The sequence below is a fragment of the Solanum lycopersicum genome, chromosome 8 (genome assembly GCF_036512215.1).
Source record: "Solanum lycopersicum chromosome 8, SLM_r2.1".
Classification (NCBI taxonomy): Eukaryota; Viridiplantae; Streptophyta; class Magnoliopsida; order Solanales; family Solanaceae; genus Solanum; species Solanum lycopersicum.
Genome location: NC_090807.1, coordinates 2,353,175 through 2,494,765, shown reverse-complemented (window position 1 = coordinate 2,494,765; position 141,591 = coordinate 2,353,175). Strand labels below are relative to the sequence as shown.

The 141,591-nt window shown below is 31.7% G+C and overlaps 17 protein-coding genes, 3 long non-coding RNA genes and 1 other non-coding gene across 26 annotated transcripts in view; 10 read left to right on the top strand and 11 right to left on the bottom strand.

Annotated features, from left to right (window-relative positions):
* Positions 1–4,427, top strand: part of LOC101260068 (calcineurin B-like protein 1) — a 4,991-nt gene extending 564 nt beyond the window's left edge. The window contains exons 2-9 of the mRNA XM_004244506.5: positions 795–943; positions 1,339–1,421; positions 2,263–2,322; positions 2,611–2,719; positions 2,823–2,875; positions 3,182–3,262; positions 3,677–3,789; positions 4,117–4,427. Of these exons, the coding sequence (XP_004244554.1) occupies positions 859–943; positions 1,339–1,421; positions 2,263–2,322; positions 2,611–2,719; positions 2,823–2,875; positions 3,182–3,262; positions 3,677–3,789; positions 4,117–4,180 (648 nt within the window). The 5' untranslated portion in view covers positions 795–858 and the 3' untranslated portion in view covers positions 4,181–4,427. The remainder of the gene's footprint in view (positions 1–794; positions 944–1,338; positions 1,422–2,262; positions 2,323–2,610; positions 2,720–2,822; positions 2,876–3,181; positions 3,263–3,676; positions 3,790–4,116) is intronic.
* A 1,085-nt stretch (positions 4,428–5,512) lies between these two features.
* LOC101259768 (peroxidase 41-like) lies at positions 5,513–6,742 on the top strand. Its single transcript, XM_004244505.5, has one exon. The coding sequence runs from the start codon at positions 5,622–5,624 to the stop codon at positions 6,579–6,581; it is 960 nt and encodes a 319-aa protein (XP_004244553.1). The 5' UTR covers positions 5,513–5,621; the 3' UTR covers positions 6,582–6,742.
* A 445-nt stretch (positions 6,743–7,187) lies between these two features.
* On the bottom strand, positions 7,188–9,793 carry LOC101259462 (large ribosomal subunit protein eL43). Its single transcript, XM_004244504.5, has 5 exons — positions 9,657–9,793; positions 8,271–8,310; positions 7,730–7,818; positions 7,505–7,587; positions 7,188–7,418 (listed from the first exon to the last, which is right to left on the bottom strand). Exons 1-5 carry the CDS (start codon positions 9,657–9,659, stop codon positions 7,355–7,357), a joined length of 279 nt encoding a protein of 92 aa, XP_004244552.1. The 5' UTR covers positions 9,660–9,793; the 3' UTR covers positions 7,188–7,354.
* Positions 9,794–10,958: 1,165 nt separating this feature from the next.
* Positions 10,959–17,035, bottom strand: LOC101259175 (beta-amylase 3, chloroplastic-like). The gene is made up of 4 exons (XM_004244503.5): positions 13,964–17,035; positions 12,927–13,137; positions 12,435–12,545; positions 10,959–12,019 (listed from the first exon to the last, which is right to left on the bottom strand). The coding sequence occupies exons 1-4, from the start codon at positions 14,479–14,481 to the stop codon at positions 11,231–11,233; spliced, it is 1,629 nt and encodes a 542-aa protein (XP_004244551.1). The 5' UTR covers positions 14,482–17,035; the 3' UTR covers positions 10,959–11,230.
* Positions 17,036–19,461: 2,426 nt separating this feature from the next.
* LOC101256019 (BOI-related E3 ubiquitin-protein ligase 1-like) lies at positions 19,462–21,598 on the bottom strand. Its single transcript, XM_004244657.5, has 3 exons — positions 20,668–21,598; positions 20,242–20,531; positions 19,462–20,148 (listed from the first exon to the last, which is right to left on the bottom strand). Exons 1-3 carry the CDS (start codon positions 20,855–20,857, stop codon positions 19,633–19,635), a joined length of 996 nt encoding a protein of 331 aa, XP_004244705.1. The 5' UTR covers positions 20,858–21,598; the 3' UTR covers positions 19,462–19,632.
* A 9,040-nt stretch (positions 21,599–30,638) lies between these two features.
* Positions 30,639–30,710, bottom strand: TRNAM-CAU (transfer RNA methionine (anticodon CAU)). Its single transcript has one exon. It is a non-coding gene; the product is annotated as a tRNA-Met (tRNA).
* An 890-nt stretch (positions 30,711–31,600) lies between these two features.
* LOC101258879 (regulator of nonsense transcripts 1 homolog) lies at positions 31,601–43,962 on the bottom strand. 2 transcript variants are annotated; one of them, XR_742579.4, is made up of 30 exons: positions 43,186–43,962; positions 41,122–41,373; positions 40,865–41,035; positions 40,666–40,716; positions 40,157–40,249; positions 39,908–40,003; positions 39,591–39,641; positions 39,293–39,411; positions 38,715–38,823; positions 38,431–38,553; positions 38,264–38,335; positions 37,751–37,822; positions 37,604–37,670; positions 37,289–37,431; positions 37,098–37,169; positions 36,880–37,008; positions 35,928–36,083; positions 35,585–35,698; positions 35,414–35,512; positions 35,261–35,338; positions 34,762–34,896; positions 34,454–34,528; positions 34,235–34,346; positions 33,598–33,968; positions 33,456–33,518; positions 33,306–33,377; positions 33,047–33,178; positions 32,689–32,808; positions 32,171–32,440; positions 31,601–32,085 (listed from the first exon to the last, which is right to left on the bottom strand). XR_742579.4 is itself a non-coding variant. In XM_004244502.5 (29 exons), exons 1-29 carry the CDS (start codon positions 43,690–43,692, stop codon positions 32,300–32,302), a joined length of 3,795 nt encoding a protein of 1,264 aa, XP_004244550.2. In that variant the 5' UTR covers positions 43,693–43,962; the 3' UTR covers positions 31,601–32,299. The 2 variants fall into 2 exon arrangements, 1 of the variants encoding a protein (XP_004244550.2); XM_004244502.5 differs by having other exon boundaries at positions 31,601–32,440.
* Positions 43,963–45,142: 1,180 nt separating this feature from the next.
* LOC101258283 (haloacid dehalogenase-like hydrolase domain-containing protein Sgpp) lies at positions 45,143–49,650 on the bottom strand. 2 transcript variants are annotated; one of them, XM_010326267.4, is made up of 6 exons: positions 49,514–49,650; positions 48,649–48,784; positions 47,855–47,972; positions 47,192–47,343; positions 46,337–46,598; positions 45,143–45,497 (listed from the first exon to the last, which is right to left on the bottom strand). In XM_010326267.4, the coding sequence occupies exons 2-6, from the start codon at positions 48,681–48,683 to the stop codon at positions 45,306–45,308; spliced, it is 759 nt and encodes a 252-aa protein (XP_010324569.1). In that variant the 5' UTR covers positions 48,684–48,784; positions 49,514–49,650; the 3' UTR covers positions 45,143–45,305. The 2 variants fall into 2 exon arrangements, with proteins under 2 accessions (XP_010324569.1, XP_004244548.1); XM_004244500.5 differs by having other exon boundaries at positions 47,855–47,969.
* Positions 47,890–49,892, bottom strand: LOC101258575 (uncharacterized). Of its 2 annotated transcripts, none has more exons than XM_069287763.1 (2): positions 49,514–49,892; positions 47,890–47,972 (listed from the first exon to the last, which is right to left on the bottom strand). In XM_069287763.1, the coding sequence occupies exon 1, from the start codon at positions 49,890–49,892 to the stop codon at positions 49,524–49,526; it is 369 nt and encodes a 122-aa protein (XP_069143864.1). In that variant the 3' UTR covers positions 47,890–47,972; positions 49,514–49,523. The 2 variants fall into 2 exon arrangements, with proteins under 2 accessions (XP_069143864.1, XP_069143863.1); XM_069287762.1 differs by having other exon boundaries at positions 47,890–47,969.
* Positions 49,893–53,795: 3,903 nt separating this feature from the next.
* LOC112941995 (expansin-like B1) lies at positions 53,796–57,682 on the top strand. The gene is made up of 5 exons (XM_069287956.1): positions 53,796–53,992; positions 54,566–54,672; positions 55,787–55,968; positions 56,510–56,642; positions 57,185–57,682. The coding sequence occupies exons 1-5, from the start codon at positions 53,863–53,865 to the stop codon at positions 57,383–57,385; spliced, it is 753 nt and encodes a 250-aa protein (XP_069144057.1). The 5' UTR covers positions 53,796–53,862; the 3' UTR covers positions 57,386–57,682.
* A 13,224-nt stretch (positions 57,683–70,906) lies between these two features.
* Positions 70,907–77,407, top strand: LOC101257984 (type I inositol polyphosphate 5-phosphatase 2-like). 2 transcript variants are annotated; one of them, XM_010326265.4, is made up of 11 exons: positions 70,907–72,181; positions 72,279–72,384; positions 72,581–72,667; positions 73,219–73,306; positions 73,417–73,521; positions 73,719–74,511; positions 75,201–75,391; positions 75,774–75,882; positions 76,048–76,196; positions 76,505–76,702; positions 76,798–77,407. In XM_010326265.4, exons 1-11 carry the CDS (start codon positions 72,152–72,154, stop codon positions 76,799–76,801), a joined length of 1,860 nt encoding a protein of 619 aa, XP_010324567.1. In that variant the 5' UTR covers positions 70,907–72,151; the 3' UTR covers positions 76,802–77,407. The 2 variants fall into 2 exon arrangements, with proteins under 2 accessions (XP_010324567.1, XP_010324566.1); XM_010326264.4 differs by having other exon boundaries at positions 70,987–72,181; positions 76,789–77,407.
* A 654-nt stretch (positions 77,408–78,061) lies between these two features.
* On the top strand, positions 78,062–84,002 carry LOC138337760 (uncharacterized). Its single transcript, XR_011211168.1, has 2 exons — positions 78,062–78,236; positions 79,826–84,002. It is a non-coding gene; the product is annotated as an uncharacterized lncRNA (long non-coding RNA).
* On the bottom strand, positions 79,670–85,289 carry LOC101257685 (protein NRT1/ PTR FAMILY 7.3). The gene is made up of 5 exons (XM_004244498.5): positions 84,952–85,289; positions 84,320–84,434; positions 82,085–82,302; positions 81,066–81,625; positions 79,670–80,928 (listed from the first exon to the last, which is right to left on the bottom strand). The coding sequence occupies exons 1-5, from the start codon at positions 84,982–84,984 to the stop codon at positions 80,052–80,054; spliced, it is 1,803 nt and encodes a 600-aa protein (XP_004244546.1). The 5' UTR covers positions 84,985–85,289; the 3' UTR covers positions 79,670–80,051.
* Positions 85,290–103,835: 18,546 nt separating this feature from the next.
* Positions 103,836–105,342, top strand: LOC109120939 (uncharacterized). The gene is made up of 2 exons (XR_002028353.3): positions 103,836–103,879; positions 104,876–105,342. It is a non-coding gene; the product is annotated as an uncharacterized lncRNA (long non-coding RNA).
* A 1,976-nt stretch (positions 105,343–107,318) lies between these two features.
* LOC104648627 (ent-kaurenoic acid oxidase 2-like) lies at positions 107,319–107,942 on the top strand. The gene is made up of 2 exons (XM_010326371.2): positions 107,319–107,819; positions 107,910–107,942. Exons 1-2 carry the CDS (start codon positions 107,319–107,321, stop codon positions 107,940–107,942), a joined length of 534 nt encoding a protein of 177 aa, XP_010324673.2.
* A 278-nt stretch (positions 107,943–108,220) lies between these two features.
* LOC104648607 (beta-amyrin 11-oxidase-like) lies at positions 108,221–109,922 on the top strand. The gene is made up of 6 exons (XM_069287976.1): positions 108,221–108,551; positions 108,720–108,812; positions 108,890–108,968; positions 109,085–109,191; positions 109,502–109,626; positions 109,725–109,922. Exons 1-6 carry the CDS (start codon positions 108,342–108,344, stop codon positions 109,825–109,827), a joined length of 717 nt encoding a protein of 238 aa, XP_069144077.1. The 5' UTR covers positions 108,221–108,341; the 3' UTR covers positions 109,828–109,922.
* A 410-nt stretch (positions 109,923–110,332) lies between these two features.
* Positions 110,333–112,585, bottom strand: ADH11A4A (glycine cleavage system H protein, mitochondrial). Of its 2 annotated transcripts, none has more exons than XM_004244497.5 (4): positions 112,353–112,585; positions 111,968–112,056; positions 111,262–111,455; positions 110,333–110,585 (listed from the first exon to the last, which is right to left on the bottom strand). In XM_004244497.5, the coding sequence occupies exons 1-4, from the start codon at positions 112,450–112,452 to the stop codon at positions 110,552–110,554; spliced, it is 417 nt and encodes a 138-aa protein (XP_004244545.1). In that variant the 5' UTR covers positions 112,453–112,585; the 3' UTR covers positions 110,333–110,551.
* A 980-nt stretch (positions 112,586–113,565) lies between these two features.
* LOC101256899 (uncharacterized) lies at positions 113,566–119,259 on the top strand. The gene is made up of 7 exons (XM_010326260.4): positions 113,566–113,850; positions 115,636–115,768; positions 116,755–116,837; positions 116,987–117,065; positions 117,167–117,276; positions 118,279–118,343; positions 118,725–119,259. Exons 1-7 carry the CDS (start codon positions 113,755–113,757, stop codon positions 118,816–118,818), a joined length of 660 nt encoding a protein of 219 aa, XP_010324562.1. The 5' UTR covers positions 113,566–113,754; the 3' UTR covers positions 118,819–119,259.
* A 4,267-nt stretch (positions 119,260–123,526) lies between these two features.
* LOC104648606 (uncharacterized) lies at positions 123,527–126,259 on the bottom strand. The gene is made up of 4 exons (XR_011211016.1): positions 125,883–126,259; positions 124,226–124,892; positions 123,934–124,135; positions 123,527–123,849 (listed from the first exon to the last, which is right to left on the bottom strand). It is a non-coding gene; the product is annotated as an uncharacterized lncRNA (long non-coding RNA).
* A 546-nt stretch (positions 126,260–126,805) lies between these two features.
* Positions 126,806–132,495, top strand: LOC101256609 (protein ABCI7, chloroplastic). Its single transcript, XM_004244494.5, has 3 exons — positions 126,806–128,071; positions 130,678–130,937; positions 131,977–132,495. Exons 1-3 carry the CDS (start codon positions 127,190–127,192, stop codon positions 132,290–132,292), a joined length of 1,458 nt encoding a protein of 485 aa, XP_004244542.1. The 5' UTR covers positions 126,806–127,189; the 3' UTR covers positions 132,293–132,495.
* Positions 132,496–132,883: 388 nt separating this feature from the next.
* On the bottom strand, positions 132,884–139,668 carry LOC101255118 (protein phosphatase 2C 29). Its single transcript, XM_004244654.5, has 4 exons — positions 137,486–139,668; positions 135,553–135,666; positions 134,840–135,104; positions 132,884–133,456 (listed from the first exon to the last, which is right to left on the bottom strand). Exons 1-4 carry the CDS (start codon positions 139,325–139,327, stop codon positions 133,332–133,334), a joined length of 2,346 nt encoding a protein of 781 aa, XP_004244702.1. The 5' UTR covers positions 139,328–139,668; the 3' UTR covers positions 132,884–133,331.
* Between the last annotated feature and the right edge of the window lie 1,923 nt (positions 139,669–141,591).

Sequence of the window (141,591 nt, the reverse complement as noted above, 5' to 3'; positions counted from 1 at the left end):
TCAAGAATCAATAATGTACTGTGCCTCTATTTGAAAATTAGTTGAAGTCAGCTCTTTGAATATTTATATTTATGTTCTTTACTACTGTATTTCCTTTATGTACTTGAGCTGAGCGTCTATCGGAAACATCCTCTCTACATTCGCGGTAGGGGTAAGGATGCATATATACCACCATCCTAGACCTCACTTGTAGGATTACTCTCAATATGTTGTTGTTGATGTTTTATATAGTCTATAGGACTCATTTGATTCTCATGGTCAAGAGGATTAAATACTTCTTAATGATTGTTAATCTACACTGGTCCTTATTGTTTATCCGGCTTTTGATCAAGGCAGGTTTTGAGAAGCTTACAGAAAGGAAGTTAAGGCTAGTAAACAATTAAGGAAATGAAAAAAAAAAGAACTAGGAGTATTGTCTGGTCTTTTGACTTTTAAATGCCAAAATCCTTTGCATGAATACTGTCATTTTGATCAAAGAAGTAACTTGTTAAGCCTCTCATCTTTTTTTCCCTATAGTATGAATCCTTTACTGTTTTGTGGTTGGAATTGTAGTTTGGTGAAAGCCTGACCGATGAGTTCCTATAATATCATTAAAGTTACTGCAATTAGCAAGAAACTTACATGGAGGATGTATGTTCATATTACCTATTTTTTGTTATGGGGAAATGAGTAATCCTTGCAGTTTTATGATTTTCCCTTGACAGTTGATATAATTATGGTACTGTATATTGTTATGTATATGTGAATTTCGATTTTGTATTGCAATTTAAGATGGTTTTGATGATATATTGTAGAGAAGCTGGTTGCTAGACACCATTCTAGTTGTGTGCTTCCTCCTTGGTCGCCGTTCTTAAGAAGATGGGCTGTTTTAGCTCTAAGGTGGCAAGAGGACATCAGTTTCCTGGTTATGAAGATCCTATATTCCTGGCATCCAAAACAGCATGTGAGTTATTGGTAACTGATCTTGGTCGGTTGAGGTCTTTTAGTGTGTACACTTTGATTTAGTCAAGTTGAACTTGCCGTGTGAATTTGGATTTTTTGAGATGAAAGAAATTAAGTAACTTTGAGGGAAGTTAAAGTAATGATCTTCAACTTCCTTGCTATCTTTTAAGTTGCTAAATCCATTTACGGAGTTCAAGTCTTGGTTATTATCTTTCAGTTTACTCTTACAATATGTTCGTTCTTTTATTGCTGCTTTTGTGTGCCTAATTTGGTTATACTATATTCTTACTTAACAATTTTAATCTCCACTTGTTCCCCTGAACCTCCCAATTCATATTTTTATGTAGTAGAGAGCCTTCCTCCTCTAGTCTTATTTGTTTGCCTTCTTTTATGCAGTTACTGTAAGTGAAGTTCAGGCCTTATTTGAGATGTTCAAGACGATTAGCAGTACAGTGATTGATGATGGGCTGATAAGTAAGGTAGTTTCTATTTAACTAGTGAAATTTGTTTCAATGAGGCTTATGATTTCCTGTTGCATGATGTCAGATGAATGTGTTCAAAGTAGACTATGTTTTCTCAATCTCTTACCATCAGCTGGTCAATAATAACGTTTTCCTCTTTTCCTGTCGAAAAAAGAAATCTTCCTCTCTCTCTCTCTTTTTGATCGGTCAAAAAGGAAATCTTCCTCTCCCTATTTTCCGAGTCGGTGGAAAAGAAAATCTTCCTTTCTTTTTTCTTTTGATCGGTGGAAAAGGAAACTATCCTCTCTTTTTTTGTTGATCGGTGGAAAAGGAAACTACCCTCTCTTTTTTTGTTGATCGGTGGAAAAGGAAATCTTCTCTTTTTTTTGATCGGTGGAAAAGGAAATCTTCTTCTCTTTTTTTTCTCTTGATCGGTGGAAAAGTGAATCTTCCTAATTAATCATGGATAATGTAATTTATTATAATGTTCCTACTTTTTTTTTTGATTGGTGGAAATGGAGATCTTCCTAATTAATCATCAAAGGTAGGGGTAAGGTTGCGTACACTCTACCCTCCCTAGACCTCATTTTGTCGGATTACATCGGATATGTTGTTGTAGTGGAATTTGTTATGAAGGGGCTTTGAAACATCCAAAACAGTGTTGGTTGTCTATTTGTGATTGTTTCTCTAATATGAGATGGAAAAGTTGTTCCCATGAGATATTTAATAGAGTTCATTTGTCACAGAGCGCACCTTATGTTCTTTCTTTAGTGTTAACATATTTGATTGAACCACATTACAGCCGATAATATGCCTCTTTTTTTGCTGATATATGAACAAATGCTTTATTGATGTGCAGGAAGAGTTTCAGTTGGCTTTATTCGAGAATAGAAAGAAAGAAGACCTTCTTGCAAATCGGGTATGGTATTTCATAATATTGATTTGATATTTTGATAGAATACTTTGCTTAGAATGGATGCTTAATATGTATTTCTCGAGTAAACATATCGTAGAGGTTCTTATGTAATATTTTGTTGAAGTCTTAAAGAACACCTATTAGTAGTTCGCCAAAATGTGGATATTTAACATATGAAGTTCACTGAGTTGGCAAGTATGCTAATTTATCTCTTTAGGTGAAAAACTACTAATTTTTATTGCCTTGATGCGTGTGGGATATTAATTTCCCCTAGGAAATTTTTACTTGCAGATTTTTGATCTCTTTGATCTGAAGCAAAGAGGAGTCGTCGATTTTGAGGATTTTGTTTTGGCAATGAATGTTTTCCACCCAAATGCCTCCCAGGAAGATAAGCTCACTTGTAAGTAAAAGAATAAGATATATATCTCGGTATTTTGTAATTTCCTTAGTTAAATGCATTGCATGCAGACAGTCGCATGAAACTCCATTTTGTGCTATTGCAGTTTCATTTAAGCTGTATGATCTGGATGGCTCGGGGTATATCGAACGACAAGAGGTGCGTTATTTTTATGTATACTTTGTTTCTTTTTCATGTTATGTGTTTCTTGTTATGTTTGTTTTCATGTAACTGGCATCTTGTGTGCTTCCTTTGTACTTCTCCTACTTGTGTTATTGTTCTTGTGATCACTTGATCAGCGGCAACTTGGTTTTGTATTCTTTCCAGACATTTACAACCATTCAGTTTTGACTCTCGTTATGTTTGTCCATTCGGAGTTTGCTTACATTATCTTAATTTTTTACGAGATATTAGCGAGTCATTCAAGATATTTACAGAGGCTTTAATTATTTGTGGTTTTGGCAGGTTAAACAAATGTTGATTGCACTTTTACGCGAGTCTGAGATGAAGTTGGCTGACGAAACCATTGAGATAATACTTGATAAGGTAATCTTACCACATCCATTTTTTCAAGGTCCGACTATTGTATTAGTTATTTCTTTTTGACAAGAGGCTCAAGATTATTGAAAGACTATAATAACTCACCCGCACCCGATGTTTACACTAATAAATGCAAGAAATATGTCTTTCATACACACATTTGATTAAGTGATACATGTTATCACTTTAACCGCTTAAATTAAATTGTCTGGTTTGATGTGAACATCGGGTGTTGGTACGTATTGGAGACCGATGTATATTGAGTTTGTTTTCAATATATAACTGAGAAATTGCATCATCAGTCTTTTAAGTTATTGACAACTTTGCATTAACACAACCTTTTTAGTTGCTGGTCATTTGCTGCCCTAACTATAGTCTCGACGAACTTCGAATAATTAGTGATTCTATTTCTATATGTAGACGTTTTCAGAGGCGGACTCGAATCAGGACGGAAAGATTGACAAATCGGAATGGCGAAGCTTTGTGGATCGAAATCCTTCATTACTAAAGATTATGACACTTCCATATCTAAGGTATAATACATACCCTTTGATCAGCGATACTCATTATAAACGACGAGTCAGTCAGGTCACATTCATCTGTTGTAGCTTATGTTACTCGGATTCTTCAAAAATGCCGCGAGCATGTGTCAGATCCTCCAGAAGTAATGCATTTTTTGAGGATTTGCCACAAATGCCAAACCATTTTTGGGAAGTTTGAGCAAACATAGGTTGTATTATCTTTTAGGTGACCTGATAGTGCGAAAGTTTCTTTACGGTCAGTGTATACGAGTTATACTCGTTAAAAGATAATACAAGGAGTATATCGGCTCTAACGAGATTTACGTTTATAATTTGCAGGGATGTTACAACTACTTTTCCAAGTTTTGTGTTTCATTCAGAAGTTGATGAAGGAGCTACTTGAGGAGTAGGGGAAAAGAAGGGTGTAGTTCAGAAATTTAATTAGTTCTTCTTCTCCATATATTTCATTTGTTTATTTTCCCAAATATATTTTAAATGTATCTAATTTTATATTTTATTGGGGAAAAATGCAAACAATATATATATATATATATAAATATATATATATCTAAAATTGGGTGAGGAGGTTTTGTTTAGCCCTCCCTTTTTGTAAATTGGTCCATAAATATATTTTTCTTAGATTCACTTGATTTACTGTTGTTTTGTTCTTTATAATAAGTTAATTTTACCCTTTGTAGAGAATTTTATGTTTTTCATAAAAGGTTTTCTGTTTTTTGATATACGCGTTGTACTCAGTTTTATATTCTCCTTTTTTGGTTTGTGTTTAGCCACGTTATGGAATTTGACTAATTTGAATTTGCTTGAAAAGTCTTATTTCAAAGATAAATCACTATAGAACTGAAACTCGAAAGTCGAGACGTTAGTTTAGAATGAGGATACAACTTTGTAATAGTAAGTTTTACATTAGGATAAGAAACTCGAAAATCGAGACGTTAGTTTAGGATGAGGATAATAATAGTAAGTTTTACATTAGGATAAAATGCGTTTAATCTAAGATGATTTGAAACTTCTAAATAAAAGTGTAGGTAAACTTACCACACAACTTTTGGTGGTTCATACTCTTCTAGTTAACCATGTGAGAAGAAAATCTCTTTGTTATATTACTAGCTTTTCGGATAAATTATTACAATTATAATCGGTAGTACAAGAAAAAAAATAATTATCCACATCTATTTACAATGTTATCTACTTAATTCTGTATAGCTAATACTATTAAAATAATGTGAACATCTATTTTACAATGTTATCTACATAATTCTGTATAGCTGATACTATTAAAATGATGTGAAATTCTCTATTTTATGCCAAATAAATCGTGAATTAAAATATATGACTTAGCAATAAAGTAAAGCGACATAGTTAGTTCTACCCCCTTATGTAAAGATTTTTTAGTTTCACTTGTGATCACCAATTTTTATCAAGTTATCAATTAATACTTATCATAGAAATTTTCTTGTGGTTATTAAATTAAACATTAATGCTTATTATAGAGATTTTTACCTATAATTTTACTTTGTTACAAATGAAATATATATTTAAATGATTGATCAACCGCATGTCATGGTCAATTGAAATTCTTCAATCACATAAAAAAAAAAAATTAAATTAAATAAAAATATAACCATTGTTTCCCTAAAACATCTCTTAACCATAAAAACTAATTATCATCCAAATTCTTCTTTCTCTACATTTGTTTTCTTCTTTCATTATCAAATGTGTTTAGCTTTGTTAATTTGACTCCAAAATAATATTATTTTGTGAGAAGAAACAGATCAATTTGATCTGTTTTCTTCTATTTTTTATTTTTTTTTAAAAAAAAAACAATGACTTGGCCATTGCTTTTTCTCTTGTTTTCATCTTTTGCTTGTTCTCATGCACAACTTACATTAGACTACTATGCTAAAACATGTCCACAATTTGATTCCATTGTGAGGGACATCTCTCAACAAAAACAAACGGAGTTCCCCGCCACGGCGGCCGCGACCCTCCGCGTATTTTTCCACGACTGTGCTGTCGATGGTTGTGATGCCTCCGTCCTTATAAAACCAACCGCGTTCAACAAATCCGAGCTCGACTACGACATCAACCATTCCCTCGCCGGGGACGCGTTTGACCTAATCACCCGTATCAAGACCGCAGTCGAGCTCGCTTGCCCGGGAGTCGTGTCGTGCGCGGACATATTAGCGACCGCCACCCGAAATCTCGTAGTTATCACCGGCGGGCCCCACTACAAAGTCCCGTTGGGCCGGAAGGACAGTCTAGTTTCCAACGTATCAAACGTGGAAGCACACTTGACGCGTGAGAACGCGACGGTTGACCTAATGATAAATAAATTCCAATCCATGGGGTTTAATGTCAAGGACATGGTTGTGTTGATTGGTGGTGGACATACAATTGGATTTGTTCATTGTAAAGAGTTTGCTCATAGGATTTTCCCAACTCCTGACCCTACAATGAACCCAGTATTAGTTGAAAGATTGAGCAAAATGTGTGCAAATTATACTAATAACAGTGACATGTCAGCCTTCCTAGATGTTTTAAGTCCTGGTAATTTTGACAATGTGTTGTTCAAGAATTTGATGAAGGGCATTGGGGTACTAGGTTCAGATCAATTATTATATAGTGACCCTAGGACAAAGCCATTTGTTGAACTATATGCTAATAATGCTATTGCATTTGCTAATGATTTTGCTCAAGCAATGGAGAAAGTAAGTGTATATCAAGTCAAGAGTGGTCAACAAGGGGAGGTGAGGAAGAGATGTGATTCTATTAATCATATTTGAAAGAAATTTGACATAAATTTATATTTTTATTAGATGGGAGTTTTTTTTGGATTTTTAAATGATCCAAGAACTAGTCTCTCCATCATGATGATGATTTATAGAATTTGTGTTTTTATTAATATGATGATGAAATGATAATATTGGACAAGAATTTCATAGTACTTTGTGATTATTTGATCAAATTGTTTTTGTTAGTTTGAAATTTTGCAAGTCATGTTGTTTAAATGTGATGTTCTACACAAACAAAACTCATTTTATCCCTAAAATTCACTATTCAAAGATCAAACCAACAACTCGTCTCAATTGTGTCAGTTGATAAGCCAAAACACCTCCATTTATGTGTCACATCAGCATCAAATGCCCACAAAATACAATGAGAACAAGCTGACCTAATTCTCTTTATAAGGACCTTATTTTAACCTTTTAATTACTAGAGCAAGATGCTACTATAGAGAACATATAATGCAACATAATAATGAGTAGAGAGGAAAAAAAATTGGCATTGAATGTAGCTTTTCATCTTCGTAGCAAGAGAGTATCGAAGAAGTGAACAACATATTGAACATATTCTGCGAACACAAAAATCATTGCAAGACGAGATGGAAATGATAGTAACTTCCTCAGAAAAGATCGATTTCCTCAACAATATCTAAATGACTTAATCGAGTGCGTTCACAAACATCAAAATGGTCTTAAAATTGAAAAACATATCTGATCTCAAAATTCCATAGACTCGTCATAAGCAGATAAACAAAAAGGGATTGATGAATACTCTAACTCTCAGTTTGCTCCCTCAATCTTCGGATTGTGCTCCTTACTGTCACGGCACTTGCAGTGCTATTGAAGAAAAAGATGAATCAGTTACTTGCACGAAAAAGAAGGGAAAATTGAGGACAAATATAGATGAGGGAATAAATTATTACTTCAATGTATAAGCACCGCCTGCTTTGACTTTGCCGCAATCTTTACAGCCCCAAATACCCACGGCTTTCCTCTTCACTGCGTACTGCTCATAATGACAAGTATATCTTCAGATCACATATATAAAAGGCAAACCAACTAGTACACGGAAAGACATCCCATAGATGGTTAAATACAATTGCATATAGCTGCTAATTTATCCAAAAGACCAAAAAAAGAGAACATACCTTTCCACAGAACTCGCAGAAGTACTTGCTATGCTGGCTAACCTCCATTTTCTTAATCTGCTTTCGCAGACTGGCACCATAACGGGTACCTAAACATATATGAGATAATTAGTAACATAGCTTTGTTGGACAAGAAAACATAACATACTCTATGCAACTGCAGAAAGAGAAAAAGGTAATCTACATACAAATAATCAAGTGTAAAATGAAAAGTATATATGTAGGAGTTCTAATCAAATAACCATTGGAACACAATGGGGAAATAAGATGGATGCAATCATTTGATATTCTTAACAAACCAGAACAGTTCAGCAATTTCCTATGCAAGCTCTTCCTATTTGCTCAAAGAAGTTGTCAAAAAATTATCTCATTAAATTTTTCAGCAAGTAACATGTTCTAGTTCCAATGTAATCAAGAATACATATAGAAGCAAGTTAATCAGCCATATTCAACACAGCTCTATCTGTGTACTTGTTTATACAAATATACCACATGGACAATGCAAAGGGGAACATAAAAAAAATAAGGAGCCATTACTTACCATATTTCCCAACTATTCCAGCCTTCTTGGTCCTCTTAGTCTGCAGGAGAAAAAAACAATATGTTTTTTTAATGATTCATCTGAAAAAAAGATGCATCTTCATCGTCCAAAGTCATCTATGATATAGGTCCACTGCAATGGTGGAATAAACAAGCACACCTCTACACAAAGATGTTGTCAATATCTTAATTGATCAATAACTCATAACATAATTCCTCATCTAGGAACACTCAACCTCTTAATCCCAATCCATCAACACCCACTCACTACCTTTCCTCGTAATGAAAATATTACAACCAGATGAGCTAAACAAATTAACATTTTAGTTTTCTAAACACACTTTCATTCAAATTGTTCATGAACAAAGCAATGTTACACCAAAGAGTGACATAGTGATCAATAAAGCATGGATATCAGCTGTCACAACACCAATCCAGCTAAAGCTTGAAAACCTTAGTGGATCACTAAATCTCTCAATCCAAAATCCATTAAAGTCACTACCTTTCCTCATAATAAAAGTATTACAACCAGATGAACCCACAAACGAATTAACATATTTAGTTTTCTAAAGACACTCTTCTTTTTCAAATTGTTCATGAACAATGTGTTGCACTAAAGGGTGCTATATAGTGATCAATAAAGCATGAAATATCAGCTGTCACAACTTCAATCCTGCTAAGCTTACAAAAACATAGCTTATTCTCTCAATCCAAATCCATAAAAAGCAATACCTTTCTTAGTCATGAAAACATTACAACTAAATGAGCCTAGAGAACACTATCTAAACCAACAACAACAAACCCAATGTACTCCCATCTGCAGGGTCTAGAGGTAGAGTGTACAGAAAACTCACCCTTGCCTAACTTGAGGGCTAGAGAGGCTGTTTTCGCTAGATACTCGGCTCACACTCAGCTCAAAGAACAACTAAAAAGGGCAGCCACAACAAACAAATAGAAACAGCGACAAGATAGCTAGAGAACACAATCAAATGCACAAATTAACATTTTAGTTTTCAAAAGACACTTTTTTGAAACAAATTGTTCGCCGAAAAGACCAATTCACTGCACCCAAAAGTATAAGCAAATAAAGCTGGAAAATAGACCAAATCAACTGTCAAAACTCCATAACTCGCTAGCTCAAAAACCTAATTCACCACTGCTATATCTTTTCATAGCTACATCTGAGACCAAAAAACAGCTCCACTTCCAAGGCAGCAGTATGATAGATCCTTTTGACACTTAACAATAACAAATAATCAATTTCAAACTTGACGAAAACAGAACCATTTTCTCACAAAATCAACAAAAATCAATCACCGAAAACACAAAATTATGAAGAAAAAACAAGAAGATTGAGCTGATATATGAATGAAGATTGAGAAGTTACCATTTTTGCTGAATCGGCTCTCGATGAAGGAAGGGCGTTAGTTAGCAAAGAAAACCCTAGATTTCATCGTTACGCTTTAATTTATACAAATTTGGATCGGGTTGGGTTGGGATGCGGCCCAATTGAATGTATTCAGGCTGACCCAAATTAACATCAGGCCTGACCTTATTTCTTCAAAATATTTATGGGCCAACACATATGAAACACTGAGAAAATCATCTAATTTTTGTTGAAAAGATCCTAAACGTCCAAAAAAAAAAAAAAAGTTAAGGATCATGGTGAGGCTATATGTACGGCTTCCCCAACTTATTCTAGAGAATTCCGTAAATTTTTTTTTAAAAAATCGATTGGAAGTCATTTCACCTTCATGGGCTAAACAAACATATGAAAAACTGAAAAATCGTCTTATTCATGTTAAGTGGCTCCAAAATTTCCAGAAATTCGTGAATTATGGTGAGGTTGTATGTACTGATCTCTCAACCCATTACAGAGGGTTCCGTAAAAAAAAATTTCAAATAAATCGACCAGAAGTCATATTAATAAAATGTTAATGGGGGCTAACACACGAAAAATTGAAATCTCCTAATTCTTGTTATACGGCTCTAAATGTCTGAAAATTTTGTAGATCATGGTGAGTCTATATGTACATGTCATTGAACTTTCAGAAAAAAATCATTTCCGTCATCAATTAAAAATTTGACTCACCTACGTCATTTGCGTTTGAGAAACGACTCATCCAATCCATACCATTATTTGTTAACTGTATTCTTGACTTCCTCGAGGGCAAGGTTCTTTTACGAAGAAGGGAATATTGTTGTGAACCATATTGGGCCAAAGGGTATGTTTGGCGGTACGATTGGAATGGGCCTAGACCAATAGTGGCGAAGTAGTCCAACATTGACTTAAGTGACTATGATTGAAATTCGAATTGATAAATAATAAACTTAAGAGATCGAGCAAAGTAAGTTATGCATATTGAAATTATTAGGTTTGGAACATGTGGAAAAGCACTAAAATTAATCAACCAATAGTACTCGAGTGTACACATCGAGTCCGGTGTATTAAAGCTTCTATTATGTGTAAAATTTGAGAAAGAATCAATAAAAAAAGTGTACTATACGTTATCTTATACTGTAAAATTTGAGAAAGAATCAATAAAAAAAGTGTACTATACGTTATCTTATACTACATTAGAAGGACTAGTATAGTTTATTTTAATATCCCAATAGAAGTAAAAAGAAATATGATTTATATATATATATATATATAATACTCAACAGTAGGAGATTTTTTTCTACAATATTAAAATGTGGAAAGGCAAAATTTATTATTATTTTGTACAAAGAAAAGAATATACTCATTTGAGTCGTATAGTTGCAGAAATAACAAATAGTTTTCAAACTATAATATAGATTTTAGCATTTATTCTCATCTTTATATGCTATATACTCTACAGGAGTTACTATATATTTTACGTGTTACATTTTATAATCGAGAAATCTCTGAACTTCAGTTGGTTGACATATGTTGCACTCTTATTACTGAACCAAATTCCCGAGGTCAAATGAACCTCACTACACAACTGCAACCTCTGTAGTTCTCTTAGCATGAGTCTGTTTGACAAATCTAACATACAAGTCTGTTCTACTCGAATCGCATTCTGGAAGCCTCGTGCTACCTCCTTCGGACATGTTCTTCACAAACTCAACGAGATTTCTCCAATTCTCGGGCTCGAACAACCTTTTGTTCAATCTCAAGTATGTAAATGCACTCAATCCATTTCCAGAGTCTGCTCTGCTTGTGCTTAAAACTTGTGCATATCCTCCTCCATCATACCTCTCTAACGCGTTTTCTCCAGCTAATTCTACTCCAACATTTCTAGTCGCGTTTTTCACTTGTCTAACCAAACCTTCTGGTGAACAATTCGCGCTGTGTGGCTGCTCCCCGTCCCTCATTTCCATACATGTAAAGTTAAAAACAACCCCACGTTTCGCGAACATACGTGCTATTGGTAGGTAACCATCTTTGTTCCTTGTGTTATAGTACCCTGCTGTTAACTCTGCTGCATGTGATCTTGTGTTGTAATGCCAATGAATTCCAGCTACTTTGCCTGATAATTTACAACCTGTTCCTTTGAATATGCCTTCTGCTGATGCTAGGATATTGTCACCATGTTCTAATAACTTTCTTGAATACCATTCTAGGAAAAATTGTCCATATTCACTATTCCATGTACCATCCTTTTTGAAAAAACCAGTTTCCTCTGGAAACTGGTTGTACTGACCAGAATCGTGGGGCCCACCTCGGCCCCACGATTCCTTTCCCATTGCATGTGCTGATGCTGCTAGTGAAGCCTTCATGTACTGTTTATAATATCAACAAAAGGAAAACGGTTAGTTTTTTTTCATGTTTCATTTCGTGGAAGTCTCTGTTCAACTGAATTCCCTTCGTCTGAAATTGTATATACGATAAAAATACAGTAAAAACGACTTTTTTTTGTGCTAGTTGAATCGATCACCTTGACATAAGAGAAGATTTTAGTGTAATGACAAAAAGTGGCTTCGACACCATTTAGGCTATGCTCTACTCAGACTCTTCAAAAATTTGTGTTAGATCTTTCAAAAATGCATAACTTTTGGAGAACCAGACATATGCCTATTGATACTTTTGAAGTGTCGGGACAACATAGGTTTTACTTATGTATGCATTTTTTAAATTCTTTTCGTTAGAATTCCAGGCTCCGCCGCTATTTGAAAGGAAAAACAAGTAAGGTTTTACCTTGTCATAGCATTGAAATTCACCAATACCAGGAAATCTCCAAGTACCATTGCTTTCTGGATAAGATGGATATCTTAGTTCACCACAAGGACCCATTCCCACTTGTATTTCCTGTGGAAAAAGAAAAATAAATAAAATTCAAATTCAAATTCAATTTTTTCTCTTTTATTTTAGTTAGGAAAATTGTGGTCCTCTTTAAAAAAAATAAATTACTGGTCCATTATTTTGTATTTGGTTTAACCAAACAAGTCTAGTGGCCATCACTTGATATTGAAGTCATATAGATTGATAATATAAAGAATATTTGTATCATTTGGCATAATTTAACATGTTATAACAAGTTATTAGGGTTTTGTTCGCTTGACACAAGACTCGAAACTGTGACCTGAGACACATTAATTGTCGTTTCAAGCGATATGAAAGTGTAAAATATTTTTCATATCGTCAGCGCATAGGACTTAAATTTTGTATTAGAAGAATTAAAAGACTTACCACTATAACATCACCTAAGTAATTCTTGAATTTTTCTCTAAAACTTCTCATGTAATCAGTGTAGACTTGAATTGGTGTTCTTCCTCTAAGTACTGGTAATTGATCACAACCTAAAGAAATGTACTCAGGATTTCTCCTGCCTGATCTATCTGTATACACAATATCTGGATTTTTGCTAATTTCTTCAAGTACCCATGGAGGTAGAGGGATGCTGCAAAAATCAATTCAAAAAATTTTAAGATTAATAATTAGTGGCGGAGCAACACAGATCGAAGGGTGGTCAGTTGAACACTCTTTCTCAATTTTTCTTACTAGTATATAGTGTATATTACTTGTTTCAAGTTTGACCTAATAGACTAAAGAGAGGTCAGTTGAATATCATTTGCCAGAAAAACTTGCTTGTATACAGAAAAGTATATTGTGTATACCAATCTTACTTTTTTTTTTTACATATATAGAAAAGTAATTGTGTATATTGGTCTTACTTTTTACATACGTAGTGTATATTGATCTTACTTTTTTTACATATATGTTAAATATTTTAACGAAATTTCTGACTTCATTACTACACTATCATAAAAAAAAAACTTCGAATAACTATCGTAGATTATATGAAAAGTATACATTTTGAGATTTGGGAGGATGTTTGGAATAGTAGGACAGGTATAATTCTATCAACAATTTCTAAAAGAAAACTAATTGTTGCATATTGGAAATAGAACATAAAAAAACAATAAATATTGGTAAAAGAGAATTTGAGAAATAATGATATATATAGAATATATTAGTTTCAAGAAAATACAAACCAAAAATTACTAAGTATTTGAACTCTAGAAAATCAAGAATCATTAGTTTTTTTTTTTTTTAAATTTCAATTCCACTATTACTATTCAAGAAGGTATATGGTCATTAATGACTCATTCAAGTAATAGATAAAGGGCTAATATAGTCAAATAGTACCTAGTATGATTAATTGATGCTATCAAATCATTTTTTCTGTATCAGAACGTCAAAACGATAGAAGAGATTAAAAGTACCTGCAGGAATCTCCAACGTTACCACCACATTGATGAAAAGACATGACAACTTGAAGCTTCAATCCATTTGCTTGAACCATCTTCACAAGTTCATCATATCCTTCCCAATTATACTTCAAAGGTCCATCTTTTTCAACCAAACCCCACCAACAATCAACCATTACCCCTTCAACTCCAGCACCTTTTAATGCCATCAAACTAGCATTCATAGCTCTTGGCTTGTTCATATTGCCACCAATTGATATAGTGTCAAGTGGTAACATCACAAAAACAGGCACTTTTGTACTACTACTATTGTTGCTATGAGTACCACTTGTAAGCATATGGAATTTCTCTTTTTCTTCCATATTGGGATTCAAGAATTGAACTTCTTGATTGTAACTTTTTGCTTTGAGATTGTATGATGGTGGATTGATTTTAGCAAAGCAAATCATGCTTGAGATGTCATCATGTGTTCTATAATTTTTTCTTTCTTTTTTATTGATAAAAGAAGTTGAAGAACAAGGTGTTAAAGCCATTTTTTTTGTGTGTGTGTTTTTGTTGTAAATTGAAGTTTGAAAAAAAAATAGAAGAGGTAGGGATTAATGAAGGTTTTGGATGTATATTTATAAAGGGGGATCAAATATATGATGTATGGATGAGGAAAGTTAAAAATTATTTTCAAGAAATTAAAAAGGGAGAAAAGCGTAAAAGTTCAAGACAGCTCAGCATATATTCCTTTTTTCAGGTAGAAAATTTTAATAAAATGACACATATAAAACACATTTATATTTTTAACTTTAGTCATGATTTTTTAAACCAAGTCAAGAAATATAAAATATGTTGTGGAAAAAAGATTGTCAATTAATATTTGAATTCCTTCGATTTTGGAGGTTATATCGCCGCTGATAAATATAGCGAGATTCATTCATCTTTGACGAAATGCTTAAGTTTAAGTATTTTATCTTTGATAGGCCTATTTACACAAATTCTACATAACTTGCAATTCTAGTGTATATATTGTGTTACACTCAAATCTATTTTTATGTCTGTTTTGACTAAATATGAGTGAATAGTTTTATCTATTCGTATTTTCGATTTCATATCATAAACTAATTTTTAAAATTTAAGAAATAGTTTTCTCCAACGGCATTTAAAATATTATATTTTCCCATGTTATAGATATTTTTACAGAATATTCTTAATTGGATAGAAAAAAAAATAAAAGGGAATAAGTGATTTTTTTTTTTAATTTTCAACTATAATTTTCTAGCCATGTTTGTGTGATAACCAATGGGTGGCTTGCTATTGCCACAATTGAGCAAACCCCACAAGAAATAAGCACATTCTTCTTGTCATGTACTTGAATAAAGTCTAGCTCTTCATTTACATTTGTGGATGAAAATAAATCTTGAATTTCCCCAATTTGTATAAATTCATAATTTTTAAAGATAAGTATGAAATATGAAGGGTTCTAAAAAGAAGTTGAGTTTGTGGGTATAATTAAAAGTCTTTGCTTTACTTTTCTTCAACTAACACTTTTTCCTTAAGAAATCATTACAAGTCACTCATATTGATCCAACTTTACACATTTGTTGTATGTGTTTTGCAAGTAATAACAAAATGTATCATTCATTTGAATGAGCTGGTTGAAAATAGATAAATAAATAATAAGTGATGAAAAATGTGATTAAATTGAAGTGCTGAAATTGATAATCAAATATCTAATTCGAGATTAAGAATCGAAAATACTCAGCTCACTTTCCATTTAAGCATCAACTTTTGTTATTTTTTTTTCATGTTTATGTGATAACAATGTAATCATACATATCACTTAAATTAAAGTAAGAATGCATATTGCTTAATCATAATTTAGGAGTAAACCTTATATATGAACCACATAATGCATATGCAAGATTTTGTGGTTAATTTGAATTGTCAAGCACAATGACTTATAAAGGAAAAATGATTTAAAAGTGTCTTACATGTTTTTCATTTAAAAAAAAAAGGGACAAATGAGTTTTATTTTTATTTTTAATATTAATAGAAGGAGGAAACTAATAACATCTTCGCAGTTGTTTGGACAACTATTGAAATTGTCTGAACAACTATTAAAGTTGTTTGGATAACAATTGAGATTGTCGCACAACTACGACAGTTGTTGGATTAAAGTGTAAAAATTAAAAAAATTGAGACTACTTAAAAAATACATCTTAACTTAATTTACACTATTTCTAACTTTTACCTAATTTTTAAAATTTGAAGGTTTCTTGCTTAATTGAATACCTTATTTGTCCCTTTTAATAGACCTTCCCGACTTATAACCTATTACATATCTCAAATTCAAAACCATTAGCTACACAAATTTCTTAAGGTTGGCAAAAATATGGATTTTTGCATACAACTTTTTGAAGGCTATAATGAAAAGAATGCTTTTCAAGCAACTAGAATTTTTGCACTAAATTGGACCAAGAAGTGGTTGAAAAGTTTGTAATAATTAAATGATATACTATCATTTAACTTTGAGTCTAAATTTTGAAATTTGATTGGCTGTGAGTGTTCACACGTGTTTGTTCCACTAACACTTTGCAATATATTTGGTATGATGACATTTTATTTTCATATTTGTTTGAAATTAGGCTGAATCAATTGGTAGCCCCTTAAATTTCGTGTTAATTTTTATTTAGATATTTTAATTACGCTTTATTTATTTTTGACATTTTATATTGTGTTTTGCTGTGTTATTTTGACACTTTTTGCTGTCTTGACATATTGTGTGTGATGCACCCATTTTGAACACGTGAGGAGTTATTTTTTGGATTTTTTTTGAATTTTTTTCCTTCTTCTTCTTCTTCACTTTTTAGCCCTACTACTTATTTTCACCTCCACATGAAAATTTATGATAAAAACCTTACAAAATATGAAAAAATAAAATAAAAAACTATCACACTAATTTTAAAAATGTTAATAAGAACAAATTTTTTAGAAATCATCACACTAAAATTTCTCAAAAAATTTAGAAAAATGTGATATATAATTTTCAAAATCAATAAAAAAAAACCATAAAATCTAATGAATTTTGTTAAAAAAAAAAAAAAATTGGAAGAAGAACAAAAAAAAAGTTATAGAGTTGGGGAGGAAAAAGGGACATAAGACAGATGGGGTGGGGTCGGGGTAGGGATAGGGGTGGGGTGATATAAGGTGGGATGAGATGATAGATAATAAGTAATTTTATTTATTTATTTTTGCTGAAAAATAGTTATTTTTTAATAATTTATTTGAAAATTATTATTTTTACATTCAAATGTCACATGTCAACTTTTAATTAGTCATCATGTCATGTCATTCGCAAGTGTGTTACATACACTTTATAATTTTAGCTGATTATCAAAAAGGTGTCAAAATGACATAGTAGATCCCTATTTGAGGTATTTAAAATGAACAAAGTCTACTTGCGGTGTCTAAGTGAAAATTGATGCCAATTTTAAGGAGCTCCTGATGGATTCAGCCTTGAAATTATAATGCAAAGTTTATAATGCTAATATTTATAAGCATCAATTATGTAGTGATTTATATTTTGTCTGTTCATTGCATTGAGAAGGGATATACAAATGACCGAGTTGATACAGTACGTGATATTTTACGAGAGAAATTAAAGATTAATTTTTTTGATTAACATCTTTTTAGTTAAACGCTTGAGTTTATAGCATCAAACTTATCTAATGCAATTTATATTTGTAATCTATTACATGTGAGCAAACTTTTATATCCAACTAGGCAATTATGCATAAAAAATCGTGATCGCGAATTTATGAGAGTTAAAAAAAGTATGTATAAATATACATTTGAATGGGTGTTGAAAAAAGGCTTGCACCTAGATTAGATTTTAGCTTGTTTTATTGAGATATAAGTAGTCTTTTGATTGTTGTGTTTAACAATAAGAAAAATATAATCAAGGCTAAGTATAAATAAGAGATAGTAATATTTTTTTTGTTCTAACACTAATGTTAAATCTTAATTTTGGTCCTTCTAATAAATGGCTTCATAACAACGAAAATATATTATGTTGAAACTATTTTCAGAATTATATTATTCTCAGTCTTCGGATAAAAAGTAACATTATAAGCTTACATAACAACGAAATGATAGAATATTAAATAACTTTTCAATATTTGTTTGATTGGGTGAAGAAGGTTTTGATTGCTATCAGAAGTTTAATGCTTGAGGACATCAATCGCGATTCCTTGTTTTTTTCCTTTCCTTTTAACCAAACAATAAAAATAAGCAAACGAATCAAAAAGAATATCGCGAAATAACTGAAAGTTAAATGTTTTATCAACCCATAATATAATAAGAATTTCAAGTTTTTTTTCCTTATTCGACTTCCATAATTAATTCATCCTATTGTTCTTTCTTATTTTCTGAAAATTGTAAAAATCTATTGGTTTTATTTTCTTAATTCTTCCATATATTAACTCTTGGGGTTATGAGACATAAAGAAATATCTATGATGGGACATATATGATATATCATTTGATTATAATCAAAATATTTAATTAGGAGAATAATGTATTTAATTTGAGATTTGGATAATGCATATATATATATATATATATATATATATATATATATATATATATATATATATATATCAAAAGCCAAGGGACCCCAAATGTCATCAATTAAGAAAACAAAATACAGTCAGATTTTTTTGTATTTTATGTTTTTTTTCTTTCATCAAAAGAAGTGACAAGAAAAATCCATTTAAGATGAAGTTAAATATCAAGTGGAATCATCAACATCCTTTCAAAATGTTTTAGTGGTTGTGAATCATTGCTTTTTTGAATTAACGGGTCTAAAATGAATAATTCGTAATTCAAATTTAAAAAAAACGATTCATAATTTGAATTTGAACAAATTAAAATGAAATGAAGTTATTAAATAAGTATGTCAAAATAAAATTGAGTTATCAAGTAAATAAGTTAATGACATTTTTTTCTTTTTTTCATTATCGCGAAATAAATAGAGAAAATAAAAAACCAAAAATCACTTTTGACCTTATAAGTATGAAAATAGTCATTATATATTTGGAAAAATGTGTAATTTTAAAATACTAACTATTTTTCAAAAAACATGACTGAAAAATGATCAATAAATGCTATTCTTACCGGATATAATTTAAAGATCAAACATGATTTTTCTTGAGTTTGAGTACTTATTTTGGTTTTCAAAAGAGAAAAACCTATTCAAAGAAGAGTAAAAATAAAATAAATGATTTCAAAGAAAGAAATACAACACTTTTTCTAATCCAATTTTTCTTTTTTCTTATTTCCTTTTACTCCACGATCATGAAATAAAAGGAAAAATTTCTCGAATAACCATTTATAACTTTTTTTGTTAAAAAAGATAACCATTGTCATGGCTAATGAGTTGTCTTCGTGGAATCTCAGTAACCTCTTTTTGCGATGTCTAAAACATGTCAGACCTGATCAACTTGAGGAACTTATTATGGAGATGAGTTTTGATTCACGAATCAAATATCTTTTTTTACATGATAAAGTTCAACGACCCAACATGATTGAGATTCTTTCATCTTACGAATGATAATGACGAGGATTTTACTCGGTGATGAAGATGCCACGAGTCGAGATGAGGAGTTGGGCCTAGAATTGGGCTTTCTATTTGGGCCACTAACAAAGAAAAACCTCAACACTTGAGGTTCTAATGGATCTACACAATGGGCAAGATTGGGCCACAACATCACATTCTATACAAAGACACAAATGCCTACAAGGCAATAGCACAACTGAAGCGAACCGTTTTCTACAACCCTTGCAACTCGGCCGGCCGGTCGACTCAACAACCCGGTCCGGATCAACGTAAACCGACTCAGCATCCTCCGCCTCTCCGCCGCCGCCGTCTCCCTCCACCGTACTCATTCCACCGCCGTTCACCATCGCCTGCTGTAGCTGAGCTTGCAGCGTCGCCGCCGTCACTTCCTGTTCCCAAGCCTTTACTTGCCACGCACGCGCCTCAGCGGTCAGCTGCGACGCACGCGCTTCCAGCTCAGTATTCCGCCTCCCTGCTTTCTCCACCTCCGTCTCCTTCTCTTTCAGCCTCCTCGCCGCTGATTCCTCCATTGCTCCGATCAGCGCATGATAGTGACGCTTCCTTTTCTCCTCTAACGTACGCCTCAATTGTTCTCCCTATTGCCATACATTTTCATTAATTTACTTATCGGATACTCCTCGAGAGCCTCGATGCAACAGTAAAATTAAAAAAAAAATTCAAATCATTACCTGGAGTTGGAGGAAATGATCAATTTCATGATGTTGTTGTTTGCTATGAGAGGCGAGAAAATCGTTTGATGATTGATGATGCAGAGATAGATGAGAAACAGAATGTTGTTGTTGATGCAATTGATCTCCGAAAGCTAATTGAAGCCCAGTAGATACAATATTTATCTGCGATGAATTGTTATTGTGAAATTGAGCAAGATTGATAAGTTGATGTTGAGATTCGATCGACATTAATGGATTCTCTGTTGCTAAGGTATGTTCTCTTCCTCTTTTCCGCGAATTCGCCTCAACTGCCATTGCAACAAACATAAAACAAAACAGAGATTGAATCAATCAAGTGAAAAGTGATTAAGGAAAGTTCAGATTAGTTAGATCAGTTGAAATGCGCGAAAAACAGAGTAATTTTTTATTTTTTATTTTTTTTACCTCTTGGATTGAACATTTGAGTAGGATTAAGAAATGATTCTTCACCAAAAACTCCACTTTGTTGTTGTTGTTGTTGTTGAGTTTGTAATTGTAGTAATGATGAATAATTGTTACCAATTTGGCTCTTTCCTTCTTGTACACTTCTATTTAGAAATAGAACATTTGATGGGTATTGAGCTTGAACTGCCATCTTTTTTGGTTCTTTCAAAAAAAAATGAATGAATTATTATCAAAAGAAGACGATTCGATTTACCCTCAACTTTGTGATTTTGAAGTGGTATATCCTCCTTATAAAAGTACCTCTCAAACTTGCAAAATTTATGAGAATTGCAATAGATAAGCGTGAATGGTGAGTCAAATATGCTCCCCAATCTCGCAAACTTTATAATTTAAAATTGATATGTCTCTTGTCGCAAAATGACTCACATGTATTCTTTGGAATTCGAAAAGTTTATAAGAATTTCAATAGAGAAGTGTGATTGGTGGAGGAAATGAGGATAGAAAGAGAAAGGAGAAAAGGTTGACAATAAAGGCTAGTACATAAACAACATGAAAGAGAAGAAGATGCCATAATAAACCATTTGAGAATTCTTCAATGACCCTTCAAAATTCAAAAATAATTTCGATTTCGTGTGTTACTGACCTTTAGAAATTTCTCGATTATTTTGAAAAAACAATATATATATATGTGTGTGAAAGAATGAGACACAAGAATGAATGAGAAGTAAGATAATTTGATTTTTGAGAGGGGATAGATAGAGCTTAAGTTGAAAAAAAATGAATCTTTACTTTATAACACCTTTTTTTAAAAAAAAAAAATAATTCAAAGGGAGAGAGATATATGATTTAAGGGAATCAGTCCAAAGAGAGAAAGAGAGGGGTAGCCCCATATTTTGATTTTTTCGTTTTTTTGTTTCGTTGAGTCAGATTCAGAATTTAAATTTAATTTTTTTTAGATTTATTGCGATTAGAATCTGTCTTTATATGAACATTTTTGCTAATAAAACGGTAAAATTTTATAGTCTTGACCTTTGATCATGTATATGTTTTAAAATTTTCTCTTAATATGCGTAAATAATTTTAAATTTTAAATTAAATATGCTTAGTGATATATGATAAGAACTTAAATTGTTTGTTTTGTTTTACCAATTGAGAGTTAAAATCTTTTAACTATTCTAACAATAGTAATTTAGAAATCAATCTTTTAATAATCAAAATATACTCTTGGTCAAATCTCACCATATCCCCACACTAGTTTATGGATGATGATGAAGGTTCACGTGGATCTAATGAATAAACATTTTGAACCTTTTTTAAAAATAAAAAGATAAAAAAATTCATCAATGGAATATTATCTTGATATTTTTTTAAACTTTGCAAGTCATATTATTGGCTTAACAAATTATGTTATCCATAATATGAGTTATAATAAAATAATTTAAAATTTCATAATTCTTAATCAGAAAGTTTTGAATTTGAGTTTCTATAAATTAAAAAATGTGCAAGTTTTACTCTCCAAACATAATCATGTTTTATATGAATTCATATTTAATCAAATCTAAATATAAAATACGGAAAAAATAATTAGTCACGTGGCAAACTGATAGCAAGACACTCCTCATAATCATCTCCCACAAGTGTTGCTGTAATATATACTCCCACCATTTCAATTGTTAAGATATTTCACAGTTTTTAAGAAAATAAATAAGACATAAATTAAGTATAATTTTTTATTTTTATCTTTATTAATTGTTGTCAAATTAATAATTAAATATTAATTGATAATTAATTACATTATTAACTAATGAAAGGTAAAATTGAATGAACATTATGAGATTTGTCTTGAAAATTGAACAATCAAGTTAATTTAAAAAATAAAAAATGTCTAAACAATTCAATTAATTTGAAATGAATGAAATATTGAGTATAGGATATTAAAAAGGAGTTTTAACTCAAATATTGTCATAATGGGAATCGATATAAAGTTTAAAAACTTCAAAAAAAAAATTAAATTTTATAGTCTTAAATTAAAGAGATATTAATACTTATTGTTAGTCGATTTTAAAAAGTTTTACCCTTCTAAGCTCTAATCGTAAATTGTTTATAGTCCTTATTGACGTAGACTTAACGTATAACAAATGTTTATAAATATTACTTATACACTAAATATCGACTAAATTAATAATAATAATAAGATAACATTTTCCTTATTGTGAATATTACTACCTTAATTGGGAGTGTATGACATATCAAACTTTTTATTACCTCGATAAGGAGCGTACTGTTTCTTAATCGAGTTTCTCAACATCAGATATATTTATTATAATCAACATTTTCTATATAATTTATGAGTTATTATATAAAAATAAATTTATCTGATGCACATCTAAAGAACAGTGATTTTAATTTTTTTTAAATCAAGTTTTTTGTATCAGATTAATTTAATATAATTTACATTATTTTCTATATAATTTGTGAGTAAGTACATAAAAACAAATTCATATGATGCGCATCTAAAGAATAGTGATTGTAGATTCTTTTTAATTGAGTTCCTCATATCAGATTTGTTTAGTATAATTTATATTTTCTATGTAATTTGTGAGTACTACATAAAAACGAATGTATCTCATGCACATCTAAACAATAGCAATTGCGATTTTTTTTTAATTGAGTTCCTCTCACCAGATTTGTTTAGTATAATTTACATTTTCTGTATAATTTATGAGTAACTACATGAAAACGAAACCGAACTTATCTAATGCACATCTAAAGAATAGTAACTGTCAGATTTTTTAAAATCGAGTTTCTCACATTAAATTTATTCAGTATAAATTACACTTTCTATTTAACTTGTGAGTTACTATACATACTTGATGCACATTTTAAAGAATAACGTAGCTTGGTAGCAGATTTTATCGGAAAAAGAATATTTTTTAACGGAAGTCTCATCTGGATGGCTGGTTCATTCGCTTACGAGAACTCAGATTGACAGGTGATGAGATAGCATACTGGTATGATTGATTTAAAGTCGACCACTAATAAATAGCATTTTTTCCACTATGTTCTATGAAAAATAGAAGTATATTATATATTAGGATGAAAATGATGTTTCTAGATTTTTGAAGATTCTCAACCAGGCCAAACAAATTGACAATTTAGACAATTAATTACTAACATTATAATTAACTTAAACTAAGAGTTCACACTTTAGATAATTTGAGGTGACCAAATCAATCTTTATTGATAATGTTTATAAAATTACCTTTAAATTTTGTCTAATTTTTAAACGTCAACTGCATGCACGTCAAAATTTTCCATCCATTTTAAAGTAAGTAGGGTCTATTCATATTTCATTTGTCATTTATATCATTGCAAAATCAATTAGTTCAAAACATGTTGGTTGTAATACTAATGTAGCACCTCAAAAAAATAAAAATATTATGTGGTCCTTCATTATATAATTTTTTTTAAAATAAATTATTTTTCACATAATATTCGATATTCATTTTATGATCCTTACAATCTATTGAATTTACACTATATAAGTCTTATTAAAGGAAGAAGTGTTGCCAACGAAATCGAGTGTTAACAATTCCCGATATATTTATGTAATTTTTATTTATTTATTATTATGAAAATTGATAATATTACTTCTTTTTTTTTGCGGTTTCAATACATGAATAAAGAAACTTGGGACACGTTTTCTAAATCGTCGATCTGATATCAAATGTAGCCTTAACGTCTAACTAAGATATTTTGTATTTTTAATATCCAAACTGATACCTCTAATTAAAAATAGAAAAAACACTGTCTATCCGATCGCAACCCTAACTAGTCTTCCCAACAACTAATTATCACTTTTGGACTTTGTATTATTTTGTTTAATTAGTTTCTTGACATATACCACCGTCCTCATTCCAACCTAACCATCTCCCCCAACAATTTACCCAAAGAACAAAAAAATTAACGACAGATAAATTTTATAATATAAAATTTTAAAAAATGATCGTTTATTTTAACTAGTGATGAATTTGTGATAGATTTTTTTTAAAAGTCTTTAGTTATGAACAATAATATTTATGACAAGAAAAATCTAATTTCATGTTAATTGTTACATGTGATTCTATTATTTCTTTTCAATTGATTTCAACAAAAGATAACTCATTTTCGAAACTTTGTAAGTATAAACTTAAAACTTATTAATTTTTACTCTTAATGAGAAGTTTTTACATCCACAAAAATATAACGATTCAAGATCATAATGAATTATAAAAGTTTTATAGTTACATAAATATTATAATATCTTTAATTAAGAGTTTAAGATCATATGTTTTAAAATTCTTATTTTCTTTTAATTTTGTATTTAATCTAATAAGTTCACATAAATTAAAATAGATTCAACGATAAGATTTAGGTAATGGTGCTTAAAGATTTTTAGTGGGAAGAAAAATAGAAAGTAGGCCAATTAATTAAACAAATTTTAGGTACAAAATCCATCAAATTAAGGAGAAAGCAATCAAAGAAAAATATGGCTATCTTTTGATTGAAAAATCAAAAGTATAGATGGAAATGGTGCAACAACCATTTTTTTAAAAATCTTAATCAATTATAATGATGAAAGTAGACGAAAAACATGTTTTTGTTTTTCTCGATTATTGTATTATTTGTTGTGACTATATTATTATCTTTTGTCAGCTTGATTATTATATTATTTGTCGCGATCGGTTACTGTGTTTCTTATTAATTTTAATATTTGTTTCTTCACTGTTGTATTTATTTTTCATACATGATTTTTAATGTTTTTCTTCACTACTCCATCGTCCTCATAAGGTGAAGATTAAATTTGCGTACACACAACCTTTTTTAAAATTTTATTTGTGAAATTACACTTATTTCTTGCTATTGCGTATGTTGTTGTTAAAAGCAATAGAAAAAAGTTAATTATGTTTAATTTAGCTAATTAATAGTTTCATGGATTTATGTGAGGTGTTTGACAAATTATAAGATAGTGGAATATTTATTGTTATTGATAAGCTCCACTTATTAACCAATCAATATTTCAAATGAATTATACCTAATCAAACAACACCTAGAATGACTTTGCTATATGTATTGTGGCAGGTGGATGGATGATCATACCAAAAATTATTACTTTTAATTTTTATCTTTAATCAGAGGTGTTAGAGTTTGAAATCAACAATTAGATTTATTTTTGAGTGAGATTTTACAATATAAATTGAATTAAATCATGTTAGAACCTCAATGCATATATGAGACAGTGATAAGTTTTACGATATCAACAACTTACCCCACCACTTATAAAAGATCGTTCTATCATAATTAAAAAAGAAACTACAATAATCTTAAATGAATATTTTATAATGATAAACCGAATCATTAACATTCTGTTTGGATCATTGTTACTCATTGTTTTATAATGTATTGTATTGTATTGTATTGTACTCTATTGTATGATAGATACAATGTTTGGATAGACTGTATTATTTGATGTTGTTTGATAACATTTTAATTGTTTTGTTTGATTGTATCGTAATGTATTGTAATTTATAAATTTACTAAAATATCCTAGAGCAGGAGGTTTGACTATAATTAAATAATATAAGATAAAGGGTAAAATAGTATTTTTAAAATATTATGTAAAGATATAATTAAAAAAAAGAAATTAAGTAACAATGGGAACACACCAAATCAGTTGTTATAGGGATTTTCATTGTTACGTAACAACGAAATTTAACAATACAATACAATACATTTTAAGTAACAATTAAAATAAACATTATAAGTATAATAACGATACTATACAATATAATGGGTAACAATGATCCAAACAGAATATAAGTATGTATATGCATAACATTAATTTGATTTACAAATGAACCCATGAAATAGAGGTACTAATAGAAATAATTTACTAAAATGTCAGGGAAAAAAAAGATGGGGGTGTTAAATAATTAATGAATCAAATTAATGCTACTATATGTACTTTTTCTACTGATAATTGAAGAATGCAAATTAATTAATAAATTTTATGGCAGTCACGAGAAGGAGTTACCAAAGCATAAATAAGACAATTATTTTTTTTCAAAACAAGGTTAGGTGGAAGAAACAAATGTGATTTCGATTCAATATAATATAATATAATATAATATAATATAATATAATATAATATAATATAATATAATATAATATAATATAATATAATATAATAATATGATATGATGTATCTCTAGATTATAAAAGACGAGTGGGATAAAAAAAGCAAAATTAAGCGCCATTATGTGTAATTTTGAAAAGTTATCATGTTACGATGACACCTAAATTAATTTTAAAAATGTACATTAAATTAGATACTAGTATATAATCATATTGAACTTGATAGTAAAATTTAAAACGATCCGCTATTCTTTTTGAATAGGAGTAAAAACACTAAAAAAGTAAAAGTTTAAATATATATATATATGTCAAAGGGAGTCGATCGATAGAATAAATGTTCATAGTGTGCTAAGAAAAGAAAAACATGCATCTACCATATAATGTGATTTCAAATATGTATATATTTAGTGCGATAAATTTGATTTTGAATGAATGTACATTTTTATTTATTTTTAATCAAAAATCTTGAATATGCAGACGAAATATAAAATATCTTTATTACAATATGTTTTATCTCGAATATCAAATTTTGTGACACGCTACATGCATTTGAATTTAGTCAAATATCATGTACCAATACAAGTACCCTCCACACCCACCCCACCCCCCACAAACCTCCACCCCACATATTCCATTTCAATTTATTTTTAAATTTCTTTAATTTGAAATGTCGTAAATTTGTGTAGATTTATATTAGTTGTCGATGAAATAGAATACAGAATTTTATTTATTTTTTGCTTAAGTGATTAATCTGAGGAGTCAATTCTCAATATAATGCATTCATAAAATGAATGAAGATCTGTTCTAACTTATTTTAGTCTTACAAGCGAATCAAGTCATTTTTAGATAAATAAAATATATAAAAAAAAATCACTCATAAAATTTATAATTATATTTCTTTTCGATCAATATACAAATAATTAAACGCGAAGTCCCCACCCCCCTCGCCCTCCCCCAAAGAGAGAAAAATTAGTCAGAAGAACTCCCCACAAATCCAGGCTTTAATTGCTGGTCCAGTTTTATGTATTGTCTATTTTCACATCATTTTTTAGGCCAGCAAGAGACTAATTATGTTGTGAACTTCAATAAATAACAAAGGAATAGTTACTAGTTTATAATTTTTTTTAAAAAAGTTGATAATTATTAGAAATATTATCAATTATTAGTAAATAATTATCCTTTGCTATTTCCACCGGAAACACATAATCAACACGAATTGATATTTGAAATTTTGAAGTTGATTGAACAAAGCTCAAACTCGAAAACAATAGCCTAAATAGATTCACCCCAAAGTCAATTTTCCTATAGATGCATATAGAAATTTCATATTAGGAATTAAATGCCAAAAAAAGTTCATCAAATCAACCAAAAATGATTTTATGGCTATAAAAAGAGTAACACATCTTAAATTAATTTATGATTAAACATTTTTAGTAAAATATCAAAATGTACTCATAATCAAGGGAATAAATTTAATTTTCTTGGTCATTGACATGGGGACCATCAAGAATGATAAAAGGTGATTGATTAAAGCTATAATAGAATTAAAGAGTGTGTATTGGCACTATATATAATGACCTAGCAAATAAATCTACTAGTAAGATCCACAAACTTTTTTAATGGTGCCAAAACAAAAAATAATTTCAATTTATTTTTTTTTTCACACGATATTCTATTTTTTTTATTGAGACTCTGACTAATCTGTATCCATGTCGCATACGACTCTTAAAATGAGAAAAGTTCTCTTATTTTTTTACACATGTAATTCAAACTCAAGGTCTATAAATTATCTGTCTCATCCCATTAGTAACATATATTTATATTTTAGTAATCCTCAACGAAGTTCATTGAGCTTACTAAATTCAACCAATATAGGTATTGGACAACTCAGCTCATCAAGTCTTGAATGGATCTGAAGACCACTACATCATAGCCTTAGATCATAAGATTTAGTCATGTGATTTATATATAATAGGGAAAATACCCAAGTACCCCCTCAACCTATACCGGAAATTCTAGAGACACACTTATACTATACTAAGGTCCTATTACCTCCTGAACTTATTTTATATGTAATTTTTTACCCCTTTTTAGCCTACGTGGCACTAGTTCAGAAAAAAAAAGTCAACCATCGTTGGGCCCACAAGATAGTGTCACATAAGAAAAAAAGGGGTACAAAATTATTAATAAAATAAGTTCAGGGGAATAATAAGACCTTAGTATAGTATAAGTGTGTCTCTGAGATTTCGGGCATAGGTTGAGGGGGTACTTGAGCATTATCCCTATATAATATAAAAACTTTTAATAAGGTTAAAAACAATAAATTTAAAGTTTAAATAAGATAGGCATGAAATGGTAGGGGTCTCAATTCAAATCCATCTTCAAAAATTCAAACAAACAAAAAAATCCCTCCCCCACCTCAACCAAACATAATTAATAAATGAGCTAGTCAATTTCATGATCTACCCACAACCTTTGTCCCCCACATCAACCCTAAAAATTTGGAGAGTGTCAAATCGACGAGTTGAATTGAAATTTGGTTAAATCAATAATTACTTGAATTAAAAAACCGATCATAATTTAACCAGCTCAATTATTTAAGATTTTGGTTAAAATGATCACACACTCTTAATTCGTGTATCAAAATTTCCTCAAGGCCTAATTTATGTTTTTGGTAAGCCTTTACTTCCGTTGACATACTTTTAGATGTGTTGATCAATCAGATGTTTATTAAATTGATCAAACGATCAGTAATACTTGAGTTAATCACAATTTAAGTGATATATTATGGTAACAAAAATATTCATTAATCGTGATTAAAAAGTAGGAACATATGTCATAGAATACATAACATTTATTCAGTAAATCATAAATTAGTTTAATGTAAATATTATAAATGCAGTTTAATAGTGCAGTAATAGTATTGTTCTTTACTCTTAAAAGTCTTAATAATGCTAAAAGGATATTTTTTCTCTTTTTGTCTTAAATTTTGTACTACCTACGTTGTGTATAAGTTATTATATATATATATATGTTCATGTCATATTGGACTAAGATGAGTTTAAATAATGCGATATGAACTGTGAGGACCCGTATAAGAACCCATCTTGTTTACGTAACGGTTGCACTTCCATATTGGCGTAATACATGTAAATTAGGATCTCAAGATGCGGTAATAGATGATGAAAATACGTATGATTGCACTTCCATATTGGCGTAACACATGCAAATTAGGATCTCAAGATGCGGTAATAGATGATGAAAATACGTATGATTGCACTTCCAAATTGGCGTAACACATGCAAATTAGGATATCAAGAGGCGGTAATAGATGATAAAAATACGTAACGATTGCACTTCTAAATTGGCGTAACACATGCAAATTAGGATCTCAAGAGGCGGTAATAGATGATGAAAATACGTAATGATTGCACTTCCAAATTGGCGTAACACATGCAAATTAGGATCTCAAGATGCGATAATAGATGATGAAAATACGTAACGATTGCACTTCCAAATTGGCATAACACATGTAAATTAGGATCTCAAGAGGCGGTAATAGATGATAAAAATACGTAACAACTGCACTTCCGAATTGGCGTAACACATGCGAATCAATTAAGACCTCAAGATGCGAAAACATATGATGAAAATACATTTTTGACAGAAAATATTGGTGTCTTGTTAAAGAATAGGCGGGTTTAGAATTTGAACTTTTCGTGAATCTAATAATAATTTATTTTTATTTTTTTTTAAAAAAAGGTGAGCAGATGGAAGCCTTAGCCTCTAAATTATCATATCAGAGCCAGGTTTCGATCCTGGGACCTGTGGGTTATGGGCCCACCACGCTTCCGCTGCGCCACTCTGATTTGTTGTATATCAATTACTAATTTTTATATAAAATATTGTCTTTCTTCTACTAACAGATCCAAAGAAAATTTAAATATGTTAAAATATATATATGGTTATTCGTGTATTAATTGTACAATATTATTTAATGCATGCATAACTTACTTTCAGATCAGCTAATGAAAAAGTCTAGTGTAACCATAATAGTATTTAGATGTAAACATATAATCAATATTGATATAGATATACACATCAAGTGTTACTCTGTGTCTCAATTTATATGACATAATTTGTAGATCTCAACATATAATCAATGTTGATATATAGATATTTATATATAGATATAGATATAGATATACACATTAACTTTTAATTTATCTCTCGATTTATATGACATAATTTGAAACTTTGGACTTCTAGCATTCATACATAACATAACATCTTGGAATATTTTTAGAAAAATTAGTTTGCATATCTTGGAAGTAAATTTATTTTTAAGTGTCTAAATTTGTACCTATCAACTAAGGCCAAATTTGAGTATTTGTCTATGTATTATGCCTTGCTATAAAACACTCAACCAATATGCCAAATCTAATCGTCATACAACACCTGATATCCAAAAAAGATAATGCACGGAGACTTTACTCCTACCTTTATTGAAAAACAATGTTTTCGACAAACACTCGGAATCAAAAGAATGTGGAACAGGCATTGTAAACAAAAACAGGACCAGGCATTACTACCAAGTATAGCTTAAACTATGTAACGAGAAAACACATCGCTAACGCAGCTTAAAAGCCACATGCACTTCAACAACTGCTTTTCTAACAACTCGAGAGGCAATCGATTAACACATGTTATTCAAAGTTAGAAATAGAAGGGACATAAGCAGAAAGAACACATGCAGTGCTTACGTACTCGTAAATTATTCCATCATTGACGAGCAAAATGCATCGCGTAAGACATCCACAAAAATGATACTGGGATTACAAGCAACCCAATTCAAATAAAAGACCAAAACCCTGCATGTTTATGTACCCAATAACGTATAAGTGATGCAATAACAAACACATCTATCATCATCATCCCTGCAATACTAATAACTAGAGAGTATAATTACATGTCAGGACGAGCTGAAAGGGTTAGCTGGATTTTGCCTGGACACTGTACAAAAGATATGATCGCAGCTTCAAACAATGATGTACTCCTTATAATTCGCGAGTAACAACCTCCGTGTCCTGAATAAAACCCACCCTTCTGGCTCAATACCACACCATGTAACCTTTCTCTCATGGAGAAACAGTATACCTTCTTTTCAAACAGTACGTAAAACTTCACGAAGATAACATGGGTTATTTGTTCTTTCTCAGCACCGGATGTCCTGTGCTTGGTTACCTTGACCAGAGAAGAAGACTTCCATCATGTCAGCCCTCTGACTCGACATTCAAGATTATTGGCAAGGAATATGTCACCAACTGACCTGAATTATTGACAAACTCTTTTACCTCATCATAAGGTCAGATAAGACGGTCACATGTTGACAGCACAAACCAAATTGCTGGATGCAAAACTATAACCCATCAATCATCATATAACAACCATGCCGTCTTCAACTATTGTACTGGAGTTTCTGATTTTGGAAGCCCTGGCCTTGTGGCCCTTGCTGCTGTTGAGGCTGAGAACTTTGCAAGTTCAATGGCTGTGTATTGTAGTGCGCAAATGGCTGGGAATAAATTGGATTGAGTAAACTCTGGAAAGAAAGGAAACAAATTCAAGCGACATTCCAAGGAAAAACTAAAACATCCAAGTCACAACGAGACTTGGTGAAATGAACAAATAGCAAGAAGAGAATATTTTGCAATAAGCGAAGTCCGCCGAACTATATCCTGGTGAAGAATCACCTTCTCAATCTGGTGGATTTCGCCTGATGCTTATTTCATATATTGATCACAATGAAGAATTTAGAAAAAACAGGCAGAATTAAAATAATAAATTAACCTGAGACTGAAGAGAATTAACATTGGACATGCCAAAATGATTCTGTGAACCATCATCTTGTAATGGATCATTATATCCAGCTTGCGTAAATAGACCTTGCGAACCATGAGCCATATAATCCTGCACAGAGGTCAGAAGTTCGATAAGCGGAGGACCAAAAGCGAAGATAGGGGAAAAGAGATCATAGGCGACTTCACATAGCTCATCCACCAAGCCACCCAGTCAGAAGTGTCAACAGATCTGCCCATCATGTATGATGAACTTCATGACTTCAAGACTAGACTCTCATATTCAAAATCATATTCTCCAGGCCTAAAAGAGTGAGATGAGGGGCCAAAGAAGTGGAATTTAAATTAACCTGAGACATGAATTCATTTCCTGAACCAAAACGGGAGTATCCAGATTGAGAGTTCTGGTTTAAAAAATTCCCTGGAAACCCAGCCTGTGCTCCTTGAGTTGAATAATCAACAGCATATGCACCTTGAGAAGCCTAAATACCAGTACATCAAAGGCCAGTTAATAAAAAAAAGAAATGTTATCCTACATAATTATCCATAAATTAAGGCAGTGATGTCAGGCAGAATAAATAAATTACTAGAGGTGTAAAGGACAGGCACCTGTGTAGAGAAGTCAGCAACATTATATGGAACATGAGACCCCTGGCTCTTGAAATCATCTCCCACAAAATCCTGATTAAAAAATTTAAAAGGTAAATATGATAGAGAAAACAAATTAACATATCAATTTTGATGTCCAGAATCGATCACCTGTGACATGCTACCCATAGAAAGTCCATCGCGGAATGACTGGCCTGGTCCCTGGATAGCCATCTATAATTCAAAAAAGAAAAAATCCTTAAACCAAACCACTTACTGTTTCATCAAATATACAAAGTGAGAATTTACTGACATTAGAAGCATATCCAGGTTGAGATAAAGGTCCTCCGATGGAAGGCTGACTGTTTGGATTATCTAATGCAGGAAAGTTGAAGTTAGATCCAATACTTCCGACCGGCTGCTGGGACCCTTGATGGTGAGGGAGATGACTACCAATTGGGGCATTGGCGTTGCCACGTCCAGCCCCAAAACCCCGGCTGCCTGGTTGTGGAACATGAGGAACAGCTCCAACAGGTCCATGGACAGCACCACGAGTAGGAATTGCATATGGTTGTGGAGGGCCTCCATGGTAAGGGGGAAAGGGAACCCGAGGCATCGGATAACCAGCAGGATGAACACCAGGTTTCTGAGTACCATTGGGTACACCAGGTGCCATATAAGAACCTACCAAAAAATTTAAAAAATATCCTTAGGAAAGCAGACAAATACATGTATAAATATACTTGAGATTCTAATATTAATAAAAATGCTTCTTCCTAGTTTCTCCAAACCATTTTGAGAAGAACTCTACAATACGAAGAACAGCAAAAGCAGGGTTCCTGACAAATCAGATGAAACAGAAACATATTCCAAAGCAGGAATCCTAAGTGCCATACAACATTCAAACAAACAATTCACAGCCGGTGGAGGGAGGTTCAAGTTCACCATACCCCTAGGACGACTATTTCTCCTGTCAGCACTGGGGCCTGAAGCAGATCCGAAACTGTCACCTTGAACTGCTCCAGGTCCACCACCAAAGAAGAGTCTGCGCTCATTGTAGATCTGCAAAACCCATGCACAAAAAGACACATCATCAGACCTCAATACTGATGCATAATCATGCACGAGCAGACATGTAACTTTGGTAGAGTATTAACCACCATCAATACCTTTTTGGGCTTCTGAAATTGAACCATGCTCTGCTTTAAGTTATTGAGAGGACCTTCAACCAAGCACTCGTGCTCCTGCAAGAAAAATACACTAAAGTATGAACGTCTCAAAAGCATCAAACACCTACTGACATCTACACTTTTATACCTCCCCAAGTATGCAAATAATAACAAGATATACTAGCCCAAAAGACTAAACATCTAATGTTAGGTCACACTTGCCAGGTCATGACTACTTTGAAGAGCAGAGAAATCATGACATAATACTCAAGTAGTATGACCAAAGGAGAACATTTTGAAGATATTACCTTGTAGTGTGTTAACAAACCATTCCACAGAGGCTGTTTGCTCAAGACTTTAGGATTTCCCAGGATAACAATACCATAACGAGCACGGGTAAGAGCAACATTAAGCCTGCGTGGATCATTAAGGAACCCAATGCCCTAAAAGAATAGAGAAATTAAAAGACGTCAAAACTTATAGTTTAATCGTGAACAGATGGGATATGGTGGAATAGATTAAAGCATATGCACAAGGGAGATGCAGATCCACCTTGACTAAATACATTAGGCAAGCAAGTACTCAAAAAAACATATATCAATGCTAACAAAATGTTTCCCTATCTCCTGAACTCCAAGATAAAAGGGAAATGGAACTTTTGCAACAAAGACCCCAGAGGAGGGGAAAGAGGGCAAGCGTAATGGTTCAGAGGATACAAAAATTGACAACAGATCAAAACAAATCTAAATATCAAAAACTTAAAACATTGAGCATCAAACAAAAGAAAATCAATGGGATTAAGCCAACCTGATGTTCATTACTCCTGACACATGACAAAATAATATAATCCTTCTCCCTCCCTTGAAATGAATCTACACTTGCAACCTGAACATAAGCAAATACTCAAAATAAATACTAATAATCCAAGAAACCTATAATGCCAATGTACTAACTGCTTACCTCGATTTCCTTGTAGAGTTGTTGTCTTAGGGAACCATTTCTTGCCATATAATTCACTATATATGCCCGTTGACCCTCATATGGTGTTATGACCCCAATCTGTGAATATATAATAATTACATTCTTACCAAGTGAAGGTGTTCAACCTTAAAGATGCAAATAAGAATGTACCTGACTAGGGACTACCCCACTCTTCAGAAATGTAGTCACAATCTTCTCCACATTTGCAGCTTCAGTTCTATTCAGATAGGAAGTTCCACTAGCACTAATCTCCTCTTGTCCCATCTACAGATAAATTACCAAGTATTCAGGTTTAAATGTATCAGTCATAACAGGAAAAATGTCCTCAAACAACATCAAAGAAGCACCAAGAGATCTTCCAAAAAATAATCATTAATATTTCCATAACCATCGCAGTAACATCCAGGTGACTCAAAAAAAAGAAATGACAGAATTTCCTGTGACTCAGACATGGAAAACTGAATATGAATCAGCTAAACCAATCGGATAGTACCTGAACATAGAAGAACATGGGACGGTTCGGCACAGGCCAAGGAAAATCAATTCCTGATGATAGTCTTTCATTGACGGTTACACCATTTTGAAGTGTACCTTCATAAAAGCTATTTGATGGGAACTCAGACAATGCAGGGTGCATACGGTATTGTACCTGGAATTGCAAGCGAAATAGACAACAGAATCAACATTAGTAATGGAAAAATAAGAAGTCTGACACTTCAAAATTTTATAGCTAAATAAGGGTAAACAGTACTCTGAAAGAGTATGTGAGCAAGCAATACCAAAAGTTCAAGGAAACAGAAAAAAAGAGAGCCAACCAGGAGGGGATCAAAAATCATTCCTTGGTGGGGGGGTGTACGACACAGGTGCGGATATGATCTAATTTTTAAAGATTCAGGGATATGGATATATCTATGGATAAGGGTGTCAGGATTTGCCTAAAAATAATTAAACTAAAATAGAGTTATAAAACATAAATTATGAGATTATGCGGAGAACGAATTCTGGAAGGCGATCAAAGGTAAGGGAGTGACATAGAAATTTTATATAGAAGGTATTTCATTTCCTTCAATTTCGCCTTAGCTTATGTATTGATTTAAGAAATCAATAAGATTGTCCAAACTTTCCCCATCGATTTTGGTCAAAGTACCCAAAATTGGTTGATCAAATTGGACACGGATCCCACACCCACACCCATGTCGTGTCGACGCAGGTGCGGCACCAAAAGTGAAGAGTCCGAGCAACTTAGCATCCAACCACCACCACCCAGAAAAAGGGGAAAGAAGACTCCTAAATCAACATAGATGACGAAGGAGCCCTTCAAATCGATATGGCAACTATATGAGAAACAAGAGAATAACTGGAAAAAAGAGAATCTTAAAATTTCACTTCAGCCCCTAACACCCTGGATTGACATGTTAACACATCCAACAGACTTAGATAATCACCTGTAACCTAATAGGTTTCACGCCTAGAAACACAAGGCGTTCAAAGAGAGATTGAGCCAGCCCAGCACGAGCCGCTTTCTTGCACATAATAACAGGTCCAAGCTGGCAATGGTCACCGACAAGAACAGCCTGGGACAAGACTCAGAGTAAGAATTCAACATCTTATCGCATTTCAGTATGGAATTTTTATGGATGAAGACATTAATTGCAATAATGACCTGCTTTGCACCAAGAACCAAAGGAATGAGACATTCAGGCTCAGTAGCCTGAGTGGATTCATCAATGAGCACCTACAAAGAGGTTTAACAGAAATGTTAAAAACAGCATGAATGAGTACATAAGAACATAAAAAACAGAAAAGCTAAAATAGTTTAACAAATTTTAGTTTAATGTAGTCAGGCAAACCAACCTGGCGGAATCTGAAATTAGCCAATCTAGGATCTCCAGCACCAACGCATGTGCAACAAATGACATCAGCACTCTGAGCTATTTCCCTCTCTGTTGCCCTTTTCAGAGCTTTATATTTCTTCTCATCACTACTGGAGAGCTCTCCTGAAAGTCCATTAAATCAAATGACTTTGAATCATGTGCACAAATTTAGAATGCTCTAATAAAGGATATTAAATAAGAAATAGAAAGGAAAAAACAGAGGACAACTCCAAAAATATCCCCAGGTAAATGCTAAAATCCCTATACAAGTGTGGCCAAAGACAGCAATACCAACCTTGTTCATCTTTCAGTTGCTGTAACTTATGAAGTTCACTCTTCTCAGACGTGTCAAGATGGCGAACCTGTATAGACAAAAGTTCAAAAGATAAAATTTAAAAGAGAACATATATAAACATTTGAGGATAAAAAATAAAAAAGTAACCTGATAGTGAAGGGTTAAATGCTCGACAGGAGAACTGACAGCTTCCCTCGACTTGGCACAGAGCCTGACCACCTGGGGAAAAGAAAACGAAATAAGGAGGGACCTAAAATCTCGCAAATTAAAGAAAAAGATGATGATGGAATTTTTTGATCACTTCTATTGTAATTCTTATATGTCTAATATTTCCAATACTTCTTGACTCCTATCTCCTTCTCCTTCAGTTTGTGTGCATGGGTAGGACACGGTCAATTGCGAAGGATATAGGAGATCCACTTTTAACCTTAAGTTCACTGACATTCTCAATCCTTCTTGGGATATAAAGAGCTCGTTTTTCAGCTCATCACCGTAAAAGGGGACATTCTGCCAGATTCTTCCACTATATATTTCCATAAATGTGGATTGACTCCTAAAATAGTGATTTAACTTCTTAGCCAGTTCAAGATGTCGTCATGGAGCTTTTTTCCCAATCATATTGTGGATGGGAAGGAGATAAAGAAATAGCTGGTGCCTCACCTTTAGACCGGTAGCACTTATCTTCTCAGCTAATTGGTCCACAGCCACGTTACTGGGGGCACAGACCAAAACCTGGGGAAAAATAAGTTAACAACAACTAAAAATAGCCAGTAAATCAAGCGACTAGCATCGAGAACAAAAATAGGGAAAAAGGACTTCAAAGTTACCTGTCCTTGGCCTTGTTTCGCCATATGATACACAATGGCGGCAGAGGTGACAGTTTTTCCAGTTCCAGGTGGGCCTTGAATTAAACTGATGGGCTTTTGAAGAACGCTTTTTACAGCAAAAACCTAACAAAATGAACATGTCAAAATAAGACAACCAGAAGTATAACAATTCTCACTGTCAAAAAATATCTTGTTCAATAAGGTATCCCTAAAAATAATTGGGAGCATGGTCAATATCACAGATCAAAAAAAATTATGATGAACTAACAGATGGAGCACTCAACCTGAGATGCATTAAGCTCCGGAAGACCAGGAGCTCCAAAACGACGTGGAAGTGTATTCCGGACCATCTGCATCTCAACTTCATGACCTAACAGATGATGGTAAATATACCTGCATAAGAGGCAAAAAGAATACAAAACTAAATACTCCAACATAGAAGTTACAAACTGGTTCACCCCGATAAAGTTGGTGGTTGAATCTATGAATCTCACATTCCTTTTTTTGAAAAGGTTTTCATTGCTGGCATCAAGAAGATGCATACCTTGTAGTAGCAAAAATAACTGACATTCCTTGTAGTGCATAAATTAATTCAAAGTTCATTCATGAATCATGATACCAAGAATGGGAAATAAAAGCAAAGATGCACTACCATAAACACTCCCAGCGGTGACAAAACTTAAAAAAGAACAAACATTACTCTAAACATAAAATAAAGGGGGGGGGGGGGGGGGAAGGGCACGTGCTGATCTGATTTTAGATAGATCTATAAATCTTAGGCAAATAACACGATTAAGGACAAGAAATCTTCACAATTGTTTGAAATCTCATTCTATAGTAGAACCCAGAGATTCTCACTCACCCACTGACACTAGTCTCATCCACTGCAAAGGTCTTCATTGCACTTTGCATCCGATCAAAACTCGTACTTTTCCAAACGAAGTCAACACTAAACCCGTGGTTGACATCGATTGGAACCCCCTGATGAGACAGGAATAGTTTAGCAAAGACCCAAAATACAAACAAACACATAATGAAGAAAGAGAAAAGAATATTACAATAAGACTAGCAATCTAAAATCTAAGGTATACAAACAAACACATGGTGAAGAAAGAGAAAAAAATATTACAATGAGACCAGCAATCTAAAATCTAAAGTACCTGGCTGGCACGTAGTTCAAGCGCAACCTCTTCTTGAGCTGTTAATTTTACCTGAAAAACGAATAGACAACCAATATCTTAAGAATAGAAACCGCAAAAGAAACTCTTTAAAAAATTGAGTATAAACGAAGCCAGGGGCTCTGGGGGAAGTTCTTTTAAGAATATTTTCCACACTAATTAAATTTTTCATGATGCAGGGAGCCTTTGTCATTCCAACCAAATTGTCTCTACTTGTTAAAGGTGTTTGTGGTTAGCCAGACTCCATACAATATTTTCCCTCTCAAAAAGATTCGGATATCATGACAAAATGTCCATACCACGTGCCCCACAGATTGCCAGGCTGGATGAGCTGCATCCCCTGAATATCGTAGCCTTAGCTCATCACCAGGTACAAGACGCAACTCATTATCTTCCTGAAAAAAAGTAGACTATCTTCAGTTCAGGTAGGTAAAGAGAATAAAAGGTTTCCACGCCATGATTGAAATAGTAAATGACAAACAATATTCACGATAACAGTCCAAGAATCTAGAAGAATCAACGGTAGAAAAAAATTAAAAAGGAAATACCTTCGGGAACACAAAATATGCAACGCGCTTCTTGTTGAGACCAATATCCCATCGAATAGTAAGATTGTCTTTACTTTGAGACTCTTTCATCATCTACCAAACAGAAAACAAAATTCCAAAGCTTGTAAGCATACCCTCAAGACACGTATAAACTCCTCTTAAACAGCAAAAGAACAAGATGAGCAAATTAAAAAGTATCACATCTTTGCTCATGAGAAACACAGAGAATAGTTACTCAGACATGTCTTAGTTCAATTGTCACGAAGATTAAGAACCAAGAAGAAAAAGTCAATCAAGTGTAAATGCAATTGTCATCATAAATTCAGCACTTCTACGAAGGTAAACTTAAGAAGTAACAAACACACAATCCAAAAGCAAAAGTGAGAAGATGCAGGTAGCTTTAAATAAAAATACATGATATTTCAGGATCCAACAAAAAGCTAAGAAAATAAAATAGGATTAAGCATTCAGGCTACAGCATCTAAAATAATCTTAAGATCCTGACATACCTTATCATAGTCAGCTTCAAGCTTGATCAATGGTGCAAATATGTTTTGATACTACATTAAAAGTGTCAAGGCAAGCATTGTTAAAATGCCAATACTAAACCAGGGGCAACTCACAACTACAAAGCAGAGTAATTCCTGCAATGCATCTATACAAATAAAAGGTTAAGGAGATAATATAATAGTATCACCCAGCGAGAACCTGATAGGCATCTTCATACTTCAAGGCAACAGGCTGAGGCTCATCATCCACACCAGGCTTCTCAAGATCTTCCAGGGTAGCATCAGGATTTGTCTTCCACAATTCTTCTACTTTGTTGATTTGTTGAGCACTGATCTGGCGCGCTCTCAACTGTTCTTGCTCGGAAGGGACCTGCAGCACTCCACACATCACAAATACAGGACAGAAAACAGAAAACGAAAGGAACGGAAGGGGAGACTAAGAAAGAGAATCCGGACCTTAACAAGCCACTGTAAAAAGCACCTGTCATCAATGAGTGGGCACCACTGACTGAGGTCCCAGTTCATATCCTTTAATGCATTAACACTTAGACAAGGTTCTCTACAGAGAAGAACGACGACACTCTCTGTCTTGGCAGAAATGAACCCAAGAAGAAAGACATTTCGGCATCCACAATTGTAGCACTCTAGAATTGTTTCTCCAAGTGGACTATCTTTATGAAGACACACCTCCTTGTGTTTTGCTCGCACCTATTGGGAGAAGAATGTATACAACGTCAACCAAAAAAAAAAAACACAATAAATCCCTTGTTTCTGGAAATAATATCATAAGACACACCAATTGCAGGAAAAGTCAAGAGGAATATAACTCTCCAATGTAAATCCATTAAACATAAGTGGCCAATCAAACTGTCTAGAATGGTGACACTAACAAAATATAACATGCATTTAAGATTTTGTATTTCGACAGGAAATTCCCACAATTTTGATCATCTAGAGACAATTAATTCCCTTATAAACTAAGAAAGGTGATGCTTTGGCTTTTCTTCCTAACAAACATGTAGAAAGTTTCCCTTTCAACTTCTCTCGCATGAGTAAATAAGGAACTATGGCAGGGATGAAAATCGCATTATTCAGACAAAAGTCAAAACCTTTGTTTTATTGGGATAAGAGTTTATCTTATATCCAAGAGATCGCCCAGCATAACAGAGCTGGAAATATACATTACAAAAGAAAAAGAGAGAGAGAGAGAGAGAGAAAACCATGGCTTGTCCACTAAACTAATCATGAACTGAGGAAATCTAGAGTTGAACTCTGAGGAAACTCCTTCTGTAATTCTGTTAAAAGATTGATGAAGCTAGATATAAATCTACTATTAGCATTTTTGTATCAGTCAGACCAACCACTTGTGATTATCGATTTCTTAATAACATTTTTATGGTAACTGCCTCAATTTCATTTTCTGAATGTATGGAATCCCATTGGGTCATATTACTAAAGCTACTGACAACAGATCTGAGAAAATAGGCAAAATTGTCTTTCCAACAGTAATCACCTACTACTAAAATACATATCAATTAACATGAACAAGAAACAGAATGAAGACTAATTGGCTAGTCGTGTATGATCACTACGTCAAAGGTATTTCCCATTCATACTTCCCCTGTTCCCCATGTTTAACCGTGTCATACTTTTTCATCACACAAGTTCCCAGAGAGAACAGGGAGGGGCCAGGGACGAAAGGAGACTACCACATTATCTGAAACACGCCCCTGCCAGAAGAAATCCACTTCTTCTGCAGCACCCACTCTTTCTGCAGCTAGTGAGGCACAGCACTGCCTTTTGCTTAAACTATATATACCTCTACCAAGTCCAGGGGAGTAGTGGGTGTGAGCTTTCAGACTTAAATCCTGCTTTCGTTAACAAAATGCGGTCAGAAAATTTTGCTCTTCATTCAATCACTATAACTGGAATCATCTCAATTCATCATCCAAATGAACTACAAAAGGAAAAACCAATGCATTTTCAGCTTACCAAGGACATGGCCTTGGGTAAGAGGATATGAAGGTCGCAGATAATAAGGGTCGAAGGTTTATAGGTAGTGATGTTGTCTCACTTTCCAAGGGGATAGGCTTGGTGGTAATTTGATGCATTCTACCTGTTTCTCCGTTCATACCAGTAGTAGTAGCATTAATCTTGAAGTTTATTTCTGCTACTGCATTGTTGTTTCCTGTGCTTCGGTTATTGTGTTATTCGTCTGTTATTACTATACCTTGTTTTCTGAATACTATGTAATGTTTTCCTATGATTGAAATGTCCTCTTTTCTACTGTATTTTCCTTTTCAACCTGCTTTGATATGTGATACTTTAGCCAGTGCCCTCCCCATATGTATGTTGTTCTTGTGGATGATGATTTATTTTGTCTTTTAATACAAAGCTACTCATCAAAAAACAAATTACTTATGATAATAAAGCTATTGAGCACAAGGAAGAGAGCCATTTACTAATCCAGAAGAATCAAAATAAGCTAAAATTAAAATGCAGATATCTCCTCTTACATACCAGGTGATTAACAATATGTGAGCCCGAAGTGTTTCCTCTGGAATTACAGAACCACTTACGGCAAGATGGCACATTGCACCTAACTACACAAGCAGGATTCGTCACTCCACAGTACTTACAAGCATGCTCAACCCCAAAATCCCCTTTTCCATACTCAAAACCCTCATCATCCCCTGTCTCTTCAAAATTCAACCCACTCATCCCCGCTGCCAATGCATCCACAACCGACGCCTGATTACTACTACTACTAACATTACTATTCCCACCTCCACCCCGTGATTTCGTCGACGGCGACGCTTCCGACGATGGAGGCCGATCAGGTACTTCAGATACCAGAGAATCAGACGGTGTTGGCCACGCAGAAGATCGAATTGGCTGTGAAAGCTCTTGAAATTCAGGATAATCAAACTCTTCCCCTTGTGTGTTGAATTCCAGAAACGTGTATGCGTCGTTGCCGGTATCCGGCTGAGACGCCGTGTCGTAGAGATTGTTCGGCTGAGAATCCATAGTCAAAAAAAAATCCTTCAACTGCTTCTTACACTGTATACTTTTTTTCACCAAAATCAAAAATTGTTTATGAAAAACTAGCGCTAAAGGTTGGATTTTTGCATGAAATTGATGAAAATTTTGGATTTTTCGCAGTGAAATTTCTGTAGACTGTTCGAATTTTAGGGTTTGGAAAAAAAATGGGGAAAGTTAGGGTTCGGTGAAAGAGCCGATGAAGAAGAAAAAAATATGATGAATATTCTTTTTTTAAGGGAAAAAAATTAATTGTACAACTAAAATGTCATTATATTTAACTTTTTATATTATTACTTTAATCATAATTAATATTAATATTTATTTAACATAAAAAAATAAAACGTACTTTATTTTATTTTATTTTACTTTTTATATAATCGATATTTAATGAAATCTCAAAAAGTAAGAATACGAAGAAAATAAAATATATGTGGCCTATAAGGTGTTCAGATACATTTTATTTTAAGATAAGAAGTTAAATGAGTTATAATGTAATTTTATTTTTTATTATTTAATCATAATTAATATATTGTGTTTTAAGGTATAAAAAAAATAAATGTGTTAAGACGTTATTTTACTTCTAACTTCTTATAGTAAGTATTATTTAATTAAGTGATTAATATATTCTACTTTAAGATTAGAAAAAACTTAAATGTATCAAAACGTTTTTTTTTTTTTTGTTTAACTTCTTATAATATTATCTTAATCATGGTTAATAGACTATTACAAGAAAAAAAGATTAAATATATTTAAAATGTTATTCTATTTCATTCAACTTTTTTAATCACAAAGATATTTGCAGTTGCTATTCTTTGGATGTGTTTAGGGTAAAGTTCTTGTTCATATACAATAGCTCGCAAATCACACAGAAAAAATAATCCACACTAGGCCGTCCTTATTATATTTGACTTCCTAGAACGTAATAATTGATTAATCACCAACTAAAATTGTTGGTTTCATCGAGAAGTTAACTAATAATTGATATGATTGTAATGTTGGTTCCAGTGACGGATCCAGGATTTTCATTCAAAAAGTTCGAAAAATAAAAATGTAAACTTGTAAATATGAGCCCTTTGAATTTTTTTGGGTTTAAAACCACACTTTTGACACATTTTTAAAATAAAAAATGCTTGAAAAAACAAAAATAAACTGAAATTATAAAAGAAAATAAATGAATGTTGTTGCACGAATTTGAACTTGGGACGTGCAGTTTAATATTCAGGGGTCTTACCATTGAGTCATCTATTTTTATTTATTATTGAAGGGTTCAAAATATAGACATCTATAAAAATATAGAAAATTTACCTTATATGTATTGTGTATTTTTTTGCCGAGGATGTTCGGGTAAATACCCTGAACCCAACGTGAATTATGTCAAGTACAAAATTGTGTTCGTTAGGGAGTGTTTTACCTCCTAATGTAAGATTTCCTAACATGAATTCAAACTTTAAAGCAAATATCATAAAATTAGGTGTAACCAACATCATGCAGTTTTGCTGTACAAATTGTCACTATCTATGCAATAAAGTACACTCAATTGTAAACATAGAATGTGAGTAAGTTCTTTGTCCAACTTTCACCTCTTAATTGTATATGCCTCATGTTGTAGTCTTTCTGGTGGCAAACTTCTTGTCAATCTCCTCAAGAGCTGCCCATAACTTTGGATCTTCATAATCTTTAATAAGAAAAACAGGTTTTGCTTCCATAAGTAACTGAGATGGATTCCGGTTCGCCAAACCAATGACAGACATTCCAGCAGCCACCCCAGCTTTTATTCCTGAGACAGAATCCTACCCATCGAACAAACATATAATAAGTTCGTAAGATGAAACCGAGGTTAAATTCATGGATGAAACAACAACAATATTCACATTGTGGGACCTAAGTAGGGTAGAGAGTACGTAGACTCTACCCATACCTTGGGAGGCAGAGAGGTCTATCTCTATCTCCGTTTCTGATAGACCTTTGGTTCAAGGAGAAACAGATACTGGAAGTAAAAAATCTATTGCAAAAAACACTATAGGAAGCATGGCAAAGCGTTCTGGAAAAAGGAACGGTAACTACAGCAAGTAATACAATAATCGAAGTACGAGATATGTCTCACAAAAAAAAAGTGCCTGAAAAGCTGTCTAATCCCAAAAAACACTAGTAGACTACCAGTTGTATAAGAATGTGATGCAGGTATAATCACGTCAACAACTAACCTTACATACTATTCATGTCACTACTTGGAGAAAAAAACTTTTTCGACCTACTAACCTAATTTGTGATGTCTTTCATCATGTGTGACATATGATTATTATTTTCTTTTTTTTTAAGTGGGCCGGAATTGGGTTTTTATTCTGTCTAGTGGTGTCACTTGGATATTATGTAAAGTGAATTGATACAATGCTAGATGTATAAAGTTCCCATGTAGGTGTAGTCGCGTCTGGAACTCACTTTACATACTATTCACATCACCACTTAAAAACAAATAAAAGAACTCATTAAGTAATAACCAAATATCTGATGCCTTTCACACCTGTGGCACATGATCATCAACTTTTTATTTTTTAATTTGGTGCCACAAATTGGAAGTTGGACTCCGATGAAACTGATAAGGAAAACTGGAAGAGAAAACAGAATATACCTCAAATACAAATGTGTGATCTTTTGATACATTCAACACTTCAAGGGCCTTCAAGTATGGATCGGGATATGGTTTTGCATGCTTGCAATCACTTCCAAGAATAAGTGCATCAAAGAAATCAGCAAGGCCAACTTGATTTATACATAGTTCAGCATTAGCTCTAGGTGCATTGGTAACTGCAGCTCGTTTCAGACCATGATCTTCTATCCACTTTCTCAACTTGTAGAGACCATTTTGAGGCTTCAACTGTTCTTTTGCCAACCTATGTTGTCCATCCAAAAGAGAAATGAGATTGGCGAAATGACATTGAGCTTATAGTTAAATTGCATAACACTAAAATCGAAGTGGAACTTAAGCTATTGTTTTGATAAAGAAATGGGACTTAAGTTATTCTTTTTGATCAAGTAAATGGGACTTTCATTATTTAAACTGAAGAACCAATATACTCATATAAAAACCTTTCCTGAACATATTGTAGAATTCTTTGCTAAGGATTTTCAGGATACCCTATGGTTATTCAAGGATCCTTTCATGCATTATGTCACGTATCAAGGAAAATTATTCTAACTTCAAAAGGCCACTTCTTTTGCTTAATAGATGGAAATTTTACTTTGTTGGTTTTTGGCAATGTCATTTTTCTCTATGCTTTCACACGCGGAGGATCCAATTTTTTGCAGGACCAAATGTAGTCAAATCTATTATAGCAGGTTACCAGTTGATTGTTATCATAGAGATCTAATTGTAAACCTTATTAGTGAACTGATTTATAATGCAAGTATTTTTTAAAACTGTAAATGCATAAAACCAAAATTTAACTCATTGAAACAAACAAGGTATGGTAGAGAAGTTAAAAACCTTCTAAACAAAGCTTCCTTGTCATCCAAGAATTTTACACCCCGTTCGTGATCATTAGGAAAAAGTACAGAGACAAGATCATCATTGTGTTTCCCAGAAATAGTCTTGACAAACCACTCCTCATCAACTGGCACTCCCCCATTGTATCCTATCTGTTGAAATTAACCCAAATTGCAAAGGGAATGAAAATCATGACTTTGAGATTTTGGATGTGTTTTGGTATGAAGGAAAATATTTTCTAATTTTCTCATGTTTGGTTGGTCAAAATGTTTCGGAAAACATTTCTATGGAAAAATAGCTTTCTTAAAAATGAGGAAAATGGCTTTCCTAGTGATAGTAAAGAAAAGAAGTTCCACACGTAGAATTTCAAGTCCATTGTCTTCTCGCATAACAAACCCCCACTGCCTCTATTCCTCACCACGCTCCCACTTCATAGTGTTTTCCTATATTAGATATTAATGCTCTTGAAACAATATGTTTCTGTTTACTTACCAAACACATAAAAAAAATTAAAAATTTATTTTCCAAGATATTTTTTTCATGATAAACATTTTTCTTCATACCAAATACACCCTTAGAGCTAACAATTTCTTCTTCTTTTCTCCATTGTGAACTGATGTAGCTTTTTATCTACAGGAAATTATCATAGTAATCAGTGCATACCTCCAAAAGCATCTCACGGAATGCAAGATAGTGGAATGGATCTGAATCACATAAAGTTCCGTCAATGTCAAATAGTACGGCTTGAAGAGGAGCAAGCCTTGCTAGAGTGGAAGAACTGCTAATTAAGACAAAATAAAGCAGCAATTAGATATGCTCTATTGGTCCGGATCACACAAGAATCTCAAAAAGAAAAGAACCGTTACAATATTTTAAGCCTGAAAGAGTAGAAGGATTCCAATATATAAGTTGACAGTTAGAGTAAACATACTCTAACTATGATGAATCCTCTGAAAACTACTGGTTGGAATACAAATTCCACTATTTGATATCCCAAATTATACCCGCTTCAAACACAGAAAAAGAAGAAGGATTTCAATAGATCAAGGGTAATAGTAACTTGTGATGATTCCTCAGAAGATTGAATTTAATGGAATGTGCCTACCTAGTTATAATTTTTTTTTTTCCTTCTGGATATAGGAAAGTCGGTAAAGATAATATGAAAGAAAATAATATGACCAAAACCAGCGGAAGAATAGATAGTTACATAATCCATGTGTGGGAACAATGAGATTTGACATTTCAAAACTTCCCAGATGGGTGAGAAATTAAATTTCAATCAGATCTCCAAATGATCATTAGGAGACAAAAATTGCAATTATGCAGAAAGGGAATGGATCTCAATTGACATTGCAATCAAATAAAATGTTGCAAGAAGATAACATCCCAATCAAACTGTTGGTCAAAATACAGAATGTCCCTTAAATATAAGCAAAAACGAGGACCAAAAATTTCACCTTTCCTTAGAGTTTTCCCCAATAGAAGTGGCCATCTTTTTATGATCGGTAATACACAATTGTTACGAGTTGTGTAACCTTACATGAACCAACCTATGCTTCGAAAACTTCCTAAAGGATCAGCTTAAACTTGAAACTGTCTCAGATACATAAAAACACAAACAAATCAAATTCATGAAGAATAATACAATGAAAAATTAGGGGTGGAGAAGCTTCAGAATCATAAAAAAAATACTCAATACAAGAAAATAGCACATATGTAACATGGTTGGACCTGAATAAATGGCATAAAGTAAGGGACTTGCATCAAATTTGTAACAAAACAAACTTAAAACTATCCACTTAGACATTATATTTCCCTTTCATTGATTTTCTTACTTGAGAATAATAAACTACAACCTCGAATAACTGTTTTTTTTTTCTTCGAAACTGGTAACTAGCCTCTTGAAATTCTGGTTAATGTGAATAGATCCATCATTTAAACCAAATGAAGCATTTTTGTTTCTTTTTGAAAAAATCAGAACATGTAAGATATCTCAATAAGCAACAATTGTTTGATGAGTATCGAATTCAAATCCACAACACCACAGATCAATTTACAAGTCCTATAAATCAATGGCAGAATAAGATTATAATGTACAGGTTCAAGGGAATCAGTACCCTATTTTTTTTTGTCCATACACAGTAAAAATAATTGAAAGTTCTCTAAATGTCTATGAAACATTTGATTCTAAATCCAATTATCAAGTTGTAATCATTTGAGATTGCGGAAAAATCTATAAACTTCAAATTCTGAATCAGCTGAATTGCATAATATTTTTTTTTTGTTACAGACTACAGGATGAGAATGAGATTAAAAATATACCAAAATTTGACTAGAAAACCAATTTGTCAGCTCCAACGACGGCGATGCCCTTGCGTTTGACAGACTCAAAAAGCGGCGCCACCATTTGCCGGTAATGCACCGGCCTATTAAGCTCTTCTTCAACATCGATTTCCAAGTTGTGGATTCCGACTTCACTGAGCCGATCTCCGAGCTTATCTCCGACTCTAGAGGCCATCTTCGTGTCCCAGAGATTGCGGCACCTAGGCACTCGATTGAGCTTGGCTCTACACTGTGCTGCGAACTCTTGCTCAGCTGATGAAGCCATAGCTACGATGGTATCGTTGCTGGTGGTTGTCACCTGTGCCGTGATTTTCCGGCAGGAGACGAGTAGGCGGAGGAGATGGGTTCCGGTGGTCATTTACGACGTCGTATAATGAGTTAGATAGACTGTGTTTGGATATTCGGAAAACCAAAAACCCCTTTTCCACTAACAAAGTTATGTTAGATGACTTCTTAGTTAATTTAATTAAAAATATTTTTCTTATTTCGTGAGTTTTATATATAAATTATCAATTATTTTTATATTTTAAATTAAAAAATTTGCATTTAAAAATATTTAGAATAATTTATTAAGAGTCAAATAAATAATAAGAAAGTCTATTTGAACATTTGCTTAATAATGATAATTTTGGGTGTTTTGACTTGTTTGATTTTATATTCACTAAAAATTTATATGCTAAAAATTTCAATTATGAAGTATATTAAAAAATGAATTCAATTAAATTTTTTAAAAAAAGATATGTTATGAATTCAATTATAAAGTATTTTGAAGAGTGAATTTATTAAATTAAAATAGCTTAATACAAGACCAAGAGTCCAAATCTTGAATGGTTTCCATGTCATGAATGATGTGGTAATTGCGTGTTAATTTTAACCATTGAAATCAATAGTTATTATAAATTACTAATTATTTAAGGAAAAAGGTCAAAAATATCTTTAAATTATGTAAAAGAAATAAAAATATCATTCGTTTATAGTTTAACTTAAAATGTCTTTACCATCAATATTTTGACTCAAAAGTGTTGTAGATGTCAATACTGTGGTCCATAAATGTCTCCGTAGTTAAAAAAATGCTCTTTTTCAAAATAAATATATTATTTTTTCTTTTTAAACACATCTTTTTTCTAATTAAAATATTATTAAGGAACACTATATTTTCACTTTCTCTTCTAAAATCACTTTAACAAATAAAAATATAGGAAATATTTTTTTTCTAAATCTCATTTTATAAATTAAAATAGATAATTTCATGTACTCTTTTAATAGATAATATATGCATATATATAAGATCATGGTATATCTATCGTTAATTTATATTTATATAATGATAAAAAAATGTTGATGATAAAATGAAAAATATTTTCATTTTTTTCTGAATTAAAGTAAGATAAACATTTGCTGATTATTTTTAAAAACATTAATTGAAAAAAAAATGTGTCAAAAAGAAAATAATAATAATATATTTATTTAAAAAATGAACTTTTTGATCCATTAAATAATAATAAGGACATTTTTAGATTAAAGTACTGATGGCAAGGGCATTTTTAGACCAAACTACAACCGAGAGACATTTTTATTCCTTTTCCATAGTATAAAGACATTTTTAACTAAAATATTGATGATAAAGATACTTTTAAATCAAACTATAAACAGAGTATATTTTTATTTCTTTCATATAATTTAAAGACATTTTTTGACCCTTTCCATATTATTTCTCATTGTTGTAATATATGAAACAAAGTGGAAACAAATATTTGACAAAAGAAAATTTAATGGTTGTGCAATCTCAGAGATAGAATATGAAAATTGACTTATTAGGTGCAAGAAAAAAGTTGTATACCTTTTTAATTAAATTAAAAATTTTGGGTCAAAGGTTTAAGGGAAACAAATCTTTAGAAATTTAATCTTTTGATTTAGGCTGCAAATGGAAACAAAAAAGTCAAGAGGTTGACATTTATAATTCTTAACGTGTCACTAATTTACTATCATCTTTTTAAGATTTTACTTTTAGATCGACAAATTTTTTCAAAATTTATATTTTGGTTTAGAATGTAAATCCAGGCAAAAATAAAAAGTTGAAATTAAATTTTAAATTTGTCATCGAAATGATAAATTATTTTAGTTATCAATCAAGTTCGTAATTAGGAATGTGACAACTTACTGCCATCTAGTCTAAGATTTCACCCTTACACTATAAGTAAAGGACGTGTAGTCGAAATTTCAAACTTTTAGATTTTAAACATTGTCAGCAATATCATAATAGATTTCACAAAGACTAAACTTGAAATTATATACCTGCATATACATGTCTGACAAATTAAATTTGTTTAAACCTCGTACTTAATACTCTAGCTCCGTTCCGAACCGCAAAGTTGGTGAAATAATTAAGGAGATAAATGCTTATATTCTTTAAGGCTGCAAAAGTTGGTAAAACAAAATGATACATGCATGTATATTTTCCTAATTATATACAGTTCTCTCTATGTATATATATATATATATAATAATAATAATAATAATTAATGCACAAATACCTAACTCATCCTCCATTTTACTTCTACTACAAGAAAATTCTTGTTTAAATTTGTCTTCCAAAATACAGGAGGAATCTATATGGTTTCATACCAAACAGTAAATCTCATACCATAATTAAATAAAAGTCGCAATATATAAGTGTATTTTTTAAATTAACCTCAATAAGTATCTGAATTCTTCAATTTTGAATATGCTTAGTCAATTAAATGTGTATAAAACTGAATAAATAGATACGCACGTTTAATATGACATGATTCACGCAGTATGTCGCCATATATAATCGTCAGGACGCCACGTCGGGCGTGTCTGTCTATTTATTAAAATTATAGATAAATTTAAGTGTATGCTTGTACACACTCAACGTAAAAGAGCATAAATACCAATACACCAAGTAAAAGACATTTTTATATATTACGCATTAAATAAATTCTACCCACAACCACATCTTAGAAATCCTGGAATTAATTTTTTTTAATAGGAATAATAATTTTGAGAATAATTTATTTCACTTTTCAAATGCAATATAATAACAAGTTTGAAGTATAATATATGACATACTTTATAGAATAACATGTTTAGGCCAAATTTCTAAAAGACAAGAAAATGTGTATTGAATATAAAGACTTATTTTAGAGAAATAAAGGTGTATGATGAAGCTTTTAATAAAACATATTAGTAGTAGAAGTTTTTTTTTTTTTTTTGTAAACGTTGAAAATAAAATGTTTCTTCTATTTTTCGTAGGATACGATTGGACGGTATAAAAATATCATATTTAACAAATTAAAATTAGCAGTTACTTTTGTTTCATTAATTTCACAACTAATAACACTTCAAAAAATATTAATCAAACACAACTTGTTGCCTCTCAAAATAATTAACTTAATTTTCAAAAAATATCTTCGATGAAAAACATGAATTTTATAAATAAGACGATTTCGACATTTTAACTACTATTATATCACAACTTTCACTTTGAAAATAAAATGTTTCTTCTATTTTACTTAGGATACGATTGGACGATATAAAAAAATCATATTTAACAAATTAAATAGTAGTAACTTTTGTTTCACTAATTTCACAAATAAAAACACTTAAAAAATATTAATCAAACACAACTTGTTGCCTCTCAAAATAATTAACTTAATTTTCAAAAAATACCTTCGATGTAAAACATAAATTTTATAAATAAGACGATTTCGACATTTTTAACCTAACATACTATCATATCACAACTTTCACGTTGAAAATGTTTCTTCTATTTTTCGTAGGATACGATTGGACGATATAAAAATATCATATTTAACAAATTAAATTTAGCAGTAACTTTTGTTTCATTAATTTCACAACAAAAAACACTTCAAAAAATATTAATCAAACACAACTTGTAGCCTCTCAAAATAATTAACTTATTTTTCAAAAAATATCTTCGATGAAAAACATGAATTTTATAAATAAGACGATTTCGACATTTTAACCTAACATACTATCATATCACAACTTTTACATTATTATCTAATTACTTTCACATAAATTAAAACAAAAGTCGAAGTATGATACCAGATATATATATATATATATATATATATAGCTACCCAAAGTTGAAGCAAAGAATTCATGAATGTATTCAAATTGATCTTAAAAAAATGTCAAATGTCTCAATTACTTTTTGACTAAATTTTAACTAAACTTTACTATAAATACTCATTAAATGCCATCAACAATATCATTAACAACAACTTATTTTTATTCCTTTGCAAATTATAATAATTTATTTTGTTACTCACTTTTCTCAAATGGCACCTCTTGAAATATTTTCCACATTTTTATTAGTAATTTTCATGCAAGTTTATTTGGGAAATGCTCAAAATTTCATCCAATCTCGAGCAGCTTATTATCCAAATTCAGAAGAAAAAGGAACAGAAAGTAAGAATATTTTCGTAAAAATGAATTTCCGTTGGTCATAATATTTTTGAAAATTATTTTCTTTAGAATGACGAATTTCTTAAAATTTTGAGAAATCAATTTTTTCTGATAGAAATAAAAAAAAAAAATTTCAAAATCTTAACTTTATGAATTCAATTTTTTTCAGTTATTACGTAACTTTATGAATTATTATTTTTTTCAGTAATGTTAATGAAGTTTTAAATTTATGTCAAAAATATTATTTTCAAATGAATTCAATATCTCAAAGCTCCATCTGCCCATGCCTCCACTATCCATATATCACTTTATCTAAATTAAATATTTTTACGATAATATTATTTTTATAAAGGTAAGATAATAGTCAAACTCATTTGCTACATGAATTTTGACTTTATTAACGATGGTTCGATACTCCATCTTATAACCCTCACCACACATGTTATTTTTTAAAAAAAATAATATTTTCGATTCAATTATAATCAAATATAAAAAAAGTTAAATAAGTGAAAGACAACTTATAATTTTGAATTTTGACATATTTAATAATTTATTATTCTGTTTAAATATATGCAGCTGGTGCTTGTGGATTTGGTACTTTTGGAGCAACAATCAACGGTGGAGATGTATCGGCAGCATCAGATCTTTATCGTGACGGTCTAGGATGTGGTGCATGCTATCAGGTATAATTTTAAAAAGTTTTATACGTATACGAAAAAATATAATTATAAAAAGAGAAAATTGTATATAATAGTAAATTAATAACCTAAAATAAATAGAGTAGTTTAGGGTTTGAGTTAATTGTGCTCCGTAGCAAACGTTTGCAAAAAATTGTCAGACACCTCTCTCCTAAATATCTGGCTCGCCACTCTCTTTCAATCTCTCACTCGCTTCCTCACTTTTTATACAAACACAAGTGTATAAAAATTGTTTCTAATTGTATAAAGCAGAGAAAAAAAATTGTATAAATACATATATTGTTATTTCCTTCTCTCCCCTCTTCCAGATCTCGTTCGCCACTCTCCAAAATTTCGCTCGCCACCCTCGCCTTTCTCACTTATACAAATAGAAGCAAAATGTATAAATTGCATTTCGGTTTATATAAAGCGTGAGAAAATTGTATATATACATGCAAGTACATATATTTTCGTCCTATACACTTATAATTATACAATAAAAATACTCCCTTGCCCAGTTTCTTTTGCCTTTCTCTCTTTCTCGTTTTATACAATTTTCAAATTGTATCTAAATTCTCTCTTTCTCGTTTTATACAATTTTATTCAATTGTATATTCCTTGTCAAGTCTCTTTTGTCTTTCTCTCTTTCTCATTTTATACAAATTCAAATTGTATATAATCGTTCTATACACTTATAATAATACAATTCGTTTTATACACTTCATTTTTATACAGTTCTCTACCCAAGTGTTTTTCTCTTTCTCGTTTTATACAATTTGCTTCAATTGTATATCTATAGTGAATTATACCGTTTCTATGTTTGCTATGGAGCGCAATTATGCAAACTTTGCTACAGCATACAAATATGAATTTTTTATTTGTTATATGTGAAAGTTGCCCTCATAAAAATGATAAAAATTACTTATTAAATTCAATTATCAAACGTGATATATATACTTACATAACTCAACTTCAACAACCTATCAGTCGACCTCTTAGAAAAATTCCTGATCAAACCACTAACCCTAACGTCAAAATCCGATATTATTGTATATCAATTAAATTCATCGTCTATCTATAAATTTTAAATTCTGAAATCACCGTTGATCGTAAATTATAGGTGAGGTGTACAAACAGTAATTACTGTTCAGAAAATGGAGTTACTGTGGTAATTACTGATCATGGAGCAAGTGATAGCACAGATTTTATTTTAAGCCAACGGGCTTTTTCACGTATGGCCCAAACAAAAGATGCTGCTTCTTCTCTATTATCACTTGGTAATGTGGGCATTGAATATAGAAGGTATATAATATTCATTTCATAATTATTATTTTTCCTATTTTATTTTACTGTCAAATCTCTCTATAACAGTCAACTTCTATAATAATATTTCATAATAATAGTCATGTTTGCTGTGAAAACGATCTTTCATGTTATGTTATATGTATATATAGGGGCAGAGCCAACCTTCTGTTAGGAGGTTCTTTGGCGAAAAATATTACTATTTATACATAGTAAAGTTGTATGTATGTATATATATATAGTAGATGTCAAAGTCACACAATTAAATTGTGTGTTTAGTTCTTCATATTTTAAACCCTTTTTATCAAGAATTATATTTTTGTTGTTGTTATTATGTGTTTTCTATATTGCAACGTTTTGATATAGCAGTATTGAGATAACCAATACCGTTTATTATAGTCAGATTTTTCTATAACAATTACGTATCGTTCTATAAAAATATTTCATTTGTAATAATCATGTTTGCTATGGAATCATTAATCTATCATGTTATATGATATATTTTTCTATTAATTAAACATTCGTATCAATTTATTAACAGGGTTTCTTGTAGCTATCCAAATAAGAATATTACATTCAAGATTGATGAGAGTAGTGATAATCCTTATTATTTGGCTTTTGTTATATGGTATCAACAAGGCAAAACTGATATTTCCGCAGTTCAATTGTGTGAGGTACGAATTTAACTTATATATACTGATAATATATATTTTTAATGACAATTTGAGATATTACTTTTACAACAACCTCAAGTACTAATAAATACTAGACTCCTAAACATAATCAATCTTTTAAAAGCACCTATACGATATATTTGAATTTTATCGAACTCGTATATTTGAATCCTTAATTTTGTATATAAAGATAATGTACAAGTATCCCTCTCAATCTTTGCTCGAAATCTCAGAGACACACTTATACTATACTAAGATCCTATTATCCTCCTGAATTTTTTTTATTAATAATTTATAACCTCTTTTCGGTCTATGTGACACTATCTTGTGGGCCCAATACTGGTTGATTTTTTTTCAAGCTAATGCCACGTAGGCTGAAAAGGGGTAGAAAATTACTTATAAAATAAGTTCAGAGGTAATAAAACCTTAGTATAGTATAAGTGTGTCTTTAAAATTTTCGACATAAATTGAAAGGGTACTTGTGCATTTTCTCGAGCATATACACCAAACTTTGAAAATATATTGATTTATCAAATATGCAGACAGAAAATTTTGTGTGCAAATTATTGGATAGGACACGTGGCGCAGTATGGACAAGTTCATCACCACCAAAAGGACAATTGCAAATAAGAATGTTATTGAGTTCTGATGATGGAGATGAAAAATGGATTATTCCTTTAAATAATATTCCTCAAAATTGGAAAGGTGGTGAAACATATGATTCTGGAATACAAGTGGATTAATAACGGAACGGGAACAAGAGGTTGTCCTTTTCTCAGTTTGATAATTTCAAAATTATTATCAATAATTGTTGTTGATGAAAAGATGCATTAAATTTTGGATAAGCAGTTAACGTAAATTACTATCGTATAATGATTTTGTATAATTTGTAAGCAAAAATTTGTTTTTATGTTATTTGTTGATTAAATTTGTCATATGAAAAAAGAGAAGAGTATATTGGCTCTTTTTTAAAATAAGTATAGTTGTTATAAGTGTATTATTGTAATTTTGCCAAGTAATAAAAGTTCAGATATTTTGTTTGTTTTCTAGTCAGAAAATTTAGATTGTTTTAGAATAAGGTGACAATTGATAATATTATATCATTAAAAAAGAAAAATATATTAAATGTGAATTAATTTCTAGTATGATAAATAATTCACCAATCAATAATATTATAATTTATCAGAATAATTTTTTTTCGAATCGAACTTAACCCATAACATATAGAGTAATAAACCAAATGTTGAGTGATAGTATATATTAAATTGTTAAAAAGGATGACAATAAAAGGTAATTAAAACATGGAATATATTTATTAAAAAGGGAGCTTATTCTCATGAAACATTTGATTAGACTTTATAAAATGATTTAAATTTGAGGGGAACCTAATTGTAATAAACCAAATGTTGTATTGGTGGTCAATTATCATTTATACTAAAAAAAAAAAAAGAAATAGGAATTAGAGATATAATATCTATGGTTAAACAACAACAAAAATATGGACGTTATTTCTGTAAACGAAAAGGGTTTAAAATATCTTTAAATTATTCGAAATAGCTGATATTTATCATTAAATTATATTTTGGTTCAAAATTACCCTTTCGGTCAAACTATTGGGTCAAATGTGCCCTTCTTATTATAATAAAATAATTAAAAAAATTTTGTAACATACAACCATGAATATCCGCTTTGAAACCCAACTCCGAAGAAAGTTATGAAAATCTAGCCGGGAAATGAGGGAAAAGTTATGGAATCCTAACTATCATGCTTTGAAACCGTAAACATAATAAAATAAGAAAAAAGATTTACTAACCTACAAGTACGAATATCCCTTTGAAACCCAATCCCAAAGAAAGCTATGAAACCCTAGCCAAAAAATGAGGAAGAAGGGGTGAAATCTTAACTATCATGCTTTGAAACCGTAAACATAATAAAATAAAAAAAAATATTTACTAACATACAACCACAAATATTCTCTTTGAAACCCAGCCATGAATAAAACTATGAAATCCTAGCCACAAAATGAGGGAGAAGGGGTGAAATTGTTTCTGGAAAATATAAAATGGGGGAGGGGGGAGTAATTTGAATTTAGTTTAGGTGTCAGTGGAACCCTATTGGCATGCAATGTGGCATCCACTTGACATTTAACAGCTTTCATTAATAAGAAGAGTTCTTTTGACTCAATTGTTTGACGGGAATAGTAGTTTTGAGCCGAAATATAGTTTAAGGGTAAATATGAGCTATTTTAGATAGTTTAAGGATATTTTTGACCCTTTTCCGTTTAGTCTATGTGGCAGTGGAACCCTATTAGCGTGCAATGTGACATTCAACAACTTCCATAATAAGAACATTTTTGACCTAATACTTTGACGAAAAGAATAGTTTTGAACCGAAATATAATTTAAGGGTAAACATGATCTATTTCAAATAGTTTAAGGATATTATCATTTATACTACAAAAAGAAATAGGAATTAGAGATATAATATCTATGGTTAAACAAAAAAAAAAAGACATTAATTTTATATATATAAGTTATAACATTTAGATTGTGACCTCATGGAGTCATGGTACATACTAGTTATTAACTACATATTTTAAAATCAATTCGTACATGATGAAGGACCACAATTCAACTCGTAAATAATACTATAACATTTTATTGCCTTTAAGTAAGGTAAACTTATTGCTTTTATATTTATGGACGGTTTTATTTTAATATATAGTCTATTTTTAGTAGGTATTATTATTATTACTATAAATGTTGTTCAATATTCCAAATATTGAATTTAGAGACGTCTCAAACTCTTCCTATACAAGTGCAAGTCCTATTCAATACATATTTTCCTATGTATTTTTTTTCTCATTGGTATATTTCTTAATTAACTCATTGGTTTACACATAACAAACCATGTTGGTCTATTATAACAACTCGAGTTGTTCGTAGGGATGGATCTAGAGGTTAAATTACGAGTGAAGACAAAATTAAAATGACATAATTGTTCTTGTTATTAACAACTGTGATGGAATGAATAAGATTACTTTCGATTTAATTCTAATTTTCCAGATGAGATCTAGAAGAAAATATATTTTCCCTTTCTAATGGACTTCATAGACACAAATCTAGATTACTTACAAAGTGAACACTAGATTTAAAAGAAAAACATCATTGAACCCTAATCTATTTTTAAAAAAGGTAAAAATTTCCCTAGTCTATTTTTTCTATGAGGAATTACCCTTTTGTCTCTTTATATAGACTATGGACCATATCCATTTATTTGTTTTATATATATATATATATATATATATATATATATATATATATATATATATATGTATATATGCACTACTCAAATTAGTGTGTTTTGTGGTCCTAAATATATGTATATGATTTTACTTTATTTTACATCTACTTATTGGTTGTTCTTGTATCTTCTTTGTTCCTATGGCATTTCATCTTGAGTTTCTCTTTTGTGATTGGTCATTTGTATTTTATTTCACCAAACATAATTTTCTCACTTGTATTTGGTTATAAAAAAAAAATAAAGATGAAAATATGTGTACCAAATAAATATTAATGTAATATGAAAATTACAAACAAAAGAAATTACTTCTATTATTGACAAATTATAAATTATATGCCCTTTGAGATACATTTAAGGACTTGATTTATCTTTTACACTCTTTCGTCGATAATATCTACATACATTATATCATAATTTTTTTCGGTAAAATGACACCTTGTGCGTAAAAGACTTTCTGAGTAGATCTAATTGAAAAAAGAATTGTTTTTTTTCATTTACTTTTTGTCATGACCCAAATCGGGCCGCGACTGGCACCCACACTTATCCTCCTATGTGAGCAAACCAACCAATCTAACCCCAATCGTTTACCAATAATAACAGAAAATAATGCGGAAGACTTAAAACTCATTAACGAAATCAATTAACAACTTCTAAAATTTATCAATTAATATCCCCAAAATCTGGAAGTCATCATCACAAGAACATCTATCCTCAAATTACTAATTCTAAGAGTATCTAAAAAGCTAGGATAAATAAAAGGCTAGTCCATGCCGGAACTTCAAGGCATTGAGACATGAAGAAGAAGATCCAGTCCAAGCTAGAAACGTTAGCTCACCCTGAAATCCTGTGTAATGAAGACTGGCTAGAGTTGCGGTTGAGTTGAAGACGACGGCACGTTTGCTGCACTCCACAATTTAACAAAAAGAAACATACAAGTAGGGGTCAGTACAAAACACGGGTACTGAGTAGATATCATCGGCCAACTCAAAATAAAAAACAGTATATATCAGATAATATCATAAATCAACTACAATACTCAATCTGTAGCAACATCATGTACAAGAATCTTTGATAAATAACGTCAAGTACACTCATGAGGACTCAAGCCTCCATATCATACTCATTTGGGAAATAGGTTCCTTTCATTCGAATTTATTACCATAATTTCAAGATTCATTATCTTTATTCCTCTTGTGTCGGCACGTGACACTCCGCTCCCCTACTACTATGTGTCGGAACGTGACACACCGATCTCCTAGTTCTACGTGTCGGTTCGTGACACCCGATCCCCTAATTCTACGTGTCGGTTCGTGACACCCGATCCCCTAATTCTACGTGTCGGTTCGTGACACCTGATCCCCTAATTCTACGTGTCGGTTCGTGACACCCGATCCCCTAATTCTACGTGTCGGTTCGTGACACCCGATCCCCTAATTCTACGTGTCAGTTCGTGACACCCGATCCCCTAATTCTACGTGTCGGTTCGTGACCCGCTCCACTAATCTCATTCTGTTAATTCATCAATCCTTCTTTTATACAAAGGCATCATCAATCCCATTACTTTAGTTCATCAAGCCTTCTTTTATACTAAGACATCATCATTCTCATTACTTTAGTTCATCAAGCCTTCTTTTATACTAAGGCATCATCATTAACAAGAGATTTTCAAGATTTAGGATTCAATAGTTTCATCATGCTTATTTCATCACAATTATATCATCACAACATGCAAACACATAATTAAGCATATAGAAGGGTTTACAACACTACCCAATACATATCATTCTCTATTAAGAGTTTACTACGAATAGCATAAAAACCATAACCTACCTCCACCGAAGATTAGTGATCAAGCAAGCAAATTCCCCAAAGCTTCGTTTTTCCTCTCTCTCGATCAATCGTTCTCCCTCTCTCTGTTCTTTCTGTTTTTCTTATTCAATCCCTTTTTCTTTTACCCTAATTAGCATATAATTAAGTATAAAAGATGACAAAAGTAACCCACTAATTAATTTAAGGTTATCTCCTTTAAACCTCAAGAAATTGGATTATTAATATTCACCCACTAAATTTATAATTATAGCAGGAATAGTCCAAAACGTCCCTTAAAACATTTAAGGAAATCCGACCCAGCCTGGGATTATGCAGCCTGTGACGGTCCGTCCTGCACGTCCGTCACAGAGTTCAGAGACTAGATTTTTACCAAGGGTCTGTGACGGTCCGTCACGCCTGTGACGGTCCGTCCTGCCTGTGACGGTCCGTCCTGCCATTCCGTCACGAAGTTCAGAGAGTCGATTTCAGTACCCAAATTTCAGAATTCTAAGTGTTTTGGAACGAGACCCCTCGACGGTCCGTCGTGCTCATGACAGTCCATCGTGGGATCCGTCGTCTCAGCCAGTTTTTCCAGAAATAAAATCTGCTGCTCAAAACGACTAAACAGGTCGTTACACTTTTATCCATGCGTGACGAATATGCATGCTTGTAAACACATTATTAAGTCATGTCTTATGGTGTATTATGCAATTTTTTTTGTAAACATAATTCTGTTAGAAAATAATAATCATGAATTCAATCCTTGTAATTTCACGTTAAGTATGTTTAATGTTAAATTAATTGAGACTTTTACTTTTGATTTGTCTGATTATGAGTTTCCACGAATTATTACATGTCAATATTAGGATCGAATTCACACACACACACACTAGATGAATTAAGAACACAAGAACTTTCAAGAGAAACAGATGAGAAATCTAGAGAGAGAAAGAGAGAAACTAATATTTCGTGGTAACACCCCGTGAGTAAACTTCCACGACGAGTATTTTTGGTTACAGAGAATAAACAGAGTATTTTTGGTTACAAATAATAAATCAAAGTAAACAGTTATATATATTAATCAGGCTCCACAACCTAACAATCAAATCATTCAATGATCTACATGTTGTACTACATGTATTAACACTATAACTCCATATTAGAGGCTAATATATGTATAAAAATATGAATATCATACATATTTCAACCAAAATTAAAATCGTTGAGGTTATATTTGAAAAATATCTATACCCTAAACTCGAGTGAATATGTTATTGTTTTGTGTAGAGAGGCCAAAAATACTTGAGTTATTTACTCTAATGTTAAGTATATTTATATAAGGTGCATATTATGTGGACGAAAATTAGAATTTCTTAATAATTAAGAACTCCAAAAGTGTAATTATCCCAAAAAGGAAAAATACAAAAAGATCAACAAAAAACAAAAACAAATAAAAGAACAAATCAATAATGAATGGAAATTTCCCTTGAAAACGACTAAAATGGAGTATAATAATAGTCTAATAAATTGACTCAAATAATTTTCCTTTTATGATTAAAGCTAATGGGGCGGTTTTATGATCCATCACTTTTAAGTTATGTATTAATCAACTTTTATACAATTGGGACTACTAAAATATATTGTGCTAAGCTGGTTTGATTGCTACCATATATCTAATTTATACAAAAAAATAATTAAAAAAAATGTTTAATATTACTAATCTGTCATTAGGAGAAAAGGCACTAGGTATTTAACACAATAAAGTATCCATATCTAACATGATAATATGAAACTAGTAAAATATATAGATTTGCGTAACCCCAAAACACTATTTTATTACACATACACTCATATCGTATATACTGACTCAATTTATATTTTTAAATAATTACGTATCTTGCTATTAACTATGAGTCTTTTTGTCATATATTAAAGATACATCTATTTTCCTACACGATATACTAAAATAGAGAGAGACAAACGAGATAATTATGTATTTCAGATATATGTGAATCACGAGAGACAAACGAGATAATTATGTATTTCAGATATATGTGAATCACGCTAAATACATGTATGTGTATTTAGTATAATTCACATGTATCTAGAATATCAGACACATGAGAGTTGGTGAGCGGGATGGAATGAAAGTGAATGAGATTTCTTATTTATCTTGGATACATGCGAATCCACCACGATACAATGAATCCAGAACAAAATACACTTAATTTTGATCCATGTATACAAAGATACATGTATTTAAACGTATTTGAACGCACCAAAACATGATAAGATTCATATTACTACAAACTAAATTGTATCTAAATAATTAATTTATAAACTAGTGAGTATTTTTTAAAAGTTTCATTTTTTAAATATAAAAGTAGAAACGATTTACGCAAAAAACAAATAAAAGATCATATTGGTACGCATCGAATTACATTTGCATATCGTAACAGCCAACCTTCATTATTATATATTTATAATTACTCATAAATTTTATATTTAAAAAAAATTCCGTATATAATGCATTTTTTTTACATTAATAATATTAATATATATAATTTAAACTCTATTTTTGAAAAAAGAAAAAAAGAACAATGTGATTGGTATGAAATGATAGCGGGAGAAAAATTCATGCTTATTTTTTTTTTCCAAATTGATGAAAAAGAAATTAAAAAGAAGACAAAATGATTTTGATTTTCCATTTTATCTTTTTTCTTTTTTGGATGACTAATTTTGCAACTAGATAAACAAGCTTCTGAAAATGACAATACATTAAATATACATAGAATTTCATAAATAGTGTTATTAACGTTCATTTTTATATCTATAAAAAAAATGACGTTTTATTATATTTGAGAATTTAGTATTATTTTAGTTTCAAAAAGGAGCAAACATTATAACAAATAAATTTTTTGTAGTAACTATTTTACGATAATAAAATAATAATAATAATTATATTATATTTATCATAATAATATAATACAAAAATATTAGATATAAATATCGATAATGACTTTAGTATTCTCGATATAATTGTCAATCGAATATGGACAATTAACATGTTCGTCAACGCAACTGTCCATACTTACATGCTTAGTTTTATAGGTTTGAAGAAAAAGATACATAAAGTCTTGTGATACGCGTAAACTGACTCAAACATTATAAATAAAAGAAGGAAAAAATTCTTTCCTTAAAAAAAAGATAATAATAACATGTGTTATTATCTTCATGATGTCTCAAGTGATGGTGCATTAGGTATGACATAAAGTCATTTACTATCATTTAATTAAACTCATATTAAAAAAATTAGATAAAGTTATTTTTTATTTAAAGACAGAGTCAAAATTTTTTAATAAAGGTTTAAAATATATACAAAGAAGCGAAAAAAACTATCGTACACACATAATTTTTCTAACCATATACAACTTTTAATTGAAATAATTTGTTAAGAAATTTATAAAAAATCTTTTTTTTCTAGTAACCTTAGTCCTATCTCGTAAAAAGTGCGTTCAATAATAACATTTTTTCTATTTCTTATTTTCTTGGGCAGCAAATAGAAAGTCAACAAAAGGCAACAGAAATAGAGAAGAGAGTTGTCAATTTTTTAAAGTCAAATACATCATTTTTAAAAAAAGAAAAAAAAAAGAAAAAAGAATGGGTGTCAAATGTACCGAATTTTATGCATACAGTACAAACTAATAAGTTAAAAAAAAATCCTGTAATTAATTAAAAAAAGAAATGAGATTATATTATTTCTACTATCTTGTCCCACAATGATTGTTTTGTCAATTTTATTCCTTAACCTTGTTTTTCTTGCCATCCTATTTTGAATAAATTTTTCATTATATTTTGAGTCGAGAAAAAAATTATTAAAAATAATTTCTTGATTTCACAAAGAAAAATGTAAGTTTAATATGCATTTATTTTCTTTAGATTTTATTTATAAGTATATATTAAAAATATGTAACGACCTGTTTAGTCATCTTGAGCAGTAGATTTTATTTCTGGAAAAACAGGCTGAGACGACGGAACCCACGATGGACCGTCATGGGCACGACGGACCGTCGCAGGGTCTCGTTTCAAAACACTTAGAAATTCTGAAATTGGGTACTGAAAATCGACTCTCTGAACTTCGTGACGGAATGGCAGGACGGACCGTCACAGGCATGACGGACCGTCACGGAGCCTTCAGTGAAAATCCATTCTCTGAACCTTGCGACGACCTGCAGGACGGACCGTCGCAGGTTGCGTAATCCCAGTCTGGGTCGGATTTCTTTACACGTTTTAAGGGACGTTTTGGACTATTCCTACTTTAATTATAAAGTTAGAGGGTTAATGTTAATAAGTCTAATTACTTGGGGGTTAAAAGAGGTAACCTTAAGTTAATTAGTGGGTTATTATTGTCATCTTTTATTCTTAATTATATACTAATTAGGGTAAAAGAAAGAGGGTTGGAATAAAGGAAAATAGAAAGAACAAGAGAGAGAGGGAGAATCGAACGAGGAAGAGAGAAACAAAGCTTGGGAAACTGCTTGCTCGATCACGAATCTTCGGTGGAGGTAGGTTATGGTTTTTATACTATTCGTAGTAAATTCTTAATAGCGAATGATATGTATGGGTAGTATTGTAAACCCTTCTATATGCTTAATTGTATGCTTGCATGAATGTGATTATGTAATTGTAATAAAATAAGCATGATGAAGCTATTGAATCCTAAATTTTGAAAAAGAAACCCTAATCTACTTTGTTAATGATGATGCCTTGGTATAAAGGAAGGCTTGATAAACGAAAGTAGTGAGATTAGGGGATCAGGTGCCACGTTCCGGTACCAGGATAGTATATGAGGATCGGAGTGTCACGTTCCGACACCAGGATAGTATATGGATCGGGTGCCACGTTCCGGTACCAGAATAGTATATGAGGATCGGAGTGTCACGTTCCGACACCAGGATAGTATATGGATCGGGTGCCACGTTCCGATACCAGGATAGAATATGGATCGGGTGTCACATTCCGACACCAGGATAGCATGATGAGGATCGGAGTGTCACGTTCCGACACCAGGATTAGTAAAGAGAATGAATCTTGAAATATGTTAATATACTCAATTTAATGAACCTAATTCCCAAATGAGTATGATGGGGAGGCGTGAGTCCTCATTGATGTGCTTGGTGTTGTAACCAAGGGTTATGGTAATTGTAAATGCTGCATGCTAAGGATATTAGTTGATTTTATGATATTGCTTAATATATACTGTTTTCTATTTTGAGTTGGCCGATGATACCTACTCAGTACTTGTGTTTGTACTGACCCCCTACTTTTATGTTTTCTTCTTGTTCATTTGTGGAGTGCAGCAAACGTACCGTCATCTTCAACTCAACCGCAATTCTAGCCAGTCTTCGTCACATCGGATCTTCAGGGTGAGCTAATTCTTCTAGCTTGGACTGGATCTTCTTCCTCATGTCCTGATGCCTTGAAGTTCCGGCATGGACTAGCTTTTACTTGTTTTAGCTTTTAGAATACTCCTAGTTTAGAAATTTGATCATAGATGTTCTTGTGATGATGACTTCCAGATTTTGGGGAATAATAGATGTTGAATTTTAGAAGTTAATGAATTGGTTTTATTTAATGAGTTTGAGTCTTCCGCATTATTTACTGTTGATATTATATTGAAATGTTAGAGTTTAGATTGGTTGGTTCGCTCACATAGGAGGGTAAGCGTGGGTGCTAGTCACGGCTCGGATTTGGGTCGTGACAAAATATTATTATTTTTATATTTTAGTTTAATTGATTTAATTAAAATATAGAGAGTTTATTTTTTTTATATTTTTAAATATATAATTTTTTTACTGTTCTTTTTATAACATAAAAAAATATGTTTTCAAATTCTCATCTAAAATTAAATATTTGATCCTTGTACATACTACAGATTTTATTAGTTTCGCTGTTACTTCTGAAAATCTCAACGATTATTTGATTACATACTTCCTCGTTAGCCTATTTCACACTCTTAAAATAAATATGAATTTCTTCTTTCATATCTTTTTTTAATCCTCCTCTTTATTTATTTAACTTTTTTTTAAAAAAATAAAATTGATATCCAATCAAATTATACTTTTAAGGAAATGAATAGAATTGTGGAGTCCGACCCTAAAAGAGCAAAAAAATATTATCAAAAATTTCAAAAAAAGCATATCAACTTTTTTTATAATCAAATAAATAAAATTGCTTTCGACAAAGCGATTTCATCTGACAGGTTAAAAATAAGGCAGCGATTTTATCCAAAAAACTTTTTCTTATTTCTAATAAAAAACCGCTGCTTAAGACAACAATTTTAAGTCTGATTAACTCCTTTTTTCTTACATTGCTGCAGGTGCAGCATTTTTTGGACAGTATACACAATATTTGAAGCACGAGAAAATTGAATTATATAAATAATAATAATAAAAAATTGAATTTAGAAAAAAAACTTTAAAAAAGGAAATATTAGACACATCAAAAAAATTTCATGTTTTTATTTTTTTATTTTATCAAAATCCCTTGAAGTAAAGTCATCTAATAACAAAACATTTTTAAAAAATATTTTTAACCAATATCGCTGTAGCAGCGATTTAACTTTAACATAATTTTTTTTATATATATATAAAAATGCTGCTATAGCAGCAATTTTTAAGAGAAAAAAAGCTTTTTAATTAAATATTTTTTAATTTACTGTTTAATTTTTTTTAAAAAAATTACCTTTTTAATTTCAAACTTTAAATCGTGCATCACGAACTCTGAATTTATTGTCAAATATAATGATTAGCACACTACTTACCTTTCTATAGACACAAGCTGTATTTCTATGGCAATAATCAAAAGTCAACTTTTTCCAAATCAAACTCTCTATCTATATATAAATCATGTTTCTAATCAAATATGGCGATTTAATAACTGGTTAAAGTTATATATGTATTATAATAATATATAAATAAGTTATAAAAAGTGTAGTTATTCGTATACTAATTACTTCACTTTCGATTCTAATACATAAATTTTTTTATAATTTATATAGATAAATTAAAATATTACTCTCTTCGTCTCATATTATAAGTCACCTTGTCTATTTGCATTTGCATTAAAATTAAGAAAAAAAGATAATTTTACCCCTATGATCTTATTTAATTAGTCGTAGATTTTTAAGGTTAATCAAAATAAATATATTTTCAAGATTAGTTAATTAATTTAGAAGGATATAATGGAAAGAATATAATATTTTTTATACATAAATTTTAAATAACAAATATTGTGATTTAACTATTTTAAAAAAAGAGTGACTTATAATATGGGACGGAGATAGTAATTTTAATACATTTTTATGTGACTAGCATTTATGCGCGTATGCTAATATTTTGTATAACGTCCGACCTATAAGTTTACAGCTGTTTTATTTCCATACATTTTATTCTTATTCTATATAGTATAATATAACTATTCAAATTGTTAAAATTATCAATTTGACTTACTATTATTTTAGACAATAATCATTTATATTTTGTCTCAATAAATAAGGTTCATTACATATTTCTTAATTGTGGGGTCTTTAAGATCATGTCCATGAAGTCATGATTAACTTTATTTTATTATCTCAAATTCTATCAATTGGTCGGTGGCTTTTCTTACAAGTGGCATGTTTTTTTCTCCCCATTTTTAGCTTATTCTTAATTAATCAAAGCTTAATACACAAATAGGCACTTTAACTATTTTATATTTCAATAAATAAACTAGCAATTTTTGGAGCCAAAATACGTGAAATGCAAACGCTCCCATGTGTATTAATGAGCCAATCAGTAGCTATCAACTAACTAAACATTTTACTTTTTTTTTTTAAATATCTTACGTGTCATTTTGAAACTAAAAAAATTAAAATTAATTTTAATTAATATAAAAGAGATTCATTAAGGGTAGAATTGTCATTTCAGTATTTTTCCCCTTTGTGGGCCTCGAAAATTACCCCTCACTCGCGCAGAATGCGTGCATTTCACACATTTTGCCAGTTAGGAATCGCGTGTTTATTTATTGAAAGATGGGATAGTTAAAGTGCTTATTTATGCACTATGAAAATTTGAGGTCAAAATTAAAATTTGAAATCAAGTTTAGAGTCTAATATATACATTATGCCTTTTAAAAATGTGTCTACTTTTTTAAGATTGAAGTATGGTATATACATTATCATCCTAAAATCATACTAAATATATTATTAGAAGGCTGAATCAGAATAAGAAACGAATTGAAATTCTTTCGATAAAATTATTTTATACGTACAAAAGTGTGTGTTGGTGGTGGAGAGGAGGATGCAAAGAATTGGTGATATTTATATTAACGATGAAGTGAGTGAAAATTGAGAAAAATCGAATTTTAATTTAAGTAAAGATAAAATTGCTAGATAATTTTGTCTCAAAATTGTGAAAATCAAATTTTAATTTAAGCAAAGATAAAAATTGCTAGATAATTGTCTCAAAATTGTGAAAAAATGAATTTTAATTTAAGTAAAGATAAAATTGCTAGATAATTGTCCCAAAATAGTGAAAAATCGAATTTTAATTTAAGTAAAGATAAAATTGCTAGATAATTTTGTCACATTGGCCATTTGTCTAAATTTCGGTTATCTAATACTTCCTCTATAGTTTTTACTTGTCTAATTTGTAGTTTATACTCCTTCAAAAAGTTATTAATTAAGTTGTTTTATTAAATTATCTCTATTAGTAGTATTTTAAAAGTTTAAATTTGTTCTTCGGATGATTTAGTTGGTTTGGAGGGTTGTTATTCAAACGGATGACTCAGGATCGATCCCACTTCAAAGCCTTCTGAGTCGAGTACCTATAGTGCGGTTTACATCCCTCGTGTGATTTGAAGGCTTTAACACAGTCAGAGGCCGAGTCGAGTCTGTCGTATAGTTGAAGGCTAGGGTATCACACAGTCAGAAGTTATAATGATTGCGAGTAAAATTATTGATTATGTATAAATAATAGATATTAAATATTCTATGAAAAATTATGACTTTATTACTGACCGTTAGATACTCAAAATTATATTATTTTTAAAAAAAATAAATAGGAGGATACTAATAAATTGAGGAAGGAGAGACTTGGTGAAATTATGGAGATGTATATGGCAAAGACCATGTTATAAATTTTCTATATTATTTTTATTTATATATATAAGGGTTGCCACTTGCCAGCCAAGATTTTGGTCACCAACAGTGAATTATGACCTTAATAATTAATTAATCTAACTAGATCCTAATCTTTCTGAATATTCCATTAATTATGTGATTCTTGGACTTAATCACTTGTTGTCTTTCTAGTTTTATGGATTTTTAAATTGAAAAAAAAAAAACATTAGTACAAATCTTCCTTTACTGTTAGTCCACTAGGCATGGATATGTCATTTGAATTTATATAATTAGTACTAAAAAGTTGTTAAAGATTGAAAATGACTTTTCTTATTTTTATATGCTTTTTTAAATTATTTTTTTTTGTGTGTTTACTTGAAATTTCAGCAATTTCACCACCTTTGTTTTTAGCTCATAGAAGAACCAATTTTTGGGACCATTAACAAAAAAAAATTCCATCTTTTTTTTTTTTAAAAAAAAACACACAAAATGCAAGTTGAGGAAATTGATGTAAATTGATGTATGGTAAGGTTGGCCATAACTTTTTTCTGTCCTGTTCCATTTGGTCATTGTAAGAATCTTCTTTGTAATTAGTAACAACTTGTTTTTATTTTTTTGGTTTCACTCATTATTTCTAGTGTCTGTATTAGAATTCGATTAAAATTTAATTAGTAATAACTTATTTTTTTGTTTTCACACTTTGTGTCTAGTGTTTATATTGAGATCATACTAAAATTTGACTAATGTCAGAAGGTTTACTCTTTAATAAAGGCAATTTCATAATTAGGATTTCAATCCGAGATATTAAAGGGTCGTTCGATGGCAGTAATTCATCTCGAGCTTGATAGGATAAGATGAGATTAATTTTATTTTGTGTTTGATTGACGATATAAATTCAACCTGAGATTATAATGTTGAATTATACATTATAAAATTAATCTTGAAATTATTTCTGAAATGCTTCACCTTATCTCATAGACGTTAAAATGAATGAATACTTATCGATCCAGGACGGTTTTGTTGGTAAGCAACTTGTTTGTCAAATGGTCTAAGAGAAGGTCCTTAAATACATATGGAAACTCCAACAACACTGGCAAAAAAGTTCCAAGTCTTTTGTTGACACATTTTTTTCCTTCTCTCTCTTTGGCATTCTTGAAAACATATCATTTACTAGCATTTAGTGTTTGTTGAACTTCATTAACTTCTAAAAGTTTCCAACTTTTTATTTCTTGTGCAAATGAAAACAAGAAGAGGAAAAAGATCAGAGGTATTTTTTAATTTATTTTTAAAAAAAAATATATTATATAGTATATTTCTTAGTTGTGGTGATATTGAAGAGTGATCTGTTTTTATTATGATTTTAGGCATTTTGGCCTTCAATTGTGATGAAGAAATGGTTGAATATTCAGCCTAAACTTAATGATTTTAGTGAAGATGAAGTTGATACTGAGACAGAGAGTGAGGACGATGGTATGTTTTTTTATTCTTTCAAAGTTTCATAACCGAAGGTCTATCGGAAACACAGTTTCTTTACTTTTTTACGAGGTAAGGGTAAGACTATGTATATACATAAAAAACTCGAGTTTACTCGTGGGATTATACCGAATATGTTTGTTGTTTCTGTTTAAATTTCTTGCTTAGTTGTTTTTTTTGGAAAAAATTGTAGTTTGTTCACTTAAAGATGAAAGGGTGCATGAAGATCATTGGCACAGATCACCAGGAAAACCTACTGATTGTCAGCCTCAAACTTCAGGTACTACTTGAAATTCAGTTTCAGGTTTATTCATTTGGCTAGCTTATACACGCCTCGACTATTTCATCAGGTAATAATACCCAAATTTTTCATATGATGAGGAGTTAGGATGCAATTTTGACTTTTTAAAAAAAAGTTACTAGTGATTTATTTCCATCTACCTGAGAGCTTTAACGGACAGAGTTACGTGATATCTAGGTAAGTGGGAGATAGCAGGTAACTGGTGGAATAGTCGAAGCCATACATATATACTCTACTACAATCATGACTTTGGTTGTGTTTGATTTCATGATCATGTCTAAATGTTGTAAGAAGTTAAGATGCAATTTCGTCTTAAAAAAAATACTAGGTGAGTTTTTTCCCATTTGTATAAGCCTTGGTGACCGTAGTTAACCGGTACCTATGTAAGTGAGAAGTAGCAGGTAACTAATGGAATAGTCGAGGCGTACATACACTTAATATGGTTCCATTGTCCCTTAGATATAGCATTTTTTCCCCAGTATATTCAGTTATTTTCGAAGTTATGTTTGAAAATTTGAATTTTTACTCAGGGAAGATTTCAACTAAGTATTCATCGAGACACAGGAGAGGGAAATCAGAAACTCTGAGAGTTCAGTATATTAATACAAAAGAAGTGAGGTTTGGCTTTAAATTCAGTTCGTTTCGATTTGATTTTTGTGATATTGGTATCTAAGTTATAAGATTTTTTCGTTCCTCGGAGACTTACATATTCCCTAATTTCCCTTCAGAGTTACTATAGGTACTTGGAATGTTGCTGGAAGACTTCCAGATGAGGATCTCGAGATTGATGAGTGGCTTTGTATGAATGAACCAGCTGATATATACATCCTTGGGTATATACTTTTCCATCAATGTTATCCGTTTTAATTGATCCATGTATCGCTCTTCCTCTTTGCCTTTACCGATTGAACTATGAAGTTCATTGTGAATCTATCGCTAAATAGCTCATAGCTAACGAAATCTTGTTTTCTAGCCAAAGATTCTTTTGGTTCTAAATCAGTTCCAACTTATAGTGATTTTCTCGTTACAGTTTCCAAGAGGTAGTTCCTCTAAATGCTGGGAATGTACTGGGAGCAGAAAATAGAAGGCCAATTCCAAAATGGGAGACGATCATACGCAGAACGTTAAACAGAAAGACAGTGGAGCCTGAGGCTAAGCTAAAGAGTTACAGTGCTCCACCGTCTCCGGTGTTAAGGACTTCTCCTGCAGCTGATATAATTGCTGGTGTGGTAACTACTACTACTGCACTAGATATAATGGCAGAAGTGTCGATGGACACCACGTGCTTCACTGAAGATAACATGATCAACCTGAGGAGGAACTTGCAATTAAAGAGAATATATGGCATTGATTGTGATAGTCGATTGGATTGGCCTGAACGTTCACTCGATGCAACACCTCAGGTCCTTTCTTCGACTTTTAAGTTGAGGAGAGTATCGAGCAGCCGTGCTCTTGCTTTTTGCAATTATGATGTTGGATTAGATGGTAGCAGGTTAAAAAGAGGGCATCAAAGCACCGAAGATTTGGGATCGTTGTGGACGAATCAACAAGAGGAACCTGAAGTTCTTGATGCTCTTTCTGATGGCTCCGATCAACTTTTTGACGAGGAAAATGATCTCTTCGAGGAATTCACAGGGTTCAAAGATGAAACATCGCTTCTAAAACATGCTGTGTATTCACATCCGAGGTATATCCGTATTGTTAGCAAACAGATGGTCGGGATATATGTATCTATTTGGGTGCGTAGGAGGTTGAGAAGGCACATAAATAATTTGCAAGTCTCCCCCGTTGGAGTTGGACTTATGGGATACATGGGAAACAAGGTACTGCTTCCTCTTTCAAGAACTTCATTGAATCAAACATCAGCATTCATTAGTTGTCGAAAGTGAAATCTTGAAGTTAAAAAGGACATATGAACTTTTGAGGGCCTTATACCTGTGTTGCTCGGATTCTCCAAAAATGCTGCCAAACCCATGTCTGATCCTTGAAAAATACACTATTTTTAGAGGATCCGACACTCATCAGGAGGCACTTTTGGGGAGTTGAGCAACATAGCTTTATTCCCCCTTATTTTCGTATCTTCTAATCAAAATGGCTATTTGGAAGATCCTTTATGTGTTATCATATTAAGCTAGTACTTTTGAGTGCTAATCCCTAGTAGATTCTCTTAGTTCACAACCATATATACGATGGCGGAGCTACATGTAATGAAAGAGTATAATTGAATTTCATTCGGAAAATTACACCGTGTAAATAGAGTATATAATCTGTTTAAAGAGAGAGAGCCTCAGAGAAAAGGTAAAGTTATCTCTGTATGACCTATAGGTCACGGGTTCAAGGGTGGAAGCAATATTGATGCTTGCATGAAGATAGACTGTCTATGTCAAGTTCCATTGGGTGCAGCCCTTCCCTGAAACCTGCGTGAACGCGGGATGCTACGTGTCTTGCATTTTCTTGAACCTATTGCTTTACATGAAACATAAAGCTGATACTAGTTTATGGTGCTATACAGGGATCTGTTTCTGTGAGCATGTCTCTTTTCCAGTCAAGGCTATGCTTTGTTTGTTCACATTTAACTTCTGGCCAAAAGGACAGGGCGGATCAAAGGCGTAACTCTGATGTAAACGAAATTATGAGGCGTACACATTTCTCATCTGTATTCGACACTGATGCAGATCAACCACAAACAATTCCATCTCATGAGTAAGTTATACTCCCTCCGTATCAATTTGTTTGTCTGGTTTTGACTTGACGCGGAAGTTAAGGAAGTGATGTAAGATTATTGAATCTTGTGGTCTTAAACTAAAGATATGTAGAATGTAACAAAACGTCATTTAATCTTATGGTCTTGAACATGACATATGTAGTATCTGATCCTTTTTACATTATTATTTCTCATGCTATGGATGATTTTCTCAATTATATGGAGTACTAGATTTAGACGTGACGATAACTGCTCAGTGTTTTCTGTTCAACAAGAAATAGCATGTCTTGAAGTTCTAACCAAGAGTTGTATTTTCTAATTTCAAATGAGATGTGCAGTATCTGTACACAGAATTTATACGCCATCCTTTAATGTAAACAGTCAGATATTCTGGTTCGGGGATTTGAATTATCGAATCAATATGTTGGATGCTGAGGTGCGGAAGCTAGTCACCAGAAAACAATGGGATGAACTTCTCAACAACGACGAGGTAAGACTGATCACTAACTCTAAATGTCAAACATGATATGGTGGTAATCAGGAACGGAAGTAAGAACCTGCTATAACCGGTTTAAAATTGCACCAGATGTATAAAATTTGTTTGTGTTGTTAATGTATATAACTTAAGCTCTAATCGTATTCATTACATTTGCAGTTAATCAAAGAACTTCGAAATGGACATGTCTTTGCCGGTTGGAGGGAAGGGGCGATTAACTTTGCACCAACATACAAGTATGAGATCAATACAGATAGATATGTCGGGGAGATTCCAAGAGACGGGGAGAAGAAGAGATCGCCGGCTTGGTAAGTGACATTTCTCTTAAATGAACAAATTTCAAAATCTTGGAATCGAACAAGACATTGTCACGACTCACGATATTTTGATAGGATTTAACTTACATACACAGACATTATAGAGGCTCTTTACACTATCAGTGTATTTTAACCTGATGTAGCATGTTGCTGATCTTATTTATCATGTTACTAATCCCACTTATTATGGTCGATCACGTATAGTTATTTTATTATATCCATAGAGTGTACTGACAGTGCATAAAAGTTAAATTCGTTCAGAGTAGACGTTGAAATGAGTATTTCCTAATATCGTGCAGGTGTGACCGTATACTGTGGTCAGGGAAAGGTATAAAACAGCTCTTTTACAAGCGAGCCGAGTTAAGACTATCTGATCACAAGCCTGTAAGCTCAATGTTCTCGGTAGACGTTGAAATATTCGATCACAGAAAGCTCCAGAGAGTCCTGAATGTTAACACCGCCGCTGTACATCCAGAGATCCTGCTAGATATTGAAGAGTAAGAGTTCAGCCTTTTCAGATAAGTTTTAATTTTATCAAGAATGACAAGTAAGTGAGTCGGTATTAATAACGCGAAGATTTTAGTGTTTACAGTTAGGAATCAGAAATGAAGCATAGTGTATTCGTGTACATATGTACTTCAAGGTAGAGGCGAAATCCAAGACCTAGAGTCAGTGGATTCTGAATGTGTTGGACTTTCAAAGATGATAAGACGCGAGTTCGAGAAATCATTTGGTGTTTTCAGTTAGGAATCAGAAATGAAGCACCATGTACATATGTACTTTAAGACACAGGCGAATCCAGGATCTAGAGTCAGTAGATTCAAAATGTTTTATATGACGGACAAGCCTGTAAGGTCTTCAAAATCCTGTTATTTTGAAAGGAGATACAACACGAGACCAAATTCGTGTCTTTCAGAGATTCAACATATACATATACATAGTTGAGCAGTGCAGAGTTTGAACTACAGAATCTCATGCTTTAATGTTTTGTTATAAAAAAAAAAAATTAGAATTTTGAGGGAATTTTCCCTTGTGTAAATTTTGTTCTTCCCAAGTTTTTTGTTGTATGGTTTTGTAAATTATGAAATTACTTCTTGATACACATTTCAAAGTTTGATTTTAGAGTAGACATCTTTTGTGTTTATAACAGGTTTACTTAACATAATTTATATAATGTTCTTTTCTTTTAACTCAGAAATAAAGACTTATTGTTATAGTTCAATCTCGAAATTTATGTTTATTTGAGCTGAATATCTATGAGAAACAACTTTTCTATATTTACAATTCACAAGGTAGGAGTAAGACTGTATACACAAAATCCTTTCTAGATCATGTTATGAATTATACTGAGTATGTACTTGTTGTAATTCATAGATTTGTTATGTGGAAAAGAAAAGGGAACAATTTTTAAATTCAAGAAACAAAAAAGAGAATAAAAAGCGAAAAATTTATTTCAATGTTAAATAAGTTTTTGAGTCGGGAATCAGATTTTTAGTCTACCTAATATTCAACCAAGTATACTTAACCTTTAATTACTTGAAATGTGCACTTTTAATCTATTTGCTCGTAAATAAGCATAATTTTATTGAAGTATTAACCGTTTAACCATTTAATTATCCATATATTATGTTACAACTATATAGTTACTTCTAAAAAATAGAGTCTAAATACAACACATTTCCAATATTGAAGGACCAAAATAAAATTTTTTAGTTCGTTGAAAGCTAAATCTGTTAAATTATGTTTTATAGGGACCAAAAATTTAATTTACTCAAAAGTGAGCAACCAAGAGTGCTATTATCCTAAACTTTCTTATATTACTCCTATATAATGATAAACACAGAAACTAATTTCCCGCAAAATATTTTCACGATAAATCACCCTACTGGAACGTACGTTTTCAGATCTGAGGCGTCGGATCACCTCCGGCGATTTGTTATTTGCCGATTTTATGCCGCCGGAAACGATTGTTTCCATACCAAATTGTGGCCGTTAAACTCCTTCGAGCAAATCGACGAACGTGTAAAATCTGTAAGTCGTTCTATTATCAACTACTATCGTCTTTTCATTTGATTTGTACATTTTCGTTTATTGATAGCCAATTTGATTAACTGTTGAACGGAGTAGAACGCAGATAAGTTTCATATTTTTCAGAAATTGATGTAATGTTGCATTTCTCGATATTTGTATGGGTAGTGAAATGCATTTTTGAAAAATTTGGTTAAATTTTCCCCTAATTTGAACCTGTAACATATGTTAGTCGTTCTATTAGTAGATACTATCGTCTTCTTGTTTGATTGCTACATTTTTTGTTTATTGATAGTTAATTTGATTGACTATTGAGCGGAGCGGAACTCAGAAAAGTTTCATATTTTTTCGAACAATGAAGTAATATTAGATGTATTTCTCGATATTAATATGCTGAGTAAAATGTATTAATCAAAATTCTGGTTAAACTTTCCCTAATTTGAAACCAGAAATCGAAAAGAGGTCAGCATTTTGGGACAAAGGATTGTTTGATGCTTATTGTTGATATCTCATTTGATTGTTAATTTTTCGGTTTATTGAGAGTCAATTTGATTAACTGTTGAGCGAAGCGGAACAGAGATGCATTTTGTATGTTCAGAATCGCAGTTGTATGAGCTGAACTTCTCCATATCAATATGGTGAGGATAATGCATTTCCAAAAATTTGGTTAAACTTCCCCCTAATTTGAATCACAGAAATAAAAAAGAGCTAAGCATTTTGAGATAAAGGATGTTTGATGCTTAGTGTTCATAGCTCGTTTGATTGGTAATTTTTTGGTTTGTTGGAACTTGAAAGTCAATTTGATTAACTGTTGAGAGAAGAGGAACATAGATTCATTTCATATTTTCATAAATTATAGTAAAAGTTGCATTTCTCCATATCAATTTGGTGAAGAAAAAGCATTTTAAGAATCTACTCAGCATATATAAGTTTGTAAGGTCCAAAGCTGATTTGTGCCATAACCGTTATTTAAGTAGAAATCATGATGTGTAGTTCACATCTAGGCTATAGTTTGTAATTCTTTCTTACATGCAGTAGTTTTAAAGCTCAATTTATTATGATGGAATAAAGAAGTTCCTCACATGTGGTTTATTATTTTTCGAAGTTACCTGTGAATGAAAGATAGCAGTTAGATATCTTTGTGTTGCATTTTCAGTTCAGATTTCACCATGTCTAGTCATCATCATCTCAGTTCCTTCTGGATTTTCTAGGTTACTAGACCTTAGGAACAAGTACATCATATCGCGGAAAAACTAATGAATGGATTTTTTTTTTGTAAGTTTCTAGTGTTGTGTTTCTTTTCTCGGAATTCAATTCTTTTTTATGACCTTAATCCCTCTTTAGATAGTCATATTTTACAACTAGTAAATGATGAACTTATGTTCTTCATGGAACTAATTTTGGTGAGGAGAACACTTCGAGCACTGAATAGCATGTGAAATTAATGAGATCTTTTAATACATGGAGTTTTTGGAGGTACAGCAGTACTTTTCAACAGTTTCCTGGATACAGGATAAACCAATCCAATTTACATATCAATCCAAAATGCTTGTCAATTTTTAGAACTAATTTGACAGAACCAACAAATGCAGCAACAACGAAAAACGGTGGACCTAGAAATTAAGAGTAGTGCAGCTCCCTGGAGAATTCCGCAGAGCTGGGCATGTTGAATTGATTGAGTTGGAGCACTGGAGTGGGAGGAAATCCAATTACCAATCATAAACTCTACACAAAACGTTGTTGTGGTGACTGCGCGTCTTCCTCTTATTCATATGCTTTTGGCAAAACATGCCTAAGGTATGATTCATATCAGGTATGTTAGACTTCACACTTGTCCTCTTCTTCATGTTCCTGAATCTTTTCGCTATGCTTGATATTTTTGTACCACTTAGCACATGCAATGTATGCAACCAAATCTATTAGTGTCAAACCAGCTAATAGAAAATAGAATCTATCTAAATGACCTTTGTTAAGGTTTCCCGGTATCCATCCAGGCATGTTATCAGTTGCTGATATTTTCATCACTATGCTCACGAGAAAACTACTTACGTAGTTCCCCAATGATATTGATGTCATGCATAGTGCACTTCCAAAGCTTTTAAGTCCATCAGGTGCTTGCGCGTTGAAGAATTCTAGTTGAGCTACATACATGAATACTTCTGAAGCTCCTATAAAAGCATATTGTGGGACTTGCCAGAAGATGTTAAGAGAGCTTGAGCCTTCACAGTGTTTGCAGTCATTACTAGCATACTTAAGCCTGTAGCACTCCACAATTCCCGATGAAAGCATAGCCATCACTGCTATGACCAGTCCAATACCCATCCGCTGAAGTTCAGTTAACCCTGCATCATCATCCTTACACTTCTTAAACCTTTTGACTAGTGGATTAAGAACTCTGCGGTTGAGAAATATGACGCCTGCTACACTAAGGATGTCAAAGGTAGACATGCTTGCTGCTGGAATCCTGAAGTTTGCTATTGTAGTTTTCATGGCATCACCTTGCTCGACAAAGAGCGAGGCCATCTGCGTGAAAACTACAGAGTAGATAATGGTACATAGCCAAATTGGTAGCAACCTCAAAATGCATTTAACTTCTTCAACTTGTGAAATAGGGCAGAGACGCCAGGGGTTGTGATCACCCTGCTTCTGGCTCTCAAGTTCCTTTGATGTCACCACAGCTGCTCTGTCCAAGAATCTGCCAGTAGAAAAATCCAGTTTAGTGCATTATAGAATGCTAACTAAATGTCCGCGACTTAAGCTCAACATGATTATGACTTTGTCAATGGTTGAAATGACAAAGTCGAGTCACAAATATGGTGCATTTCTACTTACTTGAAACCATGGGTGTGTAGCATTTTTCTACCACCAGTTGTGTCATCGTCGTCTTCCCCTTGGTAGAAGTCGTCTTCATTTTCCGGTGTCTCCACTTTACCTTTCTTTGTTGCTGCAACTAAAACTTGACCAAACCTGGAAAGAGGATTTCCACTAGACTTGAAGTGTCTGTACCTAGCAGTGCCTCCAAGAAAGAGCATCAATGCTGCAAAGGCAGATGCTGCTGATGCCCAAAATCCTAGAGCCCACATTCCTTCATCTTCAAAGTAGTCTAGAATGGTGTTGGAGAAGAGTGATCCAAGGTTCATGAACAGATAGAAGTAGCTGAAGAAGGCTACTTTAGATGAACACTCCCCCGGATGCTGCTCGTCGAACTGATCAGCCCCAAAGGTAGCAATATTTGGCTGATAACCACCATATCCTAGGGCAATCATGTACACTGAGACATAGAATAGACCAACCTCCATGGTTGAATGTTCTCCACATAGAGTTGTTCGATTCCCACAACCTTTAGGTTTGAGCAAGTAAAGTTGTGATGCTAGTGCTAGTAATGACAAGCCCTGTCAATCAAGTTTCAAACTAGTAAGAGCAAGATTAAGGACTCTTGTTAATCAACACTAGATAACCAAAAAACATTAGGTGACTACTTCTCATTTGCTCAACACTCACGCGCAAAATGCCCTTAAGTACCTAGGCTTGTGGAAGGTAGAAGGTACTTGGTGGGATATTCAAGGTTATGTGAGAAAAAAAAATAGGAATAGCATTTGTGCAAAGTTTATGTGCTAGTGTGTTTAAAGTTGTTTTTCAAATATCTAGTACTCGAGGAGTGACCTAGTGGTCAATGAAGTGGTTTGAGAATAATGTCGTTTTAGATTCAAATTTTAATGAAGATAAAATTACTAGGTGATTTCTTCTTATCTTTCAAGCCTTTGGTGGATAGTGTTATCTGGTATACCATGATTATAAAAAAGTGTTTTTCAATATTTAGTTAAGTATGATGGGAGGTAGTGGATACTTACAGTTACATAGATGACTTGGAAAATGGCACACGTTTTGAATCTTCCCCAATAAGAATCACTTAGAAAAGCACCAACAAGGGAGCAAATGTATACTGTGCCAGTCCATTTGCTCACACTATTAGCAGCATCAGCATTGTTTTCTTTCAGCACCCTTGTGAGGAACAAGACCAAATTTACTCCAACTCCAAAAAATGCCAGAGTTGCTAAAGCTTGATTCACTACATAATCAATATGGAAACTAGATGTCAATTAAAGAAGAAGTGACACATTGATATCGCGTCCCAAAATAAGTTTCACTTTACTAAAAAATTCATATCAATTAAGATTTTAATAAATACAAGATTACGGTTTACAAAACTACCCCTCATTAATAAATCTCTCTTAAAAATTGAAACACTATAAGAAAATAAGAGTCTAAAGATTTAGTTGCAAAGACATACTAATTTTTCTAGATCATTTATTAGCAAGGATAAAAATAATGGAAAAAATTAACACCTTAGTTATTGAATTGTATATGTAATTATTAAAAGGAAGCAGCAACCTAATTCGGTCACTATCAGTATCATATAATCGACCAATGTTTTAAATAAATATACATTGTATGTATATGAGAAGGCAAAAAAGTCTAGGATAAGTGATAGTCCAGATCACATAATAAAGTGACCCACCCACCCACCAAGATCAAGAATACAGTTTTGTCATCAAGGATGACGTTTCTAACCCCACCACATCTCTTTTTCAAACCTGTATGATCATAAGAATTATTTTTTTTCTTCAAAATTATAGCTTTATTTTAAAATCAATATTTTATCATAAAATTTCAAATACATCTTGAAGTTGGATTTAAAATTTGAAAAACACTCAAAATTGGATTTTCATTTTTTTCTCTTTTCAAATTACCTTAGGTATTTTTTTTAAAATTATATTTCAATTTTGATTTTAAAAATTTATTAATCAATCACAACTTTCGATTGAACTCTAATATTTAAAAATTTTAAAAATGATTTTTTCTGTTATTTTCATGGCCTAACATTTTGCTAAGTATGTGTCAATGATGTCATTTCCAAATAGTGCATGCTTTTCTTGTCACTTCACTATCCCATTTTTTGCCTTCCACAGAATTATTCTTCACAAATCCCTATTGAAAATCTATGAGAATCTATTTTTCCCATTTGGTTGATAGCGCAGGTTCGAAATTTAGATGAATAATAAGTGTTTTTTTTAAAAAAAAATTTATTTATTTAAATATTAAACTCTTGTATATTGCGGAGTTCGAATACATGGCGTGTGCTTACTCTTCCTATCACAAGATATCTTCTTGTATATGGATAAAACTTATGAACCTTTTTTTTCTTTTTCTGTATAACCAACAAATTAGATTCTTTAGGGTTACTAATGCGTTGTTCAAAACATAGGTATATAATAACTTTTTAATTTTTTTTTCCATTATCAAATTATAATCTACTATAAAGTTAAATTCACGATTATGTCTAATCCACGTATCACGTGTTATCCTCTCACATTCAAATAAAACACTATGGGCGAAAAAAGTGTACTATCTAATAGGCCAAGTAAATTTGACACACGTCTTTAGTTTTATTGTAAAGTGTTAGGCTTTTGGTCTTTTCATACTCGTCATTTTCTAGCTTCCAGACATATGATAGCTGGCTTCAGTTACTCTAGAATTTTCATAAATTTTTTTTTCACCCCACAAAGAAAATATATAAATACAAAAAAGAAAAAGAGAAAAAGAAGGAGATCTGAATAAGCAGAGAATTGCATATTTGTTAGTATTCATCATAAATAATAAAAATCTGTTCTAACTTAATTTCGAAAAGTTGCGAATATCCTATAAACAACTATAACTTATGTGAGATTTTAACATGCCCTATATCTTTTAGATTGCACACTTTGTGCGTGAATTAATATAACATGAGCAATTAAAGTCTGGATCAAGTTTAAATATTGCATCTTAAACTCAAAGTAGTAAAAGATTATTTAAAATAAATAAGCTTAATTTAGTTGTAGTGGATGATGATAGTATATACCATGTATATACATGATATAATAATTTTTAATTTTTAATGTTGATATATAGCTTTTTTTTTTTAAAAAAAGATAAGCAGATGCAGATATCACTACTACTTTATGTCCTTTTCTTCCTTTTATTTTTCTTTTTAAAAACTAATATTTTTATGTAATATGGTTAATATATTTTTTAAAAGAAAAGCTTACATAGTATCATAATTCCAGCCACCCATTTCCCACTTCTTTCTCTAATTGCTGGATTTCCTTTCAAATCAACACTTCCATCCTTGGTGCACTCTACATCTTCCCCTTTCAGTTTCACCTGATTTTCATAAATAAAAAAAAAGTTAGTGTAAAAAATAATTTTTACTATATATTATGAGGTAAACCTAAAAGATGCTTATAAATAATTACTTATAAAATAAGATATTAATAACTTGAAAAATAAAGCAGATTGCCTATAGCTTAGTGTGCAATGTAAATTCTTTATCAGTGTATATAAAGTTAAATTCATTGTTATACAATTCTTTGCATGAGAATATACAACCTTGATAAAATGGATGGATATATTGCACATCATCTATGTAACCTTAAAAGTCTTAAAGAATCAATGTTTGAAAAATGATAGACACAACTAGGGAAAACAAGTTTATAGCATATTTTCGATAATCTATCGTTAATCCATTGTTTGATAGGATTATCAAATAATTTGTTTCTTTAGCTACAAAATTAATCGATCATTAATTTCTGTTTTTTTTTCTTAGTGACTGTAATATTTATGAAGATGTTCAAGAGAAAGAAAATGAAGAGAGATAGTGTAGATGTTGAATACTACTAACCTCTTTGGAGAGTTCCAAGCAAGCCATTGACATAATGACCCAAAGGTTTTGCTTAATTAATTAAAAGATTTGGTATACTAGTGAGTTTTCTCAATGGTGGAAGATGGGAGAAGAAACCAAGAAAGAAAAGAGTTTGTGAGTAAATTGCAAGTGAATGAAACTATATATAGAAGTTAGTGAGAGTTAAGTGGGCGGTAGAGGCAAAATGATTTTTAATATTAGAAAGAAAAAGGAAGAAGAAAGAATTAATAGGTACAAGACCATTTTGTTTTAATTAAGTTGATATTTTTGGACGTAAGCAAATGGGATATGAGAGGGTAGCTTACTTTTTGTTTGTTATCCAACACATCAAACAAATTACCTAATATTGAGTGTCACCGATCTATTCATCTCATGTTCGAGTTCTGAATAATATTATCTTTGATAAAGAGTGTTTAATAGGACTTTTCAACACTATTTTATATTAATCAAATTTCTAAATACGTATCGAACATTAGATGAAAAAACTAATAATATTGGATCAACACTAACTATTGTGTTGAAATAATCGTGCTTGTCGAGTCTTAATAAGAGTTCTTGATTTCAAGCTTTGGATATGAACATACTTTTGATGGGGAGTGATTCAGTAGGACGCTTTGGTGCGAATTCAATTTGACAATTAGTCGAGCAATGAAAAATTAAAAAAAGACGAATGTGTAGGGGTCCCATATATTTGAATGTCATTTGGTGTTCTTATAATTGGTTGAGTTGAGTTGAATCGACACATCAAACACTTTAGTGTGAAGCTCTGTTGAATGATTTCGAAGGCCTGTGATACAAAGTTGGACAGAGATTTTGATTGATACTTTTATGAACCTTATTTGCTTTATCTAAATTATTATTATTTAATTCCTTTTATCAAATGTTTAAGATGATAAGCATATAGTAATTGATTATCAAGATTCAAGAGTACATCTCAATTATATTAAATATGGTGACTACTTGTTTCTTCATTAAAGGAGTAGGAGTGTTGCAACTTCTTTTAGCTAAAAAAAGAGAGAAGGTTCTGTGGTGTTTAAAGAGTTTACATAATCACGTCAATTTTTTTCTTAAGAAGAGAATCATGTGGTCTTTATCCTTTGAGCGCACACTGGATCAACTTTTACTCCTATTTTTTTTATAAAATTTTTGTAATTTTTGTGCAATAGCTCGTATTGAATTGCACAAGACTAATTCTGTGCGATGAGCTCAATCTAGAATAACGAGACCGACCCTCGCAATTGCGAGCAACAGATTTTAAACTTGAGATCTCTATTGGGAAGTCTCAAGCCAAACCATCTAAGCCATCGGGAAGGGACTACAATCATATTTTTTACAAAGTAATAGTTACAAATAATTTTTTATTTAAAAATTAATTAGTAACCTGATAAAAATACTGACTAAGCTGCTGTCACAAGTTAAACTATATTTCCATTGTAAAAAAACTAGTTACACTATTAGTGCATATAATAACTTAACTCGAGTATTTCCTTATCAAAATTATAAATGTATTGATTAATTATGCCAAAGCAATTGATGCCTCAACTTGATTTTGTTTTTAATTAAACTACCCTTGGGTATTTGATAACTCAACAAATTTAAATTCACATTGCATATATAGAACTCATCAAAGAGGAAAATGTCTACTATCAAAAAATAACAATTATATTTTCAAAACTCGAACTCAAACTTAAACCGAAGAATCTGTCACCATTCTAGTATGGTGAACTACACATTCTTAAAGTGAAGAATTCTCACATATCCCTATATATTTTTAGGCAATAATTAGTAATGCCTTTTACAAGTTTTTATCTTTGAGTAGTCAAAATATCTTCCCACATATTTCAATAAGCCAAAAATAGTCCCCTCCACTCAGTTTAAGTCAAATAACAATGAGTTATTAGTACTATTGTTTTAGCCACACAAATATATGGCTACTTTGAACTTGAATATCTAGGAAAAAATAAAAACATTTGATGGATGCAAGGAGAATCTTTTTAAACAGTAAAAAAGTCATATATCTTGATATTAATCTATTAAGTTGATGATAAAATCAAATAGCCATTTCAATAGTATCCAAGCCAGATTATGCATGTCTCAACTACTTTATTAGATATTTGCTACATACCACCCACAAGTAGAGATAGCGAGTAAAGATACCCTACATTAGACGGATAGAAAAAAACCCACCTTAATATTTTAAATGTTGTTGGTTTTAATTATAGTACCAATTAACATCATTTTTCACTAGTTAATGACATAATTATAAAAAGGAACTTCCCATGAAGATATCCATCAATTATTCATAAATTTACTAAGTTTCATAATTATCAATTTTTTGATTATATAAGATGGTTCACCCTTTCCTTAATATATTGACCATGTGTGGATAATGATGGAAAATTGTGGCAAATTAATTTTCTTATTTATTGTTTCCCCAACATATGCACTTTACAGAGAGACAAAAAACAAGATATGGTGGAAAAGTTAGGTAGTACGTAGTAGTATAGTAATTCAGAAGAAAAAAATGTTTAAATTAGGGTTATTTTTTTTTTATAGCAAAAGTACAGTGATAACTTGACTTTTAACAGCTGGATCCTATATTCATTGTGTCAAACATTCCAAACCTATTTGGATGGTTGGAAATATTGCAAATGTTTTTTGTATTTTAAATTTTTTGATCATCGAAAACAATCTTCACCGACAGAAGAATCTCTTCACAGGAACCTTCACTACGATATAAATCAATAGTGGATTTATGAAGGCTTCGATTATAGTGCGGAATAGACTAATCATCATACTACTATTTAGAGTAGATTCATAGTTAGAATTTAAATTCGGAAACACAATATTATAAAATTATGTGCGATAGTTATAAATAACTACTCTATGTCATATAACAATATTGATTAATAACCTATTTAAAAGATAGTTATAAATAACTTTCATATAACAATATTGGTTAGTGACCTATTTAAAAGATATTTATAAATAACTCTTATGCCATATAACAATGTTGATTATAACCTAAAATAAATACTCCAGATATGATAGTTATATAAATAACTCTTATGCCATATAACAATATTGATAACCTAAAATAAATTCCATACCTGTGTGTGTGATCTATATGTGGCTTTTCCAGTCTCGAATGGTTACCAAGAAATAAGTTTTAATTAAACATAGTTGTGGAAAAACTGTCACTAAAACTTTTGCTCTAACAAGTGGAGATAAGTTAAATAATAAGTTATAATATATAGTTTGGTTAAAGGTGAACGAGAGATATACAAGAAGCAAATCTTCTAAACATGTCAGGCAAATAATTAAATTTGTGTGCTTCTTGAAAAACACTTTCCTTTTGATAGACCGATAAAATCATGCCACGGAAGTAATCTATAATGATATATCTATCTTTTAAAAATAAATTTAATATGGTAACCTAAAAATAACTTAATAACTTGTTATAATTAATTTAATGTATTAATTTCATTAAAAAAAAATAACAATAACACAAATTATACGCGTGTGATTAATTAGTAAAAAAATTGTTTACTTTTGGACCGAATTTGAAAGGATAGAAAAACAATTATGGTGGAACGAAGGGAGTATATATATATATATATAATTTACAAGTTTTTTAATTTCGAAATTACTATATAAATGTAATTTATAAAATTTTATATAATTGAAGTTTAATGTCCTTATTTTTACTTGAATTTATACAAATATAGTAAAGTTCAATTATTTTATATCACCTACGTGAAATTTCAATTATTTTATGTGAGGTGTAAAATTTTGTATCTCTAAAGTTGTTTTAATAGGTAGATTAGAGACAGGTATAAATTGAATAGTAACATCCAAATAAAATAATCATGTTTGTGAGTTAAAATAGTAAGATTTAAAGATAACTTTTTACATTTCTCAAATTCTATGGCCCGTTAAATGTGTTGTAACCACGAAAGCGAAGTAAATTCATTACTTATTTCAATGCATATTCCTTTGGAGTAGTGTGTGTATATATATATACACACACACACTTGCATCTTTTTATACATTTTAGAAGATTTTAATTAGAGGTGATAAAATAAGCTTAGAAAAATATAATTTGTTTAGTTCACTTAAGTTTAAATTTATTATTGACTTTTTTTATTAACTCAATTTATTTTAATTTATTAAAATTTAGATTGATATCTTATCCAAATTAATTTTGAAAAAGTTTATCGAAATATTTTTAAAAAAGAAATTTGTTATACATTATACAACCATAATAAAGAAAATAAATAGTTTTATTAGGTAGTAAAAGCTATAAAGGAACAAATAAGTAGTTAAAAAGAAATTGAGTGGGTTGAATTATAATTTGCCTTCTAACTCATTTCAAACCCATCAATTTGACACTCTTAATTTGAATTAACTAATGAAATAGATTTAGAAAGGTAATGTTGGAGCTACTATAAAGTTGTCTCTATGTGATCTAAAGACACAGATTCAAGCCACATCAACCATTAATACTTGTATAAAGATGCCTACCCTACTTCATACCTCTAAGGAGTGCGTACATGTTTAGTGTATTAATCTGTCTGTTTTTAATGAATATAAATTTAATCCAACATAAAAAATATTGTGCAAAATCATGTCCTTTTCAATCTAAAAAAAGATATAGCTGTGTGCCATTAAGTCAATTAGAAATTTGTCATTGTCTCCATAACAATTGTCTATAAATATAAATGACCCTTTTTCCCTCCTTTCTTAATCTTTCCTTTTAGTCTGTTTCTTCTTATTGCAGACCATTTAACCTTTTGTTGATGTTCTTTGTTTTATTTAATTTAATAATTTCAAGAAAGGCAACTATTGAAGATTGGGGCACCATACATAATTAGGTCTGTAAAGAAAAGATAGAAGGTGGAAAAGCAAAGAAGGGACAATAAGTCAAAAACCTCCATTGACATATGCATAATATTTTGGCATTATAGAAAAAAGAAAAAATACGATTTCAAAAATATCTCAATTTGATTGGAAATATATATGAATGTTTGATGTATAAATCAAACTATAATAATTTGTTATGAAAATTGGTAAAAATGAATGTCATGTATTCATAACAAATAAATAAATGAATAAAATTGTTTGTCCATAATGACAATTTAATATGATATAAAAATGAGTTCGGAGCCTAAAGGGTGAAAAATGTTAACAAAAATATTAAAAAGGTATATAAAATTTCTTTTTAACCAAAAACGGTAAAATCGCTCATGAAGTAGCGATTTTATCCGCTTGAAAAAATAAAATCGCTGCGATTTAAATTTAATTTTTTTTTAAAAATAAATAAACAAAATCGCTCCCAAAGGAGCGATTTCCAAATTAAAATTTTCTTTTTTTAATATGTCGACATAAGTTTAATTTTTTTATTATTACTTTTTGCTTTTTTAAAAAAAAGTTTAAATAATTCTTTTTTTAAAAAATCAAATCGCAGCGATTTTTATTTAATTTTTTTTTAAATTCAAATCGCTAGAAAAGATTTTGATTTAAAATCGCTGCCTTGGCAGCGATTTATTTTAAAAAAATAAATAAAAAATTTAATTAAAAACCACTGCGATTTGATTTTTTTTAAAAAAAAATTTATGTAAGCTAAAAAAATAAAATAAAATAAAAAATTGAAATCAAGTCACTGCCTCAGCAGCGACATAACAATAACATAATAAAAAATATATATATATTTTGAAAACCGTTCCTTCGGGAGCGATTTGTTTAATTTTTTTTTACAAAAAAAATTAAATATAACATATCGCTGTTATAGCAGCGATTTTACATTTTTCGACGGACAAATTGCCGTTTTAGATTAAAAAAAATTCATATACCGTTTTGAATTTTTTATCAACATTTTTCACCCTTTAGGCTTCGAATTCATATAAAAACACAGAAATCTTGAGTTCATTTTTCACCATCAATGCACTCTTAATAACAAAAAAAAGGATTGCATATAATTAAATAATTTTAAAGATATCACGTGAGAGAACGTGTTGAAAATATAATTTAAGTAAATAAAAATTGAACCTATCTTTTAAAACCATTTTTTTGTTGCTGTTTAGCAATAAACATGAAAGAATACCACCTGTCCTAATTATTTGTTTAAAATAATTTACACCATCCATCTACGTCATCAACAATCTAAAGGGATGATAGATATAGATAATATCACAAAAGATTGTGGTGGGATAGTAAATATTTTAGAAGCGGAAATTAATATTGTTTATGAATTTGATAAAATTTAATAGATTTTGACTCACATCTTATATTATTTTGAAAATCAATTTAAGTTATAAAAAAAATTATTCAAAAATCCAAAATCTATCTTTTTAAAATCGAGAATTCAAAATAAAAAATTTTAAATCTATTTCTAAAATACTTTTTCATTCTTAATTATAACTCTAATTTAGTTCGAACCTTGGAATTATAATTGTCTTTGGCAAGGACTACCTTAACCCTCAAAATTGAACTTTTCAACATAAAGCTTAATTAATTATGCTCTGAAACGATATTAGACATCGAATAAAAAATAAAACAACTAAAAAATTTCCCTTTTAATCCTTTTGTTTTTCCTCCCAAGAATTGATGAGCCAAAAGGAAAAAAAGCGACTTCATTTTTTGTCCTTTTCATTTTCTTCCCAAACACATTACACATGTGATGATCCAAGCAATTTAGGTTAAGTGACAATTTGAACAACTTTTTAACTTGAATATAATTATTGTCCATGTTGCTAAAAAAACACTACTTTTACCAAATATAATGACTCTATAATGCAATTGCACTACCTTGACTATCAAATAGTGATCATCATGTGTCATATTTGAAGTTCATACGTATCCAATCACTATGGATATGTAGTTTCATTGCTCAAAAAAAAAAGTAAGCTTTCAATTTTTCTATTTAAAGAATGTAACACATGGCTTGTGAAATACAGCTTTGTCTCCAATTGTTTGCATAGAATGTGGTTCTGTCGATGTTTACCCGTTCATTTTCTCCTATTTATTTTTAATAATTTTAATGTATTGTTATTTAAGTTTTATAACCACAATTTAAGTTTCAACTCAAGAAAATTTTAAAAAAGAAGTTATAAATGATAGATAAATCCTAAAAGATATAAAATAAGATAGTAATTCATAGATTACATCAATACAAATAAATAGTTTAAAACGGGTTGAAATTAGAAATTAAATAGAGCCAAATTAAGGATTCTATTAAAATGAATTAACGATTGAATGAGTTGAGATTAAACTAATTCAAATTTATTTTGAACCCAACCCTTAAAATTCTAGACATATTAAGTAGGTTACTTATAGTTGAGCTCATTTTTAACACCTCTCATTTTTATAATTATGTTATCTATGTATAATGTAGAGGATATGACACATTCATTACTCCCCCTTAGAATGAAGCATGGGCATTGACCATGTCTAACTTATTATAAAGATAAAGAAGATCATTAGTATGTTGTTTCAAAAAAGAAAAAAAATACTAATATATCAATCAATTGCTCTCTTATCTTTTTTTTATATATATATATATATATATATATATATATATATATATATATATATATATATATATATATAAAATCCATAAAAATTAAGTTTTCCTAAATTCTTTCATAAATGAAATGACAATCAATTTTAACATGTTTCATTCTTTATGATTTATGAGATTGGTGGCAATATAAAATGTAGTTTGATATGTGTGTGAACCCATTTAACTCATAGGTTATCTTTCTTATAGCATACATTTTAAGAGCTTATATAAGGTAACCTTAACTATTTTTGTAGTGTATCAAACTTAAATTCAATAATTTTGACTCACTTATTATTAAAAAAATAGTGGTTAGTAATAATAATTATGTCAATCTTGTTCCCCATTTAGGCTCAACTCATATCATTACTATATTATGAAAATTTATCATAAATCAACAAGTTTTATAATTGTTGTTAGGGTATTACAATCATCACCGATCCTTGTTCAAATTTGAGACCTGCAATACAAGCAAACTTATATAGACATAGTTTAACTTCTAACATGACTATTTTAATTTTAATAATAATAACAATAATAATAATATACTCAGTATATTTCCATAAAATTTAGATATAGAAAAAATATAATGTTCATAAACCTTATTAGTTATTCCAGCCTTAGAGATGTAGAGTTTGTTTCCATAGAGTTTCACTTCAAAAATAAAAGTAGAAATCCAAAGCAATAAAAAAATAATAACTAAAAGAATAAGAGAAGTATAAGAAGAATAAAAATAGCTTATAGTAACACTTTAGTTAATAAAGGTATCAAAACTAAATATTTAAATTTACTAAGAATCAAATGTGCCTAGATGTATATCACAAGGATCAAATTGGGGAACACCAACATATGGATTAGCAGAGCACAATTCTATATCCTTTAATTATAAAATAAATTATTACTCATTCAAATGGAATTGCATGGATTCACCAGTCAGATTCCACCTTAATTATTTTAATTAAACATCAGAATCAGTTTGGTGCATTCATTAGTTTGAATATTCCCATAATTAAGGTGGAACTAACTTGATATCGTCATTTAATTTAATTTATGTTAATGACTTTTGGTCCATATATTTAGCACACTTCTTCAAATTCATTGGTTGCTTCTTAATTCATGGTGCAATATTTTTCTATAAAAAAGACACTATTTTTTTCTCATCTAAAATATTAATCGTTTTGATAAATTGATATATATTGAAGAAAATAAAAGTATCTCTTTCTTTTTATTTTCTTTCAAATTCGGTTTTCCTATAGTTATTTTAGAGTGTCAATCTAGAGAGACATTTAAGAAAAGAGAAAAGACATAAAATCACCATCGAAGTTGTTTCGAATTTTCAAAAAGACACTTTAATTTTGCGAGTGTCCTATTACCCCCCACGAAACTATCTAAATCTACGATAAATATACTATTTTGACTAATTTTAACATCACTCGCGTTGTCACAACATATAAGCGCGTGAAGCACTGTTGATACAACTTCATACCAATGTAAATTGCCATTTGGCACTTCCAATTTGCCTTATTGAAAAAAATATAAAAACTCATGTATTGATTATTATTTTTAACTTTATTAAAAATAGTTTTTAATTTTTCAAATCTTTTTTCTCATCTTTCCTACCATCGTTAGCTTACCCATGTTTCTTGAATATCCATATCTTCCTTCATTTCTTTTCTCTTTTTCCTTTCTGGCGTTTTCTTTAATTAATGTTATTGAGTTTTTTTTTTCAAAAAATAAATTAGTTTAGTGATTTTTTTCTCTCTTACAAATTAAGATTGAGATTTCAACTATGAAAAATTCAACTTCGAAGTAAGAGTTAGAGAAGGTGGTGATTTAAATGTCAGATTTTGACTTTGTAATATTTGGATATTTAGATTTTAATTATTTAACGATATTTATTGTAACGACCTGTTTAGTCGTTTTGAGCAGCAGATTTTATTTCTGGAAAAACAGGCTGAGTCGACGGACCCCACGACGGATCGTCATGGGCACGACGGACCGTCGCAGGGTCTCGTTTCAAAACACTTAGAAAATCTGAAATTGGGTACTGAAAATCGACTCTCTGAACTTCGTAACGGAATGGCAGGACGGACCGTCACAGGTGTGACGGACCATCACATACTCTTCAGAGAAATTAAGTCTCTGAACTCTGTGACGGAGTAGCAGGACGGACCGTCGCAGGCTGCGTAATCCCAGTTTGGGTCGGATTTCTTTATACGTTTTAAGGGACGTTTTTGACTATTCCCGCCTTAATTATAAAGTTAGTAGGTTAATGTTAATAAGTCTAATTACTTGGGGGTTAAAAGAGGTAACCTTAAGTTAATTAGTGGGTTATTATTGTCATCTTTTATTCTTAATTATATACTAATTAGGGTAAAAGAAAGAGGGTTTGAATAAAGAAAATAGAAAGAACAAAGAGAAGGAAAGAGAAACGATAGAGAGAGGATCGAACGAGAGGAAAAACACAAAGTTTGGAAAATTGCTTGCTTGATCACGAATCTTCGGTGGAGGTAGGTTATGGTTTCTCTTACGATATTCGTAGTAAACTCTTAATAGCGAATGATATGTATTGATAATATTGTAAACCCTGCTATGTGCTTAATTGTATGCTTGCATGAATGTAATTATATAATTGTGATTATATAAGCATGATGAAGTTATTGAATCCCAAATCTTGCAAAACCCTAATCTCTTTGTTAATGATGAGGTCTTGGTATAAAGAAGGCGTGATGAACTAAAATAAGGAGATTGATGATGCCTTGGTAAGAAGGAAGACTTGATGAATTGATAGAAGGAGATTAGGGAATCGGGTGTCACGAACCGACACGTAGATTTAGGGGATCGGATGTCACGAATCGACACGTAGATTTAGGGGATCGGGTGTCACGAACCGACATGTAGATTTAGGGGATCGGGTGTCACGAACCGACACGTAGATTTAGGGGATCGGGTGTCACGAACCGACACGTAAATTTAGGGGATCGGGTGTCACGAACCGACACGTAGATTTAGGGGATCGGGTGTCACGAACTGACACGTAGATTTAGGGGATCGGGTGTCACGAACCGACACGTAGATTTAGGGAATCGGGTGTCACGAACCGACACGTAGATTTAGAGGATCGGGTGTCACGAACCGACACGTAGATTTAGGGGATCGGAGTGTCACGTTTCGACACATAGTAGTAGGGGATCGGAGTGTCACGTACCGACACAAGAGGATTAATGAATATGAGGGAGCGGAGTGTCACGTACCGACACAAGAGGAATAAAGATAATGAATCTTGAAAGATGTTAATATACTCAATCTAATGAACATAATTCCCAAATGAGTATGGTATTGAGGCTTGAGTCCTCATGTGTGAACTTGACGGTAATTGTTAATGATATAGTACTTGCTGTTGCTACATGTTGAGTATCATAGTTGATTTTATGATATTACTTGGTATATATTGATTTCTATTTTGAGTTGGCCGATGATATCTACTCAGTACCCGTGTTTTGTACTGGCCCCTACTTTTATGTTTTCTTCTTGTTTATTTGTGGAGTGCAACAAACGTGCCGTCATCTTCGACTCAATAGTAACTCTAGCCAGTCTTCATTACTCCGGATATTAGGGTGAGCTAATGCTTCTAGCTTGGACTGGATCTTCCTCTTCATGTCTTGATGCCTTGAAGTTCCGGCATGGACTAGCTTTTGTGTATTTTTAGCTTCTTAGAAACTCTTAGATTTAGTAGTTTGAAGTAGATGTTCTTGTGATGATGACTTCCAGATTTTGGGAAATAATAGTTATTGAATTGGTTTTTATTAATGAGTTTAAGTCTTCCGCATTACTTTATGTTGATATTACATTGAAATGTTAAGGTTTAGATTGGTTGGTTCGCTCACATAGGAGGGCAAGTGTGGGTGCCAGTCGCGGCTCGGTTTTGGATCGCGACATTTATTTTCATAAATAAATTAATTGATAGAAATTTGACTAAAAATTGATAGTACTGCTACGAGATCTACTCAACCATAATGAGTTTGAAGATTCTTGAAGCACAAAGAGAATGGGAAAGGCGAAGAAGAAAGAGAAAAAAGAAAAAAAAAAGAAATACAAAGAAATTACATAAAAAAAATTTAAAATTATTTTTAACATGTTGCAAGTGTTTATTAGTGTGTGACATACAAATATTTTTATACAAGTGATATTGAGTGGAAAATGGGCATACCTTCTATTTTGAAGTTGTTTAATGGGGTAATAGGACACACACAAAATTAATGTGTCTTTTTAAAAATTAAAACAACTTCGATGATGATTTTATGTCTTTTCTCTTAAAATATTGATAAATTGATAATTAGTGATGAAATTCTATTTTTATTTAGGGCTTTGACGAAACTTAATTATATTAGTACATATTTTTATTTTTATCAAATTCCAACTTAATATATATGAAATAATTATTTAAAATCCAAATGATTGTCTTATCTAGAATTAATTTAAAATTTTAACCCCTCATTTGATAGTTTAGTTGGACTTTTTAAAACTTCATAAATTCCTTAGAAATCGTATACTCGCCCCATTCATATTTATTAGTTCAGTTTGAATTTTTTTATGCCTTTTAAAAAATAAGATTAATATGAATACTATTTATCATCATATCCATAAAAATAAGATTTGTAGTCTTAGATTTTGATTATTATTTTTTTTTTAAAAAAAAGAACAGTTAATCTTGAAAATAAAATTGAAAAAAAATTATTTTCTTGCTATATTAAAAGTAAAAAATCTAGATTTTAAAATATTGAACAAATAAAAATAAACTGAGAAAAGAAATATATAATATAGACCCAACTAATATAGTTTTTTTTGTCCTTTTTATTGGAGAAAAAAGTTGTGTTTTAATTGAAGATGACATATATCAATTAGGTCATTATTTCTCCTGAATCTACCATAAAAAGATGTTACAATTAGCTACCTAGCTTTAACTTTATTTAATTTGTTAATTTGTTTGATATATGTTGCTATCACACTGTATACAAATTCACTTATATCATAAATAATTACCCCATAAAAAAATTGGCTTCCTTTAATTTGTTTAAATTTTACTTTGGGTTTAAAAGTTTGATGGAAAAATTATTAACTTACACTAGGCAAGAATAATTGATGAGACTATGATTTATGTATATATAAACAAGCAAATCACCTTTATTAATTAGATGATGATCATGACATGCAATCTTGGAAAGTATGAATTAATATAAGTAGGTTATTGTCTAATTTATTCAAATTCATTTTTTATGATTTATTTCAAGAATGGCACTAGGGTCCTAATATGAGATGATTAAAACCTTAATTTAGTTAATATCTTAACCACCAAATTAAGTTTATGTTGTGATTGATGAGATACCTAGTTTTGGTAACGAAAATATCGTAAAATTAATTTCACTAGCCGCATTTTGCCTTGTCTATGATAAATAGTTATTATTATAAAGTTTGAATTTTTACATGTGAAATCTAGACAATATCATGGAGATTCACCTTTTGATTTTGAAACCATAATCAACGGTTATTTTTATTTTGGCATAATACATATATTAGATCTTAAATTTGATTTTCAAATTTTAACTTTGACCTCCAATTTTCATAATGCAAAAACAGACACTTTAACTATCCAACTTTTATATAAATAAACAAATGAGTTCTACATGGGAAAATACACGTAGAAAATCACATAAGACAAAAAATGACATGTAGGACGTGTGTGTATTTGTTCAACTTTATACAAGTTTAAGTGTCTACTTGTGCAAACCCAAAGTTGAAGAACATATATGTGATTCGAAGCCAAATTAAAGGGCATATTTATTTATTATGTCTTTTTTTTTTCAAAAACAAGATACAAAAGTAATTATTCATAAAAAGTGGTTATCCATTGATTTCCGTAGAGTTCTTATATGGAGTGTTTCTCCTTAATGGGTTCTATATGAATAGTCGAATTTGTTGGTGTTTCTCCTTAACGGGATCTATATGAATAGTCGAATTTGTTGGATCTATATGTCAAATGCTTAAACAAAATATAAATAAATTGATATGTTTCTTACTTTAATTCTATGTGGTTAAAAAAAAGGCAACTTTCACATATAGCAAACAAAAAATTCATATTTGTATGCTATAACAAACTTTGCATAATTGCACTCCATAGCAAACATAAAAACTGTATAATTCGGTATACATATACAAGTGTATAATTCGCAGGCCTAAATTGTATAATTCGCTGGCCTATTTCGCTGTAATTGTATAATTAGTTTTGCATACAGTTGAATTGAATTATAAGTGTATAGCAAGAAGATATATGTTTTTCTCGCTTTATACAAAAACAGAAACACAATATATACACTTTTGTTGTATAAAGCTAGAAAAAATTGTATTTCACTGCAATTGTATAATTCACAATTGCATAATTCTTTGGCTTTTTTCTCTGCAATATTTGAAGTAAAATGTTTGTAAATTATATAATTAAGTGTATAACACGAAGATATACATTTTTGCATGTGTATATACAATTTTCTTCCGCTTTATACAAACAGAAACAGAAATTATACACTTCTGTGTGTAAAGCGAGAGAGGCGAGAATGGGAGAGTGGCGAGCGAGACTTCTGGGAGAGAGACGCCTGGCAAATTTTTGCCAACGTTTGCTATGGAGCACAATTAAATCAAACCCTAGCTATTCTATTTAATTTAGGTTATTAGCTTGCTATTATATACGATTTTCCCTAAAAAAAAACTGAATCTAATTAATTATGCCTTTATAAATATTATATTTATGCACGCTAACTCAATCGGTTTGATCAGCAAATCTCCCTTTTGGATACGGATTTAGTTTTGTGAATCTGTGTCCATGTATTTATTTATTAATTTTTGAAATATTTATATGGTGTAGATTTATTTACTTATTTTTTTCCGTATATTATTAAAGTTATGATAAAGTAATAAATAAATATTTTTCTATCCTTCATCATAAGTTTTAAATTTGAGCTCTCAATATAAAATTATTTTTGATAGATATCACTTTTATCTCCTTAAAAATAAATCTTTTCAATGCAAGTTTTTATTAATGTCCTCCCAAAGTGAATCCTAAATATTAAAATGAAAAATAAAAAAAAATATCTATATATATATATATATATATATATATATATATATATATATATAAAGTTAGAATTTTATCACCTTAGTGCCTAGTGGCAAAATACCCAATTTGCTTACGAGGTAGCAACATTAGGTCATGTCACTAAAGAGTTTTTTTTTTTTTTTACAAGTTTATTCTTCTCAGTTAAATATGGATTATTGTATTAATTACTTTTCACAATCTCATAATTTTTTTAATTAATTGTGAACTCAAATAATATTTTATATTAATTTAAAATAACGATAAAAATTTATAAATTTCAATATCTAAATTTTTCTTTTCGATAAAGAATTACATGTTAACGATAGCTTAAAGTGGGGTATCTAGAAAATATGTACTAACACAAATCAAAAAGCAAAATAAATCTGACTCAAATACATAAAATATTAAAAGGAATATCTTATATATAATTCAATTATCATAATTTACTTGTAAAGTGAGAATAATCAAATATCTTATAAAAAGACAACAGCATATTCCTTCAACTAATATCGAAGATTATCTTTTGAAAATTATCTTTTTTATTTTTATATAATCAAAATAAAGTTTACATATATATCATCTCTTCATATTATACTTACATAATTATATTGAATATATTATCGTAAAATGATTTGAAATATATTTTAATATTGAAATACAATTTTATTGCGTGTGATTAATATGCAAGTGTTAAAATATTATTGCTAGGATCTCCATTAATTTTGAATTATTTTGATGAGAAACAAAAATTAGGTCAAATTGCATCTCTCTCTATATATAATGGATTATGAGCTGGCTACTAGTTTAACATTATATTATATTTATATATAAATAAAGAGTTAACATGTTCATCACCTTGATAAATATTTTCAAAATTTCAACTTTAGTACATTTTTTTAACAAAAATATTATTAATTGCATTTCTAATTTGGTACATAACTTTACCCTTTTTACAATTTATTAATACAAAAAAAGATTTATTAATGGAAAGATTTTGCCATAATAGCTACTGAGATTTTTCGTTTTTCCTTCTCCCTCTTTTGTTGGATTATAATATATCAATCCAAGCTTATCTTAAAATCTCATGAATGAATTATAATACTTAAAATTATTTAAGAAATCTATCTTAACCCTTAGCATGCTATTATTGATTAGAAGTTAAACAAAAGATCATGAGTTATCAATCTACATTTAATTAATAAAAAGAATTAGAAACTATGTTTCTATCTCTCTATCCACATGATCCTTATATTTGAATAAACAAGTTTTTAAATAGATAAAGATTGTTAGTGAGTAATATTTATATATTTGAAAACACAACAAAATAATAATAACAAACATTACTTATATTGTAATATCATCAAATGAAATAACGTAGGATAGAATGTAAGTTAATTTATATATCTGACAACACAACAAAATAATAATAATACACATTTACTTATATTGTTTATGATAGACTCTTAACTCAAAAAAACAGATTCGAAGTAAGACATATAACAATCAACGACTCCTTATTAGAAAGTGAGACAATTATTATTATAAATTGGATATATTATTTTTTGTTGAGAGATCAATGTTGTTTGTTCTGATATCTTTATGTTTACTTTAGCAAATATGTTACATTATAATGTAAAATAAAATGAAAACTTAATTTTAAAGAAAAATTGATTGTTATAATGAAATGTCATTATATAAGACGATTGTTATAGAAAAATACTGTTACAATTTTCAGAAATGATTTTCTTTTTCCACATTCCATTAAGTGAGACTTTTCTTTATTTGTTACATCATCCTTTTTTAAGTGTTATAATATATAAGAAAATATTGGAGATAAACCACAAAGCCATTAATTATTATAGTACTTAATGGATATACATGTATATTACTCACTTATATAATACAATACAAATATCATTTTCCAATCATATATAACTAAAGATCTAGTAATCCAACTTTTTTTTGTCTCAATACTTTTTTTCTATTTTTATGAAAGTTGTTCCACACAATTGGCCTAACAATTTTTGTAATAGCTATTGTTATTGCTTCTCAAGTCTAATTAAAATTTTCTTGATTCTGTCATGAATTAAAAAAAAAAAAAGTTTGGTTTCAATTTGAGGCAGTGCTTCGTGTGTTTCAAGAGACAACTTCAATTGTGTCTAGCAAAAAATAGTAATATTTGATTTGTTCGCTTTTACTTATTTATTATTATAAAAGTGTCGTCACTTTTAGTATATGAAGAAATTTCTTTTTTATATATTTTACTTTTCGTATTAATTACTTATTTTTCTAAGGCATAAGACTAATCATCAATTAATATGTGTTTGAACAAAATACTCATATTAATTATTATTTTGTAAGAAAAAATGCATAGTTTTCAAGATAAACAAAGTAAAAGTGCAAGGGAGGAATAATGATAACAATAAAGAGAAAATGACAAAAATATTCCCTCATGTGTTGATCAAAAGTTTAAAAATAGTTCCTTGAATAAACTCTCAAGTAGTTTTGGTCTTTTAAATTTTGTAAAAGTAAATATGTTTGATCTCCATCAAATATTTATTGAATTTTATCTATTAGATTCGACGAAAATAATAATAAAAAGTTTAGAATTAGAAGGAACTCACATTTGGAGGTACAGGATTTTGGCCTGTTACTTTTAATTAAACATCTTTTTCACAATTTTTTATAAATTTATAAAATAAAAACTGCTCAAGAATATATTTAATAAAATGATTATTATTCTTGTCGAATCTAATAAATAAAATTTAATTGCCAATAGATAAAGTGAAATAACATGAGGAAAGGTTGAGGGGGGGGGGGGGGGGGTTACACGACACTTATATATCACAAGAGATATTTATGTAACAAATTTTATTTGTATAATTGCAATATCATAATTTGTTCTTAGGGCTTAGATCAAGAAATATGTGACTTAAGTTACATATTGGTGCCTCATGTGACTCACTTGATATTTAACTATTCAAATTGAGAAGAATAGAAAAACGAATTTATGATTTTTCAAGTTTTTAAAGAATTTGATTAATCTCAAAAGTTAACCCCAAATGAATTACTTAAAAATCTAGACTTTAACAATGGCTTGCAGACATGGAAAATCAACTAATTAATAAGGAATTTATAACCAAAGAAATGATGTTTTTCTTTATTTATTTATTTTTGAAAATATTGATATTTATATACGATCCTTAATTTTTATCGTAAACGATATAATTTGATCAAGTATTGAGTTTTTTTGGTCCTCAATCTCAAGAAAAGCCCATATTATTATTTTGTTGATAAAAGCCCACATGTGGGCAGAAAAGGCCAAATTATAGCTTTGTTGAAATCCAATGGGCTTAAGAAAAGCCCACGTGTGGAAATACAAGGAAGATTAGCAGAGTGGGTAATTTTTAATAAATAATTAGGAAAAATTATATCAATACACATTTTCTCTAATTTCTAATTTTTTTACCATTTAAAAAAATTATAAAAATATCCTCTCGGATACATTCATAGCCTCTCAGTTACATTATTCGTAGTTATATATTCACGGGTTTCTTAAATAACAATGTATCACGACTGTCTGCTGATGTATCTGAAATTCTTTAATTTTAAGGGGAGGGTTTTGTAGTTTGGAAAAGAGTGGATAAAATGTAATTAGTCCTTAACACTATGAAATTTATGTATATTTTTTTTTACAAATTATTTATAACCAATAGCCATCTATGTCAATATATAGCAATACTGTGATAAATTTGCTATGTATTAAAAGTGAATTATGCATGCAGTAATATAGATGTTCATTTTTAAAAAATAAGAGATAATTCATCACTTTATTATTAAGCAAGTTCTTTTTTTTAATATTTAGATGATTTTGATATATAATTAAATAAAAATTTCATTTATTATTTCTCAAGAGATGTTTTAGTTCAAACAAAAATAAATAAATATGAACGGAGGGAGATTTTTTTGGATGTATATATATTCTACTCCTTCCGTTTTTATTTACATATCATCAGTTTAGATTCCATGTCTCGTAAGAAAGTATATAAGTTTACCAAAAATAGGGTTTTATTTGATTGGCTATCCATAAATCTAGTTTAGAGGAAATTGAATTAAAATAGAAAAGCATCTCTTATTTAATACATAATACAAAATTCATATTAATATACTCATAAAAAAAAAAAGCGCTTTTACTTTTAAAGGTACCCACCCTCTTTTTCTCTCTTCTCTTTCAATATTTTTTGTGTTTTTGCATTGAATTTTTTTTTTAATATAAAAGATTTGTTTATTTGGTTTTGTAAATTGTAATTTATTATAATTTGTAAATTTATTAGGTGGCTTGGAGTAGTTGGTAAATTTGTCTTTAGGTGATTATGAATTTATGCAAGATGTAAATATAGTCTTTTGCAGAAATGCAAAATAATATTAAATACAGATTTTTTTTAAAAAAATTATAGACTAGAAAAGAGAAAGATCTTTTTCATCTTTTACTTTTTTCCGAGTTATTGATTAAGAAAAACACTTAAACTATTATTTTTCTTAAATTTTATATATTAATTATTCATGATTTACTTTATCTATCTAAACTATTAATTCCTTTGTATTATATAATAATAATAATCACAATAAACACATAAGAAGTGATCAATAGTTTAGATTGTTAAATAGAATAATAAATAGTAGCGTTTTGAAACTTTGTGATAATTTAAATATTTTTTGACTATTAATATTATTTATTTTTTACTTCCAGGATTTAATTTTCTTTTCTTTCCTTGGAAATTATGAGTAATGTTATGATTGTTCAAATATCAAAGTAATTGAAAACTCCCCCCTAAATTAATATTTTTTAGGAAGCATGTATAAGAAAATCACGATATTCTTTGGGGTGATTCAGTAGTTTGAGCTTAAGACTTTCATGTTGGAGGTCTCAAGTTCGATTATGGATCAAGCTCGTCGCACCAGTTAAGTATTAGCTGTTGCAATAGTACTTTTGATTTATATTGCTCGGACTTTTAAATGTCCGATCCTCCAAAAGTAATGTACTTTCGTAGAATCCGATACAGACAGACACGATAATATTTTTAAAAATTCCAAACAACGTAGCTTGTGATTGTTATCATTTATCATGCCTCTTTAAACTTGAAAAAAAAAACCTATTTTTTTAAGCTAATAGTTTTGTGTTGTAATATTGCATTTAGAAAACTCAAACTCAAGAGGAAGAATCTGCATTTTATGGCTAATATAGATGAAGCTCCTTTCGATGTAACACGCGAATCGCTCATTGCTATATCGAATTTGCTACCTGATATAATAATCGTGGAGAATACTTGCATCTTAAATGGTTCTATAACGACTTTAGGGGACAGAACAGAGGATTTCAGGACGCAATTGATGTCGATTTCGAGTACTTCAGTCGTGAAATTAGTCATTTGATATTTGTGTTATGAGAGGGTACCGATGTTACATTCTAAGAGAGGATGTGGCCCTTTCCTGAATCTTGCGGGAATGTGAGATATTTTGTATAGCGAAATCTTTGTCATGTGTACTTTCTTCAATTTTCGAGACACGGACCTCGAATTTTAAGGTCGTGAAGTTACATAAAAAAGAATCTATCTTCTATTCACATGAGATATGAATAAAATTTGTGTTTATTTTGTCCTCGTCAGACTCTACTTATTAGATCACAAAATATTGTTCTTATTCCTATAAGCAAAATCAAGAATTTTAATTTCACCTGCTTTAAATTTTTAAATAACGAGTTCAAATATCAATATTTAGATTTTAAATTTAATATTTGTTTATATATATATATAAACATCAATGACACTATACTTAAAAAAAAACCTTTAATGTTATTAATCATAATTGTAAAGTATTTATGTGTGACTTTTTTTCTATTTCTTTGTCTTTCGTTAAAATATTTCGTTAAAATATCTGAGTGAGTTAGTATGTCACTAATTAGGTCGAGCTTCGAATTTTATGACAGATCTTTGATTCATGATGTACTCAATTTTGATTTGATCAATAATTAATCGGAATGCTTGTTTAAGAAAATACTCTTTATAATTTTTTTTTCTCTATATATATTTATTAATTAATTTTTTTTTATGAAACGGCAAATGATACCAAATGAAAAATTCAATGCCTGTTCCCTTATCAACATTAAATTACGTAATTAGCTGCCGTCCTTTTATTTTATTATAATAATAAAAAGAATCTTCGTTAGTTATCATTTTTTGAGATTTTTTTTGGGATAATGCCCAAGTACCCTCCCAACTTATGCCCGAAATCTCAAAGACAAACTTATACTATACTAAGGTCTTATTACCTCCTGAACTTATTTTATTAATAATTTTTTACCCCTTTTTAGCCTACGTAGCACTATCTTGTAGGCCCAATGATGGTTGACTTTTTTTTCAAACTAGTGTCACGTAGGCTAAAAAGGGGTAGAATACAATCCGATACAAGTACGAGGGTTCACCAGACTATTCTGCATAGTATAAATATTAGTAATTACTTTTACGATTTGAATCTGTGATATATTTATCTTTATTTGCTTTGTATGTGACGATTCTTGATAAAACCAATTGAATCAAAATATTTTTCTTTGGTATGCAAATTATAAAACCTTTCTTGGTTTTTGCCTAAATAGTGAAAAATGGTGTGTGATTTTGGATTAATCTTTTTCACATCGTTTGCAATTGGGATTTTTGCTATTTATTTTTCGTTAAAGAGAGCAAATGACTTGTTTTATACAAGCAAATTTAATTCAAAAGTGTATAACATACCTCCAGGTGATATGAGCTTGCCATTCATTGGGAATATGTTCACTTTTTTTACAACATTCAAATATGGTGATCCTGAATCATTTATCTCTTACTTTACTTCTAGGTATTTTCACTACCTTAAATCATCTTTCCTTTTACTAAAAAAGGGTAAAAAAATTTACCCCTTTTTACCCTTTATCTTGAGTTATTGGTCTACCAGAAATAATTTTTCTATTACATAAAGATAGGGTTAAGGTATGTATACATCTGACCTTTCGCCCCACTTGCAAGAATTAGGATCATATCGGTATATGTTGTTGTTGTCGTTGTACCCTTTTGTTATATATACTTTTTGAGTCATTTGTACCCTTGTTTATGAACCCTACAAGGGCTTATGGGCTAGAAAAGGTAAATAAGACTGATTCCAGTTGAGATTGTTGAGCCGAGTAAAATATTGAAAAGTTTTATTTGCGATCCAAGTCCATTTGACAACTAGTTAAAAAGTGAAGAAATTGTTTGTTTCTTTCATTTTCTTTTTTTTAGAGTCTAAATTTTTCATCTCCGGTCTTATCTCTATCCTTAGACCTTAATCACTTGTCCTTGCAATTCAAGATTTTTAGATGTTATTATAATTTGGCTATCAATATAATTATTCTAATGTTTAGGTGTTTGCTTTGAGAATTCGAGTTTGTTTCATTGTTAGAAATTACTCTATCTTGCGTGTTTTTCTATCTGAACTATATATCACCATCTATCATCTATGCATTCACAAAAAAAAATGATAATCGACCATTAAATCTTTGATCATCTTTAACGAAACTCTTGATTCTAATTTTCTATAGTGCTAACCTTCTTGATATTTGGTTTTAAAAATATGAAACATTTAAGGTATGGACAAGGTGGAATGTACAAGGCATTTATGTTTGGAACACCAAGCATCATTGTTACAAAACCACAAGTATGCAAGAAAATCTTGATGGATGATGAAAACTTTGAATTGGGATGGCCTCAATCAGTGTTAAATCTAATTGGAAGAAAAGCTCTCCATGGAATTACAAGCCAAGAACACAAGCGTCTTCGTCGAATAACAACATCTCCTATAAAAGGCAAACATGCATTGTCATTGTACCTTAGTCTAATTGAAGAAGTTGTGAAGAGTTCATTTGAAAAATGGAATGCAATTGAAGATGAACCAATTGAGTTTCTTAGTGAAATGAAGAAATCCACATTTGAAGTTATAATAAGAATCATGATTGGTAGTGAGATTGATCCTCAATGGTTAGATATGGTTGAAAAGGTTTATACTATTTATTTGAAAGGTTTTTTGGCTTTGCCTATCAATCTCCCTGGATTTGCTTATCATAGTGCATTCAAGGTTAGTTCTAGCTATGTCCCTTTTTTTTTTATCCACTCGTTTAGAGACGAATTCAAGATTTAAATTTGTCTGGTTAGATCTCTGTTATAGATCTGTCGTGATCTCTTAAAACAACTATCTTAAGTTATTTGACATTTTAAAAGTTCATGAAGTCCTAGACAAAATGATTTTATTTTTCATTTTATCCTTGGTAGTTATTGTTTATAATGAAGAGAGATTATATCTCAAGACATAAATGAGGGGTAAAATAGTCAAAAACCTCTTAATGTTTTCTTAAAGGACGTGTAAAAGAGAAACATGAATGATAATTTGAGACGGAGGTAGTAGTATTGAACTCATTGTGCTTTTAAAATTATCCATTCAAATTTAGTGTTTGGTGAAACTTAAATGATTTTTCACATATAAATTTATGTTTCGCGTCGAAAATTCTGGAGTGTAATAAGCTTTAATTTATGATGGTTAACTTAGGCTAGGGAAAACCTGGTGAAGATATTTCAATCAGTAATAGATGAAAGGAAGGTGATGAATATGAAGGATGAATCAAGATCAAAGGGCAATATGATAGATTTGATTATGGCCATTGAAGACGACGAAGGAAGGAGATTAAACGACGAGGAGATCATCGACTTGTTAATCGTTTATGTGTTTGCAGGTCATGAAACTACTGCTCATACTGCAGCATGGTCAATTATGTACTTAGAACAACATCCTGAGTTCTTACAAAAAGCAAAGGTAACATAACAAGTCATTTGTAATCCTAACACGTGTTTTTGTTACTCGAGTTCAAACCTCTCTATAACAACGTCGTTTTGTCCAGATATCCTTTGATGCTATAGTGAAATGTTGTCGTTATAATGAAATATTGTTATAGAGTACGTTTGAGTAATTCTCTGTTTTCAGGAGGAACAAGAGGAAATTGTTCAGAGAAGGCATCCTGATTCGGATAAAAAGCTTAGCTACGATGAGATGATACAGATGAAGTATCTAAGCAAGGTACATATGGTATACGAGAATGTAGACCTTTTGAAAGTTCGATAAGTTTAACATATGGAATTGTGTTCAAATGCAAGGTAATCGATGAAACTCTACGTTGCTCTAATGTCACCTTAGCCATTTATAGAAACGCGAAAAGGACAATCAACATGAATGGTAAGCCTTCGCCTTTTTTTCTCGTCTTCACCTTCATTTAGCCTAAGTTTTTTTTTTTTTTTTTGACAAAATCTAATGTCTAATGTACTAAATGGAATTTTTTTTGTGCTATATAGGGTATACAATACCAAAAGGATGGAAGGTATTGACTTGGATAAGGCAAGTTAATTTGGATCCTAACAATCATGTGAACCCTAAAGAATTTAATCCTTCAAGATGGGATGTGAGTATTCTAAACAATAGCTCCTTGAACTAATTTTCTTTACAAAACAACGATAATACGCCTTAGTCCCAAGCAAGTTGGAGTCGACTTGCATTGATAACACCCTAAGAAGGATGATGACCAGGATTAGCAGAGACAGATTCAAGATTTAAACTTGATTGGTTCAACTTTTAAGTTTCTTAACATTAATGTTTTGTGTCGAAAATACTAGGTTCAAGTTGAACCCCGTGGCTAATAAGCTACATCCGCCACGGAAGATTAAGTGATCATGGTTAAAGGCTAAGGAAGTAACACATTTGATTCTTAGCAGGATGATGAGGTGAAGACATATAGCGCGTTTCTTCCCTTTGGAGCAGGACCTCGATTGTGCCCCGGAGCAGAGTTGGCTAGGCTTGAAGTTTCAGTGTTTCTTCATTACTTTCTTCTCAACTATAGGTACTAACATTAACACACAATTGAGTTCTGCTACTTCACATAGTGTTATTTTTGTTGTTTTTAGTCCATAACTTGCCTTTGAACTTGTTCTGGTGCAGGCTCGAGCGTCTTAATCCGAAAACAAGTGTGACATATCTACCAATTCCTAGTCCTACTGATAATTGTCTTGCAAGACTCAAAAGGATCTCATCATCATGTTGAGACTTGTCATGTTTTCGTTGTATTTTCGAGCAGATTTTAAACCTCTTCACTCATTCCTGTTATTCAAGTTAAGAATTTCATATTACGCGGTCAAATCTTTTGGTGTATAGTCACACTTTCAGGCCAGAGTTATGTTTCTCATATTCTTCAAAAATGTCGACAGGTGCATGTCAGATCCTCCAAAAGTATTGTACTTTTGAAATACCCGACATGGCCGCAGCAATACTTTTGGAAACTCTGAGCAATATTAAAGTTAGTATTATCCTTTAACATTGACTATATGTTTCACAGACTCTTCAAAAATGTCGACTAGTGCATGTCAGATCCTTCAAAAGTAGTGTATTTTTAGAGGATCTGGCACGGGTGCAGCAACATTTTTGGAAACTACGAACAGAACAGTCAAAATTCTATCTGTAGATCAACTTTAACGTGGCGAAAAGTACTAGAAAGAATTGGAAGATTAAAATATCATGAAATCGAAATACTCGAATCACAATTCTACTACTGAGGCAATGAAAAAAAAAGATCTTATTATTTATTTTTGTGAAATTTTAACAACTGACAAGAAAGTTTCATTACAATATCTCAGCAAATGTTAGTCTAAAAAGTGAATTCAAAATCACCTTCAAGTTTCAATGAATTTCCTCTTCATCGCATAATTTCGTGTACTCTTTTGCCCCCATCAGAGATTCGAGCTCTGATGGATTGCTCGGCTTCACTTTGATCATCCATCCGTCTTCATAAGGGCTCGAGTTGATCTTCATTGCATAAGGTGAAAAAAAGAAACATTGAAAAATCATCAGGAATATGTCATTTCTAAGTTTTCAGCCTATAGATGTTGCTCGGACTTTCCAAAAAATGCTGTCTCATCCTTGTCGTATCCTCCAAATATACACTACTTTTGGAGGATCCGACACACATCTAGTAACATTTTTGAAGAGTCCGAGCAGCACAGATTTCACCTAGATGAAAAATGAAGGAAAGACACAAGAAGTACTTGAAATATATATCAGATAGTAAAATATTGACCTTGATTACAGAAGGTGAAAAATCACAAGGAAACTGACTTTTCAAAGTTTTCAACCTATGTTGCTCACACTTCCGAAAAACGTTGCCTCACCCTTGTCGGATCCTCCAGACTGCATTACTTTTGGAGGATCCAACACGTATAGGAGGCGTTTTTGAAGAGTCTGAGCAACGTAGATTTCAACTAGATGAAAAAAACGAAGGACAGACACAAAAAGTATACTTGGAATATCAATTAGTAACATTGAAGGTGAAAAATCATAATCAGGAAACTGACATTTCAAGTTTTAAACCTATGTTGCTCGGACTTTCCAAATATACACTACTTTTAGAGGATCTAACGTGCACTCAAGTTAACATTTTGAAGAGTTCGAACAACATAGAAAATGAAGTTGTTGGAATATATACATATGAGTTAGTAGACATTTTACCAAACCAGGTGTTTCACTGAGCTTTGTGTTGACCTCAACGATCTCGCCTGAGATCGGAGAGTTAATGTCACTGGTGGCTTTCACACTTTCAACAGCTCCAAAGCTACTTCCATGTGAAACAGAAGTACCACTATCTGGCAAATCAACAAACACCACTTCTCCCAAATGATCCTGAAAACATCCATCAAATTTCATATGCACCGACGGATATTGTAAAGAATTTTTACTCTATCAATGTACTATAACATGTTATAGCAGATAATCTGTCTTATTTTCTACATTACTTATCCCGCACTTTTTAAGCCCCGTTACCTAATAGTTATGTTTTAATCTGTGAAAATGTCACCAATTGATTAACATACAACCAACATTCAATAAAGAACTATATGTAAGTCTACCGCACAGAAGGGTAGAGGGGCGCCCATTATTCACCGAGTTTCAAATTGTAGGTTACTTGACCTGAGATAAGAGCTAGAAGGTCACTTAAAGCTTCGGTCAAACTCATTAACTTTAGTTCAAACCCTATATTTGTATAAAGATTAAATTCAGAATCAAATTATCACACATCTGATAAAGTTCAAATCTTGACCCTGCCTCTGATTATCTCATTCAAACCCTCGCGGATTTCACGATTATTAAAAAAAAAAAAACTATACGAAAAGTATTACGAGTCAAAGAAAAACCTGAGCATGGTCAGTTATTCCAATTGTTGCCACTGACCCCTCATGCTTTACCCATTCATGTGAAGATGCATACTTCAGCCCTTCAAGAACTACAAATTGCAATACATCCAATATAAAAAAATAATCAACGGATGTATAATATGTGTATAACAGTGTATAATATATGTATATCGGTTAGTAAACGTCACCACAATGCAAAATTCTAGTTCAACAGAGCCAAAAATAACACCATGTAACAAACTAGAAATAATCTATATTTAGAACATAGTAAGTAAAAATGAATAGTACTTCAAAATTCATAAACTAAAAATTCTTACTCCATCTCTGCAACGAGTTATTTGTGTAAACATTCCTATAAACATAGCAATAAGTTGAAAAAATTTACCAGTAGAAAAACATCTAGAGAGTGAAAAATTGGTTCTTGAAACAGTAGAAGAGACTCTAAGTGCATTGGCTGTTGAAGAAGCCCACATTCTCAGAGCCATTTTTTTTTTATCAATGTGTCAACAAAGGGAAAGATTTTGATATTACTATATAGTATATACTTTATATATTATCTAACATTGAATGGTGGAAAATGAAAGCCTCATCCCTAAAGTTTGAGAGTCCAAATGATATACATAACATGTTAGCAATCATACATATAAAACCAACGAGGATTGTGGTGGAGCAGTAAATACATTTTTTATTCTTCACCAGAGATATCGAGTTCGAGTTTTGAATATGAAATCGTTTTTATTAAAAGACGTTTTTATTATAACGTGAAATTTTTAATCAAAATCTATCGTATAAACTGAATGGTGGATGAGGAAAAAAAAAATATGTAGATAGAGAAGTGACCTAATGAATGTAAAGGGTAGCCTTAAATCTTGTGTATTTTGAAATGAGTGGCAAGCCACAAGTGGAGTTATCCTCCTTGTTAGGCTAATACAAGGGCAAAATGGGACCATGTATGGATTGGGATAGATAATGGAAGTATATATACTTCATCGCTGATTCGATTAATTTAAATTTATATTGCGTGAAAAAAATTAAACATAAAACACATTCAATTTTTAGAAGTTTGAATTTAAAATATCTAATTCTAAACTTAAGGAGTAAAAAATTTTCATATATCCCATCACATCCTTTGGTGATCGACCTTTCCTTATGTAACTTGGTAATTTAAATGTTTGAAAAACTCAAGTTTTTTTGATAAAATGGTGTTAGGTTCGTTTTAAACACAATTTAAATATTTCATTGAGTACCTTCTATCTTCTATTGAGAACAATTTTGGATATTAAAAGAGCAAGTGAGATTAAATTATCATTTGTTAATTTATCTCTTACGAAAATAAAATTCTATAACAAATTTAAAAGTTTAATTCTGAGACATAAACACTCAAACTTATCGAATGATTATCGATATACCTTTATGGACGAGTTAGTGTTTTTAGTCATAAGGCTTAAATGTATGTTTATGTATTATATGTCTATAAACAATTAGTAATAAAGTGTAATTTATATTTATATTTATTTTAGATATAGTTTTGAAATTAAAAAAAAAATGAAAATTTGTAAAATTAATCCTTAATCCACGTAGATAAATACATTTTCCCCAATTTTCCTTTTTCAGCTTCGAATTGATTAATCGAAAAGTGAAATCCGTTTACAAAAGTCGTTCGGTGAACAGTTCGGAGTTTTTGACCGGAGATCAAGTTACCGGCGCCGGTGATAGTATCAATAGCATAACGCCGTCGGGTAAAAACCTCTGAATTTTGCAATTGAATTAAGTTGAATTACAGCGGCATGGATGAAATTGAAGAGAAGAAGATGGTAGAAATCTTTCTGAAAATCATCGGTCCTTCTCCTCCTTGTCGCCTTAATGTTCCTTCTTCCATCAAGGTACTTCCTTTTCTCTATCTCCTTCGATCGTAATAGCTCGAAATTCATGCAAATGGGAGAAACTAGGTTTTGGTTTGATATCGCCTTAATGTCCCTTCTTCCATCAACGCATACTTAGCTAAGGTTACAATGCAAGTTTGATATATAACGGATGAGTGTAGAAGATTTCTACTAGTTGGAATTGAAGTATGTAATATTGGAATGAACTAGACTTGAATTGAGTGTAATGGATATAGAGGATTCACACATTAGGCCCTAAGTTGATGTGAAATTGAGGTGCAGTTGGCAATTGATTGCTTGATGTTTCTATTTCGAGGAACATTGAGGAAAAAATGTTGTTTTTTTATAAAATAAAAATCCATTTTGCAATCAGTAAACATTGTTGGAAAGATGGCGTCATAGTGCAAATTATGAAGTTTGGGATGGAGTGTAATGCTGAAATTTTTTCTGTCGTTTTGCTTAAGTAAATACTTTGATAGTTGGAACTTGGAAGGATAACTTTTGTTAGACGGTGACCTGAATTTCATGGCAAAACTAATGAACATAAGGGGGAGATGATTCGATGAAAGTTCATATTAGCTCTGGCATCTATGGTTCATATTATAGTAATATACCTAATTAGTTTGGATTGAACTAATTAAAGAGGCAAAGATCAATGGAAATGGACAGGCAGGACAAGTAAGAAAGTAATGTGTTCTGAAGCAGGAAAAGATTATTAGGTTAATGAGAATGCCTCAGAGAGAACTTGGTGTAGTACATGGATATGTGTGATCAGAGTGATAATTTCTTTTTGATGAAGGTGATCAGAGTCTGATACTGAGATAAGTTTGAAATTAACTGAGAATTTATGTGGGGTGTTAGACAGATAGACTGGATTGCAACAAGTCACTTGATTGTCACCTCGCGGTCAAGCAAAAAATTAGAGTAAATCTAGGCCGAGTTGTAAGTTTGGCCTGCTTTTAAGTCAAGAGATCCCTATAGTATTTTGATAGGATAGTTCTAATTTGGCATGTGACAAGTAGCAAATGATTGGAACTGTCTATGGAGATCCTACATAGAGAATAATTTTGAGTCATACACCCAAGGATGTGGCATATGATCAACGAAGTCATGCAAGCTTTAGAGTCCAGGGTTCAGATCGCATCAGAGATAAAAAGAATAGATGATCTCTTCCCATCGACCTACCTAAGTTTTGGTGGGCAGAGTAATCTGATACTTGTGTTAGTAGAGGTAGTAGACTAGCAAGTACATGGTGGAATAGTTGAGGTGTGCTTGTGCTGGTTTCCCCCCGGATAGTTATTTCACAAGTGTCCCTGTCTTCCATTTGTGTCTTTCCCCCTGTGTTATGCTACCCCGGTGCATGCCTGCCTTCTTTTCCAGGCCTCTTGTATACACGGTTACTTCAAAAAATCCAAGTTTGTGAGCCCTGTGATGGCCCAGAGATTACTACAACAACAACTACGCCTCAATCCCAAATAAGTTGGGTCGGGTATACGAATCCACATTTCGTCATTTAAGCCCAGAGACTACTGTTACAAAAAAGGAATTTTGAATCCAGAAATGAGAAGTTGTTAATACCTAAAGTGGCTCTTCGTTCAATTTTCTGCAAGAAATCATAGATATATCTCCTTAGTATCTTGTTTTTTTCTTAATCACAAGAAAAAGTTTGTAGAAGTGCATAAAAAGATGTTTAAACTTGTCTTGTCAGCTGTAACTTTAGATGCCTTACAAGTAAAATTTCTGGAGTTGTTCTGAATATGTTTTGACGTTTTCTGTGGCATCTAGGTACATGAATTGAGAAATATGATTGCTGGGAATCGACATATGCCTATTGAAAATTTAAGACTTGTTCTGCAAGGACGTGTATTGCATGATAGTGAAAATGGAGATGACGAAGTAGTCCAACTCAACAACGGAGGTGCAATTTTTTAAACTTATTGATTTCCAAAGTTGATATAATAAATTCTCAAAATATATTGTAACAACTATACATGGGAGGATTTTAAGTATGTGGATATAGAGGTATTGTGATGTTTGATCTGTTTTTCTTTAAGCGGTTGGAATGAATGCACACATGTATAAGTTTGGAGATTATTCTAACAGACTGTCTGTTTTGTTGCATATTGATTCTGCTTGCATGGTGGAAATAGAAAATACTCTGCTTGCATTATTTGTGTGGGGATTTTGGGGTGCCTCATGCTACTTATCTGTTTGAATCTCCTATTCACTGTTTGAATGCTGTAGTTTTTAGTTGGTCGTCGTACTATTTCCTTAGCTTTCTTCTTGGTTGCTCATGTTTGGTGCACAATGCAACAGATTTTATGTATGTGAAATATAGAGGTATCAGTTTGTTTGATCTCTTTTTCGTCTGGCAGTTGGAATGAGTAGGAAATGCACGCATGTATAAATTTGACGATTATTGACGAACTATCTGTTTTGTTGCATATTGATTCTGCATACATTACTTTGCTTCATAACTGAGTCATTTGCTTGATTGTTTATTCCTGGATACTGTTCCACTTTCACATTTCCATAGCATACATAATGCTATGGAAATTGCCAGCCTAAAAGGAAACAAATTGGTCATATCTACTTCTGAAGAAGTTGTAGAAAATAGATCAGTTCAAAGGGTCTGTTTGTTTCTGAGTCTGCCTTTAGTGGTATTGTTCACAAAATCTCGATCAAACAACAGAGAACTGTTTCTGTGGTTACAACTTACAAGTGTTCCCCACAAGTCATTTTTGGCTATTCTGCGCTCATTTCTTTTCTTCACTGCTAAGTTGTTTCTTGATTGTTTATTCCTAGATGCTTTTCCACTTTCAAATTTTCATTGTTATTCTATTAGATCACAGTTAATGGAACTTCTTTCTCTATTATAACAAGGTTGACATACATTTTTTGTAGATTCACTAATAGTAGCTGTCAAACCAAAGCCACCTCCTAGGCATTTTCGTGATGAATTTGAGGATGACGATGATGATGAACTGGTGAGTGGAAAATATATTTTGCAAAATGTATAGGAAATTCAGTTGTTGTCTGTTTTGGAAATTGAATCCAGCTCCCATGTGCACACTTTTTTTTTCTTTTTCATTTTGCAATGATTTACAAGTTCTGTTATTCCCATTTCTATAAATAGAGGTTTCAGTTATCCCCAGCAACTAGTAAGTGGAAGAGGAAGCTTTTTTATCTGCTACGTGATAAACTGAAATTTCCAGGTGAAGCTCTGACTAGGTGGTTCCATTTCTTTTATCGTTAATATAAAACTATCCACTTATTCTTATTCACCTGTTCCATTCTCTTTTCACTTGTTTGTTAGATATGCTCTTGATGGTAATTTTCTCCATCAGTCCAAAGGTTTGGGTTATTATCATGACTTGGTTCATTCTGGCCTCTATTGCGCGAAGATATGAGGTTGCACCTTTATTTGTAAGTTCAGCCATTTGGTCAATCATTTGCAGTGACATATATGGCAGATTTATTTGTGTTATGATTCAGTAATTTTTTGGAACAGTATCCCACAATGTTGACTGAATGTATATATGCTTAGGAGCATAAGGAATAAGGATTTTAACAAAACATATATTGGGGAGGTTCCTACTTTGTTTTCAGTATTAGTATTTTTGTACTAACATATAATGGGGAAGATCCTACTTTATATTCTATCTCAAATATATATGTGGGTTAGTAGCTGCCAATTGCCATAGTGTCACAGACTGACAAGAGCTATAGTGGTTGATCCGTCACTTCCAACCAAGAGATGTGAGTTTTGGTCACCAAGTGGGAAGTGGAAAATGCTACCGGTGGCGTCTTGGAGGAGGGGGGTCTGGGATGGGGTTTACCAAATTAAAAAAAAAAGAAGAGAAAAAGTGCTTCTTATGAGTCACTTTCTGTGTTTCTGTAAGCTTTCAATAGACTGAACTGTCGTTCTGTGGATTCTGTCATATAATACGGGCTTCTTTATGCTTTGATTAAAGCGGGGAAAACAAATGACATTTTTCTGAAACTGATACTTCTATTCCTCGATAAGCACTCAAGTTTGCATGAAAGATAATGTCACATTAACTGTGCTATTTATTGCTGCTTATATCACCTTGAAGCTAGCTTTGGAATTACCAAGAATCTATGTACGGAGTTAGAAATGATTAAACATATTTGATACATAAAAGGATTAACGTGTACTTTCCTGTGTATATGTCTACTCTTATACACATACATGTATGAATTATTGAGCAACTTACTACCTGCAGCATGTACACGTGTGCTGGGAAATCTTAGAATTAACTACCTAAGAGCTATGGCCTCTTATTATGAACTACTAAAACAGTCTACAGATTGCTACTTTTTCTCAGTTTGAGAAAACAGAATTCCTGTATGGTCTTGGAGAAAGAACATTGGAGTACTATTAATCCTTTTCTTAACTTAATGCAGTTACTGGCGACTGGGTTTGGCCTCATCTTTTATAATCTTGGACACCGGAAGCAGGGAGAACTTAGGTACGTGATTTTGTAGATATATGAACCTTTAGATACATGAGTCTTTGTTCCTTTTGTTAACTGTTAAACCTCCAAGTTGATATGCTTTTCAGTTGTGAGTGTAATTATTTTGTGATGAGAAGATAGATTTCTTCGAAATCACTTGGACACTCATTTACTGCGTTATAAATTTGTTTGCCTCAATTGATAGTCTATACTGTCCTCTACCCCCCCCCCCCCCCTCTCCAAACATACTTTAAGTGTGTCTTCATCTGCGTATTGACATGCTTACGCAGTCTGGTGTTCTTGTTTTGGATTTCCAACTTCAACTACTGAAGCACATAAAATAGTATATGATTTTTGCTAAATATGGTGACCCTCAAACTTTGTCGTCCTTTGCAGTGCATATTCTGTATTCAATGAAGATTTTCGAGAGCTTCCAGGAACCCTCAATGCAGAACATATTGACAGAGATATTCGGGCAGGTCGATTTTGAGCCTAGACGTTCAACATTCAAATGAAAACAAATATCGCGTCCTTTTCTACTGCCCTTGCTCGAATCAAATTCATTTTGTACCATGTTTGAATACGTAATTTGCTGTAGAATTACAAGTAACATCTTCGTCATGGAATGGTAATGCTCAGCTCTTGTCTCCCGCCGCGGCTCAACCCTAAAGGCATTAAAGCAGTGGTGGCTTTAGAGGCCTCAAAAAAACAAAAGCATTGAGCAGACAAAAGATGAAGGAGATGCATACATGATGAAGGCCTTTGTAAGAAGCACTGTATTAACACTTGGAAGAAACAAAATACCCAAGTAGAGTATAAAAAAGAATTATGCATTTATTGTTACGAATTAAAATTTTCTTATAGCTTGTTGCTAATCTCTTACCCACAGATCCACAATCTCTAATTAATTATCATGCACATATTTTTGAAATTTTATTATTATTGTTAAAAGTAGTAGACTATTAACTTTACAATTACTTTTTATTTCTTAATTTATCTAATTCACTTCAATTTGAATCAATCATGTTTTAATCGTTTTAAGTAGGTGTTTGGCTATGTGATCGTAAGTTGGAATCAACGTTTGGACATGCGATTTCACGCTGATTCCATCTCATGATTCTATATCGTGAGATGCGATTCCATATTCTCCAAAAGATATGGAATTACTTGGTGATTTCATATCGTGATTTGAGAAATTTTAATAAAAAATTGACCCACAAGTTTATATTTTGTTAAAATAACCCCACATTTATATCTACTAACCATATATTTTATATGTGAATAAAATTTATAATCACATCATTTCTTTTTAAAATTTATTATTCTCACCGACATAAAATTTATTATTTTTACCAACATATAGTCACTTTAACTTACACCAATCGATTTTTAAAGTGATGAAATATTTATGGTCTATAAACATGAAAATATAGTTGCGGAATGATATTGACAAACAAATGACACAAAGCAACAATGTTGGTTCGTTTTCTCAATCTCATGATTGAGAATTGCTAGTTCAACTTGAAGAAATTGTTCGTACTATGTGGGAGGATTATATTAAAAACTAGTACATTACAATTTATATTCAATTTTTTTGCTAAACTAAAGCTAGATGAAATAATTACTTAAGTAGAGAACAAATACCTTTGTAATAATTTATTATGCGATTTTATATTTTTTTTTATTTGAGTAGATTGAATAAACAATTGGGGCTATTTTAATAATTTTACAACTTATGAGATTTTTATGTTTATGAGAAAATATACAACACAAAAATTCTATATCGCATGTCCAAACAAAACTTCAATTTCATCTTATGATTCCATATCATGATATCATATCGCATAGCCAAATGAGCTCTAATATTGTCTGTGTAAGATTGTGTCAATTCTTTCAATGTTTTATTAAACATTTCAAATTCAAACTAATTAAATTAACAATAACCTTTGGGGATTTGTCTAGTGGTTTGAGCTTGAGATTTCTATATTGGAGGTTACAAGTTCAAAGGGGTTTGACTTCTAGATCGAGCCTAGTGCGGATTGCCTCTCTTGTGTGGTGTGCGAGCTATTGCATAGAAGCAAAGGTCTTACCATGAGCACACCCAAAAAGTAGCAGTTGCGGATTTCTCTTGTCATTATATATATATATATATATATAACTTTGAATGACTTTTAAAGGTAACAATTACTACAATATAAACAGTTTTAGAATAATTTTGATAGTTTCTGAAACAATTGATTTTATTGAAAAAGTTTTCAAAATATAATCAATAAAAGAGATTTAAACCTTTGTGTTGTTATACAATATACAATAATTTATATATGTTTATTCTGTTCTTACAAAATATGCAAGAAATGTAATATGGTCAATTGAAAAAGAAAAATTAATTATTAAATTATAATCAATTATAACATTTTTTTAGTACGTATGAAAATAAAATATATTAAACAATTTAAATAAATATAACTCTCTTTTCTAAATTTTGGCTTTAGATCAAACATTTTATCGAGTCGCTCCATCTTTATGCTTCACTAAAATGGTGATAAAAGTAAAGTGAAATTTAACGCCAACCAGTTAGTCACTATGTGTGGATTTGTGTCTATGTTTTTATAAATGTAAGCGAAATAGATTTTAAAGTAATTAAATGATTGGTTTTAAAATCTTTATTTTGAATATTGAAATGTTTTGTACTCTATCAGGCAATCAATTTGTAAATTCTGATAGCACTATGAGATTGACTTACTTTACAAGTCATGAATTCACATAAATTAATTAATTCACATAAATTAATTATTTTGATTTAGATTTTTTGTATGTATTAGAAATTCATTAAATATATAAATATTTGACCTTGAATCTTGTTATTATTGTATATTCATCATTTTTTGATAGTTAAATTTGCATGTTTGTAAATTATTGGCAAGTATTACTTTCTTTTTCTTAAATTTTTTTTAATGTGTTTTGTTTTGATCAAGACACAAAATTTAAGAAGAAAGAAACATTTAGATTATGTGATTTCAAACTAAAATATGTATAGCATATCAAAATATCATTTGCATTTTTCTGAGTCTCTCTAGCAGGATGAATACCTTTTCTCAATATATTAAGGTGTCTCTCTAACTAGTAAAAAGTGGAGGGTGTCTAACGCCTATTTCTAGCTAGACATCTATAACATAGGGATGTGCACGGATCGGTTTGAATTGGTTATTGGTCAAAATCAAAATCAAATCAATTTAATCGGTTTTAAATTATTAAAATCAAATTAGACCAAATATAATATACATTTATCAGTTTGGTGGTTATCGGTTTTGATTTGATTTTATTTGGTTCGATTATTAACCATACACAAAAATAAAAGAAACAATTCATTCAAAATGTGGAGAAAAAAAAGTGACAACGACCCATTCAAAACGAAAAATAGTTAGAACGATTGAAATTATTTAACTTTCAATCACTGAATTTACTATGAATAAAGTTTTAAAATTTACCATTTTAGCCTTGAAGGAAGAGACAATAACATTTTCAGTCCTACAAAGAATTATTATAGATACTCATATACATGAAATCAATAAGATAAATATTTTTGCCTTGAATATTTTTGCTTTCAATAAGTAAATTGAAAAGAAATTTTAATGAATTCATATATAAGATATTTAAAATTGTTTATAAAAATAATATATTAAGTATGTATATTCATAAAATATAAGTATATAACTTATTGATTTGGTTCAGTTATTTCATTAATTTTTTGAATAAAATCATAAAAAAATAAAATCCTATCAGTTTCAAAAATCTAAAAACCAAACCAAATCAAACTCAAATAAAATTGATCTATTTTATCGATTTAGTTCAATTTTCTGGTTTGAATCGATTTTTACCCAACCGTCAACACTCCTAAACATAATTTTGGGAGGAAACCGTAATTGAGCAATTAAACCGTTTGGACCTTATGTAGGTTATTGAACAAACAAAGTAACCTTTCGTTTAGACCTTGTATTTATATTAGAAAATTCATTAAATATTGATAAAGCCATATTGGTGGAAGAATGAATCGGTGGCTTTTGGACCGAAGCAATCATCATTCATGAATTACTTTTAGGATAGAGTTAGACTCAAATACCATATTTACCACTATATATAAATATTTAATCGTGAAAGTAACTAAAACAAGCTATAGGTTTAATGTCAAATTCAAAATTCATAAACTTTACATATTCATGACTTCGATTCTATGCATGAACCCCTTACGATTTCCTAGCTCCATAACTAGCAATACAAAAAGAACTACACTATTCGTATATTTCAACTTGTTAGACTAGGTACCCTATATTTTTAGACCATTAGTCTTATTTTTATGGACAATTAATTATGGTCATGAAAAAATCTTTTATATTATTATTATAGAAGTTAAATTCAAATGAATATTTATTCTCTCTTTATAGTGTGTTAATGGATTTTGAGCTTTTTAGTTACCCTTTTCTAAACTTTTATTAGTGTCTTTTTTTTTATTAAGTCATTTTCTTACATTGTTTACAAAGAGAATATATAATCAAAGCAGGAAATTGTTGATTCTCTCTTTTGTTTTATGGTGTTGATTTTTTTGTATTTCTTTATTGGTGTTGAGCAACTTTTGAGGTATAAAGGGATTACACTTCAATAAAACGGAAACTCAGTGCACGAAGCATCTCGCATTAATGCAGAATTTGGAGAAGGATAATGGGTGATACAAGTTTTTTTTAGATAATTCCAGCACTCGAACTTGTGACCTATAAGTTACATGGAGATTATTTTATTGTTGCTCCAGAGCTTCCCTTGAAGTTCAAGAATTGAATATTTAGTGAAAATTTAAGTTAGTCTTCCCACATATATATCGATGTTTTGTGTGGAAAGTATTGAGTTTGATTGCTTAAGCAAATTCACGATTTTAATTTGATGGACTTGATCTATAAGGTTTTTAGCACTGAATTCATTATAGTAGGTGAGGTTTTTTTGGTTTCCCACCTAATGTTGGGTGCCCTCAGTGAAGCCCCGACTAAGTACTACAACTCCACAAGAATGAATCATTATGATATTTTGAACCTATGTTACTCAAACGCTTAAAAGATACGACAAAAAACACGCTATTTTTGGAGGATCTGACTCACATTAGTCGACATTTTTGAAGAGTCTGAACAACATACTTTTGAACTATTCAATAGTTGACTACTAACTTTTTGGCTACATTTGATGCTTGGTATTCCATACACATCATAAAGAGAATCATGTGATCGTTAAGTAGGATCATCGCTAGTTTTCTCTCATACATCAACGACAACAATGTAGAACGTACTAACTAGAATTGAACTCGGGGAAACCATATTCGATGTGCTATAATCCAATGTCTCTGAGACGAACATAAAAAAGTTGTCGTCTCAGATAAATTAGAGTACTGAATCGCGTTGATTCAGTTACTGAAAGTTATCTTCGTGTGACCATAAACCGTTTACATCTCCCAAATTAGCTTGATTCCAACCTTCATTTCCTGCAGTTATAAACATGAAAGTCTTACATTAGTCTTCTCTTTCATATAACCAGCTTTTTTCGAATGAATTCGTTTGGTCACAACCTTCGTATGACATAACATTACTATCATAAAGCCTCGTGTAGCTTCAATGAATCGAGTAGGGAGATACACAACCAAAGCTACTAAGATCACCCGAAGGTTCAACTTCCCCGAATTTAAGAGGGGAAGTTGAGCTTGTTGTGACCTCAATTCGATCATTTGGTTGCCACGATGCCACGTTTGGGAACTCATAGCGAGGACATTCCTACACGAAGGAAGCCACCAGAATCATTATGAAGTTCAAAAGAAACAGAGTTAAATACAGAAGAGGTACAAAAAAGGAACAATTCAATACCATTGAAGAATCAAGACTCATATGATCATATGACATCCTAATAGGAGTCTAATAGTTGCTATCGTTGCACGTTTCAGCAGTAAGAACAGCAGGATTGTTCGAGATTGCTAGTGAAATTTCACTTGTTTTCGATGAGGCATTTTTTCTTTTGATGATACGACAAAGTGCAAACGCCTCTTGAACATATTCAAATAGTAGAATATGATCAAACAACAACAACATATGCAGTGAAATCCCACAAGTGAAGTCTGGGGTCTGAGGAGGGTAGAGTGTACACATACCTTACCACTACCTCGTGGAGGTAGAACTGTAGAAAGGTTGTTTCCAAAAGACCCTCGACTCAAGTAGTAGAACATTGAGTTTGTTGAATCTACCTAGAAACTCGTAGCGTCTTGTGAAACATCATCACAGAGACGATACTCGTACATCATCCATCCAATCTGTTTTGTCTCCGAGAGGAGATCTACCTTGATAGAACACTAATGTCTTTCGATATCCAACAACTTCAGGCTCATGAAATACAACTTTCCCGTCTTTACCAGTTGCGTTCCAGTATCCAGCCTTAGTAGCTCGAATGGCTCGATTGGCTCGTGAGCCATTCGAGTACTTCTTATCCCGGGGATAGAAGAAGAACCATCTATATCGCGATTTGGCAGGAAAGATTTCTCTGCATTACATGATATCAGAGTGGTTCAACTGAATGCAGTATTTTTAACACAAAACATAGATATATATATATATATATATATATTAAAACTACTAAATATCCAATATTGAACGCGTAGTTTCAAATGTAGTATGAGTCTATATTAGTGTTAACAAACAACCTGAAACGTCGAATAAATCAAGTTAAAACCTAAATTTGTCACATGATGCCCCACACGCACGCATGTACACGAACACACGCACACACATTACGTATAAAGAGAAAATATTTGAAATATTTGTGGTAATCGTTACTAGTGACATGCACATACTAAAATTCAAGCATGAATATTTAAGAGAAAAATTATACTTAAAGCATGTCCATCATTTATGGTTATTAATAAAACGAAAAGTTATTGGCGGTCATTTTATATTGATATTTTTTTTCTATTTTGTTGGTTAGATTTGTTTACAAAATTGAGTGAAGGAAAAATACTATTAAAGAAATATCATTTTCTCCCTATATTTAAAATTTAAATGTATTTTGAAATATTTCCATAATATCTGGTCATTTTGATCTCAAAAAGCAAGTAATTCTATGATAATATGTATTAATCATTTAAAAGTACTTTTTCTGTGTTCTTTCAATCATAATCATTTACTAAAAAGGTTTAATTAGTAATATTAATTTGATTTTACAACATCATATACTATATGATATGATAGACACGTGCAACACACGTGCGTGAAATTTCCACCATCTCTAACGCGTCATTGCCACCACCACCTTCACTGAATACATTATTGTTGAATTCACACATACTTTTAAACTCTCATATAAAAAAATTCTAAAAACCAATCAAATAAAATGACATGCATTTATATTACCCTAAAAAGGGATTTGGATATTTAGAAAATAAAATCAAAATGGGTTTATATTTAATCCAATCAAACTCCCCAATTAGAAAGTTTTCTAATTAATATAGATCCTTCAGTTTATTTTCCAGTTTACCTCTCTTCATTGTTCGACTGGCCAGTGAAATGCTATCGCAGCCACCACTATCCCGCCTCTGGCGAAACCCAAACCACCAGCAAAATCCTTTCTCTCCTCCTCGCATTGATTCGAGATCGGCGAACTCCGCTGAATCAAGAAAAACCTCGACAAAGTAACGATATGCACAAATCTTGTTAGCTTATTTTTCATGTTTTTCGACGAACAAAGCTCGAATATCACTTGATGAGCTCTGCTATCATTGTTCATTTTTGTTCTTCACAATTCAATTCCAATGGATTTTGGTGTATAAGTTATAGGAAAGTTACTTTAGGAATTCGAAGGAGATGGGAGAAGAAATTACTTTAAGATTTGAAGAAATTGGAAGAGTGTAGGAGAAAGGGGAAAGGAATTATAAAGAAGAATGAAAAAATATCAAATTAATAAAATTTCCACGTGTCAAGCACGTGAATTTCACATATCAACATAAATGTGGTTGTGGCTTTTTAAGGGTGTAATTAGTTCAGTTTTATATAATTTGAGGGGATGATAGGACTCCCATAAAGTTGAAGTGTGTAGTTAAAAATCCAAATAGTTAACCGAAGTATAAATTAACTTGTGTACGCTCGAATATTTATGTCAAAAAAATAGGAAGCCAAATAGTTATCTCTTCCACGCGTGCGCGCGCGCGCGTGAAAGAGATAACTATTTGGCTTTCTATTTTTTTGACATAAATATTCGAGCGTACACAAGTTAATTTATACTTCGGTAAAATAGTTTGAAAATCCACATGAAAATTAAACCACAAGAGATAAACTTGTGCAATAAAAATCGATCGAGAAAACGTGCAAGGACTAGTACCTCGAGCAATGAGCTCGATGAATATCATGTAAGACATTTGGAACCTTAAAATTATCTGATCAACCAACTCTAACACCTTTTTGAAAAATTCATATAATATTATTCGCCGAATTGCAAATTCGAAGAAACCTTCAATGGAGTGCCCGACCCAAAATAGGCCAAATTAAGTTTAGATAGAAACAACAATTATCATTTGAAAGAACTACTCATCAACCAACTCGGTCACCTTTTAAGTAATTCATACAATGTTATTCACCGAATCGCAAAATCGAAGAGACCTTTAAATGGAGTGACCCGACCCGGAATAGGCCCAATTTAGTTGAGACAAAAAAAAAACCCCAAATTAACCTCAAGCCCAATAATTATTTTCATCAGTGCCACCAAATCTTCTTCTTCCTCTGTTTCACCTTCATCAAAACTGGAAAAAACTCTTTTTTTCTTGAATCTAACAGAGACCACCAATTTCAATGGCACTTTCTGCTCTTTCACCTACTTTTTCTACAAACCCTTCTGCATCATCAACCTCTTTATCAAAAACAAGAAGAATCACCCAAAAAAATCCCAAATTTAGTGTCTTTACTACCCCTAAATTCACTCCAATTTCAGCTCTTTCTGATCCATATGTCCTTCAAATAGCTGAAACACTTGAAGATTCATTACCTTCTACCTCTTCTACACCACTTCAGAAGTTAAGAATCAGTTCCTCAGACACCCTTTTGTCAACCCCTTGGCCATCTCGTAAAGATGAGCCTTTTAGATTCACTGACACTTCTTTTATCAAGAATTCAAGAATTGAGCCAATTCAACCTCCATCTTTGAGTTCTTTGGATGTTTCTGTAGATACCCTTTTGCCTACACTTTCAATTGTTGATGGTTATATAATGGATTCTTTGTCTCAGTTGAATGAATTTCCTAGTGGGGTTTATGTAGGTAGTCTGTTGAGGGTAGATTCTGAGGCTATATTGAAAAGGGTGTCTGAATATGAGTTCAGTTCTAAAGGGGATTTGTTTTGGTTACTTAATGGTGTAGGTACCCCTGATGTAGTACTAGTGTATGTGCCAGAAGGGTGTAAGGTTGAGACTCCATTGTTATTGAGGTACATTTCTGTTGAAGGTAGTGATAAAGAGTCAAAAGCTTTGCCTTTTTCGAACCCGAGGGTGTTGGTGTTGGTGGAGAAGGGAGGTGAGATTAGTATAGTTGAAGAGTATGTGGGTGGAGATACGGATAAATGTTACTGGACGAATTCCGTTATGGAAGTGGTTGTTGGGGAAGGAGCAAAGGTGAGCCATTCTTACATCCAAAATCAATCTTTCAACGCGGCACATATCAAGTGGACTTGGGTTCAGCAGGTAAACTTGCTCTTCTTTTTTAACTAAAAATGACCTTGATAGCACACATTGTTCGAGTATTTCTGTAAAAGTATCTCATCTATTGGTAGTTTTATGCAACTATCTAAACTGAAAAGTCGTTATTGTTCTTTGCTTCATCGCGAAAGACAATTTTAACTAATACACGAAGGTCGCTATGGTTTATTCATGTAGGAGAAGTAGAAAATAATATAGGCTTTCACATTAGAAAAAGCTCAAGGAGTTCTTAGAATTTCTAATTTGATACAATGCACCTTTAGTTTTGGTGGAGAACTTGTGATAACTGAATATCTCAATGATATAAAAGATTGGGGATCGTAAATTCTCTACGTTTTGGTCAACTGTTTTATCACTGGACATTTTTTTATTTTAATAAAATTATCTACCGTATAAAAGAAGAAATAAAAAAATAGGGGATATAGAACGATTTGGTCAAGTTGTGAAGACAACAGAATGCCAGTTAGCTACTTCGTTTTTTCTTCACTATCTTGATCAGCTCCTTTTTTTGCTGTCCCTCTCGATACTTAAAACGGGTTCTCTGCTCGTTTTGTTACAAATCAATGGCCTCTGAGGAGTGATGGTAGTTGTAAGCATTGTTCTCTACTTCATCATTTCTAGACAACTGCTTCCTTCTGGCCTCTTAAGCAGTCCCCTTCAGGCCTGTCATGTACTAAAGCTGGCAAACTCCGTCTAACTTGTTGGACAGTGTCCCTTCCCTTCAGCAAATTAGATTAGTGACTAGGTTTGGCTGGCCATTCAAGAAAAATTGAGTTCCTCAAAATAGGTTGCTCGATGTCACGTGGATTTTATAGAAGTCTAGTCCGTAATACACAAAAGATGTTACATTTCACTCTTGAAATGTCAATACTACAGAAGATAAAATGCAATAAATCTTCTGAGGTACTAGAATGCACTCCTCTGGTTTCAAGTTTTCCTCAAGCTTCTCAACCTGAAACCAGGAAATACCACGTTATCTTTGGGTCTATGTAATTCTGTGCTAAACTTCAACCTTGTATATGCTTGAGAACCTGATATTGCTGGATGTCCGAGTGAAATTCAAATACTTTCTCTCGCTCTTACATCGTATTCTTGAGATCCGTTACCTGTTTCTATGTACTTACAACAAATAGACTTGTAGAATAGCAATGTTAATATCCAATGAGTTCTTTGAGAATTCACAATATTGAAATGACATACAACAAATAGACTTGTAGAATAGCAATGTTTATATCCATTGAGTTCTTTGAGAATTCACGATATTGAAATGACATACAAGTTTCTGCAAACAAAAGTTGTATCAGCCAATTCAAGGAACCTTATTGTTGAGGCTTTCGGACTCAAATTGCTGTTGCTGCCTCATCTTGTTCTCTAGCTCTGAAACCTTTACAAAAGTAAAAGTAAAATCAGAATAATATGCAAAGCCGTACCATATTAATCTGTAGTTCATAGAACAAAGCTCAACCATCACGTGTGAATAACCTAAATATGACTTGATTGAAGTAACCTTCTGTTGCAGACAGGCACAAGCTTCTTCCTGCCCCTTCGTCCTCTCTGAAAGCTGTGAAAGTTGTTTCTCTATTTGGCCATGTAATTTATGTCTTTAAGTTGAGCTGGTTTCGCAAGTTTCTTAATCTTTCCTGTTGGTTTTGTTAACGTGCTTCTTCCCCTTAGCCTTACACTCAAAGTTCTGTAGGCTTTCCTCAAGCTTCTTCAGGGTTCATATTTGGATGTGGCTTTGTTCCTTGCTTCGTCTAGCTGCCACAAAACGCAACAAAAGCAAAAAAAGGAGAGAGATTACATTAAGTGGTTGAGTAGCATTCTAGACCAAAAAATCTTGTAGGCAAAAAAAGGGAAACAACACTTGGAAAAGAATATGCATGTTAAGAGATATAGAGACCATGTAAATACAATGCTTGGAGAGCCTTGGCACAATGGTAAAAGTTATCACTGTGCAACCAGGAGGTCATGGGTTCAAGCAGGGAAACAACCTCTTGCAGAAGTGCAATCTGCAATGTAACGTTTCCATACATAAGAAGCGATGTGGTCCGGCCATTCCCCGCACCCCATGTATTTTGCAGGACCTTAGTCCACCAGGCTGCACTTCTCGAAAAGGAAAATACTTATTAAGAGATTAATATCAAATGGCACCAATTCCTTCTTCACTCATGGATCAAACTCAAGTTGTTTCCGCATGGCTTTGTGTTCCTTTCTATGTATGTATTATACAGAACATCCATGAGATGTGGTCATTATATAGATGATGCTGTTATGGACCTTGATAATTAACTCGTCTTGTCTTGGTGATACTGTTATTTTTTAAGAGCAATTTTTGTTTGAGCTGTGAAATATGAATATCACTCCCTGCTTACTGTCTCTTATCTATTGGTTCTAATTGTATGTAGCTTATTGTAACCTTTCCCACCATGAGCAGAGTTAGTGAAGGAAGAGTATACTTTTTCTGTTCCAGGAGATGGATCTTATTAGTAGCTTTAAGCAATTTGTGAGGAACTTCTGAAATATTTTCAGTTATTTTATTTATGTCTTTTTGGCAGATTAAGTTTGCTTCATAGTCTAGTCATTACTTTCAGGAATCAACTAGCAAATACGAGCATATAGAAGTAAGCACTGGTGGGAAGTTAAGCAGGCACAATATTCACATCCAGCAGGTTGGTCCAGACACTGTTACTGAGTTATCGACGTTTCATATGTGCATCTCGGATCAAACACAAGATCTACACAGTAAGTTAGTCCTAGATCATCCACGAGGTGTCTCTCAGCAGATCCATAAGTGCATTGTGGCCCATTCGTCTGGACAGGCTGTTTTTGATGGAAATGTTCAAGTCAATAGGTATTGTTATTCTATCTTACCTTTGGTGTTTATTTTAGCACCTCGTTATTCTACAAATCACCAGTATTGAACATTTAAAAGTACTCGTATTGTTTCGTTAACATGTTCTAGATATCGTCATAGTCTGTTCCAGTTCATGTTTGCTTGTGTCTTTCTTTTAAAATGTCTACGGATCTTAAGAAAAATGTCGTATGCACATGTATGTGGTGAAACTTTTTCTTGAAAGGGTCCCAATGTTACTTCGATCAAATATACTTTTACTATTATTTCGCTCTAGTATAGTCTAGTCATTTCTTGGTTTATTGCTCTGCAATCTAGTAAAACTAAAGCAACTTATTAAGATAGTGCAAGGTTGAACAAAAGTTGCATATGCCATCCTTGACATATGTGCAAGATAGCAGCCTCTAGAGTCTAGTCAACTCTTGCTTTTTTGGTGGTCAATGTATGAGATGTCTTTTGCTAGCTGTGGTCCTCAAATACCCTTGTTTTTCTTGACTCTTCCTTCTTATTCTGCCCATGTTGAGCAGACAGTGGTACTTCACGACGCTTTTCTTAACATACTAACTGAACCTATGATAAGTACCTGTATGATTGTATCTGATAGTCAAATGGTCCATGTGACATACCAGATCAGCATCTTATAATGACCTTTTCAATTTATTCCTTTTTCAGTCGGGTAATCATTAAAAGACAACCTGGTGGTTCAACTATTGGAAGTTTTGTCTTATCAATAAGAGATGTAATGCAAACTTAGGAGAAACTTCACCTTATTTCCTCCTCTTGCTTGGACTCTTTGGAAATGTCTCTTGCACCTGTGTCTGATCCTTAAAAGATGCAATACTTTTGGAGGAGTTCAGACGTGCACCTGATGACATTTTTGAAAAGTCCAAGCAATTGAGGGACACCAGCTATTGGAAGTTTGTCAACAGGACATGTAGTGCAAACTTAGGAGAGTTCATACGGGTTGTCTATGGTTTTGATTATTGTTTATCTAGTGTGTAAGATTTTCATGTGTATGTAATTTTAAATGATGTTGCAGATATGCGCAGCAGACAGATGCAGGACAACTTACACGAAGCCTCCTTTTGGAGCCTCGGGCAACTGTGAATGTCAAACCTAATCTCCAAATCATCGCTGATGATGTCAAGTGCTCCCATGGTGCTGCAATCAGTGACCTCGAAGAAGACCAACTGTTTTACTTCAGGGCACGGGGTGTTGATGCTGAAACTGCCAGAAAAGCTCTGATCTTTTCGTTTGCAGCTGAAGTAGTAGACCGTTTCCCTAATGCCTCGATTAGGAAGAAAGTCGAAACACACATTAGAGAACTGCTCGATCCCTCACGCCCTTCACGGTGAGCCTTCTTGAAATGTGGCACATTTTTTCTTCTGATAATGAATGGAAGCCCCTCTTTTACTCAACAAATATAAGCAGTTGTTCAGTGTAATGTAATTCTTTTCAGTATTGAAGAAATAAATATGGTGATGTTTATTTGAAAACCTCCATTGTCTGTACCAAAAGATGTATCTTTTTTAAGACAGTGGAATTGTTTGATAGGAAAGTGCTTTATAATTTTGCACTGATGAGATGGTCACGCGATTCAAAATTTGATGAGATGGTCACGCGATTCAAAATTGTATCTGAGCAAGTAAATGTTCATCGCACATTGTTATCATAAATTTTCTTGTGTTTGGCTCATGAGAAAAGAATCAAGCTCACACATGCAAAGACGTGTTAAGATAACAATAGGTTATCTTTATGATAAAAACTTTTAAATGAAATGATCACACGCTGAAACAACAACGATAAATGACTTGTTTCATCCAACTAAGCAATTTCATCTTTAACTAAATAGAAACACATCAGTTAATCATCATATATGTACTAAAGAAAAACACATTACGTACATTCATTGGTTTGATAAAAACACTAGATACGAGTAATCAACATAAAAAGAAATGTACCTTTTCCCTTTGCCCCATTCTGTAAAAACCTTTTTTACACAAGGGTTCAACAAGAATTCTCTCTTCTGTAAAACCACATTGGTGGAAATCCACCTCCAAAATAAATATTTATCCCCTATAGATTACAAATAACTTGTTTGGCTCTAAAAGGGTAGATGAGATGGGAGGGGAAAAAACAAAGAAAGAAAAAGAAAGAACTTGAATGAATGAAAAGATCTACTATGCAAAATCTAAGAAGAAACTAAATGAAAAGATCCAGTTTCTTTCTTTTCTAGGAGCAGTTCTGAGCAATCCAAACTACAAAACTTCTACTTTCACGAGGCCTTGTCGTATATCTAGCACTAGTTCTGGTTGTTGTCAAGGGTATAACCGGAGCAAAGAGATCAAAATTGCTGCATATCTATACATGGAATAGATCGCCGGAACAGTAACATTAGAGGTATTTCCCAGACGACTTCCAAATTCTTCCTTCGAGAGATACCACCATAACTGTAACATCATCGTGGTACTTCCTACGATCTCCTTGGGGGATGTCCAGTAATTCATGAAAATCCATTCCTGCAGATAAATTGAACCTTCGGTTATAAACATGTAGTTTTGCCTGCCCTCAACTGAAACAAAGAGGCCCACAAAGTTTTACCAAAACCACAAAGACACAAAATGAACTGGTACAGAAACACGATGCCACAGTATGGAGAACACTGAACTTGTCTCGAGTTACTTAAAAGGAATGGTTTTTAATCAGACCAGTTGCTTTTGGAAGGTAGGGGATGTCTGTCAAACCTAAAGAGACCGAAAAAGAAGGCACACAACTTCTTCAACTTCAGCATAGCCAATACAATCAGCAATATAGCGCTCAAAACTTCGGCTACTTATTAGTGCAGCCAAATATGGAACACAGACAACATTGTAGTGCTAGCACCGCATATAACCTCGGGAAGAAGTATCTATTACACCCTTAGGGGTGGCCCAGTGGTTTGGGATTGGACTTCCATGTAGGAGGTCTCAAGTTCGAAACCCCTTGCCAACGGAAGCAAGGGATTTGCCTTATGGGTCGAGCTCGTCGCACTGGGCTTGCGTAGTACGGGTTACCTCTCCTATGTGGTTTGAAGCTATGGCATAGGAGCGGGGGTTCTACCCCGTGCGCACCCAAAGGGTAGCGGCTGCAGGTTTCCCTTGTCATAAAAAAAAAAGAAGAGAAAGATCTATTACTAGGAATGCATGACTTTCCAATTATTTAAAGATCTCAGTCCTGCAGCACTAAAACTATTATTCTGATTTGTATCTACGTTGACTTTTGGGTAAGATACAAACTTAGATAATTGGAAATCCACAAACTTAAACATCAAGTAGTCTATTTCTACTTCATGGTTCAAATTACAAAGCTTTTCTAACCTTTCATTGCCAAAACGTTTTTAAATGGCATATCTAAAACTTAAATGATTGTGGTTTGCTAGAAATGAACTAGCAGTGATGATATTATTTCATAGTAACAGTTATTTTTTCAAAAAAATGGTAATGTTAGTAGAAACAATCATTTTGTAGTAACAACTGTTAGGTGATATTTGAGAAGGATAACAGCATATGATCGTTTTAACATTCCTTAAAGCAGGGAATTTTTCAATTCATACGACAAAAAATATTCAAAAATGATGAAATAGGCCAACATAGATACAAAGACTTCACACAGCCTATCTCTAATTTGGGATTGAGAAAAAAGCTTCAGCTTTTATGAGAAGGAAACTGCTAGTTAACTCATCAACTTCTAGATGTTCAGGTACCAAATACAAAATTGTACTAAATTAGAAATATAAGGACAAGGACACCAAGTCTGAAAAATTTAAATGAACTTCTCACATCAAAAACTCAGGGTATGCAGCCAAAGTCAACAGTAACTTAATCCCCTTAACTCCCCACAGAATGACTAGAAAGAAAATGTACCAGCTTTTTTGGCTGCACGAAATAAGAGCTCCTCAATCAGATGCTGAGCAGGATCCCCATCCGGAAATTTCTCCATGAAATTCTCAACATGACAAACAACCTCCTGATTGCTCAAATATTGGTATAAGCCATCAGAAGAGAGCACCAAAAACTGATCTCTAGGACAGAGTTTATGATGTCGCAGAGAAGGTGTACAAGATAGATAAGGAGCATCCCCAATATATTCGTTCCGAAACATTTCTAGCAATGGCTCATTCAGTTTAGGCTGCATCAGCACATCTCAAAATATTAGGCTGACTGGAAGCATGTCAAAACAGAATACAAGTCTACAAGCTACACATGCAAAGAGCCACATCAACTATTTAAAGCATGATACCACCCAAGTTAGTATATGTCTGGCGAACTTGCATGTTCAGAGTAACTATAGGCAAAAATAAACAGTAATTGCTAAGGCAAACAGTAGTTGTTCATCCCATCTTCCAGATATCCATAGATAAACTTAATCAAATCAGAAAAAAAACATACAGGCCAGTATATCTGGCATATCAATTATGTAATGGCACAAGATGGAAATAGACCAAAAGAAGGTCTTCTGGTGCCATAACTTTTAATATAAAACAAGGACCTGAAAAAGTAAATGTGCAAGTTGATCCAGCATCTGCAGATCTTTGGGATTGCAAGCGGGTATGGAGAAAGAAAAGCAAATGACAAACCTTTTTAAGGAAGCCCGCTCCAAAAGCACGAGTGACCTTTAGACGACCTTTCACTCTATCATTAACAATGCAGTTGCTGTCATCTGGGTGTTCATTCTTAATTCTAGTAACTTCCTGGAGATTGTTTCAAGAAACAAACTGTCTAAGAACCTGACTGATTAGAATACAAACACAGAGACATATAACAAGCAATAGACAATTAAATGTTACAGGTTTCAGTATGTAAGGTAAGATTAATTCAAATTATCTGCCTTATTAATTTAGAAATAATTTTAACTTTGAATTTTTCATTTTACCCTAGATGAAGTGATTTATCGTCACAAGTATCAATGGCTTGTTTAGGCCACAAGTTTTGAAAGTTTCTGTTTTTTTCTTCAACACCCAAACATAGCATAAGGGAGTACATTCATAACATTTTTTAACAATTATCTACAAGATTACCGAGTAAATTTACTGTCTAGTGTTGCTTTTTAGAGACAGCTCATGTGTAATGAGGCACGCATCTTAGTACCTTGGTGTCTACACTAAAGTGACACTTAAGCAAGGTGAAGCACAACCTAGGTTTTGACTATATTAACATTAGGAGCGGAAGCTTTCATTCGGACGGAAACAATGTCAGATAGAATACTGGCTATTCTCCCAGCCTCAACTCGGATGGGAAAAAATGTCAGACAGAGTACTTGCTACCTCCCACTCACCGCTGTCAAGGGCTTGTTTTGTTTTTAAGATAAAACAGCTCACCTTTCTTATAAAGGTACTTGTTGCCCTCCCACTACCCCTTCACTAAGCCTTCTGTGATGTGTCTATTACTCCGATATAACAGCTCCCAACAGCAACCAAGCTGAGGCAAAAAGTTAATTGATTTTTTCACATCTCAGTCTTGAGAGCAGAATTGCCCAAGTACATGTACTAGGGTATGCTCGCAAACACTTCCTGTTCCAATTCCAAATATCCAGCCAAAGGTAATGGTTATGTCAGGGTTTAGACTGGTCAGAATTATGAGTGGTGGCATCGCATGTGAAGGGGTCCACAGTAGTGGTCTGGTGTAATTGGTTATAGGTGTTACGACAAATAGTTTACTCGACAAATAGCCAGAGCAGTGAACTACAACTATCATCTGCGGCAAGTTACACAAAAAGAGCAGAAGATCCACTTGTCTTAGCAGAGTCAAGTTGGAGTCATTACTCATAAAACAATATTTAGCACTTATTGGTTCAGTTAAGAAGGCCCAAAAACACAAGATGCATAAAGCTTCTTGTAAATGTTACATGAAAATGAAGATGTGCAACAAATCTGTTTTACTTCTTTCACTTATCCACCTCATCCTCTTCCTAGTGCTTTTTTCTTTCCCTTGTGTTTTAGCTTTGTTTTGCAGGAGTACTAAAACAGGTGCATTGCCTCCTAGTTCATGGAATCATCAAAGTAAATGTCTAGTTGAACACTCACTAACCAATAAACCATTCAGATGAAAATGATCAACTCCTCTGGCAGAAATAGATTCGCTATAACTTAACAATAGACAAGGACATATTCTAGACTAACCACAAGTCCTTTACTTGGGCAAACAACAATATGAAGTAGCTTTGCATATAACTAAAGCTCTGACTTAGAGATCTCTTTGCTTCAGAAGTTCCTATCTAGAAATGATATCCTGATGAAATTGCTTAACCTACTACACTCAATGATGTCAACCAGTAAGCCATTATTGAGCACAAGGGGAATTGTGTTTCAGGCCAGTAGATAAATGAAACAGCTTTTAAGTTACATTAGTTAATCAACTTGAAATTTAACAACTTTTACTAAGCAAAATTTTATTTAGTACTTAGAAAAGTACCAAACTTCTCAATTCTTACTAAATTATCAAACTTCAAACATGGAATGAAGCACCAGAAACAACCAATTGACAAATAATAAAGAAACAAAGGACGCTTACTTCCTCAATGCTGGTGCTGTGATCAGTAGACAATTGCAAGGCAGTCAGCTTAGCATCTTGAATAGGTATATCATCTATCACCCTATTTTCCTCATCGCCAGCAACTACAGGTTCTTCTACAATGCCCTCAACAGCTAACTCACTGTTACCTGGACCTCTTGATTCTGAACTAGAACTTACCTCCTCAGGCTCATACTGTGCCACAATAGCACGACTATCTCCCACATTCATTACATACACATCTTCATCTCTCATCAGAGCAACCAACAAACATGAACCCATTAATGCAAGCTCAGGATACCGATCAAGAACTTTATCTGTCATATCCAAGTATGCGAGCTCAGTGAATTCGAGAGCTCTCGACATTGCTCTCAAAACTAACTCATGATCAACCGGGCCCACCTTACGCCTCCGTTCACTTCTATTAGTCCTTTCTTCTACTCTATTCTCCCCTACCTCAACTTTCTCTTTAGCTTGCAACCCAAATTTCCATGGGAACAACCTCTTACTCTCTTTATGCTTAATTAACAATCCGTGTTTCAACTTCGACAACAACAACGACCTCCTATTAACTGCTGAACCTGCACTATTTACACTTAACGCATCATCTACTGAAAATGCAAATCTATCCGAACCCGAAAGATCAAGACCATCCTCTGTCTCAGCTTCTGCTAAATATTCCCACAACCTCCTCCTCCTAACCACTATTTCCCCTGATTGAAATGTCACCTTCTTTTCCGACCCTTTATCTAGATGTTCCAAATTAACCTCATTTCCACCTTCTTCTGCCCCCCTACTTGTGGGGTTAGCTTCTCGATTCGAATTTGGTTTGTTTGAGTCCTCGGTGATCACTTCATTTTCTAAACCTGCATTTTCTGCTTCCTGATTACTAGTTTCTTCACTATCCCAAAACAAACCCTCTAATTCTTTGTACATTGCTTTGTATAGATGACTCATCAAGAATTCAGGTCCATCTGGGCCATTAAAACCATCATAAATCCCAACAAAGAGCCATCCATGCTCTTCCGATACAACCACATGCACACGATCCTCACCGGCTTTTCCCAGTGCCCATTGAACATTTGAATCACTCCCTGCATCCGAATCACGAGTACAGTTTCCGGCAGCTGTCATTTCCTTTCTCCCAATGAAATTTCTCACCGGAACCACCCAAGGCCGCTTTTTCTCAGAGAAGCTCCGGTAGAATGCCTTCCTAATTCCTGCAATGCCATTCTTCCTTCTCTTTTTTACATAAGCTCCACCTAATGGAGCTGAAAAGGGAACTCCACCGCCGCCATCGGAGCTAGCAGCAGCGTCTAGCGGTCCAGATAGAGCACCTCGCTCAATTGGACCGGACATAAAAAATGCTCTTTCCATTGGACCGGACGGTTCGCCACCGCGAGGAACCGGCTGAAGAGGTAAAGCACTAAACGACGACGTACTTTCGAACCCATTGACAACACTACCCTTTACACCACCACCAAAACCCACAACACTCCCATCACTACCAGTGGCATCATCATAAATATTGTCAAGTTGGAGGACAGTTCTAGGAGTCGAGGTATTTGCACTTACAGAAGCACCGGAAATCGCTCTGAACCCGGTTTCCGTCGAACCGGTCAGTCTATTCCTCCCCGGTTCATCAAACCGTAGTGACTGAGAAGGTGAAACAAATCGATCTGAGTTGGTCGGAGAAACAAACCGGGCTGATGACCTCACATAACAGAAGGAATGACCAAGTGTTTCATCAAGCGGTTCACTTCCGGTAAAGATCACCTCCGGTTCACCCCGGTTCACCGCCGGGTCAAGACATGGAAACAGCTGCGAAAATCCTCCTCCCATCACATTCGATTCATTTCACACCCACCCACCCACCTACCTCCACTACCCCACCTATATATACAAAAATTATATCTCTATACTTGCAGAAAAACACAGCAAAAGAAAAAAAAAACAGTGGAAAAGAGAAAGTGGGTACGCTTGATGAAGTGAAAATGAGTGCAGTTGTCTCAGTTTCTTGGATTTATTGTGAGAGAAGAAAGTGATGATATATAGAGAGAGAAACAACTATACATGTATGTATAGATATAGAGAGAGAAAATGGAGTTTTTAAGTTTTTTTTTTTGTAATGTTTTTGCGGGCTGATGAAGTTTTTTTGAAAAAAAAAATGAAGAAGAAGTGATGCTTTAAAGAGAAACAAAAATGTACTATAATATCACTTGACTTTCTTTTTCTTATTTCTATGTTTTTAGGTTTCTTATTACGTGCTCGATAATCATATTAAAATTCGATAAATTTAAATTTTTTTAGTTCAACAAACTTAAATTAGCATCGAGAAAGTGATATTCATATGAGAAAATAAGAAAAAATAAAAATCCAAAGGTAAGTTATTTAGTATCACTTGAGTTATTTTTTTTTCTCGAACTGATTCGTAATAATTTTACTTTAACGAAAGATATTGACATTTTGTTTTACTTTTTGAATTTTTTACTAGGTATTTGATATTTATATTAAAAATAAATTTTTTCTGATTGATCTGATATGATATTTCTCGCAAGATTCATTAAAAAAGAAAATATTTACTATAACAAACTCTTTTATATCTAAATTTTTTAAATATAAACGAAAGAATCTTATTTATTTTTTTCTTCGGGTTCATATCATGTTTTAAAACTTTGACACATCCCTCTAAAAAATGTTTTTAATAATTGTAGTGATAAGAATGGTTTTTTTTTATAATTATTACACTAACTCCACTAATTGAGTGAAAATTTGACATAAAAAAAGTAGTTAACTATTTTACGTAATCTTATTACAATAATCCACATGATATTGATTTTAAATCATACACAAATGGACGCAAAAAAATCACAAAGTTTCCAAAATTTAATGTGATAATTATTATTCCGTTTCTGATTATATATTCGCACTTAACTAGGTTTGAATTACTATAAAATAATAAGTAAGTACGTATGTAGTAAATGTAAAAAAGTGAATATTAGCGATATTAAAATAGTGATATTTTTTTCTCCTACTTAACTTCTTTAGTGTTCAAAATTTGCTTGCTCGATTAATTTGAAGCCTGATTGAATAAACTTAATGCAAAATTAAAATTGTCTTTATTGAAAAGCATGTATTTAAAGCATTTAGTTAAGATAAAGAAATTTCGATCTTCTAATTAAGTGTCACTTAACAAAATTTAAAGTTACTTAAATATTTAGAACTATCATCATTATTTATCTTAGCATTGCTGAGTTGATAATTAAATATTAAATGAAAATTCTATTTAATATAATAGCTAATACAATATCTAATCAAAAGTAATTAGGTTTGCATGAAATAGCAATTTTTTTATTTAAATTAAATACTATAGTCATAGTTTCTTTTTATTTGTGATTCGCAATAAACATTACATGTTTTTTGTCATTCCATTTGTATATCGAAATATACAAATGCAGACCCATTTGTATACTAAAATATACAAATGCAGGATCTATTTGTATACCAGAATATACAAATAGATCAAAATATATAAATGTATGACCCATTTGTATGTATATCAAAATATACAAATACATGAATCATTTATATAGTGAAATATACAAATACATGACCTATTTGTATACCGAAATATACAAATAGACTCAAATACATACTCTATTTTTTTTTTATGTATATACCGAAATATCCAGATTAATAATCATAGCAAATATAATATTTGTTACATAGCGTAATTATACAAACTATACATATAGCATACAAATATGATTTTTATATTTGCTAAACCTAAAATTTACGCATTTTCTAAACCTTTAATTATCATTCATGATGATTAATGAAAAATTTAGGTCTAATTTTTTTTTAAAAAGAAAATATTAAAATTGAAAAGAGGGGGGTGGGGTGGGGGTAGGGTCAACGTAGTGGGTATCGGGGGGCATATTTTGTCTTTATTTTATGGGTAGCTTTTGTCTTTATCGTTGTTTTTGGGTTACTGCGTCTGACTATTTGTTTATTTTTTTTTACACCCTCCCAAAAAGGTCAAGCCTAAGTTGAATATTTTCATACTCTCTTATGACCATTTTACCCTTCAAGTCATGTGACCGTTC

Bases quoted from the DNA above. Each gene is read 5' to 3' on its own strand.
- LOC101259768 (XM_004244505.5), top strand. From the start codon at position 5,622: ATGACTTGGCCATTGCTTTTTCTCTTGTTTTCATCTTTTGCTTGTTCT.
- LOC101259462 (XM_004244504.5), bottom strand. The intron at 7,819-8,270 runs GTAAGTAATGGC...ATATATGTTTAG, and splicing joins TGGAATAGTTGGGAAATATG to GTACCCGTTATGGTGCCAGT. The intron at 7,588-7,729 runs GTATGTTCTCTT...CATTATGAGCAG, and splicing joins TCTGCGAGTTCTGTGGAAAG to TACGCAGTGAAGAGGAAAGC.
- LOC101259175 (XM_004244503.5), bottom strand. From the start codon at position 14,481: ATGGCTTTAACACCTTGTTCTTCAACTTCTTTTATCAATAAAAAAGAA. The intron at 13,138-13,963 runs GTACTTTTAATC...TGATTTTTGCAG, and splicing joins AACGTTGGAGATTCCTGCAG to CATCCCTCTACCTCCATGGG. The intron at 12,546-12,926 runs GTAAGTCTTTTA...CTTTTTCCACAG, and splicing joins ACTTAGGTGATGTTATAGTG to GAAATACAAGTGGGAATGGG.
- LOC101256019 (XM_004244657.5), bottom strand. From the start codon at position 20,857: ATGGCAGTTCAAGCTCAATACCCATCAAATGTTCTATTTCTAAATAGA. The intron at 20,532-20,667 runs GTAAAAAAAATA...TTGCAATGGCAG, and splicing joins TCAAATGTTCAATCCAAGAG to TTGAGGCGAATTCGCGGAAA. The intron at 20,149-20,241 runs GTAATGATTTGA...GTATGGCAATAG, and splicing joins ATCATTTCCTCCAACTCCAG to GGAGAACAATTGAGGCGTAC.
- LOC101258879 (XM_004244502.5), bottom strand. From the start codon at position 43,692: ATGGATTCTCAGCCGAACAATCTCTACGACACGGCGTCTCAGCCGGAT. The intron at 34,529-34,761 runs GTAATATCTTCA...TTTTTCTTGCAG, and splicing joins GTTTGTTAACACACTACAAG to GAGCACGAGTGCTTGGTTGA. The intron at 32,809-33,046 runs GTTAATTTAAAT...ACCTCTGTGCAG, and splicing joins GAAATGAATTCATGTCTCAG to GATTATATGGCTCATGGTTC.
- LOC101258283 (XM_010326267.4), bottom strand. From the start codon at position 48,683: ATGGCCACTTCTATTGGGGAAAACTCTAAGGAAAG. The intron at 47,344-47,854 runs GTATGCACTGAT...TAATTTCAACAG, and splicing joins TCCGTGAGATGCTTTTGGAG to ATAGGATACAATGGGGGAGT. The intron at 46,599-47,191 runs GTTTTTAACTTC...TGGACAACATAG, and splicing joins AAGGAAGCTTTGTTTAGAAG to GTTGGCAAAAGAACAGTTGA.
- LOC101258575 (XM_069287763.1), bottom strand. From the start codon at position 49,892: ATGACCACCGGAACCCATCTCCTCCGCCTACTCGTCTCCTGCCGGAAA.
- LOC112941995 (XM_069287956.1), top strand. From the start codon at position 53,863: ATGGCACCTCTTGAAATATTTTCCACATTTTTATTAGTAATTTTCATG. The intron at 53,993-54,565 runs GTAAGAATATTT...AAATATATGCAG, and splicing joins AGAAGAAAAAGGAACAGAAA to CTGGTGCTTGTGGATTTGGT. The intron at 54,673-55,786 runs GTATAATTTTAA...CGTAAATTATAG, and splicing joins GATGTGGTGCATGCTATCAG to GTGAGGTGTACAAACAGTAA.
- LOC101257984 (XM_010326264.4), top strand. From the start codon at position 72,152: ATGAAAACAAGAAGAGGAAAAAGATCAGAG. The intron at 75,392-75,773 runs GTAAGTTATACT...TAATGTAAACAG, and splicing joins CAAACAATTCCATCTCATGA to TCAGATATTCTGGTTCGGGG. The intron at 75,883-76,047 runs GTAAGACTGATC...TTACATTTGCAG, and splicing joins AACTTCTCAACAACGACGAG to TTAATCAAAGAACTTCGAAA.
- LOC101257685 (XM_004244498.5), bottom strand. From the start codon at position 84,984: ATGTCAATGGCTTGCTTGGAACTCTCCAAAGAG. The intron at 82,303-84,319 runs GTAAGCTTTTCT...TTGATTATGTAG, and splicing joins GGCTGGAATTATGATACTAT to TGAATCAAGCTTTAGCAACT. The intron at 81,626-82,084 runs GTAAGTATCCAC...CTTGATTGACAG, and splicing joins TCCAAGTCATCTATGTAACT to GGCTTGTCATTACTAGCACT.
- LOC104648627 (XM_010326371.2), top strand. From the start codon at position 107,319: ATGAAACATTTAAGGTATGGACAAGGTGGAATGTACAAGGCATTTATG. The intron at 107,820-107,909 runs GTTAGTTCTAGC...TCTCTGTTATAG, and splicing joins CTTATCATAGTGCATTCAAG to ATCTGTCGTGATCTCTTAAA.
- LOC104648607 (XM_069287976.1), top strand. From the start codon at position 108,342: ATGAATATGAAGGATGAATCAAGATCAAAGGGCAATATGATAGATTTG. The intron at 108,969-109,084 runs GTAAGCCTTCGC...TGTGCTATATAG, and splicing joins AAGGACAATCAACATGAATG to GGTATACAATACCAAAAGGA. The intron at 109,627-109,724 runs GTACTAACATTA...GTTCTGGTGCAG, and splicing joins TACTTTCTTCTCAACTATAG to GCTCGAGCGTCTTAATCCGA.
- ADH11A4A (XM_004244497.5), bottom strand. From the start codon at position 112,452: ATGGCTCTGAGAATGTGGGCTTCTTCAACAGCCAATGCACTTAGAGTC. The intron at 111,456-111,967 runs GTTTTTCTTTGA...GGATGTTTTCAG, and splicing joins GAATAACTGACCATGCTCAG to GATCATTTGGGAGAAGTGGT. The intron at 110,586-111,261 runs GTATATATTCCA...TATGCAATGAAG, and splicing joins AAATGTCTACTAACTCATAT to ATCAACTCGAGCCCTTATGA.
- LOC101256899 (XM_010326260.4), top strand. From the start codon at position 113,755: ATGGATGAAATTGAAGAGAAGAAGATGGTAGAAATCTTTCTGAAAATC. The intron at 113,851-115,635 runs GTACTTCCTTTT...TGTGGCATCTAG, and splicing joins ATGTTCCTTCTTCCATCAAG to GTACATGAATTGAGAAATAT. The intron at 115,769-116,754 runs GTGCAATTTTTT...CATTTTTTGTAG, and splicing joins AGTCCAACTCAACAACGGAG to ATTCACTAATAGTAGCTGTC.
- LOC101256609 (XM_004244494.5), top strand. From the start codon at position 127,190: ATGGCACTTTCTGCTCTTTCACCTACTTTTTCTACAAACCCTTCTGCA. The intron at 128,072-130,677 runs GTAAACTTGCTC...CATTACTTTCAG, and splicing joins AGTGGACTTGGGTTCAGCAG to GAATCAACTAGCAAATACGA. The intron at 130,938-131,976 runs GTATTGTTATTC...ATGATGTTGCAG, and splicing joins GGAAATGTTCAAGTCAATAG to ATATGCGCAGCAGACAGATG.
- LOC101255118 (XM_004244654.5), bottom strand. From the start codon at position 139,327: ATGGGAGGAGGATTTTCGCAGCTGTTTCCATGTCTTGACCCGGCGGTG. The intron at 135,667-137,485 runs GTAAGCGTCCTT...AACAATCTCCAG, and splicing joins ACAGCACCAGCATTGAGGAA to GAAGTTACTAGAATTAAGAA. The intron at 133,457-134,839 runs GTACATTTTCTT...ATTTATCTGCAG, and splicing joins TCGTGCAGCCAAAAAAGCTG to GAATGGATTTTCATGAATTA.